The sequence below is a fragment of the Benincasa hispida genome, chromosome 12 (genome assembly GCF_027475165.1).
Source record: "Benincasa hispida cultivar pf3 chromosome 12, pf3_genome.v1.1, whole genome shotgun sequence".
Taxonomy (NCBI): domain Eukaryota; kingdom Viridiplantae; phylum Streptophyta; class Magnoliopsida; order Cucurbitales; family Cucurbitaceae; genus Benincasa; species Benincasa hispida.
Window position 1 is genome coordinate 21,906,256 of NC_143489.1, and position 144,179 is coordinate 22,050,434.

The 144,179-nt window shown below is 36.6% G+C and overlaps 2 protein-coding genes and 1 long non-coding RNA gene across 5 annotated transcripts; all 3 read right to left on the reverse strand.

Moving 5' to 3' along the window:
- Positions 1-271: 271 nt before the first annotated feature.
- Positions 272-2,533, reverse strand: LOC120092842 (Pentatricopeptide repeat (PPR) superfamily protein). The gene has a single exon (XM_039051070.2). It carries the CDS (start codon positions 2,132-2,134, stop codon positions 365-367), a length of 1,770 nt encoding a protein of 589 aa, XP_038906998.2. The 5' UTR covers positions 2,135-2,533; the 3' UTR covers positions 272-364.
- A 21,878-nt stretch (positions 2,534-24,411) lies between these two features.
- Positions 24,412-26,868, reverse strand: LOC150031864 (uncharacterized). Its single transcript, XR_016525438.1, has 3 exons — positions 25,394-26,868; positions 25,228-25,298; positions 24,412-25,104 (listed from the first exon to the last, which is right to left on the reverse strand). It is a non-coding gene; the product is annotated as an uncharacterized LOC150031864 (long non-coding RNA).
- Positions 26,869-33,790: 6,922 nt separating this feature from the next.
- SRS2 (P-loop containing nucleoside triphosphate hydrolases superfamily protein) lies at positions 33,791-92,094 on the reverse strand. 3 transcript variants are annotated; one of them, XR_016525343.1, is made up of 30 exons: positions 91,651-92,094; positions 90,891-91,491; positions 90,602-90,643; positions 90,281-90,444; positions 89,267-89,462; positions 88,376-88,432; positions 88,188-88,293; positions 87,972-88,105; positions 73,851-73,925; positions 73,588-73,713; positions 73,343-73,471; positions 73,169-73,252; positions 72,686-72,799; positions 72,437-72,537; positions 64,507-64,573; positions 63,711-63,761; positions 62,344-62,421; positions 56,675-56,884; positions 56,516-56,554; positions 56,140-56,211; positions 55,991-56,049; positions 55,835-55,891; positions 54,220-54,410; positions 53,996-54,089; positions 53,448-53,498; positions 52,877-52,939; positions 38,167-38,226; positions 35,727-35,789; positions 34,492-34,605; positions 33,791-34,032 (listed from the first exon to the last, which is right to left on the reverse strand). XR_016525343.1 is itself a non-coding variant. In XM_039051329.2 (30 exons), the coding sequence occupies exons 1-29, from the start codon at positions 91,821-91,823 to the stop codon at positions 34,516-34,518; spliced, it is 3,375 nt and encodes a 1,124-aa protein (XP_038907257.2). In that variant the 5' UTR covers positions 91,824-92,094; the 3' UTR covers positions 33,791-34,032; positions 34,492-34,515. The 3 variants fall into 3 exon arrangements, 2 of the variants coding, with proteins under 2 accessions (XP_038907257.2, XP_038907258.2); XM_039051329.2 differs by having other exon boundaries at positions 55,963-56,049; XM_039051330.2 differs by having other exon boundaries at positions 33,813-34,039; positions 55,963-56,049.
- Between the last annotated feature and the right edge of the window lie 52,085 nt (positions 92,095-144,179).

A 144,179-nucleotide genomic window follows, 5' to 3' on the forward strand; every position in this document is an offset into this window, starting at 1 on the left:
CTTGGAATTTGTAATCAAATCATGTAATCTAATTAATGAATAAAAGGTGTTCAAGCGGTTGAAAATTCCATGGAACCCACTACTTTTACCGTTAATATTACAGATATTATTCTTGTAACAGTATGAAAATTATGAATTTGTCACATTTATTGTTACCTTTGATGTTACCGTTACCGTTAGGGTCAAACAGAAACAGTAACAATAACGATAATGGTAATAGTCAAATGTGATTGATTCATAATTCTAAATAATGCGATCAAAAGCAATTTAATTGTGTTTACAATTTAGGCCTATTACGATTTATTCATCAATGAAATTTCATTCAGATTACACTAATTTTCATTACGGTTTCATAAGCGTGGCCTTAATAAAAGTAATCCATCTCAATCATACTACAACCAACTTCCTTTTTTGCTCTCTCAATCTGCATTTGAGATGATCCAGTCACTTCTTTCCTTCTGTTTCCTTCCTTAATTTGTTGATATTGTGTATAATCAGACAATCTCCCAGCAATGGCATATGTACTAGAAAGAAGCATTGAATCCGTGGGGTGTTCATCATTTAAATCAACCAGCATTCTCTTCACAGACTCTCCCAATTCAACATCTCCATAAACCCTACAAGCTGCAAGCAGTGCACGCCATCCAGTAATATCGCCCTCCGAAGGCAAGCTCTTTATTAGGTTATGAGCTTCCTCCAACAACCCCGCACGACCAAGAAGATCGATAATACATCCATAGTGCTCAATCTTTGGTGTCATGCCATATTCATACACCATTCTTTTGAAACATCTTATCCCCTCTGCCACTTTGCCTCCATGACTACAAGCATTCAAGACTGCCAAGAATGTTATTTCGTTCGGCCGAAAACCCTCCTTCTCCATCCTATACAAAGTTTCTATAGCCTTCCTCGTCTGTCCATGAGCCCCATAACCAGTTATCATCGCCGTCCAAGTCTTCACGTCTTTATTTTGTATCTTATTGAAAACGTCAATTGCCTTGTCTAGGAACCCACATTTAGCATACATATCAATTAGAGTTGTTCCAAGAACAACATCTAGAACTAATCCTTCCTCCACATAATTACCAAGGTATTTACCTGTACTAACAGCATTAAAGGTAGCACAAGCTGAGATTAAGCAAGCCAATGTGGATGAATTGGGCCTCGTACCTTCAAGTTTCATGAGATGTAGTGAAGCTACTGCTTTTTCTATCAAACCATTTCTAGCATAGTTATCTATCAAACAATTCCACAGAATAACATCTTTCTCAGCAACTTCATTGAAAAGTGTTTCTCCTTCGTCCAAATCTCCAAACTTTGCATACATATCAATCAAACATGTAACCACATTGAGATCAGAACATAAGCCCAACTTGATACATTGTCCATGAAGAGACTTGCCATCCATGGTATTGCCAACATCACACACTGCAGATGAAACAGTTAATACTGTATTCACACTGGCTATCAAACCTCTCCTACACATTTGTCTAAAAAAGTCTAAAACAACAATGGGCTGAGATGCATGAAGATAACCACCCATCAAAGTGTTCCACGAGACCAAATCATTTCTTTGAGGAATCTCATCAAACAGTTTATGGGCATCTCCAATTTGCCCACACGCACAGTAAAAATGTAGAAGTATATTTTTAACATGATTGAATAAACTATGCCCAGATCTATGAACAATCCCATGAATTCCCTGTCCAACATCAATTGCCAATTCACGAGCACAAGCTTTCAGAATCGTTATGAAAGAAAACTCATCCGGCAAAAAGTCCCGATTCCTAAGGTCATTGAAAATAACAAAAGCTTGTTTTGAATCATTGCTATTAGAATAGCCTCTGAGCATAGTATTGAACATAAAGAGATTTGGGTTTCGTATCTCCCTGAAAATGGAAGCTGCATACTTGATATCCAATATGGCAGAAGCAAGAAGTTTGCTCAATGTGAAAGGGACGAGATCAAGAGCAGTCTTGACCATGTAGCAGTGGATTTGAGAGATTTCTGCAGTCCCATTGCATGATTTCAATAGAAAAAGTAGCTTTGCATCGCCTGAAGATATGGCATGGCTAAGATTTTTGGACCAAATGTTCAAATTCTGCCGCAAGAACAGGGCAGGAGCTAAGCTCATGAACCTGGGTCGGTTGAAGAAGAATTTGAAGCTCACAATCACGAAAACAAGATCCTGGGGACAATCCTACTTGTTTGAACAATGAAATTTGTGAACTCGCATATTGATCAATGGGAAGAAAATGGAAAAGCCCGAGAGTGAATTTAGGTGTCAGGTTTGGAAGAGTGCAAGGATGGAATGGAATCGAATTGAGTGGCGATCGGAAAATGTAAAGAAAAGGGAGAACTGCGATGGGGTTTAATTGGAGTTGAAAGGAAAGTGAAGCTGCTTAATTTCACCTAAAATTTCAATTTAGTTGGTTCCGCCATATACTTCGAACTTCACCGACGAACAGTCAGTTTTCGGCTTCACTACTGGAAGTTTCCATGGGTGAAGTTAATAACAATGCAGGTAATGGACAGAAATAACATTTTTCAAGTTTTGGTTTTAATTTTTAGACCATTTTTAAAAAGTTTGTTTTTTTGACTTCCATAATTTTGAAAATGAATGAAAATTAACCTAATACCCTCTCAATCTTTCCTCAATCTCACTCCATTTGACTCTTCCCATTAGATCTATGTTGAATGTTATTTTTTCCCTAAAAACATAATGTTCGGCATTTTCTGAATAAGTTTAAGCCTAAATGCGTTTTCAAAAATCGGCCTTACACGGCCAGGCTTCATACCATTGTGATCGGATAGACAAGTTTGAGGTTGCTTCGGGAAAAATTTGGGGAAGATTGTGCTCGGTGGTAGACCGGTCGGGCTGTATGTGTATTTCGACCAGGTATGGGCGGGAAAGAGAGGAAAGGACGAGGAGGAAAGGGGCAAAACCAGGTAGGAGTAGGTGGCGTCCGGCTGGGCTTCAAAGCACTTGAATCGGGTACATGACCGAACCGTGTAAGTGGATATTCTAGAATTTGGCTCGGTCTCGGCCTGGTCGGGTATTGAACCGCGTAAAGAGGGGGCGCGAGTGGAAGTATTGGGAATTCGGCCCAGTCCCGGCCCAACCGAGTATTAGACCGAGTAGAGGGAGGGGACTGGGTAGAAGGGACGGGCCGGGCCAAGCTGTGCGCGTGGAACTTTCGAGAATTCGACCCGATCCCGGCCCGACTGGGTATTGGACCAGGTAGGGGAGGGGACCGGGTAGAGGAAGCGGACCGGGCGCGTGGAACTTTCGGGAATTCGGCCCGGTCTCGACCTGGCCGGATATTGGACCGGGTAGGGGGAGGGGAACCGGGTAGAGAGGGGCGGACCGTGTAGAGGATGTTTCGGGAATTTGGCTCGGCCTGGCTTGGTCGGGTATTGGCCGGGTAGGGGTATTCTATTTTTTCACCCGACGCCATACCCTGTCGAGTATGGGCCGGGCCATTTTATAATTTTTTATTTTTTTTAAGTATGCATTGATGATTATGATGTGTTGTCTTCTTGTGTAGCACTGAAGGCTAAGGCCGATTTGTAGCGCTGAAGACTATCGTCTAGTGTTTGTTGAAGCTAAACGATCGCTTAGTACCATCGCCTAACTATCTCTTAACTCTATCGCATAGAACTACACGATCGTTTAACACCATCGCCTAGTGTTTTCATGTCATCACTTAGTATCTGCCGCAGCTAAACTATCGCTTAGCTCCATTGTATAGAACATTATCGCATCGCTTAGCAATTCATCTATACGATCGATTAGCTCTGCATCTAAACGATCACTCGGCACTATCGCTAGCACCTCATTGCATCGCTTAGCACGCGTCGTAGCTAAATGATCGTGTAGTGCCATCGTTTAGCAAATCCAACGTATCGTTTAGTTCCCACGCTACGATCGCTTAGCTCTGCATCTAAACGATCGCTCAGTGCTATCGGTAGCACTTCATTGCATCACTTAACACACGACATAGCTAAATGATCGTGTAGTGCCATCGTTTAGCAAATCCAATGTATCGTTTAGTTCCTACGCCAAAGCTAAACGATCGCATAGTGCTATCGTATAGCATTTAAACACATCGCTTAGCTCCCGACGGTACACGATCGTTTAGCGTTCAACATCACAACGACCCACGCTCATTGCTATACGATCATCTAACTTTTCCTCACATCATGTAACGTCTGGAACTAAATGATCACTTAGCAAATGAACCTCAAAATGGGAAGCTTGGGTGAATATTTGTGAAGCGCGATCGAGTATCTTAAAAAAATTACTATTTTTTCATGTTTTTCTTATATAAATATCAAATGCAGAGCATTATAAAAAAAAAAAAAAAAGAAAAAAAGAAACAATCAACAAAGCAAGCATAGATCCAACTCCGAAAAGGTCATTTATTTTTTTCAAAATTTTCAGAAATTATCGAACTATTGAATACATACAAAATGAAATATATACTTTCTTATGGAGTGTACAAAATTACAACTTCGTGAAATACAAGTTTTAGACTTGACAAAAGACTTTTCATTCTGGAAATAATTTGGTGAAGAGAACTTTTTGTGGGGTTGTAAACAAATTAAATTTGGTGGAGAATTTTTTGTGTTGGAATGTGATTTTTTTTTTTTTTGTCAATTAATTTAGGATAAATAATTTTTTGTAAATAAATTTTTAAGGTGGAAAATTTTTTGTAAATTAATTTGGTAGGTTGGTTGTTGAAACTGAAAGTGAGAATTTAATAAGGGGAATAAGAGTAATTGTACAACCAATATTTTCCATGCTTACATCATTTTCATCATTAAGGGGTCAAAAAAACTTGTTTTTCAAAAATAGGTCGAAAATACAAAATCAAACTCCAAATAAGCTATTTTTTTCAATTTTCCAATAATGTATTTTTTAAAAGGAAATGACAAATATATGATAGTGAAAAATGTAAGGAGGTGTCTACTGCACAATCTACAATGTTACAGCATTTTACAGAATAGTTACAAAAAATAATAAACATATAAATGAACACCAGAGATTAGTAATCCAGTTCGGTGTAAACCACCTATGTCTGAGGGTAATGTGCCCCAAGAAAGATAGCTTCACTAATATCAACAATAAGCAATTACAACGTAGAAATTATCTATAATAGTTATTCGATTATAGTGACTCCTATATAGCTTTGTCACTCAATCAATCACCTAGGCTCCCCCTAGGTGTGAGACTCCCGCTCACGATAACTTAGACTCCCCTAAGTTGTAGTATCAATATAGAATGTCTTAAGCTTCCCCTAAGACCAAGACTCCCTCTCTGCAAGACTCGAGCTTTCCTCAAGTCTTGAGACTTCTTCTCACTTGAATCATATCTTTCCTCCTAAGAACAAAATCATTTTTGCTCAATTAACTTAGACTCCCCTTAAGCTTGAGAATCCCTTCTCAAATGAATCTCATTACACAAGATGTGAGTAACTTGAAGTACATCTCCAAGCAATTCAACTATTTCTCCTTTATGCAATTGCAATCGAATACGCATTATTGTATAACTCAATGGTACTATTTAGTAAACAAAACGGTCAACCATGCAGAAGGAATAAATGTCCTTTAAATATGCACAGTGGATACATGGAAGAGCAACTCTAACTTCCAAAGCAGTTGCACACTGAAAAATCTGATAAGAAGAATGTTCATAGAACATTCCTTTGCCAGAAAACCACCAATGCAGAGGCAATATAGAGACATCGGCGACATTTAAACAAATATTGCCAACCATATAATATCTAACAAACTACCCTTTTGGCAATATTTTCTAAGCAGCAACAAACACAAAATTAATCATAACATAGGCAGACATACAAAAGCACAATATCATTGAAACAGTACATAACAGTCTGAGAGACAATTCAAACAATTCACAAAGCACCAGAAAAACAACAATAAAAACCACCACAACAAAGACAACTAAGTCCAAATGAGAAAACCAACCAACAACTAGCAACTACATCTCATATTATACTTCTCCTCCTTTTGCCAAAATGCTAAGAAGAGAAGCAGACACACAACCGTTAATAATCATCCACATCTTCATCCTGTGTACTAGAGTTTCCACCTTGCTCAGGACCATCCAGTGGACACAAAGAAAATTCAACTTGTCATCCACCTCAGTTTTATGAGAAAAAATTTTCTAGATCAAAGCGCCAAGATCTTTTAACTCATTTGTCAATACACACATCACCTTTTTCCAGCATCACCTTTTTCTAGCACAGAGTCTGAAGAAACTCCCTAGTTGGACCACTTTCAGTCACTGGAGCATCAGTGTGAACCAGGTCAGGGACATGTTTTCCCTGATACAGTTTGTAGCTAAAGGACAAGACATGAGGAAAGTGTCCAGGCACGTTTGAGTCTAGGAAAAGATTAAGCTTTTGAGTGAGTAGAACCCCACAAATAAGTTGAGGAAAACAAAAGAGAACTTTGATAGCTTAAGAAGCAATTTGATATTTGATTAAGAATAAAGACGCCATAGTTGAATTTTTCCCATGTGCTAATCTGAAACAAAAGACTTGCCAACGTAGTAGAGAGGCAAGATTTGTGAGAAAAAGGTCACCGGTTTTCAATCCCTATCTTGTGAAGCAGCACATATTTCACGCTGAGATTAGGCAAGGCAATTGTCCCTTCTTGGGCCAAACACGTTTGACTCCCCCTATGAGTTCAAATACAAGATCAGACATGTTGTTCTATGACATTATCAAGGACTTGACGATCCAAAAACTTGTTAATAAGAGAGACCAAAAACACAAAGCAATGGCTTCTCACATGAATACTTCTGTAGTCTGGGTTGGCTTCACTATCAAATTGACGAGAGAGATTCATATAAAATTCACGAACCAATTGTGGGCATTCATGCCCAAGGTTCAACACATAACATGAAGGAAATCAGTGAAGGTCATTGTGTGGAAATGTGGCGATCAGTGCCAATGTTTATTTTTTATAGAATCACAAAAATTTACATAACAGAACAAAATTATGCTTTATAAGATTTAAATTACAGTATGCTAAAAATATAATAATTAGGGAAGAAGAACGCTTACCTTTGAAGCCAATCTTCTTCGCGAATTCCCTCGATCCAGATCGTGAACCTTTCGTTATGGATCTCAATCTCCCAAAACTTCCAGCAAAACAAATGGTCACAACCAAGAGGTCAACCTCTGTATTCTCTTGGGAATGAGAATCCAGGAGTTGTGGGCTCTATAACTTTGGAAGAGGGAAAGAGTTTTTGAGAGAGGGAAAAGAAGAACAATTTTTCTTCTCTATGTGATCTTGGGAGAAAAGGCCAGGGAGATAGATCAATTTCAACACTCTACGTAAAAAACAAGAGTAGGAAGAATCTCACGTAACCCCTTTCCACACCACACTATAGATAAAGAGAAAATAGGCATAACTCCCTCAAATTAATTTAATTCATAATTAAATTTAATTTAATATATACAAATATATAAATATATAAATATAATAACTAACTTATTATATATATATATAACTATATGTTATATCAAATATAACATATAACTTATAGTTTAAATATTGTATCAAATACAATATAACCTATAATTTGCATTTCTCTCAATTAATCATGGTATTTAGTATAAATCAGATTTATACTAAATTATATGAATCTTATCCATATAATTAGAATTTGAATTACATTCAAATATTTAATTCCTCTCAAAATAAACTTTATATTATGATGTATCAAATACATTATATCAATTATATCGAATTATATCCTATATAATTAATTCCCTCAAATAATTTGAACAATTCAAATTAATCCAAATGAATTCTCAATAATCCCTGTTGAGCTAAAGAGGGGACCTTATGGACCTGTAGATTGAAGCTCCAATGGTACTTGGATAATTAATTAAACCCTTTAATTAAGTTACCCAACATCCATTAACTGGCGGTCACTTCACTAAAGATCGATAGTTACACTCTTCGCACTACAGATATATTTCTGTGTCCATTGGATATAACCAGTCAACAGTGCGATGACCCTTCACAAATTGCTCCTAAGTACAACTGGGTCAAAAATTAGTTACATCTAACTTCTTAAGTACTACCGATCTCTCTAATAAACAATAAATCATAGTCCAACTATGACCAAGTCCCTCTCGAGCCAAGAGAGGGTGAGGCCACAATGTTCAAGCCCCAAAATCAACCCTTAAGGAAACAATTTATCTACTTACCCCGACATTAGGGAAATGGTGTTCGTCTTGTGTAGTTATGTTCCCAACTTCCTAATCAGATGAATCCCTAAAATGGTAGGCATATTGAGTTTGCAATCTAATCTGGCCACTCTCACCCATACAAATCAAAGGACCACCTTCATAGGCTGAAGTTCACAACTCACTCAAGATTCAGATATGTCACCTATGGTTCATCCTGGTAAAATGTAAGTCTATTATTAACAGCGTTATATAATGAGACTAGTCATTTTGGTATGGTCTTATACAAATTCTTTATATAGGATACCTCTACTCACATGTCTCCACATGAATGATCAGGATAAGATCATTTGTAACACTTTACAACACTTGTAACTTCTACAAAGCGGATCGTATTCTAGCGTTACCAAGATAAGGTACCTAGCGTTATCCATCTACTACAGATCATTTAGGTTATCATTTAGACATGATCCATATGTATGTCTCTACATACATGTTTAAATTACATAAAATAACCTAGGATCTTAGTTTATTGGATTGAGTGTATGCTCATAAAATAACAATTATTTTATTAATAACAATTTGTTTAAACAATGTTTACAAACTACGAGAATACTATAGAGATTTAGGACACCAATCCCATTATAACGTACAATATCATACTTCACAAGTAAATTCATAATTTCTAGGCAGTCTTAAGCTTGTTTAGAAAGATCTCTTTTGACAACAATCCTCCTATTTACCACAAACTTTCACATTATTGTAATGTCCTCGGTGTGGAATGATATACCATCTAAAGGCATGGTTGGAACATCTTTCTTTTTCACTCTCCCCTTGGTCTCAAGTTTTTGGATATCCTCATATGGCTCATCCTGAAGATCTTCTTCAAACACATTCCCTTCTTATCAAGCTATTTTGAGTAAAAAAACCTATGCATTTTAAGCACTTGGCTTCGAGGTACCAACACCCTCACTAACACATTTTTACTTATCCTTTTGCTTCAACTGACTAATTGGCACAATGTCATCTGATGAGTCATCAGCAGAATTGAGGGAACCCTTATTTGCTTCTTTCTCCTCAGAAGTACTTTCACTCTCTTCAGCCTTATCGGTCACATTATCTTCAGATTCGGTTTTAAGACTTGCCTCACTTGAGTCATTTTTGTCATTCAAACTTTCTGAATTCCTATGATCAACTTATTTTTAAGCACATTTGGATTCATTTAACACCCTAGATATAGTGACATTTGATAACACATTCAGCGCATCTTCCTCAACAGTGTCAACATTTTAACAGTTTCATCAATATTGGCCTGAATACCCAATGCAATTGGACTATTTTCAGTTAATTTATCCTTCGATGATTCAGTATTGTCAGAAACCTTAAACTCTTTTTGTCACACCCCCTCCCGAGCCTTACTACTCAGACTGAAAGAGGATATGAAGACAACCAACACCACCTTTTTGTGATATTTGTAAGAGTATATTAGCATGCAGCGAAAAAAAACAAGGATCAATAAGCATTCTAATTCATTAATTTTGGTAGAAACTAAAGCATGCTCATCTAATATAAGAGGATTTGAAGTCATACATTTGTAGAACTCTTCGAGATCTTGATCCTCAGCAGTTGTCTTCTTCAAAACTCACCGTGAACCACCTCAAGATCTTCCCCACTATCCTTTTGGAGCTTTAGAACAAGTTGTGGGACTCAAGAACAGTTTGAACAAACAGAAATTAGGTGTGAAGATCACTGCTACAAAACCACTTGAAAAATAATTCTTTTGCCCGATTTTTCAATAAAAATCTTTTGAATGCATACCTCAATTCCACTCCAATCTTCTTTATTTATTGCAGTGAACATGCAAAGAAGATGGTTGCATGAGATGCAGCTCATGCTTGGAGTAATTGAAGAGAAAGTTAATGGTTTTTTAGTGAGCTAATTGAAGATGATAATGGAAAAATCCATTTTTCGATTTTGTACAATTTTTCAATTTTCCTATTTTCATCAAAAATTGATTCAATAATCAATTTGATTTTAAAACTAAAAATATTACTAATTTTATAAAATTAATTTCACAAATTAATTTTCTAATAAAATTAATAAATAATTATTTAAATAATCATTTAAATAATTCTAATTAATTTAATGTCAAATATTAAATTAATTTTTACACAAATCTACCTTCATAAATTTAAATCATATTTAAATGTAAATTCTCCTATTCCGTTTAATTCTAAGTTGAACGTTTCAAATTAACTTATCATGCTACTCTAAAGCTTATCCATTTATAAGCTAGTAGGGGGACCTCGCGGAGATCATGGGCTCCAACGATCTGAGATTAATTGGCTAAATTCATTATACTGAATTAATCCCCATTTGTTAATTAATGGGTCACTCTACTATAGCCCATAGTTGAATTCCCCTCAATATAGATATATTATGTCCACTTGATATAACCATAATCAGGAAGTCGATCATTCACAGGCTGTTCATAATCACAGTTGGGTCAAGATCACTGTTTTACCCCTGTGAATACATCTTGTTCCTTAAGTTCTTACTGACCCTCTAATGAAAAATTTTGATTCATAATACCTATGAATCAAGTCCTTTCTCTATCATGAGAAGGCGGGGTCCCGATTGTTCAAGACCTGGAATCAGTACTTAAGAGAACAATCTATCTGCAAACCCTAAATTGGGTAGGAGTGAATTCCATCTTACAGGTCTATGTCCCCAGCTATTCATCCGGTCTTATCCCCAAAATGAGAGGCTTATTGAGCAATGTTGTTGGACTACTCTCACCCATGCAGATCAAAGGATAATCCCAAACAAACAGGAGTTCATAGCTAGCTCAAAATTAAGATCGAGTTAACCTAGGTTAGTGAATTCGGGCCAATGAATTAGCCTTCATCCATACCTCATATGTATTACGAATACTTTGTGGTACATCAAGGGTCGAGACTTGAGAACATTCCTTAACCATGACAAACTCGAGGTCATTTACCACGAAATACGTTTTACAAGACTCTTTCCACTATATAAAATCGATCAAACTAGAGGCATTTAACGAAAAATCAAACATGTTGCTGAAAACAAAAACACATCGACCTACGTTAGATTTTAAGCAAATACCTGTTGAAAAAACATATAACATCCAATACGATTTAGCAAAACTAACATGAACCCCGTGTGACATCTAGTTTTGCAATGACGCTTCAAAGGTTTAGGAAAAAAGTCGTCGAAGGGTGGTCAATTTATCCCTCCTCTAAATTAAGACATTCTCAACCAGCCATTAATACCATAACAACTCTTGCTACTATAACGACTAGCTATCATTGATTTGGTCAGGAAATCATTAACTTACTTAATAATCTCCCGTAAGTGTGACCTGTCATTTTAGGCCCTAGAGTTCCGCCCCAAGCAGTCAATCCAAAGGGAAAAAAATTGATTGGGGCAAAAACTAAAGTGACCCTATCCATTTCTGGAGTTCACCTTGATATTGACCAACTACACAAAACCCATCCGAAGGGGGACGCTCCTAGGGCGCCACGAGGGAGCACAAAATGATCTCACAATGCAAACTAATGAAGGAGACCATAGGACGTGTTGACACACACCCTTCACCCACTTACTATAAACACTCTCTCCATCCACCTTGATATTGACTTATGCAAACACCATCCGAAGGGGGATGCTCCCAGAACACCATGAGACCAAGCATGAATCTCTCACGACGTGAACATTCAGAGAGAAACGTGAGTGGAATAATTGACATATCATATACATCTCTTCCTCCCAATGAGTAACTTATACTTAGGGTTTAGTTTACTTAGAAAAAACACGGTTAAGAATTTTAACTAAGTGACATTTTAGGTTTGCCCAATAGTAACTTTTACCTAGGATAATTGAAATAACTTTTGATCATCATCCATTAAACTCTTTAACAGAGTCTTTGACCAACTATCGCATGCTTGCAGAAAATCTATCTAATTCACCTTTCCAGGTAGGTTCTCAGGTAGGAGTGTTTCATTTTCGTCAACTTAAGTACCTCAGCCTAGATAGAACCCGCGTTAGACAAAAGGTCCCTTATAGATAGATTTAATACAATTTTAATCTTTTACAAAAATTAATTTAATCCTATTAAACCAATTTAAAAAGAATAAAACTAGGTTGCTAATCCTATTAGAACCTTGAACTTAGGTCTATCTCAATCCAATTTTAAAACCCGTTTAAAAACATGAGTTCGCCTAAGTCCGCATGCAACTCCTTCTTATCAATTTTAGTTCTAATTTCTATTATAACGCTTATAACAGATACAACCAAAACCATTCACAATGCAAAGAAAACACATACAAGGCACTCATAATGCTTATAAACAGCCTAAGTGTCATGCTTTATGCATTGTTCATTCATTGCTACTTTTTATATAACACTTATACAAAGCAACAATGAACCAAGCAAACATGCTTCCATTCACCTTTATACTATAACTCGTATAATATAAACATGATGCATGAATAATTGTACAACCTACAGTGGGTTTTAAATTTATATGTCATACATTATGCCATATAAACTACATATATCTCATGTATATTAAACAAAAGTTGATGAACCCGGATAATTTGACTCAAATCCTCAAAACTAAAGCTACAAAAACAAAGAGTCTCTGGTTCAAACAGGCAAACCAGGTCTTGAACCATCCGGTCAAAGTCCGTGTCTCCACTGATCGTGTACCAAAACCCATATGACCATCTACATGAAAAAGTAAATGCTTTACTCAATCGTTTACCAAAACTTTCAGAGCTAAATGATCGTTTAGCAATGATCGTATACCTTTTACTAAGCCATGAAGCATGAGGTACGTGATCGTACAGCACGCAACGCACAACGCAAACATTACGGTAAAGCACAATCCTCAAAATGATTGTTGAGCGAGCGCCTAAGTATCGTATACCGTGTCATCGTGTAGTCAGTAATTATGCGATGAGGCATGCTAACTACACGACCGTTTAGTGTACGCGTCTTTTATTAAACAATGAGCATCAAATGCTTCTACTTGATCGTTTACCTCCAGCGTCTATGCGATCGGGTAACCAATGCTACGGGATAGAGCAAACACTTTACCCCATTGTTTAGCATTAGCTAAACAATCGTTTAGTAAATACTACATGATCGCATAAAAAAATCTACAAGATCATTTAGCCAAATCCTAACGATTGTTTTACCTTAGGCTACACGACACGATCAACGCTTGATCTTCTTCTTTCCTGAAAACCGTATCTCCATGCTTCGAAACTTCATCACGAATGACTCGACAAACTCAAACACTTTGAATTACATACTCAATTGCATGTTAATTATGCCCAAAAATACAGGGGCCCTTACAAATTAACACTTTGTAATTTAAAAGAATGCTTTTAAACAGAGGCATTAAACCTGTAAAATATTCATAAACGCCATCCACGAATGCATTTATCATTTAAACACAATACAGAAAACCCACCACAACTATAAAAGAAGTTCAAAACAGTAGTGAAATTTGGAATATAAGAACAACCTGGCTCTGATATCAATTGAAAGAAATCAGACATGAGGATTTCCATAAACAGCGGAATGATCGTTCCAAATTCCATTCGAAATTAAACATAAACAATTACAGTACACAAATGGAAACTAACTAGTCATGCAACATACGAAATTATAGCATGCTTTTCAATAAGATCAAAGGATAAAATATACATACCTTTGAAGACTCATCTTCAAACTCCCCCGATCGATCACAAACGCTCATTCCGTCTTCAAGACAGCACATACGAACGCTCGAACACAGGGACCGCAACACAGCACGATCACAGTGAACACAAACTCAGCTATCTCCAAGATCATGAACCCAACGAACGGCCTCCAAAAACCTCGACGTCAGTCGAATTGAGTAAGACACCACCACAACCTTGGTATTCTCGGTGTGAGAATCCAGAAGTGTGGGCTTTTTGTAGACTTGGTTAGAGGAAGAGACTGGAAGAATAACAATTGTATAAACAATTGAGCAAATGGGAGATGACAAAAGTCTATCGAATAGAAGACGGCAAGCTATCGTATAGCAAAAGCCTCGCAGTCGTTTTGAAGACAACCAAAAAGTGAACTATCATATAGTGTCATTCCACGATTGTTTAGTCTCTCTTCAGCTATTGTTAGTGAATCCTATTCACTTGACAGCAAACCGTGAGTCTATCCAAGAATGGAAACTCTACTAAATTTAGGAAAACATTTTTCCTTTTTATCTCACGATTACCATGAAACTACCAATAACCTTTCACTCAATTGGTTATTAGAGAAAAAGATATAACTATCCAATAATTAATATTATTATAAATATATATGATAACCAACTTACCATATTATATTTATAACCTATAGTTTTAATATTTCATCTCATGAAACATATAAACCATAGTTCTTTTTCTATTTCATGGTACTTAATGTAAATCTCATTTACATTAATTCTCCACTTGATGTATCTCATACATCACACCGATCATATCATATATAATCAAATTCCTTTTGTCAATTTAAACATTTCAAATCAACGCCAAGAACTAATTCTCAACTTGAATCCATTGAGCTACCAAGGAGACCTTATGGACCTGTAGTTTGAAGTTCCAACTGTACGTGAATAACTGAATAAACTCTTTAGTCATGGGATCCACCATCCGTTAACTGCCAGGTACTCCACTAAAGATCGACAACTGCACTCTCCTTACTACAAATATATTTTGTATCCATATCATCCAATCAACAGTGCGATAACCCTTCACAGATCGCTCATAAGTACAACTAGGTCAATAATCGTTATGCCCCTGTAGTTACATCTAACTTCTTAAGTACCACTGATCCCTCTAATGAACATAAGTCATGGTCTTACTATGACTGAGTCCTCTCTTCCAAAGAGAAACTGTGGCAACTATGTTCAAGACCCAGAATCAGCCCTTAAGAGAGTAATCTATCTTCTTACCCCTGCTTCGGGAAATGAGTGAATTTCATCTTGTGTAACTGAGTTTCCAGCTCCCAGATCAGACAAATCCCCAAAAAGATAGTCATGTTGAGTTGACAATATGGTCACTCTCACCCATATTAATCAAAGAACTGCCCTCAAAGGCAGGAGTTCCCAAAACACTCAAGATTGAGGTCCTGTCACCTATGGTCGTTTAGGTGAGATGTAAGTCACAAGTATCAATAGCGTTATATAAAAAGACTAATCATCTTGTGGACCGGTCTTATAAAAACTCTCTGTATAGGACATCCCTGCTCGCATGTCTCCACATGAATGGTCAGGATCTACCATCAGGAGTAGTTTATAACACTTACAAACCTTTACAAAATAAGTAGTATCCATAGATCACCAGGATCAGGTATCCCTCCTTAATCCTTATATTACAAACTTTTTTAGATTATCACTTAAGGCACGATCCACTTGTATATCTCATATACATGCTTAAGCTTACATACAATAACCATGGAACTTTTTTTATTGGATATGAGTAGATGCTAATAAAATAACTCCTATTTTATTCATAACAATGTGTACAGTTTACAAACTACGAGACTCTGGGAGAATTAGAACACCAATCCCAACAATCTCGAGGCCGAGCATGAAAATTTACTACAAATTAATGAGAGAGTCCATGGGATGTGTTGACACACGTTGCGCTCCCACTTACTATAAGCACACTCTCCATTCACCTTAGTATTGACCTATACAAACACTACCTGTAGAAGGACACAAGAAAAGATGCTTCAAGGTCAAGTATAGGTCTTACGGTGTGAACTATGAGAGAGAAACATGATAGGAACAATGAGGTATCATATACTTCGTTTTCTTCCCACTGAGTGTTTTACCTAAGGTTAATTTACTTAGAAAAATACGGCTAATTATTTTTACTAAGTGTTTATTGTTAACTTTAACCCAATGTAACGTTTACTTTGGATAGTTAAACAATATTGATTATTGTTCATTAAATGCTTTAACAAACGTTAATAAATCATTGCATGCTTGTAACAAATCTATCTAATTCATCTTCCAAGTTAGTTTCCAGGTAGAGGTGTTCTGTATCTATCAGTTTAAATACCCCAGCCTAGACAGAACTGTCTTTAGACAAAGGTCACTTATAGATAGATACATTAGTCACAAATTGAATCTTTTATTCCAAATCATTTTAATCCTATTAAATTGATTAGAAGATTAAACCTATTTCTAATCTTATTAGAAATAATGTAATCATAGGTCTAATGTGAATCATATTTTAAACTATTTTAAAAAAATGATTTTAATCTATGTGAGGATGCAATTTTTTATTATTGATTTTAATTTCTAATTTCATTTAATTTATAACAATTAAAAAGTGTAAATGAAACAAATTAAAACCTAAAATTGCATCTAATGACATACTTTGTAAAAATATAACATTTATAAACTACCTAAAGTAATGTCATGCTTCATGCAATCCCCATTTTTCATTACATACAATATATAACTATACTAAAGTAATGAGAAAAAAATAACATACATCCATACATGCAAAATATATATTATAACGTTAATAATATAAATGATGCATGATAATGTAAATAATGTATGCATTCATATATTATAACTAGTATATTATTTGATGCATGAGCATGCTATAAATAATTCATGTAACTATATAGTATAATGTTTATAATAAACATGATGCATGAATAATGTTTATCTTAAGATAGGATTTAAGTATATGACATACAATATGACATATAATTATATAAAATCATACATCACCTGCACAATTAAATAAAAATAGCAATTGTGGACCGAAATTGGCATACCTAACTTTAATTAAATTATTATAACACTTATAATAATTTAATTAACCAAAATTAAATTAATTATTACAAATAATAATTATTAAATAAAAGAATAAAAAACTGTTGCAAACTACTTTCCTCAGGGCTCAAACGCACGTCTCACGAACTTCCCAAAAGCATGCGCACGTCATCGAAGTGCAGTGATGCTAAGGGGGAGCATTATTAATCTCTAGTCCAATCTGCCGGAGTGTCGCAGTGCTATGGCCAAAGCATAGGGGCACTTGGCGGAAAGCCACACAATGTCGTGGCACTCCATGAAGAGGGTTGTTGCGTTATGTATAGTTTTCTCTGAGCGTTATGGCGCTACGCAAGGGCGCAGTTGCGCTCTGGGCTACTGCCTTCTTCTAAATTCATCAGAAATGCTCGAATCTTCTCCAAATTGAAGTCAGAATCACGATCCGAATGACACGAACATAAATATAGACTTGATAACATGAATAAGTGTCCTTACAAATACAATGGGCCCTTACAAAACAAGGAAATTAAAGAAAAAAACAACCTAATATGCCAATTTCATAAACATCACAATGCAAACCAACAGAATATACATCAACCATATAGATCTTAAAGCACCCACCTTAATTCTAATTTTAATGTTCAGAAAAGAAATCAAGAGACTCAATATGTCCCTAATACCAATTGAAGGTTTGAAAAACACATGCAGAAGCGTGATATGCAATCATATCTCTCAATTAATTTTACAAAACATACATAAATCAGCAATGTGGTGGAAACAACGCATGATAAACATTCAATACCCTATAGCATGCTTTTACAGAACACAAGAAGACTAAGGAGAACTTACTCTTGAAGTCACAAAGTCTTCCTACTCTCCTCTCCAATATACTGCACGAACTCAACGAACAATATCTCTAAACATAGCAACACCAAATGAATACCACCAACAGTGGTTCTTTAGTATTCTCTATAGGGCGAGAAATCAAGCAAGGGGTGTGAGCTTTGCTCTTAATTTTGGCAGGGAGAGATGTGTTGACAGGAGGAGTTTCTCAGAGATAAAAAATTGAGAAGTTTTGTATCAAGAATGATCTCCAACTCCTATCAAAAGAAAAACTTACCGTGAAAGCCACTTTTATGATATCCACGAGAAAGTGGAGTGGAGGGAGTTATTAATTTAAATTAATTAAAACAAAATTTAATTTAAATTAAATTAACACATATATATATACACTAACTACTTTAATACATACATACATACATATATATATAACAAACTTTATGTTATATCAAATATAATACATAACCTGTAGTTTATATTTTTACATATAATATAAACTATAGTTTATTGTTTTCACATATATCATAAAGTTTATTTTATATATATATAAAATAAACTTTATGTTATATCAAATATAATACATAACTTGTAGTTTATATTTTCATATATAATATAAGCTATAGTTTACTATTTTCTCATTTAACCTATCGTATTTAATACCAATCAAATTCATATTAAATTTAATATATAGTTTTTATATGAATCATATTTAAATAATTAATATTTGAATCATATTCAAATATTTATTTCCTTTTAAATAAAATTTAATATTATAATATATCAAATAGTATCATATATAATTAATTTCCTCAATTAATTTGAACAATTCAAATCCAAAATTAATTTGATTCTCAATAATCTCAGTTGAGCTACAAAGGAGACCTTGTGGCCCTATAGTTTGAAGCTCCATTGGTATTTGATTAATTAATTAAACTCTTTAATTAAATTAACCAACTTCCATTAATTGTCAGTCACTCCACTAAAGACTGACAATTGCACTCTTCGCACTACAGATATATTTCTGTGTCCATTGGATATAACCAATCAACGGTGCGCTGACCTTTCACAAATTGCTCGTAAGTACAACTAGGCCAAAATTACCATTTTGCTCCTATAGTTACATCTAACTCTTTAAGTACAATTGATTCCTCTAATGAACAATAAGTTATAGTCCAACTATGACCGAACCCCTCTCGGACCAGGAGATGGTGTGGCGTCACATTGTTCAAGCCCCAAAACCAGCCCTTAAGGGAACAATTTCTCTACTTACTCTAACTATAAAGAAGGAGTGAATTTCTTCTTGTGTAGTTATGTTCACAGCTCCCCAATCAGACGAATCCCTAAAATAGTAGGCATATTGAGTCAGCAAAACTGGCCACTCTCACCCATGTAGATCAAATGATCACCTTTATAGGCAGAAGTTCACAACTCACTCAGGATTCAGGTCAAGTCACCTATGGTCATCTTGGTGAAATGTAAGTCTCTTCTATCAATGGTGTTATATAGTGAGGTTATTCATTTCGTGGTTTGGTCTTATATAAATTTTTCATATTGAACACCTCCGCTCGCATGTTTCTACAAGAATGATCAGGATCAAATTATTTGTAGCACTTTACAACAACTGTAACAACTACAAAAGGGGGTCGTATTCGTAATGTCATTAGGATAAGATACCCAACCTTATCCATCTACTACAGACCGTTTAGGTTATCACTTGAACATGATTCACCTGTATGTCTCCACATACATGCTCAAGTTACAGAAGATAATCTTGGATCTTGGTTTATTGGTTTTGTGGGTTAATGCTACTAAATGTCAAATAAAATACCTATGATTTTATTAGATAAATAAATTTTTTGTACATTACAATTACAAACTACAAGACCTAAGATATTTAGGGCATCAACCCCAACAAAGACAACCTTAGTTTCTCTGGTTTCAACCACACTGCCCAAGATACTCCAAGTACCTTGGTTAAGCAACTAGTTGGCTTTCATAGTTGAAATTACTTTAGGCATGACCATGGTCCCTACCCCTTTAAACTTAAAGCTAGCTTCCGTAGGAGGGTTGAAAATCACCTCCTTACAAGAGTCTATACTGGCATCGTTAGCAGCTAACCAATCCATGTTTAATATAACGTCAAAATCACGCATGTGTAAGACTATTAAAGTCACCTATAGCATATCTACTATTACAATCTGATATGCTTTTATCTTTTCATTTTCTAACATAAATTCTCCAAATAGAGTAGAAACCGATAAGACATAATGCAAAGGTTCTAATTCTAACATAGCATGTTTCACAAAAACTAATGATATAAATTAATGGAATGAGACATAATCAAACAACACTAATGCATAGTGTCCCAAGTTTGGGAGTGTACCTGTCACCACTAAGCCAAACTTCTCGGCCTCTTGTTGAGTAGTTGAACAAACCCGACCTTGCTGGTACTGATGGCTCGAACTCCCCTAATGAGCATTCGATAGCTGATTCCTGCTTCCAACAACCTGAACACTAGAGCAATTCTCAGTAGTATGCCCCTCTTGCTTGCATTTATATCATGTCCCTGTGTTAGCCAAACAGTGCTCCCAGTTTCACTTTCCACAAGTCTCACAAACTGGCTTTTCTCTTCAAGCCCCTTCTAACTCAGTAGCCTATTGCTTGAAATGTTAAAACGGCCTGTCTGAATGTTGACCCTTCTACTGAAGCTCAAAAGCCTTCTCTTATGCCTTCCTTTTCTGTCTGTAGAAGTCCCTACTCCCAAGAACATTCTATACTCGTCCCTCTCCTCGAGATCAATATCAATCCTTATGACTGCTCAAAGTGCTGCGATATAGGTTTTAGGCTCATAAGCGTGCACCATGCCTTGTAATCCTTTCCTCAAGCCTTGAATGAACTTTTCCATCCTCGCCCTCTCATTGGCTACAAACTCAGGGGAAAAATGGGACAACTTGCCAAATTCTTGCTCATACTTCTCCATTAATGTAGCCCCTTGCTTCAAACTCAAAAATTCTACCTACTTGTTCTTTTGTGTGTTTGCAAAAAAGTAGTTTTAAACTGGTCCCACGATATTAAACCCCCATTGGTATTTATCATTTTTATGCTAAACACTACCATATCTCTGCATTTTCCATCAACAAAAAAAACTACACACTGGAGTTTCTAGTCCTCTGGGCACTTCATAATAGAAGGTTGTCTCAATGGAGGATAGCTACATCTCCGTCTTCATAGGGTCCTTCAGCAATTCGTTGAAGGTGCGAGGGTTGTATTTTCTGAAATCCCTCAAGTGTTTAGCTTCAAGGGATAGGTCCTGCACATACTGGTTCTAGGGTTAGGTTGGTTACACCTAATCTAGTGGTACTGGTATTTGTTGAGTCCAAATAGTTTGAGTTACCTGCTCTGCAACTACACTTGGACTAGTTCCTATATCGCCCCATCACAGATTGTATAACAGCTTCCCCAATCCATGCTGCCATTAAATCTTCATCATCCTAAGCATCAGGTGGGTTAGAGCTATCGAAACATTCTGACTCCCACCAGCTCCATCCTCTTGCGCTCCCGACATGGGAGGTTCCTAGACTTGGGGATTTCCCAGACTTGTGGATCTCGAACTTAGGGGTCCTAGACTTGTGGGTCCTAAGCTTGTGGATCTGGAACTCTTCCTCTAACCTTACTTTTTACTCTGAATTTTGGTCTCATATCCTAACATTCACACGCAGTGAACTTATATCAAATTCCTTACCAACAAAAACATGTCAATTACAACTATAAAACAAGCAATATTTTGTGCATATAATTCTAGAGACCTTTCCTAAAAGGGCATATCTACCGATGACGAAAAATCCGTTAATGACCAATGGGACAATCTGGAGTTACATAATAAGTCAGTCTACAGAACCTAAAAACCATGGCTTTGATACCAACTTTAGTGACTCGATTTCTAACATATATTATTAGGACGCTACTATAAGTATGCCTACGCTTAAAAATAAACCTCTTGCAACTTAAACAAAAAATAAAAAAAAAATAAAAAACCTTTTTATTTAAAAATAAAGAATTTTGACAAATTAAAAGTTTAAATAACATAAAACCTTGGTCGGAGTACCCCTAACTGTAAATTTTAAAATAAAATAAAAAAAAACAATTAAAGAACTCAAAACATTCGTTTACTAAAAACTGGAACATGAAAGAAATGGGAACACATATGCGAAAGCATCAGTCTAGTCCCATGGGCACAGTCATAAATTCTTTATGTCATGTACCAATTTGTCCTTGTCCTTAACTGAAAAACATATCAGAAGAAAGAATGAGTATAAAATACTCAATAACTGACTCACTACTAGGCTCACTAGGTGAACATGTTAACCTTTCGATGTGCATTTTATAACATGGCAGTTAGTGGTGATCCCGAAGGAACACAAAGCAGTCGTAAGTGGTGAACCTGAAAGAATACAAATCAGTCATAAGTGATGATCCTGAAGGAATGCAAATCAATCATACATGGTGATCCCAAAGGGACACAAATTAATCATAAATGGTGAGCCTGAAGGAACACAAATCACATAAATGGTAAACCTGAAGAAACACAAATTAGTCATAAATGGTGAACCCGATGGTTCACAAGCATAAAATGTACACAGCCTGATAGGAAAGCTAATATTCACCATCTAATCTAGCATGCATTAGTCGACCATAAACCTCATATTAAAATCATAGTCGTATTAACATAGCCATCATATCTAGCATGCCAAAAACAAACATAAGGTCTCATGTCATGTTCATAACAACAAAGCTCATAGATTAACAAAACACCTATTGGGATTGGTGTCCTAATTCTCCCAAATTCTCGTTGTTTTGTAAAGATACACATTGTTCAATGAATAAAATAAGCATTATTTAATTCTGGCATTTACTCATATCCAATAAACAAAGCTCCTTGGTTATCTTATATGAACTTAAGCATGTATATGTGATATACAAGTGGATCATGCCTTAAGTGATAATTTATACCGGTCTGTAGTATAAGGATTAAGGTAGGATACCTGATCTTGGTGACACTACGAATACGGCTCGCTTTGTAGAGGTTTGCAAGTGTTGTAAACTACTACAGATGGTAGATCCTGACCATTCATGTGGAGATGTGAAGCGAGGGTGTCCTATACAAAGAGTTTGTATAAGACCTGGACCACGAGATGATTAGACTCTGTATATAACGCCGTTGATACTAGAGACTTACATCTCACCTAAACGACCATAGGTGACACGACCTCAATCCTGAGTGTTTGGGGAACTCCTGCCTTTGAGGACAGTCCTTTGATTAGTATGGGTGAAAGTGGCCAGATTGCCAACTCAACATGCCTACCTTTTTGGGGACTTGTCTAATCTGAGAGCTAGGAACTCAGTTACACAAGATGGAATTCACTCCTTTCCCGAAGCAGAAAGATTGCTCCCTTGAAGGCTGATTCCGGGGTTTGAACATAATGGCCACAACTTCTCTTTGGAAGAGAAGACTCAGTCATAGTAAGACTATGACTTATGTTCATTAGAGGGATCAGTGGTACTTAAGGAGACAGATGTAACTACAGAAGCATAATGGTTATTGGCCCAACTGACTTACGAACGATCTGTGAAGGGTTGTCGCACTGCTCATTGGTTAAGATGGACACATAATATATTTGTGATAAGGAGAGTTTAGTTATCGGTCTTTAGTGGAGTGTTTGACAGTTAACAGATGGTGGATCCCGTGACTAAAGAGTTTAGTCAGTTATTCACGTACAGTTGAAGTTTTGAGCTATAGGTCCATGAGGTTCCCTTGGTAGCTTGGATTCAGTTGAGAATCAGTTCTTGGTGTTGATTTGAAATGTTCAAATTGACAAGATGTATTTTGATTATATATGATATAATCGGTATGATGTATAAGATACATCCAGTGGAGGATTGATGTAAATGAAATTTACATTAAGTACCAAAGAATAGAAAAAGAACTATGGTTTATATGTTTCATGAGATGAAATATTAAAACTATAAGTTATAAATATAGTATGATAAGTTGGTTATCATTTATATTTATAATAATATTAATTATTAGATAATTAATTTTTTTCTTTTAAATAACCAAAATAGTATATGGTTATTGAATCATGGTAACCGTGAGTTTAAAAGGAAAATGGTTTTCCTATTTTCAAAAGGAGTTTTTACAAAAGATTGAAAAAAATTTTAGTTTTCTCTCCGCACAAAAGAAACACCCGTAGTCGTAAAGTAAATAAGGATTTACTAAACGATGGTTGGGCGAGTTAAACGATCGTGTAGTATTTAACTAAACGATCGTATAGCTTTGCTAGACGATCGCTGGCCCAAGATAAACGATCGTGTAGAGTCTATAGGTGACAGACCGAGCTAAACGATCGCATAGCTTTTGCTAGACGATCGCTTAGCTTTATCTAAACGATTGGGCATCGACCTATATGATAGGTCTCCGCCATCTCCCACTTGTTCAGTCGTGTACGCGATCGGTGTTTCCTCCTTCGTCTGCCTCATACCAAGTCCGAACAGAGCCCACCCTCTGGATTCTCACATCAAGAATACCAAGGTAACCTTGTTGGTGGTGTCAAACTCAACTCGACACCGTCGAGGTTTTCTGAAGGTCGTTCATGTTGCGGAGGAATTCGTGACCGAGGCGATCGTTAAGGACGAGCGCGAAGTGTTCGTGCTGTGTTCGCTGTAATGTTGTGGTCATGTAGTTCGAGCATTCGTGCGCAAAGGAACGTGGAGACGCTTCTGCTATTGTGCGTAAAGTTTGATCTCTTTACGCATTTGTATTGTTCATGCTGTAATTTCTGGAGTTATTTGTATAACATTTTGTTTGAAGTCGACTGTAAATGCATTGTTCGTTCATGATTGTAATTTGGAATTATCGTTCATCCACTACTCATGGAAATCTCAGATTCTGATTTCCTTCAACACCCACACAGTCCTTAAATCATTAAAGCATAGCAAATCATTTCATAACATTTAATAGTCTGTTTTTACAGTATATGCTCTATCTTATCATCAATAATTTAGTTAGGGTGTTTGGCTCGAGGGCAAACCGATAGTAAGACAATTACCTCAAAATGGAGTCAGATTAATAATTCTGCAAGCAAACAACCCCCTCTGTCTAAATTCACAACCTTGGACTCAAATCTAGGCCATGAATAAAAAAAAATGAAGTTAAATCTTTGGGCCTAATCATTCCAAATGGATTTACCCATATTTTTCAGCAACTACAATCAATCCACAAAATGGTCATCAAGACTTAAAACTTACCAAATCTTGCCAAAATCAACCTTCGATATCGCTGGACAGTGCGCTTTTGGCCCCAAAGCTTCAAATCAAACCTTCAAGATTACCATGAAAACCATTAATTTAAACTCATACCCAATGGGTAACCAAAATAATTCAAGCAACTCACAAAAAAACATCAAAACCTTACTCAAAATCAACTCCAGCAAAGAACGAAAATAATAGCAGCGATGAACATTTGACCAATAGCAGCTTCAACGGTGATTCAACAGTAGACATACGATTGAGATCGAAGGAGAAAACTGGTGCGGCTACAGAGATTGAGGTGAGTGGTTGAACCCCAACATCCCTGATTGATGGGTTGCATGTCCTAAAACTCGCAGTTTGTAAAGTTAAACGTTTTCTTTTATAAATACAGATGTTATTCAATATTTATCCAATAAAGTTGTTATTTAATTTATAAATTGCACTTATAAAGATTAAATCCAATAAACTAAGATCCATGACTATTATATGAATATTTGAACTTTATGGGGAGACATAAAGATGGATCAAGTTCGAGTAAATAGTTAAAATGGTCTATAGTATATGAATAAGGTTGGATGCCTTATTCTGGTAAGACTATCGGATGCGGCCCACTCTATAGTTGTTACAATATGTTGTAAGGTGCTACAAACGAAGTGATCCTGATTCGTTCATGTATTGACATGAAGAGTGGGGGTGTTCTATGCAATGAGTTTGCGTAAGATCAGATCAGGAAATAAGTCACTCTTACTTTATAACGTTGTTTACTGTTTCAGACTAACTATTTCGCATAGATGACCTAAGTAACTCGATCTTAATCCTAAGCTAACTGTGAACTCCTGTTTATTCGAGATTATCATTAGATTTGCATAAGTGGGGATTGGCTCAACAGCACCAACTCAATAAGCCTCCCATTTCAGGGGTAAGACTGGGTAGATAGCTGGGGACATAGGGTGCAAGATGGAATTCACGCTTATCTGATTTGGGGATGGGAGAAAGGATGTTCTCTTAAGTGCTGAATCCTTGAACAAGAGGTTTCACCCTCTCATTGGCCCAAGAGGGATCTGGTTTAGTGATTGGATCACAAACCAGTTCTTCATTAGAGAATCAGTGGAACTTAAACAGCAAGTCGTAATTTCGGGGGTAAAACAACATTTGACCCAGCCATTATTTATACAACCTGTGAAGGGTCGACTTACTGATTATGGTTAAATCAAGTGGACAAAAATATATCTACAGTGAGGAGAGTACAACTATCGAGCTATAGTGGTGTGACTCGGTAGTTAATGAACATTGGGTAATTCGGTCTAAGAAGTTTTAGCCAATTAATCTCAAGTCATTGGAGCTCATGATCTATAGGTCCATAAGGTCCCTCTACTATCTCGTAAAACATGAACACCTTGAATTAGTAAATTGAGTGAATTTAAAATAATTTCAATTTGAAGTGTTCAAATTGAATTTAGGGTTTTCAATTTGAAGTTTTCAAATTGCAATTGGGGTTTGAATAATTATATTCGATATAATTAAACTTTTAATTTATCAAAATTAAACGAAATTTGAGAGTTTATAATATTTAAATATTGATTTAAATATTAATTACATGAATAGAATTCATGTATAAAATTATGTGTTTGGTTAATTTAATATTTGATATTAAATTATTATTTAATTAATTTTGTTTAGTTAATTAAAATCAAAATTAATTTTCATTTTATTTTTTTCAATTTCAAAAATTGAATTTTGGTTTAATTAATTTTGAAATAATTAAAATAGAAAATAGAAATTAATTGTTGAAAGTGGGTTTATCCAAGTTTTTGGGGGAATGTGGTTTCATCTTCTCAAATCTTACACCTATACCATTTGTAACTTGAATTGGAGGTGGCTTCAGCTGAGTTCTTGAAGTGCCTACATGGATAAGAATTAAAAACTCCAATTTGATGAGATTTTTAAAAGAGATTGAACTGTTGAAAAAGGTTTTCTGCAGAATTCTTCTTCTCACCTAAAACCCTTCACAATTCACTTCAATTGTGAGTTACACCACCCAAATTCAAGGCTGGTAATAGTAGAGAAGATCTCTTTGTAGTTCATTGTAGATTTGGAGCTAAGATTTCATGAAGAACGGTTTGGAATTGGAGGATTCTTTAAAGGTTTGTCTTCTAAAACTCTCTTTGTTGAAAAACCTGTTTTACATGCTTTTAGAACTCAAATTAAGTGTAATTAGAATGCTTATTGATTCTGATTGTTTTCGTTGCATGTCTCTACATTCTATCATTGATGGCTCATGATCAACGATGGGCACGATGGAGGCTGACGACGGAACAACAGCTGCGTTTGGGAGTGAAATTGTCATCATCTGGTATGGAAGAGAAAAGAAACATAGAGGAGAGAGAGAGAGGCTGGCAACGTTGGTTCACAAAGAAGAAGAAGAGAAAATGAAATTAACCCTCTTTTCTTATCTTGTCTTTTTTTCTTTAGTATGCTTCCCAAGACAACATGTATCTATATATTTATTTCTCCTGAACCTAACCCTAAATTGTTGTGATTGGTGTCCTAATTCTCTCGGAGTCTCGTTGTTTGTAACTATACACATTGTTTTATCAATAAAATAATTATTATTTCATTCTGGCATTTACTCGTATCCAATAAACAAAGCTCCATGGTTATCTTATGTAAACTTAAACATATATACAAGATATACAAGTGGATCATGCCTTAAGTGATAACTTAAATAGGTCTGTAGTATAAGAATTAAGGTGGGATACCTGATCATGATGACACTACGGATACGGACCACTTTGTAGAGGTTTGCAAGTGTTGTAAACTACTACAGATGGTTGATCCTGACCATTCATGTGGAGACATGCGAGTGGGAGTGTCCTATACAAAGAGTTTGTATAAGACCGGGCCACGAGATGACTAGACTCTGTATATAACGTCGTTGATACTGGAGACTTACATCTCACCTAAACGACCATAGGTGACACGACCTCAATCCTAAGTGTTTTGGGAACTCTTACCTTTAAGGGCAGTCATTTGATTAGTATGGGTGAGAGTAGTCAGATTACCAACTCAACATACCTACCTTTTTGAGGACTTGTCTAATTTGGGAGCTAGAAACTCAATACACAAGATGGAATTCACTCTTTACCCGAAGCAGGGGTAAGTAGATAGATTGCTCCCTTAAGGGCTGATTCCGAGGCTTGAACATAGTTGCCACAGTTTCTCTTTGGAAGAAAGGACTCAGTCATAGTAGGACTATGACTTATGTTCATTAGAGAGATCAGTGGTACTTAAGGAGTTAGATGTAACTACAGGGGCATAACGGTTATTGGCCGAGTTGTAGTTACGAGCGATCTGTGAAGGGGTGTCGCACTGTTAATTGGTTGATATGAACACAAAATATATCTGTAGTAAGGAGAGTTATGGTCTTGTCGATCTAGTGGAGGATTAATGTAAATGAGATTTACATTAGGTGTCATGAAATAGAAAAAGAGTTATGGTTTATATGTTTCATGAGATGAAATATTAAAACTATAGGTTATAAATATATTATGGTAAGTTAGTTTCATTTATATTTATAATAATATTCATTATTGGATAATTATCTCTTTTTCTCTAATAACCAATTGGGTGGGAGGTTATTGGTGGCTTCATAGTAACCGTGAGATAAAAGGAAAAATATTTTCCTAATTTTAGTAAGATTTGCAAAATTGTTGTTTTGAGAATTCTACTTTCGAAAATTACTCACGGAGAGTTGTCAAGTAAATTAGATTTACTAAACGATAGTTTGGAGTTAGCTAAACAATCGTTGAGTGTTTTTACACGATAGACACTCAGCTAGACGACGAGTTAAACGATTACATAGCTTTTCCTAAACGATTGAGCATCGACCTATACGATAGGTTGTTGCATCTCCCACTTCCTCAATCGTTTACACGATTGTTCTTCCTCCGATTTTCTGCCTCTAACCAAGTCCACACAGAGCCCACCATCTGGATTCTCACACCAAGAATACCAAGGTAACCTTCTTGGTGGTGTCATACTCAACTCGACACGGTCAAGGTTCTGTGGAGGCCGTTCGCGGTGTTCGTGACCGTGGTGATCAATTAGTTCAAGTTCGTTGTGATCGTGTAATGTAACGATCGTGTTGGACGAACGTTCGTGAGTTACTGTGTTGTTGTGATCGAGTATTCGTGATCAAGGAGCTTGAAGATCATTCTACAAAGATTTGTTGATTCTAGTCCTTGATCTATAGTAAAGCATACTGTAATTTCTATTTTATGCATAACCGCATGTTTTCGTTTGTGATTGTAATTGTAATGTTCATATACGATTGAAATTTGGAAAGATCCTTCTGTTGCTCATGGAAATTCTCGTGTCTGATTTCCTTCATATATATATATATATATATATATATATATATATATATATATATATATATATATATATATTATATCCTTTTCCTCCATCCCATATATATATATATTACCTCTTCCTCCATCCCAATAACTCAAGTCACACATTGATTTATATCTATATATATGTTTTTTCTTTTCCAAATGCCCATCACCAATAAAACAAATCTAAAATTCAAATTATATTCAAAATTCCCAAATCCTTATCAAAACATTTTAAATTGAATTATCTCCAGAATAACCTTTAAAATCCACAATATCCTCCAATTAATTCAAGATAAATAAATAAAATTACTTGAAACTTAGGATGTCACTACACACTAATGTATAACTTAATGGTGCTCTTTAGAAAACAAAACGGCCAACCAAACCGAAGGACTAAATATCCTTTAAATATGCACAGCGGATACATGAAAGAACAACCTAACTTCTAAAGCAGTTGCTTACTAAAAAGGAAAGGAATCAGCAAATAATACTATAGAAGGAAAAACCTGAAAACCACCAATGCAGATATAATTCGGATAACATCTGCAATATTTAAATAAATATTGCCAACCACATAATATCTAATAAACTCCCCATTTGGTAATATTTTTTAAGTAGTGACAAACACATAATTAATCATAACATAGGCAGACACACATAAGCAATGTCATTGAAACATAACATAGTAGTCTGAGAGGCAGTTCACACAATTCACAACACCACCAAAAAAACAATAACAAAAATCACTATAGCAAAAACAACTGAGTCCAGAGGAGAAAAACAATCAACAACCAGCAACTTCATCTCATATTCTACTTCTCCCCCTTTTTCCATGCTTAAAAAATGCTAAGAAGAGAAGCAGACAAGCAGTCGTCAACAATCATTCACATCTTGATCCGTGCACCAAAGATTCTACCTTAATCAGGACCAAATGAACCACGAAGAAAATTCAACATGTCATCCACCTCAGTTTTGCAAGCAAAAATTTTCTAGATCTTTTGACTTATTTGCCAGCACATGCACCACTTTTTTCCCACATGGAGTCTGAAAAAACTCTCTAGTTGGATCGCTTTCAGTCACTAGAACATCAGTGTGAACCAGGTCAGGGATATGTTTTCCCTAATACAGTTTGTAGCTAAAGGACAAGGCATGAGAATGGGATCCAGGCACGAGAAGATTAGGCTTCTGAGCTAGTAAAATCCCGCAAATAAGTCTAGGAAAACACATAGGAACTTTGGTGGCTTAAGAAACAATATGACGTTTGATTTGATTAAGAACAAAGACATTATAGTTGAATTTTTCCCATATGCTAATTTGAAGATTTGTGAGAAGGACACCCGCTTTCAATCCCTATCTTGTGAAGCAGCACTTCTTGGGCCAAGAACGCTTGACTCCCCTTGTGAGTTCAAATACAAGATCAGGATTATTGTTCTATCACATTTTTAAGGACTTGACGATCTAAAAACTTGTTAATGAGAGAGGCCGAAAAGACAAAGCAATGCCTTTTAACATGAACCCTTCTGTAGTCCAGGCTGCCTTCACTATCAAACTGTCGAAAGAGATTTACATAAAATTCACGAACCAAATATGGATAATAAGGCCCAAGGTTCTCTCAATTTTTGTTCTATCACATTTTTAAGGACTTGATGATCTAAAAACTTGTTAATGAGAGAGGCCGAAAAGACAAAGCAATGCCTTTTAACATGAACCCTTCTGTAGTCCGGACTGCCTTCACTATCAAACTGTCGAAAGAGATTTACATAAAATTCACGAACCAAATGTGGATAATAAGGCCCAAGGTTCTCTCAATTTTTGCTCCTCAAGTACCAAAAAAATCCACAATATTCTAAGCCTTCATGTTCTCTCAAAGATCCATCAATTGAACCCAAAATCAACAACGAACAAACAAATTCAACAAAAATTCATAAGCCTTCAAGAAATGATCACCACGATTTGTGAAAGAGAATGAAGAAGATCCTCGCATAGAGAGTGCAACACATGTAGAATAATCCTAGAGATCCAAAAGAAAAAAACAGTGAGAGAGAAAGAGAGGTGGCATCCAAGACCGGGAGGTGGGCAGTAGCAATAGCAGAAAACTTGACGATAACAATTGGATAGAAGAAATGAGAAAAGATGGAAGAGGTGCCACATCAAGGGATAAATCGTGGAATGAGGCAAAAATGAGGCATTGGTATCATAAATCGTGGCACGTGGCAAAAATGGAAGAGGCGTTGGCATCATAACTTGGCAATAATGCCACATGGTTTTTAGGTGGAAGACAAATCGTGGACCAAGTATCCTAAATTGTGGGACCACAACCTCATTTTTATCAATATATCTCCTCCAAAGCTATTGTTGTCAATATTTATAAAATAATATTATTTTTTAAAAAAATCTATTTTCATTTTCTTTTCTTAGAGGGAGGTATAAATTCGATTCCCGCGGATGGTAGGCCCTATTTGAAGGCCGAATAAAAAATAGCCCAAGACTCAAAAATAAATGAAAATGGGTCTTATATTTATGTCAACTTCATATGAAGTTACCAACTTGACCTTAGATGCATTCGAGGGCCTACTGCTCAAACTCATTCTGACTCTCAATTATCGCTTCTCGCTCCTCATCGCACTCCCTGATTCTCGCTCATGCTCCCCAATTCTTACTCGTGCTCCCCGATTCGTAGAAGAAGTCATCGCAACGAAAGAAGAAAATAAACGTGGAATCAACCAAAAGTAGAAGAAGAAAAGAATAATGCAAAAGAGAAGAAGACAAATGCATGAAAGAAAAAAATGCAAATCGAGCAAGAAAGACGCAAAAACGAAGAAGTAAAAAGAATGCCTTTGAAGTTAAAACAGTAATTTCACGTAGTGATGACATAAATAGAAGGTCAAATTTCATTAGTTTTTATTGGAGTTAAATTTTTTTTCTGCCCCTATAAATGGACCCTTCATCCATATATATTCATTTGATTTTTTAAGAATAATTAGCTGACATGACTAATTTAACAATTTGGTTGAACACATAATAAAAAGTGTTAACTGAGATTTCTTTCCAATTTTCATTTGGTCCTTTAAAATGGCTATTTGTAATATTCATTTTCATATTTTTTAATTGATATAGAGATGAATAAAACCTAAGCTACACCAAGGATTACTCTTTCCTCTTCATACATAAACCTAAACTACACCTAAACCTAAACCTAAACCTAAAATAAAATACATAAAGATAAGTCCAACTTCTTTTTCAAAATTTCATATCTTTTTCATATTTACTTTTCCAAAATATCATTCTATGTTTTTAAATTGACTTGCATGTCTATTATCCAAATAAATCTTTTAAGGATTTAAAACCATTATAAGATGTAATTGATTAGCTAAGCCTATGAATACCACTTCTACCTCCAAACTTCTTCCTTTGTTATCTACTTTTCACCAATAGTTTAAAAACCAAGCCAATCTTTTAGAACTAAAAAAAGTGCTTTCAAAAATTTGTTTTTGTTTTTAAAATTTGGCTAAGAATTCAACCATTGTACTTGAAAAAGATGCAAATCATGGTAAGAAATGTGAATGATGTAAGCTTAATTTTCAAAAACAAAAATAAAAAACCAAATATTTACTAAGTGAATCTATTTATTTTACAAATCGTGAGATCTTTCTTTATCAGATTTCAGTTTGCATCCGCTTACAAAACATGGCAAATTCAAGAAAAATTTAATGCTCATCTCTTAGTTAGAGTTACACCCTCGACAAGATTTAATTTCTATTGAGGGCTAATAACTAAGACTCCATTTGATAACCATTTCATTTTTTGTTTTTAGTTTTTAAAAATTAAGGATATTTTCTCTTATTTATTACAATGATGTTTTAAATACAATGCTTGAATTCTTTGTCAAATTCCAAAAACAATAACAAATTTTTAAAAGCAACTTTTTTAAATTTTCAAAATTTGACTTGGTATTTAAACCATTAATAAAAAATAGATAATAAAAGAAAAAAAATTGGAGATGAAAATAGTGTATAGGCTTAATTTTTAAAAGCAAAAACAAAACACAAAAAACAAAATGGTTACTAAATAAGCCTAAGTATTTTTTGTTTTTTTTGTTTTTTTTTTATTATTTCTAAGTTCAAGCAGACTTTCTATAAAGAAAAATAAGCAGAACAAAAACATTTTTCACACAATGCCAAAAAATTCCCTCCAATGAACTAATTATCTATCAGATATTTTAAAATATAAAAGTAAAAAATGTAAAATAGTAAGTTCAAATATTCAAATGTTTGTTAAATTATAATAGTTACATCGCATAAAACAAACAATTAGCCTAAAGATAAATTTAAAAAAAAAATGCAAAATCTAATAGCCACCCTTCTGGCTCCACTATGGTCGAAATTTACAAACTACCATCAAAGCCCTGCGATCTCAAATAACAATAATGATAATAAATATACAAATCAGAACTGGTACATTAGATCCAACAAATCAACTTCAAGATTCTCATCTAATAAAAATTGTTATTATTTCGAAATTAGACGACGAGAAAAACCCAATTTTATAAAACAATATTTGGTGGAGAAAGAACCCCCAAGAAGGTCCAAACTGGTTGACTTGAACAAATGATGATTCCCACAATGTTAGAAAATCTTTCACATCTTGTATGCAAAGAATAAATATGACCAAATACAAACTTACTTTCAACATACGAAGAAGATTCAAACCTCTAATATTTAGTCAAGGAAATAGTACCTTAACCAATTGCGTAATACTTAGGATGACAGAATACATAAAAGAAAACAAACTTTCTTGATTTAAATTATCAAATTGAAAAATGAGTCAACTCAAACCATCATATAAACTTCAATATTTTCCTTACCTGTGGCATATTTCTTGCAAGTAGTTATAGTGATTTGTATTGCTCGATCAACGACGAAGCATGGAGACGTGATGTTGGAGTAATAGTACATCCCAAATTGCGCAAATAAGAAATCTGTCCATTGAATATATCAAATAACCCAAGTATTCATGTCAAAAAAGATGTTGAGAGATTCAGAAAACATGAACTTTGAAACCGCATCATAACACTTGATCTTTACAAAACCTAAAATATGAAAACACATGCATGTTTAAATTCTGGAAGGAATTGTGCTATTAGCAAGTGTGAGATGTATGGAAGTAACTTTCAAGACACAAACCTTCAAACTTATGACCTGTTTGGTAATGTTTATGTTTCTTTTTTTTTCATTTTTTATTTTCAGTTTTTGAGAAACATAAACATTTGGTAGTTGCTCAAGTTTCTCATTTTTCATTTTTTTAAAAACACTCAAAATGGTTTTAAAAAAACACACACAAAATTTTTCATCGATATAATGAAAATAGTCAACACTCAAAATACAAAAAAACAAAAAGATGAGACAGAAAACTTGAACAGTACAATCTCAATACTACCTTGCACTAGAACAAAGATTGATAAGAGCAAGTAAAGGCCCCCCAAAACATAAATAAAAGCATTATCTTATCATTCTTGAATTACATATAATAACTCTCAAAAAATAGATATAACATAAGATTTTTAAATATTTAATTTCAAAACTAATATTCTTATAAATATTTAAGAGGACAAACAACCAGAAACAATTATCAAACAAGCAATAAATAGTTACATTATATAATTATATCTTTCTTTATCAAAAAGGAAGAAACCAGCAAAACCCAAAACAGGAAACAAAAAATAGAAACATTACCAAATGGACTCTTCAATATCTCAAAATCTTGTTGACCCCTAAAGCTACAAGAATTAAAGTGGATGAAAACTCTCGAAGATGAGTAAAGAAAGGTCTGATATCTACTATGCCAAGAATGGAAGTACTTGAAAGAAGTGGGCGCAAACTTACAATAAATAAAAATCAAAGAAAATGAATTATCAAAGCAAGGGAACCAAAATTGAAAGGAACTACTGTGAACTAGTCTTATAAATGAATCGCAAGTTCTAAAGTAAAGTGAAAGATGATCAAATGTACGAAAATTAAAATAAAAGATTAACTGACACTATGATGAAAACTAACACTATTTCAATGACTATTTCTGGAATGGTACATAAATCGTAGCTACCTGTTTTGCTGTAGGTGCTGAGGAGCCCATCGCATTTTCAATTCTTAATTTCTGGAAATGCTCCTGAAACAACTCACTGCTTAGAATTGAGGTATTAAAGGGGAAGACATTCTCATTTCTCAGGTTAAAAGAAAGAATTTATCAAAAAAACTCTCATCCACTCGGCCATGTTTATGTATATTTATTTCAATGTAGAACTATAGATAACTGAAGATCACTAAGATTATGATTGAAAATTCCATATATATAGATACTCTCAATGCCTGCTCATGTACGAGTTCAGCTTTCAATTTGGTCCAACGTATGAAATTTGAAATGAAAACTGAAATAAAAGGGTACAGATTTCACATTGGTCCAACAAATGAGATCTGCTCGGTCTGAGGGGCTTAGGCTATGTTTGGGATTGCTTTTGGGAACATTAAAAGTGATTACATAGAAATGATAACTGCTTTTAAGTGTTTGGTAAGATTTATTATAATAAATTCGTTAGAATCACTGTTATAAAAATCTATTCCCTACTAGCTTTTGAAAATAGATTATTGTAGAATCACTTGATTTGTATTTAATAGTTTTCTCACAAAAACCAATTTCTATATCCTAAGTTTTCAAATCAATTAGTTCAATGTCACTGATTTTTCTTTAAAAATACCATACTTTTTTCTATAAGCAAAAAAAATACACCTATTTTTCCTCATTTAACAAATAATCTTATATTACAGGTTGAAAGCATATATATGATATGACATTTTAACAAATATTTAAAAATATAAATTATCGACGAAAGAAAAATACAAATTTTGTTAGCGAGCCAATTTAGTCATAATGTTAATCACAACAATTTAACATTTACCAAACATTAATTTACTTCATTTTACAGCTGACGTTTATAGAAGCATAGTTGCTAACAATTATTTTGAAGTTACAACCACCCTCAACTAAGTTTTAGTCTGGGTTTTATCACTATAAAGGGTCTTCCCCGAGCCCCAAAAGGCTATTGGTGATAAGATTTTGGAATATTTATGACCTATTTGATAACCATTTAGGCTCCTTTTTGTTAACTTTTTTTTGTTCACTGTTTTTAAAATTTATGCTTATTCCATATAGTTTTTGGGTAAGCTTTCCACCTTAATAGCACATTTGAATTTCAAGAAAAATTTCAAAAAATAAAATAAAATTCAAGTTTTATTTCACAGCTGATGTTTCTAGAAGCATAGTTGCCAACAATTTACACTATGGTTATCCAAGGGAGACTTAATTTTGTTATTTATTTTGAAATTAAAATTATAAACATTATTTCTGCCTATGAGTTTCTTTATTATGATATCTACTTTTTATCAATGTTAAAATCTAAGCCAAGTTTAAAAAACAAGAATAGATAATTAATAATTATTTTTTGTATTTAAAAGAGTTGTTTTCAAATATAGCAAAATGAACCAAAATATTTACAAATATAGTAAAATGTCATTATCTGTCCGTGTATGTTGATAGACTACTATCATCAACCATTGATAGATGTCTATCATTATCTATCATTGATAGACTGACATTTCAGTATAATACTTTGCTATATTTGAAAATATTTTCAGCTATTTTATCATTTAAAAAATTATCCTATTTAAAATTTGACTAAGAATTCAAACACTTCCTTAATATTTATATAAAAACTATGGTAAAAATTAGTGAGACATAATTTTTAGAATCCAAACAGTTATCAAATGAAGCCTTAGAAATATCCTACAAGATCTTGGGTTCAAGCTTCTGAAATGAAAACAGTAATTCAAAATCTTTACCTCTCTATGGCCTAGCCTTGAAGTAGGCAAAACCTCTAGGAGAAAAGTGGTGAAATGTCCAAAAGGTTAAAACCAGACTTTCATTGAGAACAAAAAAAAAAAAAATTGAATGAATAAGCAGGCGTAGAAAAAAGAAACCAACTACAAGAAGAGGATCCAGTAGAAGTAAAATGAGACGTTATGAGTATAACAAAAGGGCCTATACACTCAGCCCTGAGAGAAAAAGAGAACCTAACAAGGGACTAAATGGTTATCAAAACATGTCATCTCCATGACAGTTTGAGATTGGGGTAAAAAATCTATAGCAGTGAAACTATGATACCAAAGTGATGAAGACTAGTAATGAAAACCTGATTTGGTAACTCCAGTTATTCAATTCGATGAATTAACAGAAACAACGGGAACTGGAAAGAGGAAATATAAGTAAATTTGCTCCACTGGTACTCATAATCGAACTCGTTAAAAGATTAAATTAGGGATTCCGTAAGCCTAAATATTAGCAAAATAGCCATAAACCAAAATACCCAAAAATCAACCGAAAAAACACAACAAATAAAAAAGAAAGTTCATAACATACAAAATCAAAGAAAACAAAAGAAAAGAGGAATTTTTTTTGTTTATAATCAGCTCATAAGCAAAAGAGAACAAACCTGCTTTTCCTGCATTAAAAGGGCACGCTTGTCAGCAGGAATCTGTTCCCATCTCAAAACCTATAAAAACAGGTGTTATGGTCGATAGAGGATTAGGGCAGCATAATAGAGTGGAATCCTTTTTTTAAAAGAAATAATTTTACTGATTAAATGAAATATCTAAAGATACAAAAGGTCCCATTTTATAATAGTGTGAATCTTAAAATCAAAATTCCAAAGTAATATAATTATATAAAAGAACAGATTAAGCATCCATCCAATGTAGAAAACAAATTTTCTTTTTATGGAAAATACATTTGGTCTCTGAGGTTTGAGTTTAGTAGCACTGTAGCATTTTGGGCTCTAAATTTTGAAACTCGACAATTTAACCATTGAGGTTTGGAAAAATGGTTTATTTGGTCCTTGTAATTTTTCATTAACTAGCTACTGAAAAGTTGACAAGAGGCCCTTGTAATTTTTCAATAACTAGCTATTGAATAGTTGACGAGAGTCCAAGACATCTGTTAATTAAAAAATATACTTTTAATTGTTTTAAAATAAAAATATATATTTTTAAAAATTTTTTGTTTTTCTCCCTCCTCCCATCTATGGCCGTCACCGTTGCTGTCACCACCTATCACCATCACTGCTGCCTACTTTCTTTTCCTTCTCATTTCTTCATTTTTTTCCTTCTCTCTTTCATTTCTTCTTTTTATCTTTCCTATTCCTCCTCCTTTCTCCCCTTCTTCCCATGCTGAGGGAAAAGACGTTCCAAATTTGGAACGGTTGAATCCACTGGAATAATTCTTTTAAGAAAGAAAGGGAGAGGAAAGAAGTACAGGAAAAGAAAAAAAAAGAGAGAGAGAGAGTGAGAAGAACAGCAGGAGGCACCGGAGGCCATGGATGGAAGGATGGAGAAAAAAGAGAGAAAAAATATTACAAATACTATTTTTTAAGAAAAAATTAAAAATACATTCTTTAGATAAAAAAAATGACACGACAATTTTTCTTTTTCTTTTTTTTTTTTTTTTTTGAGAAGGAAACGGTTCATTATATTAATATATAGAGAAGAGTTAAGGCTCATAGTACAAGAGAGTTATACAATGAGCAAAATGGAAATACAAGTGCTTCTAAAAGGATCAGGAGATGCACCCGGACATCTCAACTAGGTTGAGACTCCCTTAGCACCGTCATCACTTCCAAATCAAACCCATAGCTGGGAAAGACAATAACAAGATTACAAAATGAGGGAAAAATAACCGTAGTACAATCGAAAATAAAGATCTAAAAACAAAGCCAACACAGTGGCCTAAAACTTATGGAAATAAATAAAAAGTTCAACGAAAAAGGGGTGGGGGGGAACAAGAGTAATGCTGAAATCCGGCAGTGTTAAACACTGTCCGAAGGGGGGGTGAAGATGAAAGCCCCCCAGTTGAGGTTGAAATCTGAAAGACTGTCAAGGAAGGGATCGGAAAGGATGCACCAGGAGGAGGCTTGACGGCGGGCGGCTTCAAAACGGTCTTGGCATCTAGTAGCTTTGTTATGGAAAATCCTTTGATTTCTTTCAAATCAAAGGTCTGTCAAGAGGGCTTTTATTGCATTACACCATAGCAGACGGGTGGAGTTGTGGAGAATAGGGTCGGCTAGGAGTTGTAACACATTGCTTTTGAAATCATTGCACAAGATCCATGAAAAGTTGAAAAAACACAGCAACACCAATCTGAATAAGGGCATGTAAAGAAGAGGTGAAGGGAGTCCTCACTATGTTGGAGACAGAACGAGCAAGCTGAGGGAGAAAGGGAGGATGTTGGTTGCTTTCTTTGAAGAACTTCGACTACATTCAGCTGACCGAAAAGCATAATCCAAATGAGAATGTTGACTCTTCTTGGACTCTTTGTTTTCCAAATAGCCGAGAAGAAGGGCTTTTCCAAAGGGGAGAATGGTGTTAGGTATACTTTAAGGGATTTAACGGTGTAGAGGCCAGTGGTTGACATGGACCACACTCTTTTATCAAAAAAGTGAGGACTTCTACTTACAATTTTCTCCAACAAGTCTTGGAAGGCCAACACTTCTTCATCTTTGAGTAACCTTCGGAAGGTGATGGACCAAGAAGCTATGCTACTGTCCCAATGATCAGCAACTGAACCATTGGGAAGCATGGTGATTCTGAATAAGCTTGGATAAAGGGTGCTGAAAGGGGAAGATCCTTCCCAGGTGTCTAACCAGAAAGCAATTCGGCTGCCATTACCAAGTTTGAAAGTGGCCAAAAATTCTACCTTAAGCTAAGTCTTTGAGATGCTAATCCATGGGCTTTTCAAGCTTCTACCACCTTTTCCTGCTGTATGCCAATCAAATGCATCTTTACCATGAATACTTCTTATAACTTTGCCCCAAAGAGAGTTTTCCTCATTGAAAAATCTCCATCCCCATTTAGCAAGAAGTGCAATATTCATAGATCTGAAACCACCAAGGCCTAGACCACCATCTGCTATAGGTTTTTGAACCAATTCCCATTGAACCAAGTGATTTTGCTTGCTGCCCTTGTTGCCTTCCCAAAAGAAGCTTCGTATTATCCTTTCCATTTTAGATACTACTCCTTCGGGCATGAGGAAGATGGTCAAGTAATGAATTGGAAGGTTTAAGAGGACTGAAGTGCATAGAGTGGCTCTTCCTCCCCTAGATAGATTAAATCTCTTCCATTTGTCAAGTTTAGCTTGTACTTTGTCTAGGACCGGCTGCCAAAAGGAGGCTCTTTTCGGGTAACCCCTTAGAGGCAACCCTAGGTAATAAAAAGGAAGATGGTCAGCCGTACAATTCAAAGATGCTGCTGTATTAAAGAGGTCACTGTCGTCCACATTAATGCCATAGAGGGCTGATTTGTCCCAATTTACCTTCTACTCTGAATACCATTCAAAGAGCTCCACTGTATGTTTAAGTTTTAAAAGCATAGAACTGTCATATTTGCAAAACAATAAGGTATCATCCGCAAACTGGAGTATGGAGACTTGGAACTTGCTCTTTACCTACTATAAAACCTTCAATAATGCCGGATTGGTTGAGTTTGGAAATTAAAGCACTCAATACTTCGCTGACTAGAAGATAAAGGAAAGGGGAGAGGGGATCACCTTGCCTTAGCCCTCTTGAAGCAACCATTCTTCCCCTTGGTCTCCCATTAATGAAGATCCAGTAAAGTGGGTTTTTGACACATCCCATGATCCATTCTATCCATTTCTGATTGAAATTCTTGGACCGTAGCACTTTTTCTAGAAAATTCCAATCAACTCGGTCAAATGCTTTCTCCATATCAAGTTTAAGGATCCATCCCTTCTTTTTTGCTCTATACTCTTCAACAGCTTCATTGGCTATAAGGATGGGATCCAAAATTTGTCTTCCTTCTATGAATGCCATTGAGAGGGAGCAATAATGTTGGGCATAATCCCTTTCAATCTCTCAGCTAGCACCTTAGCAATGACTTTGTATATTAAAGAGGTTAAGTTAATGGGTCTGTAATCACTGACCTTAATTGCTACTTTCTTCTTTTGAATTAAGCATATGAAGTTCTCCTTTATGCAAGCATTGATCTTACCATTCTTGTAGAAGTCATCAAAGGTATCTTGGAAGCTTGACTTTAGAAGAGACCAAAATTTCAGCAAGAATTCTAAAGTGAAGCCATCGGGGCCTTGCTTTTGCCAAGGGTTTTTATAGCTGAGAAGATTTCTGTGGCTGAAAAATTATTTTGCAAGAGGAGATTCTGATTCAAATTCACACAAGGCCAGTCTAGGTTTATTGGAAGATGCCTCTACCCTGGGGATTTTAGAAAAAGACTGCTGTAATAATTGATTATCGGGCTTTTTTCAATTTCTGCACTCGACTTTGTTGGCACTCCTTGCTCATCAACTAGCTCATTTATAAAGTTTTTCCTCTTTTTTGTTGCTAAGAATCTATGGAAAAAGCTTGTATTCTCATCTCCCTGCTTGAGCCAATTTAACTTACTTTTCTGTAATAGGCTGATTTCTTCCAGTCTATATAAGGCCATGAGTTCTGATTTTGATGAAGACCAAACTGCATAGTCATTGGGAAAGGGGGGAAATCTCGGCAAGAGTGTCCCATTTTTCTATGTCTGCTAGCAGCCTCTCCTCTTTCTTTTTTAGTTCTTCCTTATTGCTGTAATGCCACCATTTTACTGCTGTTTTGACTTCTTTCAGCTTCTGATTTAGTACAAATCCAGCCCATCCATGCACTTTACTGCCAAACCATGCTTTCTCTATAATTTGGATGCACTCTTTGTTGAGTAACCAACTATTGCAAAACCTGAAAGGTGAAGGACCCCAACTAAAAGAACTGGCTTCTAGTAAAATTGGGTAGTGATCTAAAAAAATTCGGGCTTGTCTATTGGTTCTAGAATTTTCAAATAACTCATCCCATTCTTTTGATATGAAAAATCGGTCTAGTAAGGATCTTGAAACGGTGATACCTTCCCTTGACCAAGTGAAGTTCCCATTACTCAACCGGATTTCCATGAGTTTTGCCTGCTCAATGAACTTATTAAATTTTCTCATACCTCTAGTACTTCGACCCAAGGGGAATCTCTCATGTGCCCATCTTGTGATATTAAAATCACCACCCATGCACCATGCCTTTTCACAGTAAGCTACCAAGGAAAGTAGTTCTTCCCACACGAATTTTCTTTCTTTGTAATCGGTTGGCCCATATACATTAGTGACCCAACAAATCTTTTTACAAATAGTGGTGCATTTTATTGAAAGGGAGTAACCACCTTTGAGGGTTTCTAATACCGAAATCAAATTTGTGTCCCACATTGTCAACAACCCGCCAGAAGCACCAAAAGATTCAACAAATTCCCATCCGACATCTTTGGAACTCCAAATAGATTTAATAAAACTTGCATCAAAATTTTCTTTTTTGGATTCTTGAATTAGCACTATTGAGGGTTTAATTTTCTTTAGGAATCGTTTAAGAGCCAGCCTTTTATTACTATCTTTGAGGCCTCTTGTATTCCAAGATACTATATTCATCTTTTTCGAAAACAGGGTTCAGGGCCAACCGAAGATCAGTCCAGTATTAGGTTGCAATCAGTGACTATGCTCAATAAATGTGCTAAGAGGTCAGAAGGGGTTGAAAGGGAGGGCTGAGTGGGCAGGGCTGAGGGCTGAGGGCTTTTGTCTCAGAAATAATGTCCTCTGTTTGAAACAGAGTATTTAGGTCATCAAGCAAGGGTGCTTCTGTTTTTGGCTCTTCTTGATCTCCTGAATTGTTGATCCAATCAGTTTCCTCACTACTTATACTGAAGGGGGAATCAAGAGGGCAATCCTTCTCTTTAATTACTGAAGCTTTTGGGGGGAAAATTGGGAGTTCCTTATAGGAATGGCCCCTCCGGGTTGGATGGAAAGAGAGAAATTTGACTTTCTAACCTGGTAAAAAGAGGGTGTTCTGGAAATGAAGGATTCCTAACTTCTTGGAGCTGACCAGACACTGATTTAGGGGTGAAGCCGAGGCTTTTAGAATGTTCCTTCATATACTTTCTTCTGATAAAATGCTTGGGAAAAGTCTTGAAGAGGCAAGAGGGGTGGCGTGCTCTGTGCAGCCACTTATGGTTTGCTTTGCAGAGTTTAGGGGGTGGTTTAGTGCTAAAGGGAGAAGGAGGCTTGTGGAACGCAAAGGCAGAGGAAATGGCTGCTCTGTTAGAACAAGGGGGGCAAGGTAAGAGGGGGAGTTATGGCTGCTTGAAGGTAGTAATGGCAGAGAAAACGGGTGATCAGGTAAAGCAGGGAGGGGCAGGGGAGATGTGCTGAGGCGGGGGACGAGAGAAGAAGAAGGCTTGAGGGTCGCTTGTTTCGGACTTGGTTAAGGCATGCTCTGAAGAGGAAAAGGCTGAAGGGAGCACCACGTTGCAAGGGAGAAATGACTTTGTTTTCTTTTTTCTTTTTGGCGCGAGTGTCTTTTCAGTTTCAAAAAGGGAGAGGTCGGCTGGCAATCCCTTCTCTTTCTTCTTAATGGCAGAAAGCGGGTTAAATTCGGGCCGTGGAACATGAGGGGGCTTAGCATTTACACTAGGTGCCTTAGCTGGTGATGCATTTAAGTCGGAAGACTTTTTGACTTCCTTTAGTTTAAAAAAATTCCTCTCAGAGGACTGTGGCTGTGAGGCGGGCAGCAGGGGGGAACTTTTCAACTTCCATCCTTAACAGATTTCCTTCGTCAGGGCTTAAAGGGCGGTTTAACTCCTCTTTCGACAATGACTTTTGAAATTCTAAATTATTACAGACTAACCCCAAAGGTGGTGACTTTTCGACTTCCCCTGCTTCTCCCCTATTGAAATTCGAAGTCTATGGCTTGTGGAACTCTTTCTTCTTTTCTGCTCTTGGACTTGGACTTCTTGAGAACTTAGGCTTGGACTTGGTTGACAATAGGAAAGACCAATTGGATAAATCAATTAAATCAATTTGGGAAGTGGCATCTTCATCCTTCAGGACTTCTTGTATTCGAACTAAATCTATTGGGTTGGAGAAGTCCTTAAACAGAACTTTAGAAGGTAGTTTTGTAGGCTGATGACAGCAAGTAATATCACCGAAATTTAAGTAAAAACTTCCACGAATTTCATCCTTAATTTCAATGGTGGCTGGCATGAATCCACATAGATTTTTCCTTACTTGAATTTTACTTCTAAACAGTTGATGCGATCAAGAGTTTCTGATGCAATTGCAGTTAGTCCACCAAAATAAGCCCCAATTGCCTCGAAAGTGCTTCTACACCAATAATCTAGGGGAAGGTTTTTTATTACAATCCATCCCCCATAACTTTGTATTACTGAGGGCCTTCCATGACTAAAAGGGTTCCATTTTTCCAGACGAAGATGAAAAGGGCCATACTTAATCCATTTGCCCTGAATTGGCACTTTTTCGGTGAGGTCTCCTTGGCTGAGTTTGATGAGAACCTTGTCTACAAACAGAGGGTTGATGACAACGTTGGTGCCTGGACACTTACTTAGTTCTTTGGCAATTTCCTTCCACCCATTTGATGCAAGAAGTCTTGAAATAATCCATAAATTACTAAAATCTTCAGTCAAAACATCACAATTCTTCTTCATCCAGAAAGAGTGGTTACTCTGCTTCTTCAATGGTGTAACAGGAGAGGGTGAAAGGGGAGAAATTACGGGGAGCAGGGGTTTGGAGGCTTCTAAAGGTTCGGGAGAGGAATTCCCACAAGAGGGGAGAGCAGGACTGTTACTACCGACCGGCCTCTGATTAGGAGAGGGATAAAGTGAAGGAGAACTAACCTGGAAATCAGGGGGTGCTCTGAAATTTTGGATGCAACCTTCGATCATATCCTTAAAATCTTGTCACCCTGCTTTTTCATTGCCGAACGGGACATGGATATTCTTTCTTCCTCCTGTGATTGGCCAAACAGCACATTTTACAAACCATTTCTCCTTTGCACGAAATTTGGCCAGCCTTATGAAGCTTTGATCAACTCTTTCCTTTAGTAAGAAGAATTCAAAGATGGAACCATATAGAAGTCTGCGAAAACTCTCAAAGAGCCATTTAGTTGAGGTTAGGGAGAGAAGAATGGACTGTCCTTTCTTTAAGTCTTTTAAAAGGAAGTCGGATCCTTCTTGCCCCATAAGGAAGGTGTGGTCAAGGATGCGGCTATCAAGCACTGACACTCCTAAGATGGCCAAGTGTCAATGTCGGACACGTGTCCGACACGCCAACTAGCGTGTCGAATATTTTATTATTTTTTTAAATTTCCGACACGACGGGGACACGAGTAGGACACGGTTGGGACACTTCTGGGACACAGCACTGCAAAATTAAAAAGAAAAAACAATGAAAGCTTATAAAACTAAAGTTAGCAGCCCAAAACTTTTAGGTTTTTGTGTTTTTTATTTTAATTTCTCAAAATATATTATTCCTTTCCACTTTTCTTTTCTTCAAAATATCAAAACTCCCCGAGTCCCCACGCCCAAAACGCCACACCTCCACGCCCACTCGATTGACGGCCAGCCACACCTCCACATTGGACCGTTAGTCATCTTATCTATGGTTGTGGTTGTATCTTGTATGGTTGTTAATGGTGTTTTTAAATGGAATATTTCCCAATATATTTATTTCACGACATATATTTAATTTTTTTAATAAAAAAAAATAACGTGTCCCCGACGTGTCGTGTCCTTTTTTGAAAATTGGCGTGTCGTCGTGTCGGTGTCGCCGTGTCACTGTGTCGCGTGTCAGTGTCCGTGCTTCTTAGGGATGCGGCAGGATTTAAAGGCCATGGCTGGAAACAAGGCAGAAACAGGGTACGAAAGAAGGTCGGGAGGAAGGGGCCGTAGGGTGTTTTGTGGCTTTGTTTTGTTTGTCATTAGTTTTTTCCTTTGGCTGAGTTGTGACACGACAGTTTTCCATTAAATTAACAAAATAGACCAAGTGAACAATTTTCCAAAACCAAAAAGGTTTAAAATGCCAAGTTTGAAAACTCAGGTACCAAAATGCTACTAAACTCAAATCTCAAGGACGGAGGACCAAAAATGTTCTTTTTCTTCTTTTTTTTTGTAGCCCCGCAACCAAAGGTGTTACAAAAGACATCTTCAATTGATCAAAAGAATCAAAACTATAATATTTGAAATGTTTAGATAATTTACACCAAGAGATAGCAATGCTAAGCACGTGATCAAAAAAGAGTTCATAGTGTTGAGCTTTGTTGTTGAAAAGGCAATTGTTTCGTTCAAACCAGACTGACCAAAAGAAGGCTCTAACAATATGTTTTCATAGGAGACCCTTTCTACCCTTGAAAGGATGATGTTTGAGAACGAGGGAGAGGAATTGGTTGATATCCAAAGGAAATACCACATACCAATTAAAAGCATGAAGAATGTGATTCCAAAAGGTCATTGAAAAAAGGCAGAACAGGAATAGATGACTTTGAGATTCTGTGTCCTTTTTGCAAAGAGTGCACCAATTGGGAGACATCGCCAAAGAGGGGTTGCGGCGTTGAAGCTTGTCATGTGTGAGGACAGCCCTATGTGACAACTCCCAAAGAAAGAATTTAATAGTGGTCGGACCAAATACCACCGATAGGGCCTATAAAAGATAAACCACTGATTGCATACCTAGAATCAATCCATGATTTTGAAGAAAAAAATCCCAGATGGTTCCAATTTCCAAAACCATTTGTCGTCAGATTGGAGAGGTTGATAGGTAGTGAGTGTTTGAGAGAGCATTGCCCCCATTCATTGGTTTCCAAGTCATTTAGATGTCTACGAAGATGGAGATTCCACCCACCATCCTCCCTGCTCCATAAATCAGTGACCATGGCTTTCTTTGCAAGCGACGGTGCAAATAGTTGGGAAAAGATCTACGTAATGGAATATTGTTCACCCAAGCATCGTACCAGAAAGATATGGAACTCCCACTGCCTAAAATGGCAGCAACATGCTGATCCACAAAAGGTTGGAGATAAGATAAAGCTTTCCAAGGACCTTTGGTAGTGGACATAGATCGATTACCAGATTTGTTACCGCATAAGGATGTTCCAAATTTGGCCATGATCCCCCTCTGCCATAAAGCATATCTTTCCATCCTAAAGCACCAAATCAATTTTGCAAGGACACCCTCGTTTCTCAACTTGAGATCGGTGATCTCCAAGCCACCGGTGGATTATGAGGAGGTAACTTTGTCCCAATAAATAAGATGTAAGTTAGAGCCACCTTCCTTCCCTTTCCACAAGAAGTCACAAAAGATCTTTTCAATCATACTGGCCACTTTGCTAGGAAGATTGAAAAGGGAAAGACAATAGGTAGGAAGGTTGCTCAATGAGGCTTGAATAAAAGTTAACCTCCCTCCTTTAGATATGTAAGATGATGACCATGTTTTAATTCTTCGCTCATTTTTCTCAATCACCGGGGCCTAAAAATAGAGAGTTCTGGGCTTGCCATGAAGAGGAAGCCCGAGATAGGAATTTGGCCACATTCCAACCTGGCAACCATATAACCCCACAATGTCCTGAAGCCGTGTAGGAGTGAGATTGATGCCCTTTCAGACTTTTGGTGATTGATGGAAAGGCCAGAATAAGACTGGAATGCATCAATAACTTCAAAAAATTTCTTGATATGCTCTAGATTGTGGATAGAGAATAATATAGTGTCATCTCCAAATTGGAAATGAGAAATGGAAAGCCCATCTTTTCCAATACCAAAGCCTTGAATCTTTCTATCCAATTCCGCTTGAGTTAGCGACCGACTGAGGGTATCAATAATGAAATTAAAAAGGAAATGTAAGAGTGGATCCCCTTGCCTAATACCCCTAGAAGCACGGGTTTTCCCTCCAGGACGACCATTGATAATGATGGAGTAATTTGCTGAAGAAATACAACCCAAAATCTATTTCCTCCAAAGGCAGCCAAAACCTCTAGCTTGAAAGATGGTGTCAAGGAAGGCAATTGACGGTATCAAACGCCTTTTCAATATCAAGTTTAATCACGATGCCATTCTTCCCCTTTCTAGCCCACTCATCAATAAGTGAAGCATCCAAGATCTAATGCCACTCAACAAAACTCAACAAAAATCGACTGGTGTTCTTATATAAGGGTAGGAAGGACCTTCTTTAGTCTATCAGAGAGGACTCTAGCCAAAATCTTATAAATTCCAATAGTTAGACTGATAGGCCTAAAATCACGAACTCTTTTTGCATTAGCACGCTTGGGAATATGACATACATAGGTCTCATTGAGATTAGCGTTGACAACACCTTTTTTTAAAAAATCCTGAAACACCATCAAGGATGTGCCAAGACTTTTTAAGGAATTCAGCAATATATCCATCGGGGCCCAAGGACTTGTTTGTACCAAGAGCACATACAGCCCCCCAAAGTTCCTGTTCATTGAAGGGGGATTCCAACTGCGATGACTATTACATAGTGAGGGAGGGCCAATTAAGGAAAAGTAAATTGGAGAGGTTGTTCTTCGAATACAATCTGGAGAAGAAACCCAAAAATTCCTCAACAATATCGGAATCAACTAGAAAGCTCGTACCATTTGTAGAGACAATTTCAAGAATGGTGTTTTGCCTTCTCTTTGTGGCCACAACACGATGGAAGAAACGGGTGTTTAGATCATCTTCGTTAAGTCAAATGGATTTGCACTTCTGTCTTCAAAGAGCTTCCTCCTTGGCCACCACCGAGAGGAGTTGAGCTTTTAGGCTACTTTTCTGCACCCTATGGATGGGGAGACAATCATTTGACTCCTCAATGTTGTCTAGTAATGTGATTTCCGCTATGAGTTGGTTCTTTTGCGTGTGAACACATCCAAAAGTATCTTTGTTCCACACATTGAGGATTTCTTGAAGACCTTTCAGTTTGTCAATAAGACCGTGACCCAACCGTCCAAGCAAAGGAGCGTTCTTCCACCAATATTCAACAAGGCCACCGAAGTTTTTGTGCAAAAGCCACATATTTTCAAAACGAAAAGGGGTGCCACCTCATTTGTCGACACCAATGGAAAGCAACATAGGGTAGTGGTCGGAAGTGGGTCTCTCCAATCTCCTGGATGTAGTATAGGCAAATTTTTGTTGAATGCTTTCAGTTATCAAAAGTGGTCAATGAGGGTGAAGACTGGGTAATGCCTATGTCCAAACCAAGTGTAAGAGCTCTTTTGAAGTGGGATATCAAGGAGTTCCGCCCCGTAAATAAAAGAATTAAGTGTTTTTATGCTAGCTGTTTGGGGTTTGTCATTCGATTTCTCACCAGACCATTTAAACACATTGAAGTCTCCTCCCAAGATCTAGTTGTGTACATAGGCCTTGTAGGTCGTAAAGCTCCTACAAAAAAAAAGGTCTATCTTTGGCCCAAGAAGCCAAAAGAGAAAGTCATCAACCAGGGAAAACCGTAAGGTAAGGGAGAAAAGGCCTTTATATACCTCTCCAGAAACAATGGATGGGTCATTCCACATGATGATGATACCACCAGAGGTTCCCGAAGCCTCCAACACAGACCAACTGATATGCTTAGAGCTCCAGAGAGACTTTATGATAAAACAATCCACATCTTCAAGCTTGGTTTTCTGAAGGATAACCATCGTAGGATTTTGTTTTAAGATGAGATTTTTCACAACTACTCGTTTCTCCCAAGCCTTGATATCTTGGACGTTCCAGGACAAAATAATCATGTAGAAGAGGTTCGCCTACCAAGAAAAGCCTTGGAGCAGTCCTTATCATAATTGATAGATGTAATTAGTTCATTAATGCTTCTGGTTTGTTCCTAGGATCGTTTGACCTTCTTAGAGGATGAAGATATAGTTGTAATACACAAATTATGTTCCAGTAGCCAAGGAACTACAATTCGAAGGTGGAATGTTGGGTCATAAGAGCTTATGACGAGTCACCCTCCAATTCAAGATTGCTCTCAACCAATAAAGAAGCTCCAATCATAGTGTTTTGAAAGGAAAAATCAGGGGTAGGAGAGGTGGGATGTGAGAGAGGTGAGGGAGGAGCAATGGAGAGAGGGAGAGAGCTATAGGCCAAGTCTTTGTGATCGGAGAAATTAGGGCAAGAAGCCGAATAGATGAACTTTGTGTCAGGTATGAGGTAAGATTTTTTGTTTTGGATAGTGATTGAGAGTTTGCGAAGGGATCTATTAATGTTGGAAGGTAAAGGCAAGGTACGTGGTATGGTGGTGTTGGAGTCCAATAGGTATGGAGATAAAAATTGGGTCGGTTCAATGCTAGAGATAGGGTTTGGATGGGTCGGGTTAGGTAAAGGGTCAAGTTGCAAAGTAACAAGGGCTAAAGATGGTTCTCCCAGGCTTATCGAGACTTTGGTTGGGTCGGGGTGTAGTGGGCTTTTGTTGAGAGATGGGGGGAGGGGTAAGGAGTAGAGCTCCCGTCGAGACAAAGGGTTGAGGGGTGGGCTTTTAGGAATGATAGATGGGTCGGATGGTGGAAGATCGAGCTTTTGGGTATGTGGGGAAGTAGGTACGGTAGGTAAAGGCTTTGGATGGGGAGGTCGGATAGATAGGGTAGGAGAGGGGTTAGAGGATAGTACCTGTGGAGCATGTTCGGAGGCGGACTCAGGGTACAGTCAGAGGAGACCCTTCTGCAAATCAACCGACGCCTCAGGCTCTATGTTCTCCAGAGGAGGGCTACCATCAAGTAGTTGGATACCATGGATTCTGGCAACAAAATCCAAAAATTGGTTACTGTTAAAAGAGGGTCAATTTGCACCACAATCAGAGACCTAGATGGAGAAGGGATCCCAACTTCAGCCAGAATGAATCCTGTGGAGTTCTATTTTACTCTAATCGTCGCCTCTAAGAGATCCAGACAAAATAACATTTTCTTGGCTATTTCGACAAAACCTCCACAGGTATCCCCAATAAACTTAAAGGTAAGGTTATCCCATCGGTCTAATGGAAGGTTCTTGATTTTGATCCAACAGCCATTACAGGGAATGACCGGATTTGCTTTGGTTGCGCTATTATTCCATAGGGTGAACTTTAGAGAGAACGGACCCACCTTGTACCAATCTTTTATTGACCCGAGGATTTTGGCTTGCTCTTCATCTTCGCATCCAAGAAGAGCACAATCAGCTTCGATGGGGTTGATGGCACAACGATCACAGAATTGAACTTGGAGGGCCCTCACTATATTGTACAAATCATCGTGGAAACACGGTCTCTTTACAATGATGGCTGTGTTGAAATGGATTGTGGCATGTGCATACTCCGTGACTAGTTTGTCTGTTAATAATGGAGCTTTTGCCTTTGGCCCTTTAGTACCTCTATATAGGATGGGGGAAAGTCTCCTTATAGTTTTTAGTTGGCGCACTAATGGCGGGTGGTTGAGGGTCACACTTCTGTTTATCTGTGAAGGAATGTATCAAGGTATAAAAGGTTTTCCATCCCTTTCTTCCTTCACCAATAGGAATAAGAATCTTGTTAAGATTGTACTCAATAGTTTTAGAGAGAATAATGATCTTATTCCATTAATTAGGCTAAAGATACATATATATATATATATATAGGCAACTAAGAAACCCTAATCTAGGAGATATAAAATTACAATAAAGGACAATTGATTATAATTACAATATAAATACATATTATAACAAAGGCCACCATTGTTATCGAGCTTGGCAACTTCCGCCAATATACCCCATCTGTAGGATGATTTTTCAACCCAAACGGTTTGGTCACCGACGTGAAACTCCCTAAAGAATTTCTGGTTTATTGGGGCATTCAACAAAGAGGAGAAAGTCTTTGTAATCCTGGTGAAGGTCTGCCAATGTAGCATGAGAAAATAGGTTTGATCCTTAGTAGTTTCAATCAATTGAATACGTGAGGTCTTGTAACAGTCATTGGTTTCGATGGAGAAAACCTTCCGATCAATGGTCACTGGGTCGAACTTTGTCAGCGACTTAGTCGGAGGCATTATGATTGGGTAGGCAAGGTATAGGTCAGAGGGGAGTGGAAAGGACCATGGTTGTCGGAGGAGGTCCGGCAAGGGGAGAGGAGTTAGGTGGAGAGAGAGCATTTTTTTCCCTTGAAAATTTTTTCTTCTTTTTCTTCTTTAACTATCTAGATGCTGAAAACTGAAATGTGATACCAATATACTTACCTTTTTTGTAAACAAACTTTTCATAGAAGAAAAAGTTTCAAGGGTAAAACATACAACCTCCCTTAGAGGGAGAAATAGAAAACTGTCAAAAAGAGCTAACCAATATACTTACATATTCAGCATACTGAAGTGCTTCATCACTAGTCAATGATGACTTCAGTGAACGCAAGGCTTCCTGAGTACACAAACCTCAACCACATAAATATTCAAACAGCTTAGTTGATCTCCAACAATGAAAACTAAATCAAGTTATAAAAATGATATAGTGAAAAACTGATAAATATAAAGATCCTACTATGCAGAACTACGGAATCCATTGATATAAGTACCAATAAAATAAAGACAACAAAATTCTGAAATGTTAAAATATGTTCATCACTCATTATACTTGGTTTCAGTAAACATTTTCTAGAATAATTAAACAATTGAAATATATTTATGAGTAATTCACTATGATAATAAGCTTTTTTTTTTTTATTCATTTTATGGCTTCACCGTACAATTTTCATATCTTACTATTCGTATTAGCCAAACAATTGGATTCATGGAAATCAATTGAGCTCTGGCCAGAACAATTAAGAACTGGTGGTAACTTCATTACACATTAAAATTAAAAAGAAAAACTAGCCCAATTGATAAAAAGTTGCAAAATAAGAATAATAGTAATAAAAGAAAAATATAACCTTGGTTTTGCATTTCTTCTCTCTCAGCCGTTCCTCAATTACAAAGCCAACCTGTAACGTTATGAAAGAAAATTATTTAACTTTCCATTGTCCCATTTATTGATCATCAGAGCATAGAAGTTCAAATGCAGCAATGCAATGGACATACAAATTATTTAACTCTCTATAGTCCCATTTATTTGATTGCTAATTCTTTATTTTCTTTCCTTACTATTGGAACTTTCTCTGTTTCAATCATAATATAATAGCGGATATATGAAAATTTAGAAGACAGTTTCCCATACAATTATGGTCGATCACAAACTCTTCGTCTAAGAGCTTACTATGGTCTTTTATTCATGCATCAGCATCTGTTAACACCTATAATTGCACTGAACAATGATTGCAACTTCTGCACTCAGTGGCCTATTCAAGTTTCAAACTAGCTAGAGCAATTATTAATGTGATAAACATGACTTGACTTTTTAGATCTCTAAACAATCATGACCTGAGTTTTTAAAATCTCTAAACAATCAAACATGAGATTTCATGCTCATAAAATTCATCACCTTATCAATTAACCTCTTAGGATCTTGAAACGCCTTCTTCTTGGCCCATTGATGAAATAAATGGGAAATGACTGCTCTGTTATCCACATTAAATCTGCAATTGGAATAGAAAAGATTTCTCACTTCAACAAGAAGAAAAAGGACCATATCAACGTACAAAATGTTGATTTTGTTCTTGGGTAAAGATACGTGAACAAAGCAATAGAATTGGAAGGAGGAAACACCTTTTTAGGAAATTATTCCCATTAGAAATCTCTATTGGTTCTTCAAAGTCTCTAATGTCGATTTTCTTGTTAGCAGGATCATTTAATGCCACATCTGAATGAGCTGATATAGGTTTTTCAAGATACATGTGTGTATTCTGCTCTAGAGCATCATGGTGCTTCTTTTGCAAGTGCTGGATACTAACTTCAGCCTACAAGAAAAGATTATATCATCAACACAAGTTCGAAACTAGAAAAACATCAGACTGAACAATTAGCAAATCAAAAGCCCGATAAAGAGATAAGGTAATCTATCGCGTTTGGCATCAGAGCACCTTCATCTTCATCAATAGCTGACTTTTCTTTTAAGAATAAACAGATCAAACGTTCATTAAGAACTGGATTAATTATGTATCTTATATTTTCATAGTATTAAATGATATAGAACAAACGATTATTAAGTAAAAATTTATAGTGGCATGTGCTTAAAACATTTCCAAACTATTATTCAAAAGGATATCACAACAATACTTTCAAGGATTCCAAAAAATTCCACGCCAAGGGATATAGGAACAAAACTGAACTGTAAATGGACACCTACAAAGTGGACTTAATCTATTTGTATTCAGTTTGATTAAATTAAACCAAATTGATCTGATAATTAACAATAAAATTAAATAAATTATTTATTATATTATTACCAAAGATCTAGAAATACATTAAAATATTTTTCCTCTTCCATTGTATTTTCTTACCCAACTATCACCATTTCATTTTAACCCTCTCTCCCTACCAGTACAGCCCTCATCGTCATCCCATTGACGATATTAGTAATCTGATTACTTCTAGCAATGGTTTTTTAATATAAAAAATCGAGATTGTATAATTAAGAAGAAATGGAAAAAATACATAAGGAAATACAAAAAGACAATTGGACAAGAGGAGTCAAAAGAAAGTCTAGACGGACTACAAGGAATGAAATCTAAAATAATAAAGCTTGACAGAAAACCACATATAACTCCCACCCCGGCAATGATGACCCTCCAATAAGCCGTGCCTTCCCTTTCTAACTGTGTCCTAGGCCTACCTCTCCCTAACTTCCTTTTTTTCCTCGTCTCTCCACCAATTCCACCTCTAATCCTTCGATCCCTCCTGTTCGTGACATTCGTCCATCCTACCATTTTCCAAATTTCCTCTACCCAGTCAAAGTTTGTTCTTCACCACTCACCCCAAAAGGATTTCTCCACTGCCCCGCATGTCCCAACTTGTCATCAAAGACCTCTTTTCTGATGAAAACTTGTTTACTCTTCTCCATTTATAGCTCCCACAAAACTAATCTAATCACATTATGCAAATGACAAGAAATATACAAGATCACTTTCCTATATATTATACAGAAAAAATATGTTTTTTTCCTAGTTAAGCATGACATATTTTCTAATATGAGGATTAGTGACAAGCATTAACAAGCTTTGCGAGAGTATCAAGTACGAAAGACAGTAAAAAATTGACTAGAATAAATGTGTTTTCTATTTCTCAAAAGCATTAGCCCAGGAGTGGATAAGGAACCATCTAGTTATTATGCTTATTTATAAATAGTAAACAGTGCATTCTTATAAAACTTAACGAAAAATACCTGTATCTCTCGGACATGATCTGGAATTTCTTTGAGAAATCTTGAAGGTTGGAGTATCTAAAGGAAATGCAAGAGTTAACTAAATGTGTCCACCTTTATATGATAGAAAATATTCAACTAAAACAAACCTGCCAATCAGAGTCCATCAAGACATACAATATATGAAGTTTCTGCCGAGCACGAGTCATTGCAACATATAATAAACGTCGTTCTTCCTGTTATTTTTATATGAGAATCAATATGGCACCAATGGAAGACACTCTAAAGAACAAAGGGCGACAATGTTATTTAATGGAAAAATTTACCTCAATTGAGTTTCCATTTTCCATTGTAATGCCCCTAGATTCATGTAAGAGAGGAATCTCTGATTCATTGGCCTAGCAACATTGAAGTACTAAAAGTATTTGTCATCTCAAAAGCAAAAATGAAAAAGTATAGCCAAAAACTTAACAAATAAATCAACCAACCAAAACTAAATAACAAACTACAACTGAAAAAATGAAAATTCAATAATATCCAATCAATTATCAATACAGTATTTTTTTTTTTTTTTAATATTTGTACATGAAAATTCAATAATACCCAATCACTTTACAAGAAATCATAACAAGAACATCTGTAAACATCACAATAACAGAGCAAGGTACTAAACAGACGCCCTTTTAGATATCTTTCAATTACCTTAATTATGAACACAACATCCCACTCCAAGCCTTTTGACTGCATATGGAAGACAAGAAGGAACTCCGATGAAACCAGAAAAATAGAGCAATAACTATGGTACTAATAAAATGTCGTTTCCAAATCTAAGACAATTCTAAAAATTATGCAAGAAAGAACCTGGTGGATGGTAGTCAAAGTGACAGAATTTTTATTGTCAAGACGACGAGTGCAGAAATTTGCTTTTCCTCTCTCAGATATATGGTCGATAAAAGCTTTTAGAGCACTATGACAACCTGGCTCACTTTCTACAATTTCTCTCTGCCCTTCTTCCACAGTAGATTGACTTGACAAAAAGTTGGAGACATCATCCAATAAATACTGAAGGACCTTCAAGAACAAGAAATTCAACGGCATAGAATAAATCAAGGCTAAGAAAATAATATTACAAAAAGGAATGCCGCTGACAAAACTCATTTGCATTTTTTCCCATCTAAAGTGAGTGTATTCTTTCCTTCTGGAAGTTTGCTACAAATCAAGTTTGGAATATCCTATTTCATCTAATTGATCTTTCAGTCAGAGCCAAAGGATTATGAACTAAGGCTAGTTTTTATGGAGTGAATTGCTTCTTAAACTTTACTTGTGTTCTTATTTTCATTGTAAACTTAATCTATTGGCCCAATGTTAATTAATTTTAAATGCCCATTGGTTGATTGATTTTAGATCTAGAAACCTTACACTTAACATTGGGTTGGATAAGATATAACTAAAAGGAATTTAGAGTTGGGAAACCTAGAATCCCTTTTGAAGTTTAAGAATATAGGTTTCAAGACCTTGGAATTCATCGAAATCAAATAGGGATATCTGCTTCATAATTAACAAATGGAACTTAGCTAGCACTCCAGGAAGAGGCAGTATGCTTGTGTCCTTGATCTATAAAATTGAGAGTCCTAGATATGGGTTATATCTCACAAAGATATCAGTGTTTGTGATACATTAGGGTTTTGTGGAGAGGTGAGTTTACACTTTTGCTCACAGTCGCCGTCTTCGGTTCATTCGCCGTCGTTAGCCACCGCCGCCGCAGTCATCAGCCGTCGGAAGAAAAAAAAAAAAAAAAGGAAGTTGTTTTTTTCGACATCGCCCAGTCCAAAGAGAAGCCCAGCCACCGATCTACAAAACCTCAAAGTCCGGTTGCCATCTGACCAACATGTGAGGCTCACGCGCCGATCATTCTTCTCTGTTGTTCGTCCACACGCCGGCACGTGTAGGCGCATGCGCCGTCCTTTTTTGTTCGTTTTCTATGGGTTTCTTCAGTGTGGTTGACTCTTCTTGGTGGTGTGTTTGTTTGGGATATATAGATATTCTCACTGCTTGTAAAGACATCTCTTCGGTAAATTAGGGTTTGATTCTCTGCTGTCCGGTGTCTATTGTTTTTGAGGTAATGGCTGATCAGAAACCAGTAGTCATGTCTGAGATTGTTCCTATGGTGTCAAAAGTAACTTAACACAAGTTGAATGGATCCAACTACTTTTCATGAAGATCAAATGTCCGCCACTTTATTAGGAGCATGGAGATGGATGATCACATCACAGAAGAGCCACCGATTGATGCTAATAAGAAGATTTGGTGGCGGGACGATTCAAGGATGCTTCTACAAATCAAGAATTCTATTGACCATGAAATTGTTGAACTAGTAAATCACTGCGAATCAGTCAAGGAACTATTGGAATATCTGGATTTCCTTTATTCAGGGAAAGAGAATATTAATAGAGTGTTTGATGTTTGTAAGACTCTATATCAACCTGATCAAGGAGAAAAATCTCTTACAAGCTACTTTATGGAAGTTAAAAATACATGCGCGGAATTCAATGCCTTGATGCCAATCTGCACGGATCCAAAAGTTCTAATGGCTCAACGTGAAGAGTTGTTTATCATGAGCTTTTTAGTAGGTCTTGCACCTAAATATGAGATGGCTAAAGATCAAGTGTTGTCAAGCTCAAATATCTCCTCGTTGGAAGAAGCTTACACTCAAATACTTCGTACTGAAAAGACACAAGCAGTTACTTCATCTGATTCTAGCAGTGCTTTGATTGGGAGCATAAATGATTACAGAGGTAATAAGGGGGTTGAATCAAATAGCTTCAAAGGTCATCCAAATAACCAAAGATCAAATCCAGGAGGTATTGTTTGCTATTATTGTCATAAACCTGGCCATACGAAGCATGAATGCAGAAAATTGCTGAATAAGGGTCAGAGGATGCCATCACCCTCTGCACATGTCGCCTCTACTCCTGATAATCTTGACAAGTCAATTACGATTTCTGTAGAGGAGTTTGCTAAATTTCAGCAGTATCAAGAGTCATTGAGAGCATCATCTTCTACTCCCATTACGGCCATCGCAGAGACAGGTAACATTTCTAAATGCCTTCTTTCCTCCACGTCAAAATGGGTCATTGACTCTGGCGCTACAGACCATATGACAGGTAACCCCAGTTTATTCTCTAACCTTTGTACATCTACCTCTTCATCTAATGTCACTATAGCTGATGGAACCTCCACTCCTGTTTTAGGATCAGGAACCGTCCATCTTACTGAATCAATTTCTTTGTCATCAGTTTTAAATTTACCACATTTCTCGTTTAATTTGATTTCGGTCAGTAAACTCACTCGTGATCTTCATTGTTGTGTCTCCTTTTTTCCTGGTTATTGCTTATTTCAGGATCTTATGACGAAACAGACTATTGGTAAAGGGCGTGAATTTGGAGATCTTTACATCTTTGAACCAAAAACACCTACAACCATCACATGCTCAAGTGTGTCGTCTCCCTTTGAAGAGCATTGTCGTTTGGGTTATCCGTCTATCTCTGTGTTGAAGAGTCTTCGTCCACAACTTCAACATCTGTCTTCTTTAGATTATGAGTCATGTCAGTTTGCTAAATTTCATCGTTTGAGTTTGTATCCTCGAGTCAATAAACGAGCTAGTGCTCCTTTTGAATTAGTCCATTCTGATGTTTAGGGTCCTTGTCTTGTTGAGTCCAAAGGAGGGTTTCGGTATTTTGTTACATTTGTCGATGACTATTCTCGTGTTACGTGGTTATATTTAATGAAAAATCGTTCTGAGTTACTTTCTCATTTTTGTAACTTCCATGCTGAAATCCAAACTCAGTTTAGTGGTGCTCTTAAAATCCTACGGAGTGATAATACTAAGGAATATTTCTCTCATACACTCAAGTCTTATTTAGATGCCCATGGCATTCTTCATCAATCTTCTTGTGTCGATACTCCATCCCAAAATGGAGTTGCAGAACGAAAGAATCGTCATCTCCTTGAGACAGCCAGAGCTTTGATGTTTCAGATGCATGTTCCAAAATCCTTTTGGGCTGATGCTATTTCCACAGCTTATTTCTTAATAAATTGCATGCCTTCTTCCATTCTTAAGGGTGAGATACCTTTTCGTACTTTATGTCCCAAGCAAAATTTGTTTCCCATTCCACCCAAAATATTTGGTTGTACCTGTTTTGTTCGGGATGTTTGGCCTCAGCATACCAAGCTAGATCCAAAGTCCTTAAAATGTGTTTTCCTTGGTTATTCCCGTGTCCAAAAGGGGTATCGGTGTTATTGTCCTAGTCTAAATAAATATTTCGTCTCTCCTAATATCACGTTTTTTAACATACCCCATTTTTTTCATCACCATCATTCTCTCTGAATAAGAGTCAGGGGGAGCATAAGGAAGTAGAGGATGATTTCCTTGTCTACACAGTTACTTCTCCCTCCGATCCTCTTCCTGATTCATCTCTACCTGTGGCTACCTCTACTCTTCCACCCATCGTTAAGGTCTATACTCGACAACAACCTCCTTCAGTTCCATGCCATGTACCAGTGTCTTTTTCGTCAGTGGATCCAGAAACGAGTGATGATCTCCCTATTGCTCTTCGTAAAGGTAAACGTACATGTGTTCATCCTATTTCCTCTTTTGTTTCATATAACCATTTGTCGCCTTCTACATGTTCATTCATTGCATCCTTAGAGTCTGTATCCATTCCTAAAACTGTTCATGAGGCTTTGTCTCATCCTGGTTGGTGTGCCGCAATGGTGGAGGAGATGACTGCCTTAGATGATAATTGTACTTGGGATTTAGTTTCTCTCCCTGCAGGAAAGAAGGCTATCGGTTGCAAATGGGTGTTTGCAGTTAAAGTCAATCCTGATGGTTCTGTTGCTCGGTTAAAAGCGCGCCTCGTAGCGAAAGGCTACGCACAAACTTATGGCGTTGACTATGCTGATACTTTTTCTCCTGTAGGAAAAATGGCATCTATGAGGTTGTTTATTTCATTAGCTTCAACCAATCATTGGCCTTTACATCAGCTTGATATTAAAAATGCATTTCATGGTGATCTTCAAGAAGAGGTGTATATGGAGCAACCACCAGGGTTTGTTGCTCAGGGGGAGAATGGAACGATGTGTCGCCTTCGTAAATCCTTGTATGGATTAAAGCAGAGCCCACGAACTTGGTTTGGTAAATTTAGTCAGGTGATTGAAAGCTTTGGAATGCGGAAGAGTAGGTCAGATCATTCAGTCTTTTCTAAGAAATCTGAGGGTGGTGTCATCTTGTTAGTTGTATATGTGGATGATATTGTGATTACTGGTGATGATGCTTCAGGTATCCAGTCTCTAAAGACCTTTCTTCATAGTCAATTCCATATAAAAGATTTGGGCATGTTGAAATACTTCTTAGGAATTGAGGTAATAAGAAGCAAGAAAGGAATTCTATTATCACAGAGAAAATATGTACTTAACTTGTTGACTGAAACAGGAAAGCTAGGGGCTAAGTCATGTAATACCCCAATGATGCCCAACTTACAGCTCACAAAAGATGGAGAATTGCTAAAAGATCCTGAAAGATATAGGAGGTTAGTGGGAAAACTTAATTACCTTACAGTGACTCAACCCGACATAGCCTATTCAGTAAGTATTGTGAGTCAGTATATGTCATGCCCTACAGTTGATCATTAGGCTGCATTGGAACAGATTCTTTGTTATTTGAAGGCTGCTCTCGGGCGTGGTTTATTATATAAGGATTATGGTCATACTAATATTGAATGTTTCTTAGACACTGATTGGGCAGGATCTAAAGAAGATAGAAGATCAACCTCAGGGTATTGTGTTTTTGTTGGTGGTAATTTGATTTCTTGGAAGAGTAAGAAGCAAAATGTGGTGTCACGTTCAAGTGCAGAATCAGAATATAGAGTAATGGCACAATCTGTGTGTGAATTGATTTGGATATATGAACTTCTTGTTGAGTTGGGATTTGAAATCACCACACCGACAAAGTTGTGGTGTGATAATCAAGCAACACTTCATATTGCGTCTAATCCAATATTTCATGAAAGGACTAAACATATTGAAGTTGATTGTCATTTTGTATGTGAGAAAATTCAACAAGGGTTGGTATCTATAAGATATGTGAAGACTGGAGAACAATTAGGAGATATCTTCACGAAAGCATTGGATAGAAGACGTATAGATTATCTATGTAATAAGTTGGGCATGATTAACATATATGCTCCAACTTGAGGGGGAGTGTTATAATTCTATAATTAGGATTTTCCATTCTCGTAAATATTTTGTGATATTTTCCTTTTCTACGCTTTGTACACTTGTATATATTCATATCTTTGGTGAATGAATAACGCATTCTGATTCTTTCTCAAACCTAAGAGTTTTACAAATAGGAATCAAACCCTCAACAAAAAAACACAAAAAAAACTGTCTGAAATCATTGTGTTCATTGAGCGATTTCCATCATCTACATCAAACTATAATATAGTAAACTAGCATTGATTTATGCTTACAGATCTGATATCATTGTCTTCGTTCAGCAATTTTCCCCCATCAACATTAATAACTGCCTGTTGCTCCAGAAGATACTTCTGAAGATGCACACCAGATATGATGTCAGAATTTGAGAAAATAGCATCCTTCATACAAGTTCAGAAAGAATATTTTCCTAATTAAAAAGCATAACTCGCCATAAACTTTCTGTGTCTCCTATTCTCGAAGATGGTCGAAGAACAGAGTTATAAATAAAAAAAAACTACAGAGTAGCACGTTAAAACTTTTTGGTAAGTTGGTAACAATCAGAACACGAAATAACACTACAAGTTAACTGTGAGGCCTCCAATTGTGCAAACTTACATGAGGAGGGGCAAGAAGGGAAATTGGCAAGGAAAGTTGGTTTGTGGGGCCAGAGGAGATCACGTGTGGTATGGCTGGCCGCTGGGTAGTTGTTCATTATTTCTGCAGGGAAAGAAAGGAGGGAGGACCATTCTGCATTTTGTGTGTGATTTGTCACTATTGGAGGAGAGGAACCAGCACTCTCGAATAACTGAAACATCTATCTTTTTATCTTTTTGCTTGTTATATCATTATCATGTTAAACTCTTTAAACATTTCTGGATATTTCCAATGGAATGATAAATGTTCTAGTCTATTGTGTGTTCTCTATTACTTTGATTGTTTCCAGGTAGTAATTCGATTCAGGAAACTTAAATAAACAAAGATATAAATGAGTTTTTGAAAGTTGTACAGCTCAAGTTTTTTTTTTATTATTATTATTTTTTTTTTTTTTACAATAGGAGCAAAGGAATTTGAAACTTCATTGTCGCTAACACATATAGATGTCAGTTGAACTATTTTCTCTTTGGTACTCATGAAGTTATCTTCAACTCAAAAAGATAAAATAATGTTTTCAAGGGAGAGAAAAGTAACCAAAGAACTCTACTAATATGAGCCCTTAGTCCAGCCCATCAGAATGAGTAACAAATTGAACTTTCCACTACATGATGGCAGAATTGCTGACATAAGTACTCAGGGTGAAAAAAGTTTCAAACTTTTCTAGAGCAACCTATTCAAACCAACCAAACCTATTACAAAAGCAAGGAATGGCAGTTTCCTGTATTTAAGCCTCTAGAAGCTAATAATACGTCCCTCAGATTTAGAATTAGCATGCTGAAAAACACTCTTCAAATATCCCCCTTCACCATTGCAGGTGAAACTTTTTCTAAGTAAGAACAGCATCCAAACAATTTTTATAAAAAGGAAATGAAACAGCATCAAAACAATGCAAATCTAAAAGTTAGAATGTGCTTGTTTTAAACTGTCTGTCGAATGAATTGCACATGAAAATTCATAAATGATCAATGATTGTACGAAGACAAACCTCAGGTAACATGTTAGACACAGAGGTTATGACTGTTGAAATTGATTGTTCCTGCAAAAATGTTAAGAATTAGATTGAAATTGAATTGTTTGTGATTTTTTTCAGGAAATTGGACTTTCGTTGAAAAGACGAAATTAAAAATAATAATAATAAGAAAAAAATAAAATAAGAAAAAGAGTAAGACCCCAAAAAAAGGGAGTTCAACTCTCAACTATAGAAAAGAACTTCAATCTAAGAGAACACTACCAAAATGATTACATAAGGGCCAAGTGACCGACATCTAAGAGATAGTCATTAAACCTAACCACCTCTCAAGACTCATCACCCGATCTCTCGACCTCTCTAAAATTTCTATTGTTCTCTAAAGTAAAATACCCCACAAAACTGCAAAGAGGCTAGTGTACCACAACACTTTGACTTCTCCCTACCGGGAGAGTTAGAAACACCTCCTTCAACATAGAGAATTATTCGCAATTTGAGAAGTAATAAAACAGACGGGGAAGAAAAGGAGTAAATTCAAAACGCTAATAGATTGCCAATTCCACATTTCAAATAAGACAAGATGGCAGGATCGAGATTGTCAAAAATTTAACAAAAACCAGACACAAAAGAATGTCCAGGGTTTGAACCACTGATGCTGGAGATTGGGAGAATTAACTCTCCTACCCCTTGGTGTCACCTAAGGGTAGCCTTTGGTTGGGCAGGTTTTCCAAGAATTAGTGGGAATAAGACCACTATACCCCAATTACACAAAAAATATCATGTAGATACCGTAGTAGCGTCCCACGTGCATTACCCTTAGAACAAGTCTCGATATCATCTCTAGTGTTGATAGCACCTTACGCCCTTGGTTAAGTTGGCTCCTGTAAGATTTGGGCATGGATCAAAATTCAGTAAATTAATCAGTATGGGTCAATCAAGAGGTTGTCAAGCCATTATAAGATTTTGGAACTGAATCAAACTGGGACTTAAAATTTTACATTTAATGGAACGTAAAGAAGCCACAAGTTACAACAAATATGGCTTTACAACATGCCAATCACATCAAAACGCACGCAATATCATAAAAGGCCAAATTATTGAAGATGTTAAAAATAAAAGAAGAAGAGAAGAGAAAGACAACATAGTTACGTGAAAACCCTAGTACATGAAGAAAAACCACGATATAGAGATCTTTTCTTATTATTTTAATATGATACACTGAATATATAAGGACACACTGTATAAATAGACAGTAGGAAAACCTAGGGGTCTACATAATTACATAAATGCCCCTAGGTTAAGAACCCTATTTTCAACATTCCCCCTCGAGTTGGAGCATAGATATCAACAAGGCCCAATTTGCTTACACAATAATCAAAACTCTGTCTCAGTAACCCCTTTGTAAGCACATTTGCAACTTATTGATTTGAAGGAATATAAGGGATGCATATGTTTCCACTGTCCAATCTCTTCTTAATGAAATGTCTGTCAACCTCTACGTGTATAGTTCTGTCATGTTGAACTGGATTATTTGCAATTCTGATGGCAGCTTTATCGTCACAAAACAATTTCATCGGAAGCTCATTATCTTGCTGGAGATTAGATAACACTTTTTTCAACCGGATTTCTTCACAAATCCCCAGACTCATGGCCCTATACTCAGCCTCAACACTACTTCTAGCAACAACCCCTTGTTTCTTACTTCTCCAGGAGACTAGATTACCCCAGACAAATGTACAGTACCCAGACGTCGACTTTCTATCAACAACAGAACCTGCCCAGTCAGAATCAATGTAGGCTTCAACAGATCGTTTATCGATCTTTCTGAACATCAGACTCTTGCCAGGAGTTCCTTTCAGGTATCAGAGGATACGTTCAACTGCTGTAATATGATCCTCACAGGGAGCTTGCATAAACTGACTGACAACACCTACTGCATACGAAATATCTGGCCTCGTATGAGACAAGTAAATCAACTTCCCGACTAACCGCTGATACCTTTCTTTATTAACAGGAACTCTATCATTCTTCTCACTGAGCTTCGCATTGTACTCTACTGGTGTGTCAACAGGTTTACACCTAGTCATGCTTGTTTCCTTTAGTAAGTCCAGAGTGTATTTTCGTTGAGAGATTAGGATACCTTCTTTTGATCGAGCCACTTCCATTCTCAGGAAGTATCTTAGCTTACTGAGGTCTTTAATTTCAAATTCTTCGGCCATCTTTGTTTTGAGCCTCATAATCTCAACATCATCATCCCCAGATAAAACAATGTCATCTATGTAGACAATAAGAACAGCTATCTTCCCTGATTTCAATCTTTTTGTAAAAAGAGTAATCAAAATGTCCCTGAACATACCCCTGTGCTTTCACAAAAGTTTGTCAAACCATGCACTTGGAGACTATTTCAATCCGTATAGCGACTTTCTCAATCTACATACCCTGTTTTTGAACTGACTCTCGAACCCAAGAGGAGGACTCATATAGATTCCTCTTCAAGTTCCCCATTCAAAAAAGCATTTTTAACATCATATTGGTGTAGAGGCCAATCCTTATTTACAGCAATTAACAAAAGCACTCAGATAGTGTTAAGTTTGGTCACAGGAGAAAAAATTTCAAAGTAATCTACTCCATAGGTCTGAGTAAAGCCTCTTGCAACGAGCCTAGCCTTGTACCGGTCAATCGTCCCATCTGACTTGTATTTTATAGTAAACACCCATTTGCATCCAACTGTCTTGTGGCCTTCAGGCAGAGCCACCTATTCCCAAGTTCCATTCTTCTCGAGAGCTCTCATTTCTTCCATAACAGCAGACCGCCATTCTGGTTTTTTCATTGCAAAACTTATGTTATTTGGAACCATTACTGTGTCCAAACTGGTAGTGAATGCTTTAAACTCGGTTGCCAGATTACTATACGTCATGTAACTATGCATAAGGTATTTAGTACATAAACGAGTGCCTTTCCTCAGAGCTATAGGAAGATCAAGCGATGCATCACGTTCCTTCAACTTTCCAGGCTCCTCACCATGATCGACTATCTGTGTATCAGAGATTTCAGTAGTATCCTCCACATCATCATTAGCTAGAATCATTTCATTCTCTGTTGTCTCCTCTCCTGCCATTCTTTCAGTATTACTACTTCCTTCGCCCTTATCTTGCCTGCATTCATCAGTCTCCATACACACATCATCATCATTAGTTTCAGGAACGTACGTACCTGGATCTGATGGCAGGTCTGACTCATGCACTGAAGCCAACGGTTCTGGTTCGACAGGTGACACTACTTCATTCCTAAGATTCTTCCTATAGTAAGTTTTCCAAGGAAGTTGGTTGGTAGGAAGGACCAGGTCGTCATGCTCAGGACTAGGTTTAGCCGAGATATGAATAGGAGCCAACTCTAAAGGAATAACATAAGATGACCAGTTAATCTCTTCATTCATGTTCACCCCCTGAAGATGACTAACAGGAAAGAACGGTTGATCCTCGAGGAAGGTAACATCCATGGAGATATAGTATTTACGAGATGACGGGTGATAGCACTTATACCCACGTTGATGAAGTGGATATCCAACAAAGACACACTTCTGAGCACGAGGAGTAAATTTTGTGCGATTTGGACCATGGGAGTGAACAAAAGCAACGCAACCAAAAACTCAAAGAAGAACATCGGAGATTAATCGAGTGGTTGGGAAGGACTCTTTAAACAGTTCTAATGGAGTATGAAGGTTAAGAATACGAGAGGGCATCCGATTAATGAGATGGACAGCAGTAAGAACCACATCCCCCCACAGGTATGACGGAAGAGTGGCAGATAACATAAAAGACCGGGCTACTTCTACCAGATGACGATTTTTCCGTTCAGCTACTCCATTCTGTTGCAGAGTGTAAGCACAGGAGCTCTGGTGGACAATACCCTTAGAAACAAGAAAATCCCCAAAGGAGGTATTGAAGAATTCTCGCCCATTATCACTTTGTAAAATTCCAATCTTTGTTTTGAACTGAGTCTCAACAGTTGTATAAAACTGTTGGAAAATGGATGACACTTCAAATTTGTCAATGAGGAGGAAGACCCAGGTATGACGAGTGTGGTCGTCTATAAACGTGACAAACCAACGTTTACCAGTAGAAGTGGTAACCGGTGAGGGACCCCATATATCACTATGAACAAGAGTAAAAGGACTCGAGGGTTTGTAAGGCTGAAACCGGAAAGAAACATGACTTTGCTTGGCACGAATACGCACATCACAATTTAAAGAGGAAGTATTAACATTGCGAAATAAATGCGGAAACAAATACTTCATATATTGAAAATTCGGATGTCCTAAACGAAAATGCCACAACATAAAGTCATTTTCAGAAACAGAAAAATTTAACGACATAAACCCAGTTTGATGATCATCTCTAGAGGAAGCCTCTTCAAAAAGGAAATAGAGTCCCTTATCGTACCGGGCAATGCCAATCATCATCCCCGATTTCAGATCCTGAAACAAAACAGAATCAAGTGAGAAAATTGTCTTACACTTCAAATCCCTTGTAATTTTACTAACAGACAACAGATTATAAGAGATTTTAGGCACATGTAAAGTATCACGCAGAATTAAACCGTCAAACGGGGAGATATGACCTTTCCCTGCAACAGGGGCAAAAGACTCATCTACAATGCGAATACGCTCATTTTCAGCACTTGGGTAATACAACATAAACAGATCTGAAGAACTTGTAAGATGATCTATGGCCCCTGAGTCCACAATCCATGGTTTTTTACCATTTATACTAATAAGGCCAAATGAAGGGAAATTACCTGATTATGCAATAACACTCACCCCAACCGTACTCAAATTGTTCTTACTATTAACGGAAGACTACTTCTGAGTATGTTAATCTGCTAAGTCACTTACTAGGGCACGACCAGTATTAGATTTGTCATGAGACTGTCATCGCCTGCTGTTTGGAGGTTTCCCGTGCAATTTCCAACACTGGTCCTTTGTGTGTCAGGGCTTCTTACAATGTTCACACACAAGTGAGGGTTTTTTATCGCCATTAACATTGGGCGACTTTGCAATGAAGGCAGCTGCATCAGTTGTAGTAATGGGATTATTCATGGTGCATGACCGATCTTCTTCCAGCCGTATTTCGGAGCAAACTTCTCTGAGTGAAGGAGTAGGGCGCTGGCCCAATATTCGACTACGGACACCATCGAATTTAGGATTTAATCCAACCAAGAACACATACACACGGACTGCCTCTTCAATTTTCAAGTATTGAGCCCCGTCTTGTGTACAGTTCCAAACAACTCTCGACACAGGTCCATCTCTTGCTAAAGCATTGATAATTTGTTAAAATAAGATGTAACATCTATGGATCTTTGTTTGTATTCATGGATCTGTTTGTGAAACGTATATAGTCGAGAGGCATTCTGTCTCTTTAAGTACAAATCTCGTGCAGCCTCTCAGATATCCTTGGCGGTTGTAGCATATAATAATGGTCTGCCTATTTGAGGTTCCATACTATTCACGAGAACAGAGCGTAACAGCGAGTCTTCTCCTTTCCAAATTCGTTCTTGTGGATCGCCTGGTACTAGCTTCGGAATCTCCCTCGTCAAGTATCCAAATTTGTGACGCCCTTCCAAGGCCATTCGGATTGATTGGGACGAGGAGAAATAATTTTGGCCATTTAATTTTTCTCCGATAAGAAATCCTGCAGAGTTGCCCATCGAGCCAGATAAATAAGAAACATTCAGCAAAATAGAGAACGAATTTACCGGATTCTCTGAATAGACTGGTTGAACCGGTTGGGGATTTACGCCAAGCATCGTATCCAAATCTGAAATCTGTTGTTGGAGATAAGTCAACCGTTGTCTCACATCATCCGAGTATTAGGTCGAACCACAAGCGGCTGGAAACGGAGCAGCCACTGACGGCTGGAAGGAAGTCGCTGGTTGGAAAGCAGTCGCCGGCTGGAAGGGGTTCGCCAGCATACGTGAAGACCCCAGCCGGCTGGACTGCTCAAGGTGGGTGCTCAGCATGGCTCCTTGTTGGTCGAACGGACCTGGCATGGAAGGATCGACCGGCGCAAAAGGCTGCGATGGTGCGAATGGCAGCGACCCATGGCTTGAAACGACCGGATCTGTTCCTGTCTGTCCGTCGAAGATACACCTGGCCTCGATCGGTGCGGATTGCGGCGACCCACGGCTTGAATCGACCGAAACTATACTTGTCCGTCCATCGAAGACTCGTCTGGGTTCGATCGGCGCTTCTATCTGGTGCAGCGGCTCCCATCGACGTCAGCTCTCCGTCGACTGCAGTTGGACGATAGAAATCAACTCCGGTAGGGCTGCTTGAAAACACTTCTTCACGGCTGCTCAAATAGCAGTCTTCATGTCAAAACTCGAAGTTCCATCAGTAGAAGATGACTGTGGTTGGTTCTCTTCCATAACGGCTAGGGTTTCGTCGCCTAGCTCTGATACCATGTTAAAAATAAAAGAAGAAGAGAAGAGAATGACAACACAGTTACGTGGAAACCCTAGTATAGGGAGATAAACCACGATATAGAGATCTTTTCTTATTATTTTAATCTGATACACTGAATACATAGGGACACACTATATAAATACAGTAGAAAACCTTATGGATCTACACAATTACATAAATGCCCCTAGGTTAATAACCCTATTTTCAACAGAAGATACTCCTGAACTTTATACTTTGTTTTAAAATACCTCTGAACTTTCAAAAGTTACACTAATATACTTAAACTAAAAAGAATCAAAACACCCTAACTGTTAATTTTTTATGGAAACCAAACTGCTAGTACTTATTTCAAAAAATATCTCTAACTTTTAAAAGTTTAATTAATACCCTTAAAACTTTCAAACGTTCAAATATACTTTTACAATTAGTATATGAACAAAAACTAGAAGTAACTTGTTTCAAAAGTATCAATGAATTTTCAAAAGTTGCATCAATACATTTAACGTCTAAAAATAGATCAAAAAAATTACCCTATAGGTAGTATATGGACCGAAACTGCTTATCTACACACCCCAATTCACCTCTCTTCCATTTCCCCTCTCTCCTCTACTTCAATCTATGGCTTAACACTTTCCTATTTTCCCTCACTTTCTTCAATGCCCTCACACTCCTTTTCTTCCATTCTCCAATCTATAAGACTATCCTATCAATCAAGGTATATAAGCTATAGCAAGAGCTAAGAAGAAAGGATAACAATGGAATCAACAGACATACAACCTTGTTAAAACATTTATGTCCTAAGGTAACAATGTCTTTAAATTTTAATATACAAAAAAACAAGACATTTTGAAATTTTTGGTCATTATTTTGAAGACAACCAAGTGAGAGGGAAAAGAAAGAAAACACGTGTGAATTGTTTTCAAATATGTTATTTCCCAACTCAAGATTACCTTCAAAGACATTAACTGTTTCAATGTTGAAATCTTTGTTTATTTAAATTTTGGATGTTTAAGAAGAGAGGAAAAAGGAGGAGAAATGAGAATTGTTATAGAAATTGAGGAATGAAAGAAGAGGATTAAGAGGAATTGAAGTGAGGGACAAAAAATGATAATTGGGGAAGTATTATGCCATAGATTGAAGTCAAGGAGAGGAAGACAATGAAAGATGGAGGTGATGGGGTGTAGACAATGTTTTCAAAAGCTCTCCCAGGCATATGCCTAGGCATTAGGCACAAGTTTTCAAGGCGAGACGCACCAAATAAGCCACACACCTTCCGTGAAGCCCTAAGTCCCAAACGTCAAGCCTTAAGGCTTTTTTCATTATTTTAAAAAAATAATAATTATTAGGGTTTTTATCGGCTTTATCATTATTTTAGAAATAATAATAATTATTAGGCCTTTTCTTTATATAAATCATAAAAAATAAACACACATAAAACATTGTGTATAGATAAACAGTTTTTGCCTGTATACTAATGGTCGGGGCACTTTTTTATAATTATTTTTCAAGGTTAAGGAAATTAATGCAGCTTTTGAAAATTCAGTGTTATTTTTTAAATGATGTACTAATAATTTTCTTCTATATACTAACCATTAGGATGTCTTTTAACTTTTTTTTAAGTTTAAGTGATGAAACTTCTGAAAGTTTAGAGGTATTTTTGAAACAAAATACTAAGCTTTTCTATCAAAACCTAAAGCCAAGAGAATTTTTCAACTTTTTTAGACTTTAAGGATATTAATGAAACTTTTGAAAGTTTAAGGATATTTTTGAAACAATGTACAAAATTCATAGATATTTTCTATAATTTAACCAAAATAAAAATATCAGTGTCTTATGCAAAAGAAAATATAGCATAACTATTCTTTAATATTCTTGAATGTCTAAGTTTCAACAAATCACACAGGATCTGCCTAACCCTACTACAACTAGTTGGCTAAAAACCTCATAGGATATTAAATTCTAAGTAGAAGACTACCATGGCTTTGACCCATCCTCCTTTCATTATTTAATGGATGAAGATATAGAGATCATAAAAAAGCTAAAGAAACAAAAGTTCTTTATATTTTTCTTTACATAAAGGCTTTTAAGCATCACATTTCTAATTCCTTCAATAAAATTAAATTTAAGCTTAGAAAAAACTATAGTGTGTCTCGAGGTCCTCATACCTAGGCAGCAACTTAAAGTAGAGCAACAAATGACAAATTGATATCACAAACTAAAACGGTGATGATTTTAAACGTAGATTTCAAAATTTACAGGTGAATCTCTAAAATTTGACCTCTTTAAGGTGCCCGAAATCTTGGAACTGAAGATGTCCCTGGCAGCATCAATAAATCTACATTTTCTTACCGTTGAAATTTTGTCAATGTGATTAATTATCTGCAAAAATAAAAAGAAAGGATGAAGGGCTGTCTTCTAGCAAGAAAAACCGACTTTCAAGAGAAAAGCAAAATGCTACTATCACAATTCACAAGGGACTTAAATAACAAAGGAAAGGAAAAGAGTTAAGAGAGAAGGAAAAAGCTACCCTCTTCTTTTCCTCTTTCTCAAAAGGAATTAAAGCCTTGAAAGCTTGATGATAAGCACCATCATCACAATCAGGAAATGTTGTTTTAAGTAGAGCCATGATGGTTTTGACTACCTAAATAGAAGAGACTTTAATAAGTTTCAAGAAGTGAAGTTCTTGTAGTCATAGTTGGAATGAAGTCAATTAGCTGCAAGATAGAATAATATTAGTTCGTAAAATTTCAAACAAAATGACCAACCACACCACATGTAGTTCTAAAACACCCATATTAGTTATGGACATACAAGAACTAATAAGGATTCAATTACCTGTAACATGAACACAATTTGGAGAGAGAAATCTAGCATGATAGTTAATACACGTCAAGAACATTAAATTTAACTGCACATCATACTTGATTATAAGAATCATAAACTGCGTTTGCAATACAATCGGGTACCCATGTCATAAAGGAGTCATATTATCGGTGGAAGAAGAATATACCTTTTTTCGGTAGAAGGCCACACCATGAACATTAAATGGTATTTTTCTTTCACGGAAAGCTGTTTGAAAGATTTTTCCTGATATCTACAGAAATAAAGAGAACACTGATATTCTCAGAATAAACGCTGTAAACTTCTCATGTCCTTTATTGATATATTGGCAGCTAAGTTTGACCTGCCTCCGGTAAAGAACTGCAAAGCTCCCAAAGCCTTTGGAAGCTGAACAATTTGAAGTGCTTTCCATGATCTTGTCAATAACAAATGCACATTGAGCATCCTCATTATTGCATTCTTTAATTGTAATCTGGGGAAATTAGGGGCATGCCATTTCATGTTATTATGGAGGAGATAATAGAAACATGGATTTAAAAAAAAAATTATAATATAAATTTTACTCTATGGATGCAGCTACTGATATACCTTAGATCCAGTTAAATTATCAGTTAGTACATCTTTAAGTGGGCATCTTTTTTTATTATTTCGTATCAGAGAAGATGCAGCATCAATAATACAGCCTGTGGATCGATAGTTTTTATTGAGTCTGATCTACACGATAAAAATAAACCAAATTAAAACACTCATCATTGTTGTACAAAAATCTGTAAATTGTAATGATACTTTACGCAAAGAAGCTAAAAAAATCTGAAAGAAATACTAAATTCGAGCCTAGAGAGAATGTGGACCTCTTTATAGGTTGGGAAGTCTTTACGAAAAGAGTCAAATCCAGAGATATCGGCTCCATTAAAACTGAATATGGACTACATTACAACATAGGAAATGACATTAAGAATAGCAAATAAAACATCGAAAAGTGAGGAGGAAAAGGATATTATATTACAAGAAATCCAGCTTTTTACTGATATAATATAATAGAACAAGAAAATTATAAATAGAATTACAAATATACTCATGTTTTAAAGTTAATTCTTAGTGTTGAAATATGATGCTTTAGCCCTAAGGGCATTTATGTCTTTTATTTTATGCCTACTAAATTAGGGTTTTCCCTCATTCTATTTATATCTGAGGTTGGGTGCGACGGGCTAACTGCTGGATGGAACCTCAGATTGGAAAACCCCTGCTCTATTCAGCCACTGTACGTGATATTTGGGATGTGGTCCGAAGGTTATATTCTAAAAGGCAGAAAGTGTCTCGCCTGTATACTCTACATAAACAAGTCCATGAATGCAAACAAGGGAGCATGGATGTAACATCATACTTTAACAAAATGTCCTTATTATGGCAAGAGATGGATTTATGTCGAGAGGTCATCTAGAACTGCTCACATGATTGATCGTGTGTATAACTTCCTTGCGAGATTGCACCCGAAATTTGATACAGTTCTGAGTCGAATTCTAGGGCAAAAGCCGATACCGTCTCTCATGGAGGTCTACTCAGAGGTCCGATTAGAAGAAGACAGATCGAGTACAATTAATGGCTCTGCGGTTGACACTATGGAGTCAGGTGCCTTTGGGATGAAATCCTCTAGATCGGACAGTGACAAGCAAAATGGCAAAACACCTCCAATATGTAAACATTGCAAGAAATCAAGGCATGCGAAGGACCAATGCTGGAAACTACATGGTCGGTCTCCTAATGGCAAATGTCGCCCCCCAAATGACAAATCAAAGACTGGCCGAGCTCTTATGAGTGAATCTGTTGAGGAGGCCGCATAACCTCAAGTGAACAACCCGGGTGACTCAGGTACCATAGGGATCGGAACAGTTGCGTAGTCAGGTACTCCTCAGTCCTTTAGTTTCTTTGTTGAAGGAAATGAATTATAGATGCTAGATTCAGAAGCGACCGATCACTTGACTGGCTCATCTGATCGATTCCTCTCATATTGTCCAAGTGATGGAAATGAGAGGATTCGAATTGCAATGGATCCTTTGCTCCTGTTGCTGGAAAAGGCCATTTGTCCTCATTTGAGGGATTAGTTTTACAAAATATTCTAAAGATTTCTTACAATTTGTTGTCAATAAGTAAAATAACAAAAGATTTGAACTGTAGAGTCGTCTTCTCACCAGATGCTGCTTTGTTTCAGGATTTGAGCTCGGGTACGACGATTGGTACTGCCCGATATGACAGGGGCCTCTATTTCCTTTTTGAAGATGCTTCCTCTAGGAATTTATTTAGGACTAGTCTTTTATCGTCATTTACTATGTCTGAAAAAGATTATTTATTGTGGCATTTTCATCTTGGACATCCAAGTTTTCAATATATGAAACATTTATTCCATAATATGAATATTTCTTCTTTGTCTTGTGATGTCTGTATACGTGCTAAACAGCCTCGTGTTTCCTTTGTTTCTCAGCCTTATAAACCTACCCAGCCTTTCCATCTGATCCACAGTGATGTTTAGGGCCCTTCAAACATTTCTACCTTGTCCAGTAAGCGATGGTTTGTCACGTTTATCGATGATCATACCCGACTTACATGGGTGTATCTCCTTACTGATAAGTCCGAGGTTGTGTCTATCTTCCAACAATTTTACACCACAATCTTAACTCAGTTCAATACAAAGATTGTCATTCTTCGTAGTGACAATGGACGTGAGTTCGTCAATCACACCCTTCGAGAATTTCTGACTTCAAAAGAAATTGTCCATCAAAATTTTTGTGCTTACACTCTGTAACAAAATGGGGTGGTTGAGCAGAAAAATCGCCATCTCATTGAAGTTGCTCGATCTCTGATGATTCTGGCATCTCTTCCATCATATTTATGGGACGATGTTGTTCTCACTGTAACCCATCTCATTAATAGGATGTCGTCACGCGTTTTCAAGTTTCAAACACCCCTTGAGTGTTTTAAAGAATCCCGCTTGTCCACGCGTCTTATTCCCGATGTTCCTCTTCGTGTGTTTGGGTGTACAGCCTTCGTACATACTCACGATCACCAGAATAAGTTTGCCCCATGAGCTCAAAAGTGTGTTTGTCGGGTATCTTCTTCATCAGCGGGGTTATAAATATTTCTGTCGAAAAAGCAGCTTGTAACCCTAGGGGCATTTTAGTAATTATGTGTACCCTAGGGCTTCCCACTAGTCTATTTATTTGGCCTATTCTCTTGTACTTTGTGTATCAAAATTAATAATAAAAATCAGTGTCTATCGTGGTTTTTCTTCTTGGACTAGGGTTTCCACGTAACTGTGTTGTTATTCTCTTCTCTACTCTTTTATTTTTGACATGGTATCAGAGCAAGGGGACGAAACCCTAGCCATTATGGAAGAGAATCATCCACAGTCGCCTCCAACTGGTGGATCTTCGAGTTTTGATATGAAAACTGTTATTCGAGCCGCAGTAAAGGAGTGTTTTCAAGCTACCTTACCGGAATTAATTTCTGCCGTCCAGTTGCAATCAACAGAAAGTCGCCTTCAATGGGAGCCGCACATGGACAGATCTGAAGAATACACAAACAGAGCCGATCTGCCTCATCTCGCGCCACCGTCGACTGATCCCTCATGTACGGCTCCGATCAGGTACGGCCGCAACAACCCCTCAGACCCATCGCGAGGCGGACCAGATCTGGCTCCGATCAGGGACATCCGCATCCGCAGCAACCCTTCGGCAGACAAAGTTTCTTCCGATCGCGTCTTCGACCTGCAGCTTCCGATCGAGCCTAGGGCTTCAGCTTCGACCTGCAAAAACTCAACTGCGCCGGCGTACCCTAGGGTTTTCGCGTCAGATCCGGCGAACCCATTCGTCCAACAAAGAGAACAAGACCTCTCCGATTCTGCCCTAGGCGCATTCAACCAACAACAGACCAACAACTGCCTCCAGCCGTCGATTTCCTTCCAGCCGTTAGTGGCTGCCCCGTTTTCAACCGGTTGTGGCTCGACCCAATACCCAGATGAAAGCCCGGTAAATTCTTTCCCTATTTTACCTACTACAAATATCCTGCCTGTGTTTCCCTCAGTTGACAGTACAACCAGCCTGAGTACGATTGGAATCAGTACCATCGCCCAGTCAGGCAATATACAGTCTTTTGGTCTTATTAGTGTGAACGGTAAAAAACCTTGGATTGTTGACTCAGGGGTGACGGATCATCTTACTAGTACAGTTTCTCTCATATTATCCAAGTGCTGGTAATGAACGAATTAGGATTGCAGATGGGTCGTTTGTACCTGTTGCAGGAAAAGGGGATTTATCTCCGTTTGAGGGTTTGGTTTTACGGGACGTTTTGCATGTTCCTAAAATTTCATATAATTTGTTATCCATCAATAAGATTATAAGAGATTTGAATTGTCAGACAGTTTTTTCACCCGACTCTGTTTTATTTCAGGATCTAAGCTCGGGGACAACGATTGGCACTGCCCGGTGTCACGATCATGCTTGTCCAGGGTCTGTTGCCCATGGCCGCATGCCCGATCCAACCCCCTTCTAGCATACTTTCATACCTTGTATTGTACTAGCTTAGTTAGCTTGCTTTCTTTACATTTTCATTGTAAGTGACCACTCGCCCTTTTGCATATGCAAGGGCGCCAGTTGGTTTTTTGTTCAAAATGCACTATATGAGGATAAGACTAACCATCACTTCCTCATACCCGGAGTAGTACTCTATAAAGCTGTTGTTGCTTATTGCTTTCTAGTCTACTACAATCTTTCTTTCTTTATTCACACTTACAAAAACTTCTTACGAAAACCTTTTCTCCAAACCCGTTTTCTAAAACCGTTTTCCCTAAAACGGGGGTGGAGGTTGCGAGAGGCACTCGGTGTGCCATCGACAGTCCGTATTCGAGTTGGCTGACTTGTTCGTGAGCGGGAACAAGTGCCGCACAATCGCTAAGAGAAGCTTCCGAAAGAGCGATTGTGACAGTTGGTATCAGAGCCAGCTGCAGAAATTGAGAATCCCAGGATGGGGGCATTGAAATTCTTATCTGCGCTCCAGAAGAAAATGGGAAAGGCGACGGAGCCACTAGAGAAAGGACTCATGTATGTGGACGCTTGGGTCAACCAAAGATCGGTCAAGAACACTATGGTTGACTCCGGGGCCACCCATAACTTCATGGCTGAAACGGAAGCTCGCCGCCTGAACTTGACTTGGGAAAGAGATGCAGGGAAGATGAAAGCTGTGAATTCCGCAGCCCTACCGATTACGGGGATAGCGAAGAGAACTCCGGTGAAGTTAGGAGACTGGAAGGGCTTCGTTGACTTCGTGATTGTCAAGATGGATGATTTCGACGTGGTATTGGGGATGGAGTTCCTACTTGAACATAAAGTCATACCAATGCCCCTCGCCAAATGTCTAGTCATTACCGGATCTACACCCACCGTAGTCCAAGCCAATATCAAGCAGCCAAATGGGGTGAGAATGATCTCAGCCCTCCAATGGAAGAGAGGGCTGGCCCACGACGAACCCACGTTCATGGCCATCCCGATAGAATCAGTTCAATCCACTGAAGAGGAGATCCCCCAAGACATTCTATTTGTCTTGGAAGAGTATCGGGATGTCATGCCGAAAAGCTTGCCCAAGTCCTTACCCCCACGAAGGGGGATTAACCATGAGATTGAGTTGTTACCAGGGGCAAAGCCGCCTGCCAAGAATGCATATCAGATGGCCCCGCCTGAATTGGCCGAACTCCGGAAACAGTTAGACGAATTGTTAGATGCAGGATTTATCAGACCGGCGAAGACCCCTTACGGAGCCCCAGTACTGTTCCAGAAGAAGAAGGATGGGAGTCTTCGGTTGTGCATCGACTATCGGGCCTTGAATAAGCTCACAGTCTGCAACAAATATCCCCTTCCTATCATTACTGACTTATTTGATCGGCTTCACGGCGCTAAGTATTTCTCGAAGCTGGACCTACGGTCTGGATATTATCAGGTCCGAATTGCTGAAGGAGACGAACCTAAGACGACCTGTGTCACGAGATATGGAGCCTTCGAATTCCTCGTGATGCCCTTTGGCCTCACCAATGCTCCAGCAACCTTCTGTACCTTAATGAACCAAGTGTTTCACGAATACCTCGACAAATTCGTCGTAGTGTATCTTGATGACATTGTGGTCTATAGTGCCTCGCTGGAGGACCATCGACATCACCTCCAACTAGTCTTCGAAAAACTGAGGAAAAATAAGTTGTATGTAAAGAGAGAGAAGTGCTCCTTTGCCCAAGAGCGCATAAATTTCCTCGGCCACGTGATTGAGTGTGGTCGGATTGGTATGGAAGAGGGCAAGGTGGCAGCGATTAGAGACTGGAGGGTACCATCATCCGTGACCGAACTACGATCCTTCCTCAGACTAGCCAACTACTATAGGCGGTTCGTAGAAGGATTCTCGAGAAGAACAGGGCCATTAACCGAACTGTTGAAGAAAGATAGCCAATGGAGCTGGAATAATGAATGTCAAGCCGCCTTTGAAGGCTTGAAGAAAGTGATGATTGAGGGGTCGGTCCTCGGAATTGCCGACGTGACCAAGCCATTTGAAGTAGAGACTGATGCTTCTGACTTCGCGTTGGGCGGTGTCCTCCTCCAAGACGGACACCCCATCGCGTATGAGAGTAGGAAACTAAATGATGCCGAACGGAGGTATGTCGCCTCCGAGAAAGAGATGTTAGCAGTAGTTCACTGCTTGAGGGCCTGGAGACAGTATCTCTTGGGGGCCAAGTTCGTGGTCAAGACCGACAACAACTCCATTTGTCACTTCTTCAACCAACCGAAGTTGTCGTCGAAACAGGCACGGTGGCAAGAGTGTCTAGCGGAGTTCGACTTCCAATTCGAACATAGACCGGGGAAAAGTAACCGAGCGGCCGATGCTCTTAGCCGAAAAGGCGAACATGCGGCCCTGTGCATGTTCGCCCGCCTACAAGCAAGTACGTTGAGTGCAACAGTACGAGAAACTGTCAAAACTCACTTGACAAACGACATAGCGGCGCAGGCCATCCTACAGTCGGCCAAAGAGGGGAAGACACGCCAGTTTTGGGTGGAAGACGATCTACTATACACCAAGGGCAATCGCCTCTACATCCCCAGATCCGGGGAGTTACAAAGGTCGCTGATGAAGGAGTGTCACGACACACCGTGGGCAGGACAAAATGGTTGGCAGAGGACTTAAGCCCTTCTGAAACAAGGCTACTATTGGCCAAGCCTTCGAGACGATGTCATGCAATTTACCAAGACTTGCCTTGTCTGCCAACAAGATAAGGTCGAAAGGGCGAAATTAGCGGGTCTGCTGGAACCCCTACCTGTGCCCTCTAGACCATGGGAGAGCGTGTCTCTCGACTTTATCACCCATTTGCCCAAGGTGGGAGAGTTCGAATCGCTCCTTGTTATCATCGACCGGTTCTCAAAATATGCCACTTTCATCCTAACGCCGAAAATGTGCACAGCTGTGATGACTGCCCAACTGTTCTTCAAACACATCGTGAAATTATGGGGCGTCCCCGCGAGCATTGTTAGCGATCGGGACGGAAGATTCACTGGGACATTCTGGACAGAATTGTTCAAAATATTGGGGTCAACACTGAATATCTCCTTTAGCTATCATCCCCAAATTGACGGCCAGACGGAACGCTTCAACAGTATGCTCGAGGAATATCTGCGTCACTTTATCGACGCTAGGCAGAAGAACTGGGTCCAGTTGTTAGATGTGGCTCAGTTCAGCTTCAATAGCCAGCAGAGTTCCGCGACCGGAAAAACGCCCTTCGAAGTGGTGTGCGGTAGACAGACACTCATGCCACACTTGGTGGACCACTCTTATGCAAGCAAAAGTCCTCAGGCACATAACTTCACTAAAGAGTGGAGCAAAACCTCTGAGATAGCTCGCACCTACCTAGAAAGAGCATCAAGAAGGATGAAGAAGTGGGTTGATAAGAAGCAGAGGGCCCTCGAGTTTCAAGCCGGGGACAAGGTCCTGATCAAGCTACGACCGGAACAATTTCGTTTCCGAGGCCAGAGAGACCAACGGCTAGTAAGGAAATATGAAGGTCCAGTGGAGGTAATTGAGAAGGTCGGGAGAACCTCATATAAGGTTCAGTTACCCTCATGGATGAAGATTCATCCTGTCATCCATGTGAGTATCCTGAAGCCCTATCATCCCGATCCCAAGGATGAACAATGAAACATGCTAAGGCGCCCACCGGTCACGATGAAGAGTTCTGTTGAGAAAGAAGTTGCACAAATCCTGGATAAACGTACGTGCCGTATTGGAAGACCCAGACGAGAACTGACAGAGTTCTTAGTGCAATGGAAGGATCTCCCCGACGAAGAGATCAGTTGGGAACGGGCCAAAGATTTGAAGAATGCAGCTCCACCATCGCAGATTTTGAACAAGGTCAGTTGACAGGGACGTCAACCAATTAAGTGGGGGAGAATGTCACGGTCATGCTTGTCTAGGGCCTGTTGCCCATGGCCGCATGCCCGATCCAACCCCCTTCTAGCATACTTTCATATCTTGTATTGTATTAGCTTAGTTAGCTTGCTTTCTTTACATTTTCATTGTAAGTGACCACTCGCCCTTTTGCATATGCAAGGGCGCCAGTTGGCTTTTTGTTCAGAATGCACTATATGGGGATAAGACTAACCATCACTTCCTCATACCCGGAGTAGTACTCTATAAAACTGTTGTTGTTGCTTATTGCTTTCTAGTCTACTACAATCTTTCTTTCTTTATTCACACTCACAAAAACTTCTTACGAAAACCTTCTCTCAAAACCCGTTTTCTAAAACCGTTTTCCCTAAAACGAGGGTGGAGGTTGCGAGAGGCACTCGGTGTGCCATCGGCAGTTCGTATTCGAGTTGGCTGACTTGTTCGTGAGCGGGAACAAGTGCCGCACAAACGTTAAGAGAAGCTTCCAAAAGAGCGATTGTGACACCCGGCACGATGGGGGATTTTACTTCCTAACTGATGATGTTTCCTCTAGGAATGATTATAGGACTAGCCTTGTCTCCTTAAATTTTTCTACCTCTAAGTGATTTTCTGTTATGGCATTACCGCTTAGGGCATCCGAACTTTCAGTACATGAAACACTTATTTCCGCATTTATTTCGCAATATTAATGTGTCTTCTTTAAAGTGTGAAATGTGTATTCATACCAAACAGAGTCGTGTCTCCTTTCACTCCCAGCCCTATAAACCATCCAAACCCTTCATCTTAGTCCACAGTGATGTTTGGGGTCCCTCACCAACCATAACCTCCACAGGGAAACACTGGTTTGTCACTTTTATAGACGACCACACTCGGCTTACTTGGGTCTTTCTTCTCACTGATAAGTCCGAGGTGTTATCTGTATTCCAGCAATTTTATGCCACTGTGGAAACGCAGTTTAATGCCAGGATTGGTATTTTGAGAAGTGACAGTGGGTGGGAATTCTTTATCGCTTCCTTCCAGGAGTTTCTTACTTCCAAAAGGATTATCCACCAGAGTTCGTGTGCCTACACTCCCCAACAAAATGGGATAGCAGAGAGGAAAAATCGTCATTTGGTGGAAGTTGCTAGGTCCTTAATGCTATCCGCATCACTCCCGTCTTACCTATGGGGTGATGTTATCCTTACTGCTACTCACTTAATCAACCGAATGCCTTCCCGGGTCCTCAATTTTCAAAACCCCTTAGACTGTTTAAAAGAGTCATACCCTACGACTCGTTTAGTCTCCGATGTACCACTTCGAGTTTTTGGCTGTGTTGCCTTTGTTCACTCCCATGGTCCAAACCGCACGAAATTTACCCCCCATGCTCAAAAGTGCATCTTTGTTGGGTATCCACTCTATCAGCGGGTATAAATGTTACCACCCATCCTCTCGCAAATATTTTGTTTCCATGGATATCACCTTCCTTGAGGATCAGCCCTTCTTTCCTGTTAGCCATCTTCAGGGGGAGACCTCTAGTGAAGAGACTAAATGGTCCACATATACAATTCCCTTGGAGTCTGCCCCTATTCCCGAACATGTTGGTCCTATCTTTCCTACCAATCAAGTCCCATGGATAACATACTATAGGAAAAATCTCAGGAAGGAAACAGCGTCACCTGTTGCATCTCCGGCTCCAGTCCATGAGTCAAACCCGATATCAGGTACATGTATTCCTGAAATTAATGAGATTGATACTTGTACTAACGAGTGCAGAGAGGAAAAGGGAGGAAAAGGTGCTAATAGCATCACTATAGCAGATGGGAAGACGACAGTGAACGACGATTCAGACACAGCTCTAGAAAACGTGAGTGATACTAAAGATAATGGTGAAAAAGGTGTGATTTCTGAAGATGAGAAACAGGAAGAGGAGACTAGTGATCACAATGGAAATTCTGACAGTTTGAAGGAATATGATGCTTCTCTTGATCTTCCAATAGCCCTGAGGAAAGGTATTCGGTCATGTACAAGGTACCCCATGCATAGTTACATGACATATAGTAACCTGTCATCAGAATTTAGGGCCTTTACCACTAGTTTAGATGCAGGGGTAATACCGAGTAACATACAGGAAGCAATGGGAACTGAAGTTTGGAAAGCTGCTGTTATAGAGGAGATGAGAGCTCTGGAGAAAAATGGAACGTGGGACCAGGTGATCCTACCTAAACGGCACAAGACGGTTGGGTGCAAATGTGTTTTCACTATAAAGTACAAGTCAGATGGGACGGTTGATCGGTACAAAGCCAGGTTAGTTGCCAAAGGGTTTACTCAAACCTTTGGGGTAGATTACTCCGAGACATTCTCTCCCGTAGCTAAACTCAATACTATCCGAGTATTGCTATCAGTTTCAATTAACAAAGATTGGCCCTTGCATCAACTGGATATAAAGAATGCCTTTCTCAATGGAGAACTTAAGGAGGAAGTCTATATGAATCCTCCTCCCGGATTTGAAGATCAGTTCAAACAGCGAGTCTGCCGGCTGAAAAAGTCGCTATATGGGTTGAAACAGTCTCCGAGAGCCTGGTTTGACAGATTTGCCACCTTTGTCAAAGGACAATGGTATACCCAAGGGCACTCAGATCATACACTTTTTACAAAGAAGTTAACTTCAAAGAAGGTAGCAGTTCTCATTGTGTACGTTGACGATATTGTGCTCTCCGGTGATGATGATGTTGAAATTGTGAAACTCAAAGCAAAGATGGCCAAAGAGTTTGAAATTAAAGATCTTGGGAAGTTAAGATACTTTCTCGGAATGGAAGTAGCCCGGTCTAGGGACGAAATCTCAAAAACGGGAATGACTAGGTGCAAACCTGCTGACACCCCAGTTGAATATAATTCAAAGCTCAGCAATACTAGTAACAGTGTTCCGGTCAATAAAGAAAGATATCAGCGGTTAGTTGGGAAATTAATATACTTATCTCATACGAGACCTGATATTTCATATGCAGTGAGTGTCGTCAGTCAGTTTATGCAAGCTCCTTGTGAAGAACACATGATAGCAGTTGAACGCATCCTTCGATATCTGAAAGGTACACCAGGTAAGGGATTAATGTTCAAGAAGTCTGATAAACGCGGCATTGAAGCCTATACTGATTCTGATTGGGCAGGGTCTGTTGTTGATAGAAAATCAACATCAGGGTATTGCACATTTGTTTGGGGTAATCTTGTGACCTGGAGGAGCAAGAAACAGGGAGTTGTGGCCAGGAGTAGTGCAGAAGCTGAGTATCGGGTCATGAGTTTAGGGATATGTGAAGATATCTGGTTGATGAAAGTGTTGTCAGATCTTCATCAAGACAATGAGCTCCCAATGAAACTGTTTTGTGACAATAAGGCAGCAATAAGTATTGCAAATAATCCTGTTCAGCATGACAGAACAAAACACGTTGAGATCGACTGGCACTTCATCAGGGAAAGACTTGACAACGGAAGTATATGCATTCCTTATGTTCCCTCAAATCAGCAAATTGCAGATGTGCTCACAAAAGGATTACTGAGACAAAACTTTGATTACTGTGTTAGCAAGTTGAGTCTTATTGATATTTACGCCCCAACTTGAGGGGAAGTGTCGAAAAAGCAGCTTGTAACCCTAGGGGCATTTTAGTAATTATGTGAACCCTAGGGCTTCCCACTAGTCTATTTATTTGGCCTATTCTCTTGTACTTTGTGTGTCAAAATTAATAATAAAAATCAGTGTCTATCGTGGTTTTTCTCCCTGGACTAGGGTTTCCACATAACTGTGTTGTTATTCTCTTCCCTACTCTTTTATTTTTGACAGTTTCCATCCATCTTCAAGGAAGTACTTCATCACTATGGATGTTACGTTCCTTGAAGATAAACCCTTTTTTCCCATTAGTCATCTTCAGGGGGAGACCTCTAGTGAAGAGACTAACAGTTCCACATACTCCGTACCTATTGATTTCAACCCTAAACCTAGTCCAGATACAAATACAAATGTTCCTGTTCTACCTAGTCCCGAATCTAGTCCAGATATCCCAGTGTCTGTTCTCCTTACTAGACAGGTGGCCTAGATAACATACTATAGGAAGAATCTCATAAAAGAAACCTCTGCTATCCCATCAGAAGCTCTCCAAGAATCGGAACCAGCACCAGCTCAAGTTCAAGATCCTGTTGTTTCAGAGAATGTACTTGAAGGAAAGTCTGGGTGTATAGAAGATGGTGAGACAAGTTCAGAAAAAGGTTGAAACTACAAATGGCAATGAGGTGCTGGAAGGTCCTCAGGAGGATGAGGACTTGCCACAGGAGTCCGAGCAGAGTCAGTACCCTGTTACTGGAAAGAGGCCGGAGAAAACTGGAAATTATGATACCACTCTTGATATGCCAATCGCTCTACAGAAAGAAACCAGGTCATGTACCAAGTACCCTATGCATAGCTTTCTGACCTATAATAATTTGTCTCCTGGTTTTAAAGCCTTTACTACCCAACTGGATGCTCTAGCAATACCTACCAGTGTGCACACAGCCATGGAAGTTCTCGAGTGGAAAGCGGCAATAATGGAAGAAATGAGAGCCCTCGAAGCAAATAAAACTTGGGGTCTGGTGGCCCTCCCTAAAGGTCACAAAACAGTTGGATGCAAATGGGTGTTCACAGTGAAATATAAATCTGACGAAATGCTCGAAAGATACAAGGCCAAGTTAGTAGCTAAAGGGTTCACTCAGACATATGGGATTGACATTCAGAAACTTTTTCCCCAGTGGCTAAGCTCAACACGATCCGAGTTCTTATGTCTATTGCCGTGAATAAGGACTGGCCTCTACATTAACTGGATGTAAAAAAATGTCTTCCTGAATGGTGAGTTAGAAGAAGAGGTGTACATGAATCCTCCTCCGGGTTTCGAAGCTAAATTTGGGAACCATATTTGCAAACTCAGAAAGTCTTTATATGGGTTAAAACAATCTCCAAGTGCGTGGTTTGATAGATTCACGATGTTTGTTAAATCCCAAGGATTTGTTCAAGGGCATTCTGATCATACCTTGTTCACCAAAAGATCATTATCAGGGAAGATTTTGTTTTGGTGGTTTACGTCGACGATATCATTTTGTCAGGGGATGATACGGGAGAGATTGTTAAGCTGAAACAGAGGATGGTAGGCGAATTTGAGATTAAAGATTCTAGCAGTTTGAGATATTTTCTTGGGATGGAAGTGGCAAGATCGAATGCAGGAATATTCGTGTCTCAACGGAAATATACACTAGACTTGTTAAAGGAAACAGGAATGACTGGATGTAAACCCGTTGACACTCCTATTGAAGTCAATGGCAAACTAAAAGATACTATGGAGGGAGTTCTTGTAAATAAAGAGAGGTATCAACGCCTTGTGGGAAAATTGATTTACCTATCTCATACCAGACCTGATATATCATATGTTATGAGTGTAGTAAGTCAGTTCATGCAAAGTCCGTATGAGGAACACATGGAAGCAGTTACTCGAATTCTGAGATATTTGAAATCCACCCCAGGAAAGGGCTTCGTTTTCAGAAAATATGACAGTTGGAGCATCGAAGCGTATACTAACTCAAATTGGACAAGATCAGTGACCAATAGAAAGTCAACCACGGGATATTGTACCTTTGTTTGAGGAAATTTGGTTACCTGGAGGAGTAAGAAAGAGGGTGTGGTTGCCAGGAGTAGTGTTGAGGCGGAGTATAGAGCTATGAGCCTGGGAGTGTGTGAAGAAATATGGTTACAGAAAGTTTTGTCTGGTCTTCACCAGGACAGTCCGGGTCCCACCATGAAACCGTAATGTGATAATAAGACTGCCATCGGCATTGCCAACAATCCAGTGCAACACGATAGAACCAAACATGTTGAGATTGACAGATATTTTAATAAAGAGAAGTTAGACCACAACATTATTTGTATTTTGTATGTTCCTTTAGGCCAACAGGTCGCAAATGTTCTTACCAAAGGGTTACCGAGACAGACTTTCGAAGTCTGTGTTAGCAAGTTGGGTCTCGCTGATATCTACGTCGCAACTTGAGAGGGAGTGTTGAAATATGATGCTTTAGCCCTAAGGGCATTTATGTCTTTTTACTTTATGCCTACTAAATTAGGATTTTCCCTCATTCTATTTATATCTGAGGTTGGGATTTCTTGTATGTATGACATTAAAATAATAAAAACTTCTCTATCGTGGTTTTTTCTCCCTGTGTTAGGGTTTTCCACGTAAACCTTGTCTTTTATCTTCTCCTTTCTCTTTACTTTTCAATACTTCGCATTATAACGAACACTCGATTTTTTTTCCATCTACTCACTAGAAAGATGGATGAACTTCAAAAGAATTGCTATGAACAGGAATGGAGAAAATAAGATGATGGTGTTTTATGAACAGAAGATAACTCGTCAAACAAAAACTCCATCAACAAATCTGTCGACGCAAATATTATTTCGATAATATAAAGAGTAAGTCCAAGAAAATGCAAATTGTGTAGGGATGAACTAATAGTCTGACCTGATCATCATCACCAACTATAGTTATCTGCTGATGGGATGCAAGAATCCGAAGAAGGTTGTACTGCATGGAACTTGTATCTTGAAACTCATCAACAATAATGGCTTTCCATGAATCCTGACACTCCTTGTATACTTTAAACAAACAAAAAATAAATGGGTCAAACCATACCTAACACTTAAATTAATATTTAAAACTGATAAGCTAGTATTGAACCTTCAGGAAAATCAGTAAGCAGCTTCAAGGAACAGCTTATTAAGTCATGGTAGTCCAGAGCATTACAAGATTTCAAGATATCATTGTAGTTGTCAAGAACTGTAGCCTGATTCATACATTACTTCAATTAAAAATGGGAAACAAAGCTGTTGGCAGAAGCCTTGTTAATCAGAAAAGTGAAAGCTTACTCCTGCCTCATCACCCTTTGTAAGTAGTTCTGCAGAAGTTGTTCCACAAGCTTTAGCCTGGAATCCAGTGAAATCAAATTAGGAACAAAAAGAACCATTTAGGAGAGCCTTCCCCACCATTTTTGTCAAATAGACAAGTGTATTACAGAGATACTAAATATATACAATTGATACATGAAGATTATAACTCATCACAAAGGGGTTACAAAGAAAAACCTCTCCACCTAACTGAAATGAGATAAAAAGGAACTTTTTCTTTTTTTCTTTTTGATAAAAAGATAATGGGTGTTAGAACCTCAAAAGGACCATAAGTTAAAACAGATCTCATAGCTCAAGAATCATATTCTCTATCATTATGAGTTGACAAAAACAATGTGGGATTATTTCTTTCAGACGCTTAGATTCTTGCATGCTCAGGATAAGTTTGTTAGTGAAATGTTTGGGGAGTTCCACCTCCATCTACCTTTTAGGAAGAAGAGACACTTTTTAGGAGTGTGTGTTGTTTTTTGGGTTCTGGGGGGGATGGAATAATAGGATGTTTAGAGTATTAGAGAGGGACTCTTTTGAGGTTTGGTCACTTATTAGATATCATGTTTCTGTTTGTGCTTTGGTTTTGAAGACTTTTTTAACTATTTTATAGGATCTATTTTGTATAGTTGGTGTCCCTTTTTTAAGAGGGATTCCTCTCTCTCTTTTGTGAGCTTGATTTTTTGTATGTTCTTGTTTCTTTCATTTTTATCTCAATGAAAGTCATCGTTTCTATCCCCCACATAAATTTTTTTAAAAAAAAAAAAAAAAAAACAACAACAACAACAGAAAGCGTTTAAACAACATTAAGGAAGAAAAGAACACAAAGACCCTAAGCTAAAGTTGAAAAAGTACATTACTTACCTTAGGGACAAATGTTTGCCATTTCTTTGACTTATCCTTAAACTGCATCGGGGTAACATCCTTAAAAGCATCACCAAGGATGTTGGAGTCCAATTTTTGTTTATTTTTTTCATTTTCCAATAGACGCACAGCCTCAATGATTGCCCTCCTTTGCTGCCCATGTCCATATATCGAAAAATCCGAAGTGCGATCTAACCTGTGTAATATAGATAACAATTTAATCCCAAGATTAATTACTAGGATTGAAGGTTAATAAAAAGGAAGTAGTTGCACTTTGGTAGGAAATGCTTTAACATAGAATTCAGTAAGACTAATGACTATATAATAAACGAGAACAAGATTACATATCGTACAACATAACATATATTCATTTTAAAACATTGTGAGATTAGAATCAGATCTGATCCTACATGCATGAGTTTAGAAATTTACTTTTGACTTATGACCGAGCAGAAATATATTCACTCTAGGCATGATTTCGCTTAGTTGGAGGCCCTTCTTGTAAAGGGAGTCCCTCCTTTTTGTGGGCTTGATTTTTTGTATGACCGTGTATTCTTTCATTTTTTTTCTCAATGAAAGCCGCTATTTTCGTCAAAAGATAATAATAAAGAATTCTATGTTAATCAAAGATTATTCTCGCCTCGGTTTACTCTCCTTCCTTGTTTCCCAAGTAAGATACCTGACTACTTATTAATATCCTCTTTCTCAATTTGATAAGAACTTACTGATATTTTTTAGTTAAAAATAAGGAAGCTTAAAACTGTAAAGAAGTCTCTCGTACACTTCCATTTGTTGCACTTACTAAATGGTATACAGTGAAATTTTCCTTCTCCATAGTCCATACATATCATTTTCTTGTTAGCTTATGTGGCAATTCACATATATAAACAGTTGAATTGAACTAGCAATTGGCTCCATGCATGGTAAGACTACAAAACGAATAATGATAAACCCAGATACAGAACCCATATGCCATATGTAGGCAAGGTAAAAGAAAGAAAAGTTTGAGCATACTTTTCAGCATGTAGACGACAAAGTTGCAATGAAAATGAATGAAATGTGCTAATCACAAGTTCTTTTGCCATTTTCTTCCCGGCCACTGCACCAACACGATCTCTCATTTCAGAAGCAGCTGCAGTCGTGAAAGTCATTGCCAAAATATTCGATGGGCTTACACCCTATACAACCAAAAAGAAGTAACTACACCGAGAATTCTAATAAGGAGTAGGAATGAAATAAGAGGAGTCATTATAAATATCAGAGTAAAATAATTTATGAATAAACAGAAACCAAACAAAGTTACAGAAGGCACGTTATGCCAGGAGGTGGAAATACCTCATTAAGCAACATCAGAACTCGACCAACCATTGTGGAAGTCTGCATAAAACAGAAATTTCAGCTCTTGGGGGCAAAATAGGCTCTAACTCAGACCGACCTTAAGAAAGTTTTAGAATTGGAGACACACTCATGTATTGCTTAAGCGATTTCTTGAAAGAAAATACAGCTTAGATAAGATTACCATTTAGCACAAACTAAACAAATATTCTAAAGCAAAAATATTTATTAAAGCCCAAAAAATACTGGTTGATTCTCAATTTACAAACAAGGAAACAAGAAGTGAGACCTTTCCACTTCCCGGACCAGCGAGAATCATTAAGGGGACTGAGATATCACCACAAGCTGCTTCTCGTTGTCTGTCATTAAGAGAAAACAGATACTTTGAATACTCTTCTGGCATGGTCCCGATCTTCTTCATTGCAGGGTCAGAATTGATCAACTCTGCTCTTGATTCCGAGGCATCCAAAGAACATGATAAGTCTTTGGCTTCTATACTCCCGCTACCAATTACAGATTGCAAATCTACACTAAGATCACCACTATAACTACCATGATCCTGAATTGTCGCATGGAAGCTGGAATCTGAAGCTTGCCTTACTGATCTCGCAGATGAGTTCTGCTCGCACAGAGCATCAATTTCCTCCAAAGCGGACTCATCAAAATCATCATCTAGAATACTTGGAGCTGAGAAAGAATCTCTTGTACCAGAACATGATGGAGTTTTTACAGGAGTCTCGAGACATTCTAACCCCAACCAATTTGAACTAGTGTCAATTGCAATTGCAAATGACTTCGACAACGGAGTGTTTACCGAAATCTCTGCCAATGGAACCCTCTTTGCACCATTATCACGAACTGTAAGTTCATTTGAATTAAAATCCGCGACTCTGGAATTAAAAAATGGAGATAAAACAAATGGAAAAACTCAGAATCTTGAACTTATATTTATTTGATTCCCTAAAAGTGGAAAATACACAAATCAGCATGCTGTGAGACTTCTGTCTAGTCAAAACCGAAACAAACACAATAACTCTGAGGATACAAACCTGTGAGGAAGTGGTTTAGCTGAATGGTTGTTGTAAGAACACGGAGAAATGGGCTGATGGGAGTGAAAAAGGCGAGGGCGTTTACGAGCAAGTAGAGCTTTTGCAGCTCTGAAATTGTGGGAGATTCGAGCTCTTTCTTCGTCGGTGATGGCAGGATTTTTATCGTCGAGCATTGCTTCTGCAAGAACAATACTGAAACTATAACCTACCAACCGAAGAATCACAGAGTCGAGACATAGGACTCCAAATTGCGCATGATTGTCCAGAGGTCTCTTCACTTCATTTCCCCCAAAAATTGAAAAGGTTCAAACAAGGAAAAACAACATTAGTCTTAAAGGAAATTGTGCCTATAGTAGGAAATTTAGTAAAGCTAAAATATGGACATTGATTTTGCCCTTTTTTTTCCTTTTCTTGTTGTACAATTGTCCGGAGATTTGATAAAATAAGTATAATTCAACTAACATAATACTTATACTATCAATTAGTTCTTCCATCCTATATGTTATAAAAAAAGGGAGAAAAAAAGAGTATGGAGATTTGAACTTGGGTTTTTTTTTTTAGGGATGGCCTCAATTTGGAGGCCTAAATGAAAAACATTTTGCTTGCGTCATCCACGTGTAATTTTATCGCTTCGTCCTTGAATCCACCCTCGCGTCTTCCACTACCAAGGAACTCGATCTTCGATGGCTTGTCACTCGATACTTAATGCACGGTATACAATGGAACTCAACACGTGCTATATCCACCATATTCGATCATATCCACGTCATACTCGATACTCGATTACTTTATACTCAATCATTTTAAACTTTTAGAATTCTTAACTGTAGCTTCAACGTCAACTCGTTATATTGTTTCACCACTTCAACTCATTTGCTCTTACCATTTTCACAAGACCTCTCTCGTCTTCTGAGTCTATATCCCTAGACGACTACACCTCTTGACTCGAAATTCTTTCTTGATTCTCTCTGCATCAGATAACAATCGTCTCTTTGTTTATATTTTGGTTCAGTGTTCTTCTTTTTTGCATTTTCATGTTCCTTGATACCGACCGATATGGTTTTTCCTCGTTTTCATTTTGATTTTCATATCTTGCATGTTTGGCTGGAGTTAAGATTTTTTTTTCGGTTTTCATAGTTTTGGTATTTCAGGCCGTCTAGAGTTTGGGTTTGGGGTTTGATTATGACTAGTCGTGAAAGTAGAAAATCAAATTGAATGCTCGACAATCGACCATCGAATCACATGTAGCGTGTATCGAGTAGCATGTATCCTATGTTGAGTAATCGAGTACCTTATAGTGTGCATCGAGTATCAAATATTTAATAGAATGTTTACTTTCTAATGTTTTTTGTTGTTCTATGCAATATAACTAGAAAATTTAAGATTCCTCCCCAGGATCGCTTCCCAGGCCAAGCGACCAGCCTATCCTCTCACATTGGGACGATTAACAAAATAGTGAAAGATAAGTTTACCCCTACTCAGTTTGCCCTCTTCAAAAAGACAAAATTTGGACGATTTGTAGATATGGACATTATCCTTAATAGCTCATTGGTCCACTACATTATATTAAGGGAAGTTGAAGACAATAAAAAGGATGCAACGATGTTCGATTTGAATGGCACGATTGTAACATTCTCCAAAGAAGAATTCCTGTTGGTGACGGGATTATGGTGGTTACCTAATCTAGTAGTTGTGAGAAGGGTTAAAGCACCTGGATCACTACGTAATAGGTACTTAAAGAATGATTTTACAGGTAACATTCACATTAGTACCTTAGAGTCAGTGTACAAGGAGATCGAGTTTGAGAATGGCATGGGCGTTATGAAGATGACATTGGTCTATTACACTGAATTGGCTATTGTGGGGAGGGAGAAGATGAAGGCCAATATCGACAATACCTTATTAAGTGATGTAGAGGATTTGGATTACTTCAACAGCATCGATTAAGGAAACGTGCTATAGGAGATGATGCTTCTTGGAGTGCAAAAAGGATTGAATGGTAAGGCCGAAAACTAGAAGAAAAGGTCAAAGAACAATAAGAGTTACACTGTCAAGTACAACCTACCGGGTTTCCTCATGCATTCCAGGTAATATCCATTCCTTGGTCTTTTTAGTTACAATATCGGTTACTACTTTTTCCTGTTTTATAGTCGTTTATTAATTATGGTAAATGTGGGCATATGAGATCATATCAACAGTTGTCGGAAAAGTTGCAACCCGACTAAATAGACATGTCGTAACTCAATTCCTGACATGGGAGTGTACCTACTCAATGCCGACCAGAATAATACAGCGAGACGTGTTTGAGTCCAGCAAGGTTAGTGTATTACTTCAATATTTATTTGGATTTAAGGCGAAGGCCGCGTGTAACTAACAAATTCTTCGTTGTTCTATACATACAAGGATCACACCCACACCACTAATCATGTCGGATAGGGAGAGGCATTATAAAAACACTATGGTTGATCACGACTCATATATGAGCGATGTTGAAATGAGCTTCGCAGAGGCACACAGACTACACCACGATGATAATGTTCATAGTCACTCCAATGACTTCGAGAGTCACGAGCCAAACTCCACGAGCATCAATCTCATAAGCCCCCTATTGACAAGTGTGAGACTCACCCTCCTCATAATGAGTCTCATGAGCATGTGCCCCTCATTGAGGAGCGAGTGTCGCCTCAGCCTAATACATTCCATCCGGAGCCTATGAGAGGTGTAGGCATTCGTAGATCACACCATGACATAGACCAGAGAGTGTCGATGGTGGAACATAAATTGGATGATGTGCAGTTAGACTTAGAAACATGTAAAGTCTGACTTGAGTGTTCTTCAGACTGGCATATAAAAAATCACCAGCCTACTGTGATCCTTGGTCGGGTAAGTAGTATTATCTTAAACTTGTTCTAATGTAAATCTATAACATGCAATGTTTGACCTAACGTACTTATTTAATGATGTAGGGTTTAGGCATGGAGTCCACTGAGCCAAAACCCACCCGTTCATTCCCCATCGACACACTACACACCGATTCTAGTGACCCCATTCCTTTACCCTCCACCGAGTCTCGTGACCTCATTCCTTCATCCCTCACCGAGTTTCGTGACCCCATTTCTCCACCAACCATCAAGTCTAGTGACCATATTCCTCCACCCTTCACAGAGTTCCCTTACCTCGTTTATTCACCCTCCACCGAATCCTGTGACCCCATTATTCCACCACCATTAATCCCATCCTTCCCACCGAGTCCATCCTTTCCATTGTTCCAGTATACACTACTCTCCTTCATCCTCCATTATCCACCACTCCTCTTGCTATGCTGCTTCACGAGATACCACCCTTTTCCCCTTTTGACTCTACCGCATCCTGAGTTACTTCACCCACAAGCATTGAAAAGTTTGAGGATTAAGGGCAAGCCCAAGGTGAAGGTCGAACTCGATGTGATGGGCGAGCCCACGGTGAAGGTCGAACCCAATGTGAAGAGCGAGCCTGTGGTTGTTGAGAGGGAACAGAGACGAACAGGTAGGAAGATGAAGTCAAAACAATTGTACGTCCCTCCATTTGACATAGTAAAGGTGACAGGGAAGAAGCATTACATTCAACTCGAAGAATGTTCGACTGATACCGTCCCCTACAATCTAACACATGCTATTCCAGAGGACGTGATGAATGAGTTCATGATCTAGTTGACCAGCGTAGATATAGGTCCTCACTAGTCGGGTATAGGCGTCCTCTTCAGGAGGAATTGCACTATGAAGAAGTTGTTTCGGGAGCTAACACGTGACATTTTTTGGATTAAGAACGACATAAGTTAACATCCTTTGTTACTTTTATATGCATGTTATTTTCTATTTTCATTCATTGACTGAACTTGTAAATTACAGATACTTGATTCTATATTCATGTTTCTCCGGCGGAAGTTTATTAGTCGGGCGGAGATATGTGCACATCTATTCACGACATTGCCACATGGCATGGTATGTATTATTAATGATTTAAATTTTAATGCACAATTTTACATGATTGATATACCCTTAAACTATTGTTATTTGTTTTGCAGGGTCACCTAAACCTACATGGTTCAGATAGCATGTTCCACGCCATATATAAGAAAAAGAGTGAAGAAGCTGCTCAAGTATGGGAGAAAGAGCACATTTATATGATTATATGTTCGGATTGGAAGTTGGACACCAGCCGAGATGAGCAGATTTCGACTAGGTCTATAGCCCATTCAACTACAAACAACACTAGGTTGTGTTGGTGATAGACGTGAACCTTGGGCGCATCCTTTTGTATGACTCACTTCCCAGGTGTATTGCACCGAGGGAACTGGTGTAAGAGTTAAAAACGTACATGTGGAAGCAATTAAGACTTTAAGCACTCCAAATTCATTAATTTTAAAGATTGAAGCATGCATGAATATAACTTGGACATAGGATTTGAGATACAAGCATGCATGTTTATAACTTGGAAATAGGGTTAAAGATGCAAACTTTGATGAAACTAAAAAAAAAAAAAAGGAGCTATCTTTTAGTTGAAAAGATCACAAACACTTCGTGGACTACCGCTAAAGTCTTTTCCGCTATTCTCCGACCTTAGAACAGATTGTGGAATCCAATTTGTGATGAAATTTGAAGAGAAAAATAGAATTTTAAAGTTTTTATGTCAAGAACTTTGAGAGAAAAATAAGGCTTCATAAACTAAAATGCATGGAACCTTTTTCCAAGCTAATTTTTCTTATATTTAAAGAAGAATTCATGGAAGGTGAATTAACCTCAAAGCGACATAATTAAGCACGCAAAAGTTAGGTTTTAGGGGTTATAATTAATGAGAAAATTTGGATAATTCCACTAACTTGAAATCCATTTTAGGAAAAATTGGATAGTCCCACTAACTTGAAATCCATTTTAAATGAATTTCCAAAAAAAAAAAAAAAAAAAAAAAATCAATCTAATTTGAATTTCCAAAAAATCCAATTTTTAAATGAGTTTCAATTTTAAATAGTATTAATTAAAATAATTAATATTAAATAAAATTCACTTCTTTCGAACTGATTTTAAATAAAATTAATTCTAATAATTAATTTTTAAATAATTTAGTATCAAATATTAAATCATTAAAACACCAATCCCGGACATGAATCTCTACTCATGTATATAATATATAAATTATATTTAAATATTTCCAATTATCGATAATAAAACCGTTAATTATATTACATATAATTAATTCTTATCCCTAAATCGAATTTGAACGTCTCATATTCTCTCATCACATTATCTTAAGGTTTAGTTCGATTTGAGCTAGCAGGGGGACTCAATGAACCTACAAATCATGAACTCCAACAATCTGAGATTAACCAGTTAAATTCTTTATCCTAATTAACCAACATTTGTTAACTACTAGGACACTCCACTAAAGTCCAATAGTTGCACTTTCCTCACTGTATATATATTTCTGTCTACTTGATTTAACCATGATTAGTAATTCGATCGTTCATAGATTGTTCGTAATTACATCTGGGTCACAATTACCATTTTACCCATGTAATTACATATTGCTCCTTATCTTTATCCTTATACTATAAACTGTTTTGGCAATATACTTGAACTCGATCTACTTTTATGTCTCCACATATAGTTCAATAATTCATGTTATAGCCAGGGATTCTTAGTTTATTGGAATTAGGGTTTTTAAAGGTGCATTTCATATATTCAATAACAATTTTACTAAATAAATCTCAATAACATCTTTATTGCAAAATAGAATATGTTTAATGTTTACAAACCACGAGTTTTAGGACATAAAACCCAACAAACTCCCACTTTGACTAGAACTCTAGTGGGGTCACATACATACAATGTTGAGTGTGAGAGAAAGAACATAAATTCAACAAACCAGGGCATCACATACCCATGACTTCTCCCACTTGCCCTATATTTACATAACTCGTAGTCCTAAACTCACTAGGTAACCCTCAAACACTTTAGCGTGAGGCATTTCTAAATGGATCAACAATGTTATCTTCCGAGGCTATCTGATGGACAACTACATCTCTTCGATGCACTATCTCCCTGACGAGATGATATTTTTGCTTAATGTGCTTCCCACGTTTATGGCTTATAGGTTCTTTAGAATGTGCAATTGTTTCACTGTCACAACAAAGGGTGATAGTAGATGCATGTTTGAAACCACTTCCAAATCGTTTAAGAACTTCCTAAGTCATTCAACCTCCTTCACCGCTTCGCATGTAGCCACGTACTTAGCTTTCATGGTGGATTCATCAATACAACTTTTCTTAACACTCCTTCAAACTATAGCTCATCCGTTTAGAGTGAACACCGATCCTGATGTTTATTTCCTTGAATCTATATCAGTCTGAAAATCAAAGTCAGTGTATCCTATAAGGATCGAATCCTTTGCACCATATACGAGCATATAGTCTCTCATTCTCCTAAGATACGTGAGGATATTTTTAACAGAAGTCCAATGATCACTTCCTGGATTGGACTGATATCTACTGACTATTCTCACTATGTAGCATATGTCAGGTCATGTACATAATATAGCATACATCGGACTACCAACAACTAATGCATAGGAAATACATTTCATATCTTCAACCTCTTGAGGTGTCTTAGGATAATGTTCTTTTGACAGGTAAATTTGCTTGAAAGGTAACAAACCTCTATTGGAATTCTACATCATATACCTTGACCGTAGCTTGTCTATATATGATGCTTGAGACAAGTCTAACATTATGTTCTTGTGATTCCGAACTATTTGGATTCCTAGAACATACCGAGCTTTTCCCAAATTTTTCATTTTGAATTGGGTTGCTAGCCACTGCTTGACGTCAGTTAAGTATCCTATATCATTCCCAATGAGTAGGATGTCTTTAACGTACAATACTAGGAAAGCTACAACTTTGTTGTTAATCTTCTTGTAGACACAAAGTTCGTCGACATTCTGTTCAAAACCATAAGATTTGATCGCAATGTCAAACCTTATATTTCAGGATCTAGATGCTCGTTTAAACCCATAAACTGATTGTTTTAGCTTGTAAACTTTTTGCTCTTAACCTTATTCAACGAACCCCTCTGGTTGAGCCATATAGATACTCTATTTAAGATTTCCAATTAGAAAGGTTTTCTTGACATTCATTTGCCAAATTTCATAATCATAGAAAGCATATGTGGACAATAGTATTCTAATCAACTTTAGCATGACAACAGGAGACAAGGTTTCTTCATCGTCCACCCCCTCTCTTTGGGTATAACCTTTTGCCACTAGTCGAGCCTTAAAGGTTTATACCTTACTAGCTTGGTCTTGTTTCATCTTGTAAATCCAATTATAACCAATAGATTTTACCCCATCCGACTGATCTACAAGTTTCCAGACCAAATTGAAGTGCATAGACTCAATTTCAAGGTCCATGACTTTGATCCATTGGTCTCGGTCTACATCATTCATTGTCTGTTTATAGGTCAATGGATCCTTAATGTCATTATCAGGTATGATGATCTAAGTTTCCATTAAACCCATATACCTGTTGGCCTGTTGAACAACTCTTCCACTACGTTGAGGCATTCTCAACTCTTGAGAAGAATGTGATTCATCAGAAGTACCAATTCCATCAATAACTCTTGTTGAGGACTGACCTAATCAACATCTCTTGTTGGTTTGTTGGTTTATCTGTAACTTCTTTTACTGCGAGGTTGATCCCTCTAAAAATGGAGTATTTATCGATACAAACACTTTGTCATCTTGAGGATCATAAAACAGACCACCTTTCGTTTCCTTGGGGTATCCTATGAATAGGCACAATTTTGAACAACGTTCCAAGTTCTTCGAATTTTGCACCAACACGTATGTCAAGCATCCTCAAATTCTAAAGTGATGTAAACTATCTCTACACCTTCTTCATAATTCATATGCTATTTCAAAAATACTTTTTGAAGGGACCATGTTCAAAATGTATATTGTAGTTTGTACTACGTATCCCCAAAATAAATTAAGTAATTAAGCATAGCTCATCATTGAACGAACTATGTCTAATAGGGTTCTATTTCTCCTTTCTGATACATCATTCTGTTGAGGTATACCAGGTGCTGTGAGTTGGGACTGGATTCCATGTTCTATCAAATAGTCCTGAAATCTCAAGTCCATACATTATCCACTTTGCTCTAATCGAAGTGTTTTAATTGTTTTACCTAACAGGTTCTTAACCTCAATCTTATACTTCTTGAACTTTTCAAGGGTTTCGGACTTGTGATGCATTAGGTAAACATAGCCATACCTTGAATAATCATCAATAAAACTGATAAAATATTCATACCCTCTTTATGCTATGATATTAGTTGGACCATAGAGATCTGAATGCATGAGTTCCAAAGGTTATTTGGCTCTAAGACATTGTTTTATAAAAGATCTTTTGGTCATCTTACCCTCAAGACAGAACTCACATAGAGGCAAAAAGTTGTTTTTTAATTGACTTAGGAGTCCACTCTTGACAAATCTCCCAATCCTATTGAGATTAATGTGGCCAAGTCTCAAGTGTCAAAGATAGGTATTAGGAGAAATTTTTCGCCTTTTATTTTGAGTTTCAGCTGTTTTAACCATCTCAGTATTCAAAATAGTTTTTGCCTCCGTTAGTTTTTGTTGGGGATGTCCTAAAAACTTGCAGTTCATATTTTGTATTAAACATTCTGTTTATCAATAAAATATTATTGAGTATTTTATTCAATAAAGTTGTTGATATTGCATTCTATTATGAAAATCCAATAAACAAATCCATGGTTATAGTATGAATACTTTAACTTTATGTAGTGACATAAATATGATCAAGTTATAATATATAGCCTAAATGGTCTATAAGTATATGGATGGAATTGAATATCTCATCCTGGTAACACTATTGAAGGTAACCCATTTTTGTATGATGATACAAATGATGTAATCCATAGATCATTCATTTAGAGATATGTGAGTTTGCATAAGACTGGACCTCGAGATAGTCACTTTTCTGTTAAAACTGACTATTTCATATTAAAATAACCTAGGATAACTCGATCTTAATCCTAAGCTAACTATGAACTCCTATTTATTCAGAATCATCCTTTGATCTGCATAGGTAAGAGTAGTCCAATAACACTGCTCAATAAGTCTCCCATTTTGGGATAAGACCGGATAGATAGCTAGGGACATAGCCTTGCAAGATGGAATTCACTCCTACCCATCTTAGGGTTAGCAGATAGATTGTTCTCTTAAGTGCTGATTTCGGATCTTGAAAGATGGGGCCTCACCCTCTCCTGGTAGATGATTCATAAATGGTATAGTGAATCAGTTGTTCAATAGAGAATCAATGGGAGCTTAAGGTACAAGATACATTTATAGGGGTAAAACGGTAATTTTGACCCAACTGTAAATATGAATGACCTGTGAATGATCGACTAACCGATTATGGTTAAAATGGACAGAAATACATCTACAGCAAGGAGAGTGCAACTATCGAGCTATAGTGGTATGTCTTGATAGTTAACGAATAGTAATTAATTCGGTTTAAAGAGTTTAACCAATTATTACAAATCATTGGAGATTATGATCTATAGATTTATTAGGTCCCTCAACTAGCTCATAAATTGAATTAATAAATTGAGTATTTTTTGACGAAATTAGAGTTATGAATTTGAAACCTTCAAATTCAATTTTTAGGGTTTCAATTAATTGTATACGATACAATTGAAACTTTTAATTTTATCGAAAATTGAACGAAATTGGAGAATCAATTAATATTTAAATTATGATTTAAATATTAATAATATGAAATTGAATCATATTGGTGAAATTGGTATTTTATTAATTTAATATTAAGATATTAAGTTAATAATAATTTAATTAAAAGGTTTAATTAAAAATTGAATTAGTTTTTATTTAAATTAATTATTTTGAATATTAGTTAATAATTTATTTAAATTAATTACCTATTCTAAAAAAATTAATTAATTATTTTGAATTAATTGTATAAAACTAAAATATTTAAATAAAATTATTTTATTTAAATGAAGAAAATCAATTTTACAAAAAGTTAATTGAGTTAGTGGATTTTTCCCAAATTTGGGAAAAATCCATTAAACAAATTTGGGTGATTTATCATCTAATTCTACTTACCTCTTCAATTAAAACCCCCAGTAGGAGCTGTCTTACATGCAGACATTCTCCATGCATGAAATTGGTCTATATATTAAACTTTCATGCTGAGAATTAAGCAAGTTTTCAGAGTTTTCTAAACGAAAAGACTGCTGGTTTGAAAACCCTAAAAACCCACCAAAGTTCATCCAAAATTCAGCTCAATTTGAGTGTTCCCACCACACAATTCTTTTTGAGATCAATAAAGAAGATCTTAGTGGTAGTCTAATTGTAGATTCAAGCTCAAGCTCGTGGAAATCCAGTTGAATTCGGAGAGTTCTTCAAAGGTATTGTACAACACAAATACCCTAATGAACTTTACTTGTATAGCATGTCTAAAACTCAAATTAAGTGTAATTAGAGTGCTTATTGATTTTGAATTCTTCCATTGTATGTTATATTACTCCTTCAGTTTTACCACATATAAGTTGTTTTCAAATTTTGCAGAACAAATTTGAACTCCTCTTGAGCTAATGAACACTTCATTAATTTCAAAAGATACTTTATACAATTGTTCTAACAAAAAGAGACGTGTATTAAATTCCAAGAACATAAAATACATTTTCAAGTAAAATGAATCTATCTCCAAAAAATAACTTCAGGTCTCCTACTGCTTTAGTTGAGACGACTTCTCATGTTCCAACCTTGAAAGTCATCTCGTTCTTTGCAGTATGTCTCAAGGAACTAGTTTCCTGAATAAAAGTACAAATATGGTTAGCGGTCCCTGAATTTAATCTGGGTAGAGTTATCATTCTCCACTAAACATGTTTCAAATACGTGTAAATCATATTTACCTTGATTTGCCTTTTTAGCTTTCTTTTCAGTAAGGTATTTTGTGCAGTTTCTCTTCTAATGCTAATCCTCATTGCAGCGGAAACATTTTCCTTTGTCTGCAACTTTTTCCTTGCCTTTGCGTTTTGTAGGAGCCTTTATTTCCCCCTTTTTCCTTATTCTTCATCTGAATACCCTTATTTTTAGAAATGGAAGGTTTAAACTTAGTTCTTGAGGATGATCCTTTTTGGAATTTGTTAGAGGTGACAACATTTACTTTCTCTTCTTGTCCCTTATTTTTCATAAGAGACTGGTAAGTCTAGAGCTTGTTTAAAAGAGTTGTCGGATATATTCAATTTTATTCATCATTGCATTCGTGTGGAATTGCAGGAGCTCTTCATAAGAGATTGCATGATGAAACTGACTTGACTTTTTTCATCTATGACAACATCGTTTGCCTCTATCATGTTGAAGTGGACCATCATATCTAAAACACATTCTTTAACAGAGATTTTTTTCCTTCATGCAAGAGTTGTAAACATACTTAAGAGCATCGTGCCTAACAGATGTGGAAAATTGTCCGAACATCGCCTGCAACGAATCCATGATCACCTTTGCGGTGACCATGCTCTTATGTTTCTTCGTTAAAACATATAATATACTTGCTAAGATATAGGCTCGGATTTTTTCATTTGCCCTCCCCCTTCTATCATAGGCAACCCGAACATTTCGATTTGCAGATGAGCCAAGAATTGGAGGAAATTCCTCTGTTAAAATGAACCTCAGATCATCAATTACTAGTATCTTGTTTATATTTGATTTCCATATTTAGTAATTGTCTCCATTAAACTTATTTGAAGCGAGTAATTGAATTATAGAGTTAGACATGCTGAAAATATAAATAAATTCTATTAGTGAATTTCTATTAAATCCAATCAAATTTTAGCAAAAAGGAATAATGTACATGAATAATTCATTACTAATTTGCAATCATGCTTCAGTGAGTCAGAGTAACCACTACTGAGGGGCATTCTATTACTCCTTCACTGAACTAAGACATTCTTGACTAAATACTAATACCGGAATTACTCTTATTCCTATAACATTTAGTTATCGCTTCTTTGGTAAAAAAATTACTAACATTTAGTAATTCTTGTAAGTGTAACCCGCCATTTTCAGATCTTAGAGACTGGAATCAACAAGCTACCAAGGGGGCAGACAATGCTGAAAACAGACTTAAGAGACCCTACCTATTTCTAGAGTTTGCGTTGTTCCAATTCTTATGAAACAACCCTCTAAATGGGTGGTCGCCTAAAAATGACACGCAGACAGAACAAAGGTGAAGGAAATCGGACACGAGGATTTCCATGAGCAGTGAAATGATCTTTCCAAATTACAATCGTATATAAACTTTACAATTACAATCACAAACAGAAATATGCAGTTATGCATAAAATAGAAATTACAACGTGCTTATAATACATGATCAAAGAATAGGATCAACAAACCTTTGAAGACTCATCTTCAAGTTCCTTGATCATGAACACTCGATCGCAGCAACACAACAACACACGAACGTTCGTCTAACACGACTACTACACTGCACGAATACTGCGCACTCGAACTAAGCGATCACTAAGGTCACGAAAACCCCGAACATTGCAAACGGCCTCCACAGAACTTCGACGGTGTCGAGTTGAGTATGACACCACCAGGAAGGTTACCTTGGTATTCTTGGTGTGAGAATTTAGAGGGTGGGCTCCGTTTGGACTTGGTTTGAGGCAGAAAATCGGAGGAACCATAATCGTGTAAACGATTGAGCAAGTGAGAGATGGAACAACCTATCGTATAGGTCGATGCTCAATCGTGTAGGAAAAGCTATGCGATCATCTAGCAAAAGTTATGTGATCGTTTAGCTCATCGTTTAGCTAAGTGTCTATCGTGTACTAACACTCCACGATCGATTAGCTAACTCCAAGTTATCGCTTAGTAAATCTGATTTACTTGACCACTTCTCTGTGAGTAATTCCGAGATTGGAAATCTCAAATCAACGTTTTTGCAAATCCTTTTCTTTTATTTTCTTACTAAAATTAGGAAAATATTTTTCCTTTTATCTCACGGTTATCATGAAACCACCAATAACCTCCCACTCAATTAGTTATTAGAGAAAAAGAGATAATTATCCAATAATTAATATTATTATAAATATAAATGATAACTAGCTTACAATAATATATTTATAACTTATAGTTATAATATTTCATCTCATGAAACATATAAACCACAGCTCTTTTCTATTCCATGACACTTAATGTAAATCTCATTTACATTAATCCTCTACTTGATGTATCTCATACACCATACCGATCATATCATATATAATCGCATTTCTTCTTGTCAATCTAAACATTTCAAATCAACACCAATAACTGATCTTCAACTTGAATCCATTGAGCTACCAAGGGGATCTTATGGACCTGTAGCTCGAAGCTCCAATGGTACATGAATAACTGACTAAACTCTTTAGTCACGGGATCCATAACTGAACCCTCCTTACTACAAATATATTATGTGTCCATCTTAACCAATCAACAATACGATAACTCTTCACAGATTGCTCGTAAGTACAGCTCGACCAATAATCGTTATACCCCTGCAGTTACATCTAACTCTTTAAGTATCACTGAATCCTCTAATGAACATAAGTCATAGTCCTACTATGACTGAGTCCTCTTTTCCAAAGAGAAACTGTGGTCACTATGTTCAAGCCCCGGAATCAGCTCTTAAAGGAGCAATCTATCTACTTACCCCTGCTTCAAGAAAGGAGTGAATTCCATCTTATGTAAGTGAGTTCTCAGCTCCCAGATCAGACAAGTCCCTAAAAAGGTAGGCATGTTGAGTTGGCAATCTGGCCACTCTAACACATATTAATCAAAGGACCGCCTTCAAAGACAGAAGTTCCCAAAATAATCAGGATTGAGGTCGTGTCACCTATGGTCGTTTAGGTGAGATGTAAGTTTCTAGTATCAACGGCGTTATATATAGAGTCTAGTCATCTCGTGGTCCGGTCTTATACAAACTCTTTGTATAGGACACCCCCGCTCGTATATCTCCACATGAATGGTTAGGATCTACCATCTGTAGTGTTTATAACACTTGCAAACCTCTACAAAGCAGGTCGTATCCGTAGTGTCACCAGGATCAGGTATCTCACCTTAATCCTTATACTACAGACCTGCTTAGTTTATCATTTAAGACATGATTCACTTGTATATCACATATACATGCTTTAAGTTTACATAAGATAACCATGGAGCTTTGTTTATTGAATATGAGTAAATGCCATGATGAAATAACAGTTATTTTATTCATAAAACAATGTGTAACAATTACAAACAACGAGACTTCAGGAGAATTAGAACACCAATCTCAACAATAGGAAACTCACGGTGCAACCTAATGGAGGAGATCGTAGGATATCTTGACACATTTCCTTCTCCAACTTGCTATGAAGAACTTCTCCTATTCACCTTGCTATTGACCCATGCAAATGAAGGGGACAAATCCCAAGAGAAGGCGTGTGATCACCTTGCAATTTTGTTTTCGATTTTACATAAATGGAATACGATATAAAAATAATAACATAATGGATAAACAATCAAGATTAACATGCATTTAAGTGAAGAAAAGAGGGAAGAGCTAAACCTTACCTTTGTAGATTCCCTCCACGTCTTCTCTGGAATGTCTTTTCAATGATCAAGGGACACCACTGTAAATAAAACATTGTGTATTCTCTAGGATCCCAAGAATTGAATGTGTGGTCTCCAAGACTTGGAAGAGGGAGAAAAAGTAGTAGAGAAAATAAGAGAGATTTTGAGAGAAGTAGTAGGAGACTAGGATTAAGAATTCTTAAATCAAATTTTGAGAGAAAGTGTCATAAACATGGGCCATGAAGGCCTATTTATAAAGAGGAGGGGTGACCTCTTTCACCTAGTCTTTCCTATTTCTACTCTAGTTCTAATTTAATTATATAACTTTTATTTAATTAATTAGTCCAATAATTAAATAACCATATATATTAAATCCAATTTAATATATAAAATCAATTAATAAATAAATAGACATCACATGTTTATTTATTTATACTTCTCAAAAGTTAATTAATTAATTAATTAATCGTTAATTAATCAATTAAACGACTATATTAAATCATATTTAATATAGAATTAATCAACGTATAATTATCATATATCTATATGTATACATCTCTTTAATATTTGAATCTTATTCAAATATTTTTCTCTCTCAATTATAGATCACATCTGTAATTAACCATATTATATTATTCTCGTTAATATGCAATTGATTTGAAAAAATTCTAACCATTTCTCTTATATATCCTTTAGTGAGATAACAAGGAGACCATATGGACCTACAAATTAGAAGCTCCAATGATATAAGATTAATTAATTAAACTCTTTAATTAAATTAATCAATTTTTATTAATTATCGGTCACACCACTAAAGATCGATAGCTGCACTCTTTGTACTGTAGATTTATTTCTATGTCCATAGTTATAACTAATTAACAGTGAGTCGACTCTTCACAAATTTCTCATAACTATAGTTGGGTCAAAATATGGTTTTACTCCGTAGTTACATCTAACTTCTTGAATATCACTGATTCCTCTAATGAACACTTATATTGAATATTTCAACAATATGTTACTCCATTTGTTAAACATTTTAACGAAATCAGTCACTTATTGCATGCTTATTTGTTCTATTCACCTTCCAGGTCGGTTCCCAGGTAGAGGTGTTTCGTTTTTGTCAGCTTAAATACCTCAGCCTAGACAGATCTTTCCTTAGACAAAGGTCCCTTATGAGCAATTATTTTATAAGTTTAATCTCTTATTGAAATTCATTTTAATCCTATTAAAACGAATTAAGAGATTAACCTATTTCTAATTTCATTAGAAATGTGTTTAATATAAGTCCAAGTGAATTAATTTTAAACCATTTACAATTAAAGTGGATCTATGGTTACATGCAACTCTTTATCGTAGATTTTAATTCTAATTTCATTATACTTATAACCATTATAAAATAATGAAAAATAAAATCTATAATTGCATTCAAATACATTTATTAGATATAACATTTATAATTATCTAAGTAATGTCATAATCAATGCAAAATTTATTTTACTTGAAAAATATAACACTTATATCTAACAATTATTAAGCACACATATCCATCATATCATCATACATTATAATAATTAATGCATGAACAAGTTTAATGTATCATACATCTAAAATAATATAACACTTATATCAAGATGCATGAGCATGCTTATTTAATCATGCATCCCAAAAATATAACACTTACATTTTGACATGATGCATGAACATGTTTAACCTAAGGTGGGATTTTAAATCTAAATGACATACTTCATGCACCATTCAGAAATAATTAAAATCATACATCTCATATATAATTAAATTAAAAAAATAGCAAAGTTGACTAGCTATTAACATTCCTGGAAAATCAAATAAAATCTAAAACCCTAGATTTTAGAAAATCCTAAAAGAAAACGAAAAAAGACACAAAAAAAAACTACTTCTGTTGAGCAGCGACAATAGATAAACTAAAGCAAAAACGATGATCCAACCATTCAAAACGAGACCTTACATATCTTGAACATACTGACCAAATTTTAGCACGATCCAACGGTTAGAACTCTAGTTATTGACGAATTTGTAAAAGTTGTCCCTGAAAAATCGAACTGCACAACATTGTTTCTCTGCGTTTTTTCTTGTTTTGCCTTTGTTTTCTCGAGTTCTTTTCACAAAACTTTTTGCCACGAATGACAATGACTTACAAACTCGATTTACACTAAAAAAATATCCATATATATTGGGTTTTACATTGATCTCATCAATTGAAACTGTAAATCTAAATGCCAAAAGCTTAAACAGTCAACCCATAAACTACAATTAAAATCACATAAATCTCATGCATATATTAAAGCAACCCACAATTCTATTCTGATTTTGTTTCTAAAAGAAAAAAATGAAAATCAAAATTGCACAAATTGAGCTCTGATACCAACTGAAGGGATCGAATCCTAAGAGGAAGTGTGTGATTGCCTTGCAATTTTTTTTTGATTTTACAGAAACAAAATACGATATAAAAATAATAACACAATGGATAAATATTCAAAATTAGCATGCATTTAAGATAAGAAAAGAGGGAAGAGCTAAACCTTACCTTTGTAGATTCCCAAATTCTTCACGCTTTCCTTCGCGTCTTCTCCAGAACGTCTCTTCAATGATCAGAGGACACCATCGTAAGTGAAGCCTTGTTATTCTTTAGGATCCGAAGAATTGGATGTGTGGTCTGCAAGACTTGGAAAAGGAAGAAGAAGTAGTAGAGAAAATAAGAGAGATTTTGAGAGAAGTAGTAGGAGACTAGGATTCAAAATTCCCAATTCAAGTGTTTGTCTGCATGGGCCATGAAGACCTATTTATGGAGAGGAGGGATGACCCCCTATCCAAGTCTTTCCTTTTCCTACTCTAAGTTCTCATTTAATTAATAATTAGTTCAATAATTAAATAACCATATATATTAAATCCAATTTAATATATACAATTAATTAATTAATTAATAAAGATCACATGTTTATTTACCTCCACTTCTAAAAAAATATTAATTAATTAATTAACCACTGGTTAATTAATTAAACGACTATAATAAATTATATTTAATATAGAATTAACCAACATATAATTATCACATATTTATATGTATACATCTCTTTAATATTTGAATCTTATTCAAATATTTTTCTCTTTTAATTATAGATCACATTTATAATCAACCATGTTATATTAATCTAATTAACATGCAATTGATATGAATAATTCAAACAATTCCTCTTATATATCATTTAGTGAGCTAACAAGGGGACCTTATGGACCTACGGATTAGAAGCTCCAATGATATAAGATTAATTAATTAAACTCTTTAATTAAATTAATAAATTTTCATTAACTACCGGTCAATCCACTAAAGACTAATAGCTGCACTCTTCGCACTGTAGATTTATTTTTGTGTCCAGGGATATAACCAATCAACAGTAAGTTGACCATTCACAAATTGCTCATAACTATAGTGGGTCAAAATACTGTTTTACACCTATAGTTACATCTAACTTCTTAAATACCACTGTTCCCTCTAATAAACAAATAGTTTATAGTTCAACTATAAACTAACACCTCTCTGACCAATGAGAGGTTGAGACCTCAATGTTCAAGATCTAAAATCAGCTATTAAGAGGACAATTTATCTACCTTCCCTAAGGTCGGAAAATGAGTGAATTCCATCTTGTGTAGTTGTGTTCCCAACTCCTTATTCGGACAAGTTCCCAAAATGGTAGGCTTGTTGAATCGGCTAACAAGGCCACTCTTACCCATACAAATCAAAGGATTGACCTCATAGACAGAAGTTCACAACTCACTCGGGATTATGGTCAAGTCACTTATGATCATCCTAATGAAATGTAAGTCTCTTCTAGCAATGGTGTTATATATAGAGAGAGAGACTATTCATTTCGTAGTTGGGTCTTATACAAACTATTTGTATAGAATACATCGCTCGCATGTCTCCACATGAACGATCAGGATTAGATTATTTGTAGAACTTTATAACAATTGTAACAACTACAAAGCAGGTCGTATTTGTGGTGTCACCAAGATATGGTATCTAGCCTTATCTATCTACTACATATCGTTTAGGTTATCACTTAAACGTGATCCACTTGTATGTCTCCATATACATGTTTAAGTTTCATAAAATAACCTCGGATCTTAATTTATTGGACTGGTTTAATGCAGTCTAAACATTAATAAAAATACATCTTATTTTATTAGATATATCATTTGTCTTTACAAACTACAAGATACATGAGATTTAGGACATCAACTCCAACAACAAAAACTTTTTGAATGGAGAAGTCACCTAATAACGACACAAAATCGAGTATGAATCTCATGGTGTGAACTTTTAGAGATGTGAGAGCTAAAAACTATTTTTCTCCCATTCAAGTGTTCTAGACAATTTAGGTATATTTTTACTTAGGTATATTTCGACTAATTAAATACAACCTAAGTTTAGGTGTTTATCCAAGTATAACTTTTATAATGGATTTAACCTACGATGTCTAAGTGATAAATCTTTTAAAACCTCACATCGCTCATGCATGCTCATAAAACTGGGTTAACTAATGCTTGTATTTATGAAGTGGAAATATGGATGTTATGCGTTGATGGAATTGCGTTGTGCACTCAAGTTTCCCCAGCGGAATCTAAGTGTAAATTCCTCTAAGTTTCCTGGTATGTCCAGGGTCGAACACAGGGACTTGTGAAAATAATATGCGTTGGTAATTTTTATGACAACTTTGCGGTAACCAAGTAAATAAATCAGTATTGAGTTTGTTGTTTGCGTTGATGAAAAAGAAATAAATAAAGGCAGAAGATTTGAGAAAAGACAGTTGCGTTGATAGATGCAATGAGTATGCGATAAACGGGTTGAGAAGATCTTTAGCTAGCGTTACTCGGGAATGCGTCAGACTATGCGATCATGTTACTACCATGCACAACAAGTCATTTTCCAATGTAAATGCGATGCTCTTAAATCTAGGACGCATGTGTTGAATGCAAAATGTCCATAGAGCTCATCTCTAAGTCTCTACTCTTGTCCTATGCGATGATGCAAAATGCATGAAAACAAGGTGACCGCATATAATCATATCCTATCTCTAGGATGCATGCGATACGTTGATAACAAATAATGCTCATTCATAAGCGCCTATCTCTTGTATTATGCATTCTAATTTGACTCTCCTGAGCCTAGATTCTGACCTGACCTTCCCAAGCCTAGATCCTGTCCTTAGACTACCCTCTCGATTATCCCTAATGGACGAATGAAGCATACATAAACAAGATAATCACAAAGAATGAAGATTCCCTAGTTGTGCTAGCTAAATGCTTTTCAACCCATTCAACTGATTTAGCTACTCATGCGTGAATCACAGAGAGTGAATAGATATAGAGAAAGAAATTTCATTCTTATAAATGAGTTGAGTACAAAATCACAATGGAAGTTAAAGGCTTTTTTCACTGAAATCTTTATTCTGATCTAAAGATGTTCTTGCTTCCGCAGGCGTCAGCCCTCTCTCTATCCTTGGAGCTTCCGGCGCTCTCCCAAGCTTACTGAAACGATCTACCAGCACCACTTTCTCCCTCGCGCCCACCTTAAAATGAAAGAAAACTAATAACAAATACGTGCGGACTGATCAACTGGTTGTAAAAATTTATGAACCCCTTCTCTGAAGAATGCACTTGGTATTTATAGAGCATCCATGGTGAAAGTCGGCTTCTCTCTCCTAGTTGTACAGATAGGACAGCTTTAATTCCTGATTGATGCGCCGAATAATTATCACTGATAAAGCTGAATGTACTTTGTGACCGTTATCGGCCGTCAACTTAATTTAGATTCGAATGTCATCAGCTTTCTGTCCCATCGCTCTTAATTGGCCTTTCACCCAGATGCGCCCACCATGTTGTGCTGACCAAGTTGCGGCGATCCTTCTTGGGTGAATGTTTGCGAGCACGATCAACGCAAAGCCTTGCGGTGAAGTTGTGCTCGATCAATGAATTCTGATGATCACAATCTTTGCATTGCATTAACGCATATTCTGCACAAAAACACGAAAATCAATTGTTCTAATGCGTTGGACGCATGCGACCGTAAAATTAAGAAACTGATGCTTAATGAACGCAAAGTAACATATTTTATCAATGCAATCCAACATTGTTTAATAACTTAGCATTATGATAACGTGCATTTCTGCCCGTTATCATTGACCAAATTCAAGAATCAGCTCGATCCCCAGGTAGCAGGTGTTCTGTAAACCGTCAACTTAAGTACCTTAAGCCTTAGATAGGATTTTGCCAGGTGAATTTGTAAACGAACTTTTACAAGATAATGACCTATTTTAACTATTAAACAAGTTTGCTATTGGTCAACTATCACAGCCTTTCCCATATTACCCTCTTAAGTCGAGAAGAGAGGTGAAGACAGCCATTGCCAACCCTCTTGTGACAACTACTGCCCAACATACTCCTGAGAACCTGTATCCTTAGCACCTGTTAAACCTGATTAGAAATTTATAATCCACTAAAACTTAACACATAATCTCAGCAACAACTTAAATCATACAAATTATTATTGATTAGAATATCAACATCAACATATTTAATCCTTTTTGTAAACCAAACTTATTTACAAATTTTGTTCAACACAACTCTATCTTGTTCCCATGACATGGACATAAAAACTATTTTAACAGAACATGATGAGCCATCTAAATATCCACTCTTTATGGGTCTAAGAAGTGACTGGCTGGTAAAACTACTAGGCCTCAGGACGTCGATCGCTACCTGAGGAGGAAAACATTTTAAAAGAGTGAGCTTGAAACCTCAGTGAGTGACTATCTTAAATAAAACATGTTTTAAGTCATAAATAGCGTGAACATGCTTATCAAGGAAACCTTTATAAAATCATAATAAGGGTTTTGAAAATGGAACTGGAAATCATAAAAATACATCATGTAGAAATCCCAAAATATAACTTATTAGCATCAATATGAAAATTCCACTACTCTACTGTCTGAACATGTGGGAGGGCCCTTTTGCTGAATCCCTAATAACCTTAGTTGAGAGAAAGCCCCTCTAATCGATCTCATCAACGTTGATAACATAGTCATACGTGCACACAGAGTTGAATTGGGCCCTGACCACCTTACCATACCTTCATTGTCAAGGATCTCTGACATTACTGAAAATGGGTACCTTACCATACCTTCGGTACTAACATTGGAGTAGGGCTTGTACAAGACACAAACATCTAAACATTTAAGAACATATCCAAAATACATATTTGAGATGATCATGTTTCATGATTTCAAATCATCGCATAGTGCCTTGTAAACATGGAGTATGCATATAAAATTTCCTTGATAAACTTTCATCATGCAGTAAAGCATGGCATAGACTTACTGTAAACGCATGTTAAACTCATAAATAACTTCATCATTTAAAAACATGGATCATGCGATCAATACATATTAAAAATGTGCATCGAGAAAATCATGATATAAAAACAACATGTTAAATTGACTATGCGTTGAAAATCATTTGTAAAAACTTGTCACTCACTGTTTTAAGCTACTTATCCAATGGGTTTGTACACCTATCCTATTTGTGTCTGCCCTGAAAGGGAAAGTCCCTTGGTCAGCATAATTAGCCCCCTTCTGAGCTTAAGCGCAACTTGACTCCATCACATACTAATAATTTCATCGCATCATAGCTAAGTTTACCGCATCATAATTTATCTTCATCGTATAGGCTATTCTTAACCCTCTTTCCTTATAATTGGCTGATATTTGGAAATCCGTCCTCAAGGTGTTCAAATAAGTGTTGAAACACCTTCTTAGCCTATGCGATGAACGTCTATTATGCGACATACTCCAAGCTCCTTTGTTGTGAGCTGGCTATACCCGTATGTGTTAACGCATAACATCACTTGGTTGGCTGCTTACTTGTTCTTCGTATGCAGTTGCTTGCTTATTCATCCATAACATCATTCCAATTTTCAATCTTTCAGATTTCATAAGTTAATCTCAGAGTTGGCTAAACTCCCTTCAATGAAATTGCTTATAAACATTTTAACTCTTACTTACCTTAGAATTTGAGCATTATTTCCCTTAAGTTGATCGAAATTCCTCCAACCTCTCCTTTAGCTTGCCAAAAAATTCTTCAACTTTCAAAGTCTTCAGATGGAAGTAGCTCTCTCTCACTTAGGCGTAAGAAAATTTGGCAAAACAGTCTCCTTCTTTGCCCAACCTATTTATACTTAGGCTTGCATGAGAAATTTTCTTAATTAAATGCCACTCAGCATACTTATTTTGAAAGAATATACTAGCATGCAACGGAAGCAAACAAAATCAATAAACACTTTAATTACATTTAATTTGTGTTCTAAAGCATACATTTTCAAAAAAAAAAAAAAAAAAACATAAATGGGTTTCATGTTACATACCTCTTGACGAATTCTTCAATTCCAAGCTGCTCTTCGCTCCAATTCAGCTCCAAATCAACCGCGAACCACCAATAGATCTTCTCTACTATTCTCAGCCTTAAATTTGAGTTGTGGAACTCAGATTTGAGTGAATTTGTGAGGTAAAGTTTTGGGTTTTTTGAAAGGAAGAAGATGATGAAGTTCAGAAACTTTTTCCATCTCTTAATCTCCTTTTTCTTCTTCAATTCGAGAGATTTTATTGAATCACACCATGCAAGCAGTCTAGAGATTACATCCACCAACAACTACTTCAGAATCAAGTGGCAAATTGGTGGGATTCTTGTGCATTTGAGGGAAGAACACCCCATGCCTTGTTTTTGTGGGAAAAAACCACTAAAACCTAAATTTTCCAATTTTGATATTTTAATACTAATTTTAATTAATTCAAAAATTAGTCAAAATTTGATTTAATTAATTCATAATTAATTAAATCTTAAATACCAAAAATCCAATTTCTTTAAATTGAATAAAATTGGAAATTAATTAATTAAACATATTTAATTAATCAATTAATTTAATATCAAATATTAAATTAATCACACATCTAATTTTAACATGAATCCTACTCATGTAATTGATATTTAAATCAATATTTAAATATTATAAACTCTCCAATTTCATTTAATTTCAACAAATTAAACGTTAATTATATCATATATAATTAAACAAACCCTAATTTGATTTTGAACTAATTCAAACTTAAAACCCTAATTTCAATTTGAACATTTTCAAATTGAAATTTAATTTGTATAATTCAAATTGATATCATTCTAAATTCACTCAATTTAATAATTCAAGGTGTTCATATTTTACGAGCTAGTAGAAGGACCTTATGGACTTACAGATCATGATTTCCAACGATTAAGATTAATTGGCTAAACTCTTTAGACCAAATTAATCAATATTTGTTAACTCTCGAGTCACATCACTATAGCTCAATAGTTGCACTCTCCTCACTGTAGATATATTTGTGTCTACATGATTTCACCATAACTAGTAAGTTGACTCTTCACAGATTGTTCGTAATACCGACTGGGTCAATTTGCTGTTTTACCCTCGATATTATGTCCCTTTCCTTAAGTTCCAACTGATCCTCTAATGAACAATTGGTTTATAATCCAATCATTAAAATGGATCCCTCTCGAGCCAGTTAGAGGGTGGGGCCTCTTGTTCAAGACCTGGATTTAGTACTTAAGAGAATAACCTTTCTCTTATCCTTGAATCGAGTAGGCATGAATTCCGTCTTGTACCCTATGTCCCGAGCTATCTATCCAATCTTGCCCATGAAATGGGAGGCTTATTGAGCCGGCGTTGTTGAGCCAACCCTCACCCATGAAAATCTAAGGATAATCCCGAATAAACAGGTGTTCATAGTTAGCTCAGAATTAAGGTCGAGTTACCTAGGTCATCTAAACAAAATAGTCAGTCTTAAACAGTAAACAACGTTATAAAGTAAGTCCCCACTCATTGAATAGGAAGTCCCCACTCCTCATGTCAATAATGAATGAATCTGGATCACTTCGTTTATAGTATCTTTACAATAACTTGTGATAACTACAGAGTAGGCCGCATCCAATAGTGTTACCAGAATAAGGTGCCCAACCTTAATCATATACTATAGATCGTTTTGGCTATTTACTCGAACTTGATCCATCTTTACGTCTCTACATAAAGTTCAAGTATTCATATAATAGCCATGGATCTTGGTTTATTGGATTTAGACTCTATGAATGCAATTAATAGATTCAATATCTTTATTGAAGAAATGTTGAATAACATCTTTATTAATAATAGAATATGTTCAACTTTACAAACTGTGAGTTTTAGGACATAAAACCCAACATATCTTCCCATTGATGCCTGTATGACTGCCACCTAGTTGCTTACCTGTCAATTAAGCTGAACTTCTTAGCTTAACTTCATCACACCACTTAAGCCTTTTCCATTAGAGCATACTTCTACTCATCGACTTATCCTCTGAGCGACACCTTCAACGCATGATCTCCTGTCGCATAATTTATTAGCTTAGCCTCAACATTGACATGCAAGGTTGGACGCATAATTCTTTCATACCGCTTCGTTGTACTTAGCCATAACGTCCTCTTCTTGGACCTTCGGTCGCATATTTCAAAGAAACTGGACACATGGTGCCTCATAGCTCTAACGTATCGATCCCTCTACTTTCTCTAAGTGTTAACTTTTTTCTACATCACTTGGGAGCTCAGCATTCCACATTTATGATATTTTCTTGCCCTTTTTCCAATTTTCCATTGTTAAACTTCTCAAACTCTTTACGCGTCAACTGTGTTTACATTCTGAATGCATATACTCGAAACACTTAGAAAATTTTCCTTCCCTTAGCATTTCAGGCACATCATTCAATTAACATACTTAACTTATATTTTATTAATGTCAATACACACTTTGAACACATAATTAAGAGGACTTAAACTTAATTAACTAGTAAAACAAGTTTAGAGGTTTACAATTTACCTTCCCCTTAAAGAAATTACGTCCTTGAAATTTGCCATGAACTCCTCACGTGAACAGATGTGGATATCTATTGTTCATATGGTCTTTAGCTTCCCATGTAGTTTCCTCAACTTCATAGTATCTTCACAAGACTTTTACTAATGGAATAGTCTTTTTTTCTCAACACCTACTATTTCTTGTCTAAAATGTTCCTCTTCATAAGATAAATTCTCTTTTAGTTGCATTGGCTATTCTTGGAGAATTTAAGTAAGGTCGAGGGTATATATTTCCTTAACATAGATACATGGAAAACATCATGTATCTTAGATAACTCAGTAGGTAAAGCTAACCTGTAAGCTGCTGACCTTATGCGTTCAATTTTCTTGTAGAGTCCTATATATCTTGAACTCAGCTTACCTTTCCCACCAAACCTGAGTATCCTTTTCCATGGCAATAACTTCAGGAATACTCGATCTCTAATCTCGAACTTTAACTCTCTTCTTCTCTTAAATACATAACTCTTCTGTCTGTCACGAGCTATCTTAAGATTTTCTCTGATTAACCTAACTTTTTTTTATGTTTTCTGAACCAGCTTTGGTCCTATCAACTGCTTTTCACTAACAAATTCCAGCAAACTGGAGTTCTACAGGGTCTTCAATACAAAGCCTCGTACGGTACCATACCGCTACTAGAATGATAACTATTATTATAAGCAAATTATGCCAACGATAAATGTGTGTCCTAGCTACCTTTAAACTGCAGTACATAGGCTCTCAGCATATCTTCCAGAGTCTGAATTATTCGTTTCGACTGCCCATCCGTTTGTGGATGAAAGGTTGTACAAACATGCAATTTAGTACCAAGTGCCCTTGCAAACTAGGCTAGAACTTTGAAGTAAACCTTGGATCTCTATCTAGTATAATAGATACTGGAGCCCCAAATTGACTTACGACTTGATCAACATATAACTTAGCCAGCTAGTCAAGAGTAGATGTAGCTTTAACGGGCAAAAACTTTGTCATCTTTATCATCATGTCTACTATTACCCAAATGTCGTCATAACCATTGAACGTCCTGGGTAATTGATAACGGGCAAAAATGCTCGTTATTACAACGCAAAGATATAAAATAATGTAGGATTGGAATGGTAAAAATATATAAAATCGTGTCCAAAAGCATTAAGTTTAGAACATTGCGATTGCATGCGTTTATCGCATTAAAATAGCTAATTTACGAATTTTGTGTAGAAAAATGCATTGGCGCAAGGTAGAATTGTGATCTAAGGAATACAACGTCCGAGTGTATTAAGAGATTGCGACCGTAAGGCTATGTGATGTTCGCGAAGATCTGCTCAAGAAGATGGCTGCTTAAAGTCGGCGCATCAAGGTGAAAGCTTAATAAATCACGGTGGGACAAAAAGCTAATGATGGTCGAATCCGAATTTAGTTGACAAGCCGTTAATGACATACTGTAGCAAGTATACTCAACTTTTAGTGACAATTAATCAGCGCATCAGACAGAGAATAAATGACATCCCATCAGTGCAATCATTTGAGAGAAAAAGCTCTTCACCCTGAAGCTCTATAAATACCGAAGGCCACCTTCATTAAAGGAGTTCAGTTTTCTTCCAATTGAGCCATATAGAGAGTTCACCATATAAAAGATAGTCAACCTTTGTTCATAGTTTTCTTACACTTAGAAGACGAAGGCGAGAGAAGAGAGAAGATGCCGGAAGATCATCCCTGGTCAGCTCGAGAGAGTGCCAGGAAGCATTGAGAATGGAGAGAGGGGCGACTTTTGCGAAAGCAAGAATATTCTATGGGGCAAAGTAGAGAAAAACAGTGTAAAAGCCTTGGGAAGCAAGCAATTGCTACCAGGCTCCCTATCTTTACTTTCCATTATCATCTTGTATCTTGATTTGATTTATAAAATGGAACTTGCATCTCTATATTTGCTTACTCTCTTTATATTATGCATGAGTAACTAAACGACCGAATGGGTTGAGAAGCACTTAGCTAACATGACCTAAGATCTTCATTGTATGCGATCATCTTGTCTTATGTATGCATCCATCACCTCTTTAGAGATACTCGAGAGAGAGTCTAAAGAAAGAACCTAGACTTGAGAGAGCTAGGTTAGAATCTAGATTTGAGAAAGCAAGATTAGAACCGCATAAGCAAGAGATAAAGACTTAGAGATAAGCTCTGTTTGCTAACATGCATCGCATGTACCCTAGAAAAAGGTTATGATAGTATGTGGTCTCTTTGTGTATGTGTGTGTCATTCGTCATCGCATAGACAAGAGTAGAGGCATAGACATAAGTTCTATAGGCATCATCGTATACATCACATGCGTTCTAAAACTAGAAGCTATAACTTTTGCATTGAGAGATGACTTGTTGTTGTATGTGAGTAGCATGATCGCATAACGTGAACGCCATCTTAGGAAGTGTTAGCTAAATCCCTTCTCAACCTATTCCCCCGCATGCTCATTGTACCTTTCGTGTTATTAGTTATTTTCTCAATTCCACCGCATAAAATCTATACCTTGAACAACATACCAACCAAGGAATTATTTTATTTGTCATCGCAAAGTTATCAAAAATCACCGTCACATACTGTCTCCATCGTCCCTATGTTCGACCCTAGGCTTACCAGGAAACCTAGTAGAATTTATACTTGGATTTTGCTAGGAAAACTTGCATGCACAACGTATACACCACCATCGCATTATACATCATTATTTCATCATATTCACAACGCATCAGTAATCCAAATAGAAAATCCATGGTCACATGCTCCCATTTCAATTCTGGTATTAGGAGTGGGTTCAACAAACCTGCAGGTCTCTGACGCATTGGTTTAACCTGCTAATAGATCAAACATCTATCTACATAATTGGTTACGTCCTTCTTCATTCTCAGCCACCAATAAGACTTCTTCAATTTCCTGTACATCTTGATGTTACTTGGGTGCATAACATAGGCTAAATCATGAGCCTCTTCTAGCACTGTATTTTTCAATAGCTCATCGTTAGGAACATATAACCTATCATCCTTCATCAAAGGTCCATCCTGCTCAAAATAAAATTTGATCTCCGTTGTTGCTTAACTTCTTCAATTAACTTATTGAGATTATCGTTAGCCATTTGAGCTTTGAGGACATCATCTACTAATGTAGGTCTTGAAAATGAGCTATCATTTTTCCCAAACGACCTACTGTCAAAACCACATTAGCTCCTTTGAACTCATGTAATAACCTTCCCCTTAAAGAATTCAACATATCTATGGAATAGCTCAACTTCCTGCTCAAATCATCTACTATCACATTAACCTTACTTGGATGGTAGTTAATAGTGAAATCATGATCTTTTATCAATTCTATCCATCGTCTCTGTCTAGATTTAATTCCTTTTGATTAAAAAATATATTTCAAACTTTTATGGTCTGTAAAGATATGAGATTTCTCACCGTACAAGTAATGCCTCCATATCTTTAATGCTAGCACAACAATTGCTAATTCTAGATCATGAGTAGGGTAATTATCTTCAGGCTTCTTTAATTGCCTGGATGCATAAGCTATAACTCGAAACTCCCCAAAGGTCTTTTTTTTTTTAAAAAAAAATAGTTGGTTAATTTGGGAAAAGGAAGATGGAAGTAGGGTTATAAAAATTGGGGTCATCGTGCTGCGTGTAAAAAAAAAAAAGATTTCTTTTTTTTTTTTTCTTCTTCTTCCTCCTCCAGCCGTACGCCCCCCCTTTTTACAGTCACCGATCAAACTTGCTTCTTCGCACCGCCGCTCGTCCGCACCAGCCACGCTCTTCTTTGATCGTTGTTCCGTTTGTCGATAGCGTGCCTAGCCGAAGCTGCCGTCGAGTGCACACCAGAAGACAGATCCGTCGTCGAACGCGCTCGCCGATCGTTTTCGTCCCGTTCATCGCTCGACCATTGGCTCTGGTCGTTAGCTTCGACCGCCCCCAATCACTCGACCGCAAGCGTTCCAGCTGCACTGAGCTTTCTTCCGCCTCTATTCGTCCGTCGTGCGTCAGTTTTCCATCGATAGCCGAATCCCAACGTGCGTCAGATTGCACACCTCGTTCGATTGCACACCAGAACAGTGTCGGATGTTGCCGATTCGTGGTTGGTTCCACTTGATTCTTTTGTTCGGAGTAAGTGTTGGTTCCCTTTTGGCAGCCCACTATCTTTTGAGATTCTTTGGCCTAAATTGTGATTGGTTTCAGGAACGTGTGGCGGTGAAGGAAGTTCTCGAGCGGAGTAAGGTCTCGTTTTGGGATAGTGCGTTATCCTGAGGTAAGTGGTTTACTGCTGGTTGCCATAAGCCTACTGAGAAATTTTTACGTCATATGTGAAACTGTGACGAAATCTATTATGGGTTTTTGTGCTCAATTTGATGTGCTGAATTTGAAGTATTCATACTTTGATGAAGTTGGACGTAAGGGTTAAGGGGACACTGTGATAAGGTGCCTGAGTAAACTGGGGATAGTGGGCTAATGTTGATGTATGAATAGACTGTGATAAGGCTTGATGTATGAATAGACTGTGAAACAGTTGAAATATAGGTAACGGTGTTAAAGTTTGATGCTGAGTCATGGCCTTGGTTGCATGCTTATGTACTGACTGTTTGTATGCTTATGTTCACATGAGATTTAGTGGTTGTTAGTGTTTCCATTGGGCTACGCACATCGCATGTGTGAGCCTTCAGGCCCACACCCCATGCTTATGTACGGTGTCCTTTTTGGGATCACCACTTGTGTTTTATGTCGTGTCACTACTTATGAAAGCGTGCCTTCGGGTCCGCCCCTTATGCCTATACCTATGCCTATGTCTATGATGCCCTTGTGTATTTTTGTCCAATGGATAGACTAACAAATCACTGAGTGGGCTCAGTAGTGGGCTACTTACTGAGTATATTTTTATACTCACCTTTTTCTTTCCCTATTTTTCAGGTAAAGGTAATGACAGACTAGTGCATGATAAGAGAGATCCTGACCTGGCCATTATTTGATTATTTAATTTTCTTCATTTTTTTTTAAAGTAGGGATTAGGGGTACTCCGAATGGTAAATTATTTTATTTTAGTTTATTTATGATTATTTAATTAAGTTTTTCATATCTTGGCTCATTTGAGCATTATTAAATAAAATTTGGCTATTTTATTTGATGGTTTAAAAAGGAATTGTACGGTTAAGCCTATGCATTCATGAAGTAGCGTCCTAGAATGTAGTAGGAATCTAGGGTCGTTACAATAACCTTACCATCCTGCATCAACACGCATCCTAATCCCTGCTTGGATATGTCATAGTAAATCTCAAAATTTTTAGGATAAGATTGACACAATCACCAATCTTTGTTTCAAATCCTAGAAACACCAGTCACAGTTTTCTATCCATTCAAACTTGGCATCCTTCCTGGTCAAATTGGTCAATGGAAGAGCTATATTCAAGAAACATTCCACAAACATTCTGTAGTAACCTGCCAAACCAAGGAAACTACGTACCTTTGTTACTGAGGTAGGTCGTTTCCATATAACTACAACCTCAATCTTTTGGGGATCAACGTTGACACCTATTGCAGACATCAGGTGTCCTAAAAATACCACCTGGTTGAGCCAAAACTTGCATTTGCTGAACTTAGCATATAACTGTTTCTCACGTAGTGTTTACAACACTATCCTCAGATGCTTTGCACGTTCTTCCTTACTACTTGAATACACCAGGATATCATCTACGAAAAAAATCACAAACTGATCTAAATATGGATGAAATATCCTGTTCATCAAATCCATAAACACCATTGGGGCATTAGTTAGGCCAAATGGCATAACCAGAAACTCATAATGCCCATATCTAGTCTGAAAAGTCGTATTAGGGATATCTGACTCCTTAAACTTCAACTGGTGATAATCTGATCTCAGATCAATCATTGAAAATATAGATGCTCCCTTCATCTTATCAAATAGGTCATCAATACGAGATAACAAATACTTATTTCATATAGTTACCTTATTTAACTGTTTGTTCAATACATAATCTGAGAGTGTCATCCTTCTTCTTCACAAATAAAACTGGCACTCCCCAAGGTGACACACTAGATCTAATATAGCCCTTATCTACTAGTTCCTGCAATCGAGCTTTTAGTTCCTTTAGCTCAGCTATAGCCATCTTGTACGGTGCCTGTGAGATGAGTGTTGTTCCTAGTATTAAATCTATAATAAATTCCACCTCTCTATCAAGTGGTAATCCTGATAACTTTTCAAGAAATACGTCAATAAACTTCTGCACCACAAGAACTGATGAAGTAAACTAACATGCAGCAGAGAAAATCAGAATCAATAAACACTGTAATTATACCTAATTTGAGTTTAAAACATACTGTAGAAAAACTATTTCATAAGAGGGTTTGTTGAACAAAATACCTTTGATGAATCTTCTTCAAAACCAGCTGAGCTCCACGAAAAGATACTTCAATCTTCAAGTAGACTGCCACAAAGATCTTCTCAATTATTCTCGTGCAAAGATTATGTGGTGGAAACACTAAATTAAGCTGATTTTTAATGAGACTAAAGAGGGTTCCTCGATGGTTTCAAATTCCGCAGAATTTTTGTAGAAATTCTAATGCATGGCTAATCATTCAACTTAACACTCCAATTTATAAGAAAAAAGCTTTCATCATGCAATTTCAAAGCTTGCATGAAGGCTAACTCCTTCTTCATGAATTTAATGGAGATTGAGTGGAATTGGATGAATAAGATTCTTGCACTTTTAGTGGAGATTTCCAACTTTTGGAATCTCCCTTTTGTTTTTCAAAATTTGATTTCTAAAATCAATTGAATAAAAAAACTAATTTTTGTTTATTAGTTTTATAAAAATTAATTCAATTAACTAATTTTAGATAAAACTAATTAATTAAACCTTTTAATTAATTTTTTTAATTTAATATCTAATATTAAATTAATAAAACACCAATTTTACTACAATGAATTTACTTTCATATATATAATATTTAAATCATAATTTAAACATTAATCGATTCTCCAATTTTGTTTAATTTTGATAAAATTAAACATTTCAATTGTATTGAATACAATTAATAGAAACCCTAATTGAATTTGAACATTTCAAATTCTAAACCCTAGTTTCAAATTTCATCAAGATTACTCAATTTATTAATCCAAATTACGAGCTAGTAGAGGGACCTTGTGGACCTACAAATCATGAACTCCAACAATTTTCAATTAATTGGTTAAACTCTTTAAACTGAATTAGTCATTATTCGTTAACTACCAAGACATTCCACTATAGCTCGATAGTTGCACTCTCCTCACTGTAGATATATTTCTATCCATTTTAACCATAATCGGTAATTCAATCCTTCACAGGTTGTTCGTATTTACAGTTGGGTCAAAGATTACCGTTTTACCCATGTAAATACGTCTTGCTCCTTAAGCTCCCACTGATCTTCCATTGAACAATTGATATATAGTCCAACTTATAAATCATAACCCTCTCTATCATGAAGGGGTGGGGCCCTGTTATTCAAGACTAGGCATCAGCGCTTAAGAGAACAACTTATCTGCTAACCCTAAGTTCGGGTAGAAGTGAATTCCATATTGCAAAGCTATATCCCTAGCTATCTATCTGGTCTAATCCCCAAAATGGGAGGTTTATTGAGTAGTGCTATTGGACTACTCTCACTTATATAGATCAAAGGATAATCTTGAATAAAGAAGAGTTTATAGTTAGCTCAAGATTAAGATCGAGTTACCATAGGTCATTGAGTTTGAAATAGTCAATTTTAACAGTAAACGGTTGTTATCAAGAAAAGTGACTATTTCGAGGTTCGATCTTATACAAACTCATTGCATAGGATACCCCCACTCACATGTCTTCACATGAATGATTTTTGGATCACATCATTTGATCCTCTTCTATGTCATCACAAAAAGTTAAAGTATTCATGTTATAGCCATGGATTTGTTTATTGGATTTTCATAAAAGAATGCAATATTATCAATAATTTAGTGAATAAAATATTCAACAACATTTTTATTGATAAATAGAATATGTTAACAACATTTACGAACTGCGAGTTTAGGACATTCCAAACAGGAACATCCTCTGGTCTTATCTTCCTTGGTTGAGAAACTATTACATGGGCCAAGTATGCTGCACAACCTTTTCTCAACAGCTTTCTGGCCCTTACTACTTAAATTAGACAAGTAGGGAATATTTTCCTTTCCTCTTCAAACACCACCCCTATCTAACTTGGTAATCTGAATATTGCTTCTTTCTTATGACAATCAACAGATGCATGATATTTAAACAAGAAATCCATTCCCATAATGACATCAAACTTTAACAGTTCTAAGGGAATTAAATCAATCTCCATGTTTTGCCCTTCTATAAGAATTACACACTTTCTATAATAATTATTAACTATTAGCGCCTCACCAACAGGGGTAGAAATAACCAACTCCACAAGCATGGTTTCTTGCATTCTATCAATATTCAATGTAAACATGCTAGAAATAAATGAATGAGTCACTCCTGGATCAAATAATATATGTGCAGGCCTATCATGAATAAATACCATACCAGTCACAGCATCAAGTGGATCCTCAGCCTTCTACTAGGTCATAGCGTAAACCTCGCCCTGTTGACGTGACTGTCCCTCTACACCCTTGTTTGGCACTACTTGTGCCCTCATTGCCTGTTGAGCCTACCTTAGGCTGCATCGTTGTTTGGGATGTTGCCTTTTGCTTAGTTTATGCCCCTGAAATCAACTAGGGACATTTCCTCCTGCAATGTCCAGGCTATTCACATTGATAACAAACATTTGGTCCCTCATAGCATTGTCATGTATGAAATTTACCACATCTGGTATACTGAGGCTTCCTACTTGTACAAGCCATTGACTCCTCAAATCGTCCTAATCTAGATCCTCCAACTATCTGGTTAGATCTATGTAGGCCTCTCCTCTGTTGATTGCTTGTTGTACTACTCTGAGAGGTCACTAACCCACTAAAGCGGGGCTTAAAATCTCTCCTACTAGACTTTTTTGGGGTAAATTTCCTTTTCTCTCCTTTGGAGTCTTCCCTGTCTTGCTTGTCCTTTATCAGGCTCTCTTCCACTCGCCTTGCAGTCTCTACCAACTAGGAAAAATCTATCCAGTCATTTGTAACATAACTAGAGTCCACATCTCCCTTCTCAAACCACTATCAAAACGTCTACATTTGTCTTTTCCTTCAGCTATATCGAAGAAGCAACTGTCATATTACCTTGAATAAGCTTCAAGAACTAGTCCCTCTTCACCTAACGGTATGAAGTAGGATAATATTTGTCTTAAAAAATTCTTTTAAACTCGTCCCATGTCATATCTTCTTATTTGTTTCTTCGAGAATCTATTACTTTCTACCATTGTTTTGCTTGTTTCTGTAGCAAAAATACTACTAACTTGACCTTATGATCTTCAGGGCATCCAGTTATCTGAAAACATTTCTCTAACTGGATTAACCACGCCTCAACATCTGTAGGGTTAGTAGTACCCTCAAAAGCAGTGGCACCCAGTGACTTCATCCTTTCAGTGCCATACTTCTTCTCAAGATCCGCCAGTACAGATCTTACACTAGCTGCCACTCTTTGAGCAACCCTGTCAAAGACTCTGTCATCCATTTGAGGATTTGCTCTTACCTAAGGGGTACTAGACTCTCCCTTTGATGTAGCTTCCTACATTATCGGTTCTCTAACTGAATTTAGATCCCTTCAAGCTATGGGATCTTTGGTAGGGTCACAATCCCTCTTAGCCATCTGCCAAATCAGTCTGTCACTTTCTCGTAGCTTGGTTCCTGTAACGTATACAATATTAGGCTCATTATATTATTCACATGCTCCTAATCTAATGCATGGCTCTCCAAAAATCTTATGCTCTGATACCAACTTGTCACACCCCTTTCCAGATTACCCTCTTAATCCGAGAAAAGATGTGAAGACAACCATTACCAACCCTCTTGTGACAACTACTGCCCAACATACTCCTGAGAACCTGTATCCTTAGCACATGTTAAACCTGATTAGCAGTTTATAATATCAACCCCGTACTCTATTTTTCCTACAAAAGTAAGTAACAAGCATGTTAAGTAAAATTATGAAAGAAGATAAAGAAAGTAGGAAGATGGAGGAAGAAAATTCTAAGTATTAGAAATACTTAGATGGGTAAGTTTTAGATAATATAACAAGTAGAAATTTGGCTAAGTATAGAAGCCAAGGATAAGCTATATGTTGGTACCAAGGGTGAACGCATGAGTGGAAGCTTTGATGCGATGGTAAGCAGCCGAAGGCATGCGGCCGAAGGAAATGCGTTGGCAGTTTGCGATGACGTGGTGCGAGGCATGCATCGATGGATGGCATATGGCCTATGCATTGATGTTATACGGCCTATGCGTTGATGCTATGCAGCTTATGCATTGATGCTATGCAGCCTATGCATTGATGCTATACGACCTATGCGTTGATGCTATGTGGCCTATGCGTTGATGCTATGCGGCCTATGCATTGGTGCTATGCGGCAGTAGTACTAGACGATGGGCTAAACGATGGAGTATGGGATGCATGTTGAAGTTATGCTAGGAAACGAGGAAGGATTAACGCATGGTTGATATGATAAGAGTTATGCATAGGCTAGGAAATGCGTAGCTTAGAAGTATGCGACCAAAGGAGGGACGCAAAAGCCTCTAAGTGAGCTATGCATTAGTTAGATTGGGCGATGCGTTGAGAATGAAGTATGTGGCCATGTGGTTGCAACCGTTAGCTTGGGAGCTGATCCTTGCGTTGATAGCCAAGAGGGAAAGATCATCTTGATTGATCAGCTAAACTAGCTATCATACTCAGGTTTGACATTATCCTTTAAGGATGAGGTGGCAGCCTGATGTTAAAAGGAGAACATGCAGCTGTTAGTTTAAAAAGAGAAGCCCGACTTCAAGCAAAAGTTTGGAGAAATTCACTCGGGCAAATGAAATAATTCTAGAGCCATTCAAACCTTGAGTATGTCTAGTTGTTGAGATTGATATGCCGGAGGGATATTCTAACATAATCAAGCTGGAATATGAAGAATCCGGCTGGAGGTCGAATTCTCGAGTAGGTTGGGCCAGTCTTGATAATTTGAGGATTCCGGCACAACCATGAGGAATTCTAAGCTGAAATTTTAAGTTAGGCTTGCTAAGACAATTTAGAGAATGTTTGTAGAAGGAAATTGCTTGAGAAAAGGCTTGGAAAATTAGTTATTAAAATTGAAAGTTAAATCTAGAATCTTGGGCAAGCAGGCAGCTGCTTGGGTTGAACATGCAAGCAGCTTTAAGGGCTTGACAAGGATAATGAGCGCATACGTTGGAGGTTGAATTGGCGCAAGGATGCACTGAGAAGCATCAGACCATGCAACGCGTATTGAAGCCATAAGTGCAAGGTTGCGTTGGACGATGGGCGCAACCGGACGAACGCATGGGACATGCATCGATGTGCCACCAGACGGTCGCATAAGCCGTATGATGGGCGCAACCGGAGAACGCATGGGGCATGCGTTGATGTGCCACAAGACGGACACATAAGCTGGATGTCACAAAGGTTGCTATACGATGGGCAGTAGGTGTGAGCTGAAGGCTTAGACGCATAGGAGGCTTGAACGCCTAACGCAATGCATGGACATAAGGCATGGATGCATGGTAATGAAATTGCTGCCTAGTCAAGCCTAAGAATTTGGCTAAGTGTTCTTCAATACACAGTAAGCATATACATGAAGGGAATTGCCAAAAACTGTGAGTGATGCTAAATGCTTTAAATGTCTTAAGTAAATTGCTAAAGCTTGTGAATGTTTAGCAATACATGTTTACTGAAAGCTATTTATGACAATTATTCTAAAATAGTTATGTAGCAACACATCTCACTTTAATGTTATGTTTACGCTTTACAATGACCATGAGGATGCATTAGTAAGGAATGCGTTTGGGCAACTAAGTCGTTAAGAGATAAGAATATGCCAGTAAGTATAAATAGCTCAGTACTGAAGTACACGAAGAAGGTATTGAAACTTGGACTTAGAATGTGAATAGCTCAGTACTGAAGTACATGGAGGAGGTATTGAAGCTTTGTCTTAGAATTTGAATAGCTCGATACTGAAGTACATGTAGAAGGTATCTGAGCAGTAGTACCTAGTGTTCTAGTCGGGGCTCACTAAATTGTAATATTCATGTATGGACGATACTGCGAAATCCTGTAATGTAAATGTATTAAATTCTGAGTTAATTGTTCAGTGTTTTGATTATATGTACGCATTCTGGGTTTGAGCGAAATTTAACAGGTTAGATAGGTAGTAAGTGCCAGCAAAAGGGTTGGTAACTGCTGCAGTCACCACTCCATCCAGCTTAAGAGGGTAATCTGGGGCGGGGAGTGACATATAATCCTCTAAAACTTAACACATAATCTCAGCAGCAACTTAAAGCATACAAATTATTATTGATCGTAATATCAACATCAATATACTTACAGTTTTTGTAAACCAAACTTATTTACAAATTCTGTTAAACACAACTCTACCCTATTTCCATGACATGGATATAAAAACTATATTAACAGAACATGATGAGCCACCTAAATTTTCACTCTCTATGGGTCTGAGAAGTGACGGACTGGCAGAATTGCTAGGCCTCGAGACATCGACCGATACCTGGGGAGGAAAACATTTTAAAAGAGTGAGATGGAAAGCCTAATGAATGACAAATTTTTACAAATGATTTTCAGCACATAGTTAATTTAACATGTTGTTTTTATATCATGATTTTCTCGATGAATGCTTTAAATATGTATTGATCGCATGATCCACGTTTTTAAATAATGAAGTTAGAGTTTAGCATGCGTTTACAGTAAGCCTATTCCATGCTTAACCGCATAATGAAAGTTTATCAAGGAAATTTTATATGCATACTCCTATTGGGGTTAACATGCAATTAGAGGAAGCAAACAAAATCATTAAGCACTCTAATTCAATCAATTTTAGCAACTAAGCAAGCATATTTATAAGCTAAAATATAAGGTTTCTGAAGTTACCTTCGAAGAACACTTCAGATCTTTGAATTCTGCTTGAATCTTTACTCCAAATTGATGTGGACCACCACTTGATCTTCCCTACTATCCTTTAGGACCTTAGATTGGGTGGTGGAACCCAAAATGAGTTGGAATTTTTTGGGAATTGGAGAGAAATTTTCTGGTTCTGTGTTCTTGTGTTGAAAAAATTTTCTCCAACAAAAAATCTACAAAATTACCAATTGCATGCCCAAATCTTAGCAAATGGATCTCAGTTTTGATCATTTCTCTCATGCAAACTAATTGCAATCACATTTTGACACCAAGTAAGTCGTGTAATAGTGGGAAATTAGTGTCCAACGTGGGAAAACCCCAATATGACTTAAAATTGATTCAAAATCAAATTTTTTATTTGAATTTTTAATGAAATTCAATTTTAATTTGATTTTCCAAAAATCAAATTAAAATAAAATTGATTTATATATTTGAATTTTCATAAAATTCAAAAATTCATTTTTAAATAAAATTAATCCAAATAATTTAATATCCAAGATACTAGTTCCATAAGCACGAATCTCTATTCATGTGATTAATATTTAAATCATATTTAAATATTATCCAATTATCCAATTTCGTTTAATGCGATAATTAAACATTTAGATATATTGTATATAATTACTGATTCCCTTAATTCGAATTTGAACGTTCCAAATTCTCTCATCACGCTATTCTAAGGTTTAGTCCGTTTGTGAGCTAGTAGAGGGACCTAATGGACCTACAGATCATGGGCTCCAACAATCCAAGATTAACCGACTAAACTCTGTATACTGAATTAATCAAAATTCGTTAACTATCGGGTCACTTCACTAAAGCCTAGTAGTTGCACTCCCCTCGCTGTAGATATATTTCTATCCACTTGATATAACCATAATTAGTAAGTCAACCCTTCACAGATTATTCGTAATAACGACTAGGTCAAAAGCTGTTTTACCCCTGAGATCGATTATGCATTACCCCCGAGTTGCTTTTCCTATAAATATACATGGCATATTTTATGCACAAACAAGATTTAATTTAACTAAAACATATATTAATGCCCAATTAATTAAACATACTAAAATGGATCGATTTTGGCATCCTAGGCTATCAAACAATTAAATTATTACAATAATAATTCAGAATCTCGCTCGAATTGATCCCAAACATTTCAAACCAGCCTGAACCATGTGAAAAAGGATTAAACTAGACCTCCAAGGCAATTTTTCCCTTGCCTTTGCGTTTCGGCTTGTACTTTGCTCCAAAATCTTCAAATTACAGCTTAATTTCAACTCTAGTGACTCTAGTAAATTTACGAACTCTTCTTCATACATTAATGCCCATAAACAAGCATGCAATTACAATTATTACAACACAAGGAAGCTTAATTTTGATGCCAAAACCGTAATATATCCACTTTAGTAACCACAACATTCATCACATGAAATAACATCCACTAAGCTAAATTAATGCAAATTGAGTGCTTAAAACATGTTCTGATACCAATTGTAAGAGTTAAAAATATACGTGCAGAAACAATTAAGACATTAAGCACTCTAAATTCATTAGTTTTAAAGATTGAAGCAGGCATGAATATAACTTAGAAATAGGTTTGAGATACAAGCATGCATGTATATAACATAGAAATAGGATTAGAGATACAAGCATGCATGCATATAACTTGGAAATAGGGTTAGAGATACAACCTTTAATGAAACTAAAAAAAAAAAAAAAAAAAAGCTATCATTTGGTTGAAAAGATGATGAACACTTCGTGAACTATCGCTATAGTCTTCCACGCTATTTTCCAGCCTTAGAACGGATTGTGGGATCCAATTTGTAATAAAATTTGAAGAGAAAAAAGGATTTTTAGAGTTTTTGTATCAAGAATGTTGAGAGAAAAACAAGACTTCAAAAACCAAAATGCATGAAATCTTTTTCCATACCAAGTTTTCGTCTATTTAAAAAAGAATTCATGCCAGGTGAATTAACCTCAAAGTGACACGTAATTAAGCAGGCAAAAGTGGAATTTTAGGTGTAATATTTAGTGGAAAAAATTGGATAATCCCACTAACTTGAAATCCATTTTAAATGAATTTCCAAAAAATTCAATTTAATTTGAATTTCCAAAAAAATCAATTTTATTTGAATAAAAAAACCAAATTTTAAATGCGTTTCAATTTTAAATAGTATTAATTCAAATAATTAATATTAAATAAAATTCACTTCTTTAAAACTAATTCTAATAATTACTTTTTAATAAAAAAAATAAATTTTAAATAATTAATTAAAAATAATTTAATATCTAATATTAAATCATAAAACACGAATACTGAACATGAATCTCTATTCATGTGTATAATATTTGAATCATATTTAAATATTTACAATTCTCAATAATAAAATCATTAATTATGTTGCATATAATTAACTCTTATACCTAAATCAAATTTGAACGTTTCATATTCTCTCATCACACTATCCTAAGGTTTAGTCTGATTTGAGCTAGTAGGTGGACCTAATGGACCTATAGATCATAAACTCCAACGATTCGATATTACCTTGCTAAACTCTTTAATCTAATTAACCAACATTCATTAACTACCAGGACACTCCACTAAAGCCCAGTAGTTACACTCTCCTCACTGCAAATATATTTCTACTAACTTAATTTAATCATGATTAGTAAGTCGATCATTGACAGATTGTTCGCAATTACAGCTGGGTTAAAATTACCGTTTTACCCCTATAATTACACGCTCCTTAAGTCCCACTGATCTTCTAACGATTGTGGTCCATCCACCAAACAGAGTCCCTCTCTAGCCAATGAAAGGGTGAAGCCCTTTATTTAAGATCTGGAGATAGTATTTAAGAGAACAACCTATCTACTATCCCTAGAATATGGTAGGAGAGAATTCCATTTTGTAGGACTATATCCCCAACTATCTACACAGTCTTATCCCTAAAATGGGAAGCTTATTGAGTCGGAGATGATGAGCCACTCTCATCCATACAGATTAAAGGATAATCGTGAATAAATAGGAGTTCATAGTTAGCTCAGGATTAAGATCGAGTTGCCTAGGTCATCGAATTGAAATAGTCAGTCTTAACAGTAAATGACGTTATAAAGTAAAAGTGACTATTTCGTGGTCTGGTCTCATACAAACTCATTGCATAGGATGCTCCCACTCACATGTCTCCACATGAACAAACAAAGTGGGCTGCATCTACAGTGTCCTCAGGATAAGGTACCTGACCTCATCTTTATACTATAGATCATTTTGGCTATCGATGGTTGGGTTTTTGGGGCATTGTTTAATCCCAAAATCCTAAAGATCAAAAGAAAAATTTGTAAATATCGAACTACTCTTATCACTACTAAAACTAGCAACAGTGGTAAGGCTGAGTTGATTCGTAGGGAAGCGTGATTTGTTTCGTTAAGCCAATTTTCTAACTAGAGTGGTAAATGAGGGGTTTTGGTGTGGAAGAGATAAATGCATGAAATTGAAATAAAGGGGTAAATATAATCTAGGATAGGGGTCTGTCTAATTTCTAGAGCAAGAGAGAGAGTTTCCTATGAAATTTCTATCATGAAAATCAATAATTAAACCAACATTCCATTTTATGCATGCACGACTACTAAATCTATTCGATTTAATTAATCTCTATAAAGATCGACAATTAATTAAATCAAAACCAATCAAGTGTCCTAATTATTAATTAAGATTTAAAAGGTCATACCTTAATTAAACTACATGCTCTTAATTCTATTGGGTTCTTAACGATCATATAGAATTAAAAATCATATGTATTAAGAATGAGAATTAAATCACGTCGATTAAATGTAAGGAAAATTCATATTCAATTAACCAAATTATTCTTCGAAACTAGATTAAACATGCATTACCAAGATTCAAGGTCAGCCTGTAAATCTAAGCGTTCACATCTAATCTTTTGCTACCGGGGTAAATTCAAGCATAGACGAACACAAGAAAATATGCGAGCTCAAGATTAACTAGAAAAGGCATGCAATTATGATAGGGTCGTCAGTCCAACACACAAATGCAAATCTAACTGCACCAAGATTCAAAGAAAACATAGAATTAAAGAACATCAAATTTAATCACAAAATCTTCAAGAAATTAAACATAGAGCTCTTGCTCAAGGAAATTAGATAGGAATTACGTCTTAATTCATAGAAAAACTCGAGATAAACGTCTGATCCATTGATTACAACATAAAATAAAAAGAAAAAAACTAGCTTAAAGATACTAAAATAAAAAGAAAAAAACTAACTTAAAGATACTAAAATTGAAGGAAAAAGAAGAAGAATGAAGATCAACCTCGACCTCCATCAATTTAGCTCCAAAAGTGAGCCTTTTTTAAAAAAAAAAAAAAAATTAAACCTTTTTAACCTAAGGGTGAAGAGATATATTTATAGAATAAATCACAGCATTGCAATGTTGCCCTGTGTTTGGGCCAAAGAAGACGCGCATGTGGACGACATGGGTAGCTTACTCCAATAAGAGCATTGCAACATTGCCCTGCACACCAACATTCTGTCTTCTGGCGTCAGGCAAGTGTTGGACCTAGGCAAGGGGTGAGCGTGCGACGCTAAAGCATGGGCTTTTTGGTTTTTTTACTCATTTGAAGCCCAGATGCTCAAATCAACTCCAATTTGCTTCAAATTAACCCCGTTCAACTCCAAATACTCGGTTCTACCTCTTAATTGCTCGATATTTACAAAATAGGACAATAAACACATAAAATCCAATAATAAGCCTAAATTAAGCTAGGAATAAAAGCTCTTTTTGAGAGGTATCAACTATATACTTGAACTTGATCAACTTTTTACGTCTCCATATATAGCTCAAGAATTCATGCTATAACTAAGGGTTCTTAGTTTATTGGATTTAGGGTTCTCAAAGATGCAATTCATATATTCAATAACAATTTTACTGAATAAACCTCAACAACATCTTTATTGCAAAATAGAATATGTTTAATGTTAACAAACAATGGGTTTTAGGACATAAAACTCAATAACTGGTATCATTCTTAGCATCCCTATGCTACACTCTCCTCTCCCTAGCACAATTCTATAACTTGTATGCCTTAAAGCCCGACCATACACCTAGTCCTTGGAAGTTGAGCCCAGTTGGGTTGTATATCTTAAAACTCGCAGTTTGTAAACATTAAAAATATTCTATACGCAATAAAGATGTTATTGAGGTTTATTCAGTAAAGTTAATATTGAATATGTAAATTGCACGTGTTAAAGCCTAAATCCAATAAACTAATGAACCCCTGACGATAACATGAATACTTGAACTTTATATGGAGACATAAAAGTGGATCAAATTTGAGTATATAGTCAAAATAGTCTATAAGTATAAGGATAGGGTTGGATTCCTTATCCTGATGACACTATAAATACAACCCACTTTGTATTTGATATAAACAATGTAATCTTGAAATCGTTCATATAGAGACATGTGAGCAGGGACATCGTATGTAAAAGATGTTTACATAAGACCAAACAATGAAATAGTCATTTCTCTTTATAACGTTGTTTACTGTTAAAACTGATTATTTCAATTTGATAATCTGCATGAGTGAGAGTGGCTCAATATCGCCGACTCAATACGTCTTCCATTTTAGGGGTAAGACCAGGTAGATAGCTGAGGACATAGTCCTGCAAGATGGAATTCTCTCCTATCTGATTTTAAGGATAATAGATAGGTTGTTCTCTTAAGTGCTGACTCCGGGTCTTGAACAAGGGACCCCACCCTCTCATTGGTCTGATAGGGATTCGGTTTAGTAGTTGGACCACAAACCAATTGTTCATTAGAGTATCAGTGGAACTTAAGGAACAAGATGTAATTACAGGGGTAAAATGGTAATTTTGACCCAACTATGATTATGAACAACCTGTAAAGGATCAACTTACTAATCATAGTTAAATCATGTGGAGAGAAATATACTATAGTGAGGAAAGTGCAGCTACTAGGCTTTAGTAGAGTGTCTCGGCAGTTAACAAATGTTTGTTAATTAGGTTAAAGAGTTTAGCCAATTAATCTTGAATCATTAGATCTCATGATCTGTAGGTCCGTTAGGTCCCCCTACTAGCTCATATCGGACTAAACCTTAGGACAACGTGATGAGAGAATTCGAAAGGTTCAAATTGGTTTAGGGAATAATCGTTAATTATATATGATATAATTAACGTAATTATACAGTTTAATTGTTAAATTAAATGAAATTAGAGAGCTGTAATTATTTAAAATTGATTTGAAAATTATACACGTGAACGGGGATTCACGTTCGAGATTGGTGTTTTATTAATTTAATATTTGATATTAAATTAATTTGATTAATTAATTATTAGAATTAATTTTATTTAAAAAATAGTTTTAAAGAAATTAATTTCATTTAAAACTAATTATTTGAATTAATTTTATTTAAAATTAAAATTCATTAAAATTTGATTTTTTTAAAATTCAAAAGATTAAGTGATTTTTTCAAGTTAGTGAAATATCCCAAATTCATAGTGAGTGGAATTATCCCATTTTTTCTACTTACTAAAACACCTCAAATTCCACTTAAGGCATGGAAAATTAAGTGTCAACTTAAGATTAAGTCTTTTTTCATGTAATTACACTATAAATAGAAGAAAATTGGTGGAGGAAAAAGTTTATGCATATTTGTTTTTTGAAAAAAATGTGTTCTTTTGAATTCTCACACCAAAATATTTTCAATCCCAAAATTTCCTTTAGTTTCTTCATAATTTAGATCCCAAAATCCGTTCTAAGGCCGAAGAATAGCGGGAAAGACTCTTGTGGTTGTCTACGAACCGTTCATGATTAGAAAACAAAGAGGGGATATATCATTTTTGGAGTTCTATAAAGGTTATCATTCTAACCCTAATTTGCTATGTATGACCTTGCATGATTATTTACTAAAATTAAAATAATTAGAGTGCTTAAGATCCAAATCTCTTCCGAATGTTGAATGTCAACTCTAACAGAGTTGTGTCAATATAGACGTCCTACAGGGTTCAGATACAATGGGCTGTGAGATATTCTATCTCAAGTTCTTTGAATACCTGGTGACTGGGATGAGTATGGAGAGATTAAGGTAAGATCAAATACATGATTTTAGGACATAGTATGGTGCCGAGTTATGGGCCAATCGGTTTTTCTATTAGGTCTTTCTATGTCAAGTTTGGCATTATTTGTAAATGTATGAGCTTGTGAATTTTATTTGAGCAATTGTAATCTTTATGAACAAATTGTGTATATCTAATTTCGTATATTTCCATGGTGCAACTGTATGTTTATTAGGTTACTAGGTCGTGTAACGAGGAACATGTATCGAGTATCGAGTAACATACATCGTGTATCGATTATTGAAATTTCGGTTAATATTTATCCAATATTGTTGAGTATAAAGTAATCGAGTAACCTATAACATGGATCAACTAGTGAGTAACATGTAACATGGGTCGAGTATCGAGTATTTAATAGAATGCTTACTTTATAGGGAGTCAAATGTCATTACAGAATGAACAATCTATATTATAAAACAATAACAATCTAAATCACCATATGCTATACATTATTTGTCGTCTATGCCTATGTCGATTGTGTCTGGGTCCTTTGAATCTCGCTCCATGCCCATTTCTTACGTTTGGACATATCAAGTGGTTTGTTGTATTTCTGTCCATTATGTTCCGTTTGGCCACACCGGCCACATATCTTTAATGTCACATGTTCTCCAGCAAAAGGTATCCTATTTACCCTTCGTCTACCAACCTGTAAAACCCTTTTCGGTAGGAGTATTTTTACCTCGGTATACTCTAGTAGATTTTTCCATTCGGATACATGACCAAATGAGTTTATTTACTCTGTGTATGCTAGTACCAGAGAATCAACACTATATAATATGCTACATAAAGTAAATATATTGATGTTGCGCTCTCTAGTTGCAACAATAAGGTACAAACACGGAATCTCCAAACACTTAAATTGTATGCAACTACATTATCAAGTGTTAAGGCTAACGATACCATCTAGTCCATCGTCCTTGACATGAAATCTATAACAATCGATTGGATTTATTCAGTATCACTTGACTTTGTCACACTCTAAATCCACTATTCCCTCTACTTACTTTGAATATGTCGATGTATAATCATACCACATTGTTCGTTGCTCATGAAACCACCCTTGAAGTGGACCTCTTATGTATTCTAGCAACAAAGTTATTGGCAATACTCTTGCTTCTTTCTGCACTATTTCTGGTCATGTTATTATATTGGTTCCCGGACGGGTAAAATTGTGCCAATCTTTGGACATCAGCATCTTCCAAATATGTGGCAGGAGAACGACTATTGTAGCTCACTATTTGGTCCCCACAACATTTGAACTCTAATTCCCGATACACTTTGCAAGCATCATTAAATAATTTTCTCACGGATTCGTGCTTGAAGTATTTCTCCATGTTCCTTTTCAAATGGTGGGTACAAAGTCTGTGATAAGAATTGGGGAATACAACATTAACAACATTAGCTATACTTTGTTTATGATCTATGATGAATATGAGGTTAGGGCATTCTCTAATTGTTGTTTTAAGGTTCGTCATGAGCCACTTCAATGCTTAGTCATTCTCACTATGAACAATTGCATATGCCAGTGGATATAGTTGATTATTACCGTCCATTGTAACACCAACTAATATTTTTCCCTTGTATTTCCTCTTTAGATAAGTACTATCTATAATGATCATGAGTCGAAAACTCTTAAAACCTCTTAAACTCGAACCTTGTGCCATAAATATGTATTTGATATATCGTGAATCTTCAAGCTTGATCTCAAATATAGCTCCATGATTTTCTATCTCTAAAGCCTCGCCATATGCATATAAGACGATATATGACTACTCTGGCGTCCCTCTTGCAAAAGTAGTTTCTCTCACACGGTCATGCCTTGTCATAACTAATATTGACACGGTACTAATGTCATATATCCTCAATAATATGGTGCGATTTGTCGACCTGACCAACGCCAACTTGTCCTTGATTAAGTGACGAATAACGAATGCGTTGGCTTGCCTGTGGTCATGATTAAGTACTTCAATCGAGCATATGTGCTCGGGTGTGCATTTTATAATTTTGAAAATTTTACATCCCTCCATTTTTAATTGCTTGAACAACCCATTTACAATTCATGTGTATACATTGAACACTATACAATTTTTTGTTCGATTTTTTAACACGCAGCTCAATATTGTTCTTAATAGCCAATATTGCTAACCTTTTTTTTCACATCATTCTTGCTAAAGAAAATTTGACCTATTTCAATGGTATTCACCAACCCTACGGAAAGACTGTGGTTGCAATGGTCAAATCCCTGGTTCTGGCATTACTATTAAATGGTACATTATGCGGACTTTTGCAAGGCAGACTCCCAAAAAAAAAATAGCCAAAATAATTTGACAGACTCGGAGTTGGTTATTCTTCATTCACAATAGTAGGACCACTCCCTAAAACAACTGGGGTTGGTTGTTCTTCATTTCCACCTTCTTCCTCTTCTATCATCACATTCTCATTTACACAAGTTTTAACCCTGATGTCATTCCAAACCTCTTCTATTGTCACATTCAGATGTAATATGTTGGCTATATTAACATTGATATCGTCATTTTCCAATGAGACATTTGGTGGACAAACATCATGCTCATTGACATTTGCTTGACACATGGATTGGTATTCTCTCTCTATGTAATCAAATGTTGCCTCGTGATGAATTTCTTGAATTTCCTCAAGACTTACAAACACTTGAGATCTAGTACGATCATACTCTGAAAGAAGAATTTGGACATTAGTATCGTCCATTAAGTATACTGGAGAAGAATTAGTCTCCATCTTATATGTCACCCTCAATATAATTTTGAACTTTGTCGAACTAACTTGCATGATCTCATATACTATATTTACCAACTCATTATATGTCAATGTGCTCGACACTAGAAAACCCTTCAAACGGTCTCCAGTATAGTGTTCTTCTATGTTGTCCCATGTATCACCATAATGTATGAATAGATACTTCTTCATCCTTTAAGAAAAACAATACGGAAAATAAGCAGTTAGAAAAATAGATTTTTGTTGAATACTCACTCCTCGCTACTCGACGCTCGGCACACGACACTCGATATCCGATACTCTCCAACTAGATGCTCACTGGTTCATAGTTTTCTCTCTTCATCCTCGCTCCACTGGAAGCTACTCGCTTGTCATTCACACTCACTCGTTCTCTTTACTACGTTTGTAGGTCTCTCACACAACGTGGGAAAAGTAAAAAAACTTACACATTTACTTACTTGACGTCTGAAACTGGTTGTCTACAATTATCTGAATACCTTTATAACTTTATTTTTATCAACAAGTTTCAGTTTTGTGAAAGTGGGTTTTTTTTTTATGGAAAGCGAGCACAATTTTTTGTCATGTGTTTCAAATGTTGTGTTTGTTATTTGTTATGAAAAAAAAATTACTTCACTTTTCAGGAAATCAATTTCAAAGAATTATAAGAATTGTCAGAAAATTTTCCCAATTTGTATATGTTTGTATGTGAGCATTAACTATAGAGCAGGACAAATGTGGCACGGATAATTCAAATGGATCAAGTATAAAGTAATCAAGTATCGAGTATGACGTGGCTATGATCGAGTATAGTGGATATAGCATGTGTCGAGTGTCGTCGTACACCGTGCATTGATTATCAAGTTATTCGTCATTGAAGAATGGTGACAAGTCATCCAGGATTGAGTTCCTCGGTAGTGGCAGGTACACAGGGTGGATTTAGGGGCGAAACAGTAAAGCCACACATGGATGACGCAAGTAAAGGGTCACTTTTTCCATTTCTTTTTCAACAAGTGGTCATTTTTTATTTAGACCTCTAAATTGAGACCATCCGTACAAAAAAACCGTTTGAACTTTCAAGGATAATCTAGGGACTACTCTAAGACTTTAAATTACAAAGTTAATTCCATCGATAACATAGAACTCAAAAGTTCAAGGTTCATATCGTGAGGGGTTGGTAGTCTAAATGTTCAAAGTTGCCCTACAAGTGCCAAAAGTGGGTTAACTTCTAAGGAAAATATCGACAAAGGGTTTTACTCCTATTGAGCCCCAAATGTCCAATCTATAATGTTAAATCATAAGCATCATCTAGGGGGGTAGAAGATAATATTGTGAATGACTTTGAACCTAAGGAGCAAACTTAGAAAGGAAAAGTGACATGAAGAGTAAAACTTAAACAATAAGGGCTAGATATTATCCGGACAAGGGTACAAACTTAAAACTCCACCAGAGATTTAATGAGGCCCATGGATAGAGGCAACAACTAGGATTTTTGGTTCAATTGCTCACCTCCCCCTTGGCATAGGCCAAACACAATGCGTCCTCTCTCGAGTCACCTCATTCTAGCTCTCCCCATCCCAATCACTTTTTTTTTTCTTCAATTGCCTCATCCCAGGTCACTCCCACCCCTTATCACTTCATCATATGTCACATCTCCTAAATCGCCTCATTTTAAGTCTTCTCATCTCCCGAATAAAAAAATTCACCATTGAAGCATGTTCAAGAGTCAAGTGAATTTTATAATTTACTGTTTTATTTTTTTTAAGGATTTAGTGTAAATGTTGAAATTTTATTTATATTCAATGATGGAAAATCATGTCAATTAAGTATATTGAAATGGCTTCTACTGCTCTATACTTTATAAATATATAAGATACATTGAAATTTATTTTCAAAAACAAAAACAATATTGTAAAATTAGTAATACATGTAGAGATTCGAAATGTAACACCAGCTACACCCAATAGTGGTGTTCCGTTGACATAAAATGTACTCATTTGACTTCAAAATTAACTTTTATTTATCTACATCAATTTCCTAAAGTGAAAATATGAAGGACCACCTTTATTATTCCAATGTCTTTTAACGAACCCTAAACTTGATAAGTTGCCTTTTATATGGGTCACATTCATACATGAATTAATACATTCATTCGATGTATGTTACTATCTACACACAAACAATCAACCAACACCTAAACTCAAAAACTTGTGTCCCAAAGATTGAAGGGTATCAACGGACACCTAAACTTAAATAGTGACATTTTTATACATAGATGACATGCATATAGGAATGGCACATCAATTCAATATGTATAACCACTTGCACTCGATGAGTTGTGTTTCATTGATATAAGGTTGCACTTCGATTATCCTAACATTGCTTAACATACATCAAATGAAAGTCGCACCCTAAAGATAGAAGGGCAAAGTAGTCATTTACTATAAAATATAAGGGAAAATGGGAGGTAAATTTTTTTTTCCATATTGTACATTTTAATACAGTATATATATATATATATTATATATATATATATATATAATATATTATTAAATATATATATATATATATATATATATATTTGAGTACTAATATAGTATAGATTGGCAGCATATTTATTACCAAATTTCTGTAATTCCTCATAATACAACTTGAGATTAAAAGCACAACCCTCAAGCCAAATATACAATATATTGACATATTCATAAAACAAAGTAGATATAAAGTTGTTCTTAGTGCAATGCATGCAAGCTTAATTATTATTCATGCGTGACAGAATATTATTATCTTTTGATCATAAGAGTCCAAATTAGAGTGGCTTCTCAAGGTCTTCGAGGCCGTTATGTCGGAACCAAGCCTTAATGTCCAGAACTGAATCCTCCTTACCACCAGCCGACGTGTCGTTCGGGACTGCAGAAGTACTTTGGTGGGCTATTGGAGGCCCAAAAACTCCAGTTTCGGGATGCGGGGCCCAATAGTTTTCAGATATATTAGTATGGATCACATGGTCTGGTACCACTGTGGGCCATATTTGCTCCTCTGGGTTCTTCTCATATGCTGACCAATGACTTGCCCTAAAAACCCAACAGACAGACAAAAAAACAACCACTTGTTAATTGTGCGGGAAATTTTCTAGTACTACGAGAATATCGTACATTTACTAAACTTCACATTAATATATCAGTGAATCTTTTTTTTTTATAAAAGATGTTGATATGACACAATAAATAGCAGAAATACGTAAAATTTTCTATATTTTCACGTAGTATGAGAAATTTTCATAGTTGCGTTAATAAGATATTGGATAAACTGAGTATTTACTAATCACGTCTTAAAGGTTTTATACTAATTGGATCAGTTATTATTTATTGTTTATATATTCATGATATTGTTCTAATTTTTCTTGTCTGTCAATGTGAGACTTTTGGTTGAACAATCTATCGTTAAACGAAAGATTACTAATCTAATCTCTTTAAATTGCCATCAATTTTTATAGGTCTTATCTAGGGTAACTTGTCTCTGGTTTAACGATGAAATGAAATAATTAGAAAAAAATAGTGCTTAAAACTATATATTTATTGTTTAAAGTTAATTTACCATAATATAAAATGCATAGAGTGTGGTTGTGGTTGAAAATCTTTGAGACATAATTTTTTAAGATAAATATAATATGACAATGTGGTAAAACAAGGAATGTGCTAGTAAAATACCATCATAAACAATCACACAAAAAAAAGTGAGAATAAATTGAATCACAAATAGTTACCTCTCGAGGATATGAAAGTATAATAGACATTTGGTTAAAGATAAAAGAACAAGATGGAATGGTAAAAATTCTCCCCTACTCA

Coding starts and splice junctions, on each gene's coding strand:
- SRS2 (XM_039051329.2), bottom strand. CDS start 91,823: ATGCTCGACGATAAAAATCCTGCCATCACCGACGAAGAAAGAGCTCGA. Junction 63,762..64,506: donor TATCGAGACTTGTTCTAAGG/GTAATGCACGTG, acceptor ACATTTTTGCAG/GAACAATCAATTTCAACAGT. Junction 35,790..38,166: donor TTTTAATGCAGGAAAAGCAG/GTTTGTTCTCTT, acceptor GAGTTGTTTCAG/GAGCATTTCCAGAAATTAAG.
- LOC120092842 (XM_039051070.2), bottom strand. CDS start 2,134: ATGAGCTTAGCTCCTGCCCTGTTCTTGCGGCAGAATTTGAACATTTGG.